Consider the following 144,179-nt stretch of genomic DNA (forward strand, 5'->3'; position numbering starts at 1 on the left):
TGTTGAAGTACAGATCCAACTGTGTCTGGCAGGTCAGGTTTTAAGTCACGCTATAAGCAACCTGTGATGTTGTCAGGGCCCATTGATTTTGTGTTATTAGCCATAGAGAGTGCACTGATGAGCTGCTCTCCTAAGAATAAAAACTGAGTAAGGTTTGGATATATACTTTGTCTGATGGCCAGTGGCAACAGGGGGCTGACTTTTGAGACAAACTGTCAGCTAATAGATTATTTATTACCTCCGGTTGGGTATGTCTGGTGACGTCCACACACAGATCTGTGCTTAGTGTATTCCACTTAACATTTCTTATGTAAAGGAATTAATGATTTGTGAAAAGACCTGCAAATACAACCATGGTCATTCATCACATTCCACACACTGTTGCTATGCACACAGTCATACAACTATACCAATGTCAAGTACTTACATCACTTGCACAACATTTGGCTATATGTATTTCATGGTTAAGCTGTGTTTGTGTGGCCTGATGTCATATCAGGACACATTGCAGATCAGTTGTTTGTGGCTCAGAACATTTCCTGACACAAATGCTAAAAGTCACACAATGGTACTGCTGACCACTTCAACAATCCTCGGGTATAGCAACACAACTGCACATACAATGAATTCCACAAGGTTGCAATTGCATCAAAACATGTGATACATTGGTTGTGTATATCACAGCATAACAACATGTGTATGAGACAAGACGTATGTGACCTTGTAATCAGTATGAAATAATACTGATATCTGTCACAGAATATTTAATGATGGTATGTAGACACAGGTACACCAGTGTCATACTGCAAGTGTCACTGTGATGGTGGAATGTGAAGTGTGCAGAAGATCGATCTGCTCCACTACAACAACAAATGTCCTGATACACCAACAATATACATACAAGTTTAATATTCCATGTTAACAGTTCTCAGGAGGCATTTTACTACAGCTGTTACAGAATAAGCATGTACGGCAATGGTATGAGTGGACATCAATACATTAGGTCACACCACAGATGGTAAGACCCTCTTGTAGCCATACTGTACATCCATACCATAATGTAGCACACATCAATGACAGCAACATTGACATGTCAACTGTTCATAGCATCATAGAACATTATTAGGCTAATGTCCAACATCACATGATATCCTAGCCAATATTATACCATGTGAAAAAAAATCCCTATATCTATATTAAAGAATATAGTAAGACTATTGTGCATATGAGTATATTTGTTGGATTGGATTACATCCTGCCACTGTCCATATGTCCATATGAGACATGTGCACCATACCATGACAGAATTAGCAATCAAATATGCAGTGGTCTAGAGATGTCTTGCAGATGCTCATGGAAGTACTCTGCTTCAAGATAAGTGTATGCATATTTGATATGGGGACATCCTCCACTCCTCTGTAGGAAGGATTTCATGTGGCCAGAGGAAAAAGGATGATGGCAGATGTAGGGGACTACATGAAAGGTTTCTCAAGTGGTAGTGAAATGAAGAATGATTCCATACATATATCATACACAAGGCATGGATGTTGAGTCACATCCCTGTGTAAAATTGTCTCACAAGTGATAGGTGTATGTATAAACATACAAGTTACCTGCTGTCAGATTAGATCCCCTCTATGTGTAGGTAAAGTAGCTTACAAACACAGTAGTTATTGTTACTGCCACAACAAAGCGTTGTCTTGAATACTGTCAGACTGCATGTAATACAGGATGACATCATCAATGTGTACTACAATGACACGTTTGGAGTAGGATTTGACATAGCTGTGGACTCACATATTGTTCTAAAACTGTCACCACAGTGATTGTTGACTGCACAGGGAATAGAATCATTACCTAAGCACTTCCCAAGCACAGTACTTAATGCAAGCACCACAGCACAAGTCTGATTTTACAGTATTGGACAACACTTTATAAGTGATGACATCCGCAGTGTCTGGAGAGAAGAGGATGGAAATAGCAGTGCCCCACTTTCAGGTGTAAAATGGTATCCTGAATGTCAACCAAGTGAATACATACCCAAGTGAACCACAGTGAGAACAGAACCACTACCTAATTAAATGCATCAACTAGAGAACTCAGCAGTTAATGCAAGTACCATGGTACAACTCAGACTTTTACAATGCTGCAGGACAATTTATAATGGATGACATGATCATTGGATATTTGAGAGAAGATGCTGTGACACCTGAATTAAATGGATGTATAGTCATGTACAACTGTCAAAATATTGGTACTCCATGGGATAGTACTGATACACAGTTATGCTGTTCTGACTAGACACATATACAAGTGGACTGCAGTGAGATTAGAATGCTTATCTAACTAGGTCCATCAACTATAGAAATCAGTACTTAACACAAGTGCCACAATACAAGTCTGCTGTTTATAGTGTTTTCAGACATTTTATAGTGGATGACATCATCACTGGATGTTTGAGAAAATATTTTGGAAAGCCTATATGAAATGGATAGGTAGCCATGTACAGCTGTCAAGATATTAAAGTTATGCATGTTACCAGATTGATGAGTCGACAAAGTGTAGTATTTGCTGTTGTGTTTCCAATGTGCAGGTATACTTTAAGCAACTGCTTCACAAACTATATGCAAACATCTGGCCACCTTTCTACAACTATTGGAAAATCTGAATGTGCATTGTCAGTATAAAGATGTGCATGTTATGTAAGAAAGCATTTCTTTATTTATTTCTGAAGTGTCATTTATATGTTTGGGAACAAGTACTGAGAGACCTAGTTTCAAGTGCATGGGTGCAGGTAACATATGACTACAGTATAAATATGAGTTTCCTTCCTTAAAAAGTGCCTTCCTTTTTGTTGTGTTTTTACATATATTTTCATGGGATGAAGATTAACTGGGCAGTAAACATAAGTAATGCATGCTGATCTGCACTTTCCATAGCTCACAGGCAGCTAGTTTGCATAATGGATGGCAAAATGTTTGTGCATGTGGGAAACACATATAAGGACTCCTATTTAGACTTGAGAAGTACTTATCCATACTAGCTATCGTAGACATATCTTACAGACACTTTGATGTTTATCAATAGTTCATATCAGAAATGTTGAGCTATAAATTGTCTAACCTTAAAAAAGTATTCCTACTGCTTTCCTTGTTTGTGCACAAAGCGAAAACCAAATGTGAGCTTCTGCTGCACTGATAAAATTATGAGATTACTATTGGTTTACTACCTTTGTGCAAATACACTAAGTAGAGAGGCATGGCAGTCATCACTTTGGATAGTACTGAGTGTAAGAAACACACCTGCTGCTTAACTGACTCTGTGGCAGCAGGTGTATGCATTAAGATATTTCTTTTGAGCCCAGATGATACAGTGTTTGAAGCCAGCTATATCTAATACTTTTAAATATGTATTCATAATGTAGTGAAATAATTCTTAACTATAACTGTGTCTTTCCTTAGTGTAGTGGGTATAAGCAGCATTGTGCGGAGTTAACTGCACCATGCCATAGGACGGGAAGAGTCATTCACCACCACTTGGCATTGGTGTGCAATGCAAAACTCCACATAAACACTGAAACAAAAAGTAAAGGGCTTCATTAGGGGGCATTTCTACCATGTGTGTGTTGTGTGATTCTATTTTTTGACTAAATTAAAGGTATTAAAATAGGGTAGATAAAAAGTAGTGAAATGGGGGGAAACCAGGGGGACAGACATAGGGAAAGCAACATAGGAATGTGTAGGAGGGAGGTATTAACGAACCATAGCTATCTACTTCTTCAACAATGTAAAACAAAAATATGCATAGAATATTTTCTGAATTTGGACTGTCACCTCAACAAAGAGGGGTGACAATAACACAATCATGTTGTATAGCCAACTGGACCGAATCAAGTATGTGGAGAAGTCACATACGTGAAGCAGCGAGCCATGTATGCAATGCTATTTTTGGGGGGAGTCAGGTGCTCATTTTTTTTAATTTTATTTCATTAAGAATAGAATGTTGAGTAAGGGACGTAGGTATGTCAGGTTCAGTTAAGTTGGTAGGAGAGGAAGCAGATACAGACAAACAGGAAAAACAAGACAAGACACTGGGATGATGAGGGACACAACAGGTTGCGGAGACAGTGAGAATCTTACCCTCACCTGCAGAACTGAAATCACTGTCCCCTTACTCAGTTGGCTGTTGGAGTGTTTGATGTCTTTGTTTATGCAGCATAATAGAGAGCATCCTCTCCATCTGGTGGAGGCATGTACCAATGGTGCATTTCATGACCTCTTGCACCAAGCCTGGCATTTCATAGTAGGTGACATAATCCTCACCTCTGCCAGTGCTCCATAATGGTACCACTGCACCAACTGCCAGGGTAGTGCTACCTGATGTGGAGGGGGGCCAGGTAGTGCAGGGGCAGCAGAGGATGTACTGCCAGGTTGTGCCTCAGGTGGGCAAGGCATCAGTGCAGGCACCGGTGGTGCGGAGACAGACTGAGCCACAGTGGTTGGCCTACCTCCCTGTGCTATAAAACATTTTGTGAGTTGTCAGAAATTAATGACATCAAAACGTGACCACACATATAAAAATAAAAAAGAGAGCTAAGGGTTGAGGTGAGAGAAAAAAAGGGATAATTAGTACCATTTTACATCACATACAATTATTACAACATAAAAAAATTATTTCTACTTTTACCTTTAAGTATACTTTTTTAACAACTACAAACTATAACTGATGATTGCTCCAAGTAATCCTTACAATATGCATATATTACACATATGCTTAGTCAAATAATACAGACTAAGTTAACAGCAGGGTGTTTATGCCATTTCTGGTGAAATTATTATATAATATTTTTAAATGATTTTACTATATATTTGTTACTTGTGGTTTTTAAACCCATAATGTCTGACTACAGTATTAGAATTGACTCCTACAGTTGGCTTGTGGTACAGATTGAAGCATGCATGCGTGATTTTTACAGCTAAGATTTGCATATTTAATTTGCTACTACCGTACAGAATAGCAATACTTTACATAAAATAATAGTTACAGTATGTTGTGCTGCATACATACTCCTTGCTTTCCTCTGCCTTTCTAAAAGCAAAACATGGGCTTCCCTGTTCACTGTTATCTCCTGGTTTGCTGCAGAATGAAAAGGAGAGAACAAAAGAAGAGCATTATGCATACCAGTCTTGCCAACATACAGCTTTCTAGCTAATTTAAATTATGTTTATCTGTACACTTACACAACTACAGGATGTCAGCAGTCCTAAACTCAGCCGGCCACCGGCTGAGTGCATATTGCTTGTGCCTTTTGAGGTCATTAAAATGGTGCTTGCACTGCTCACCAGTGCATGGAATGCCAGTTGCACTGGAAACAGCCTTGGTGAGATTATTCCAAGCCTGGGAGATGTACTGATACCTGGTAGAATCATCCTGTAGCAGCTTTCAGCGGTGGCGCTTTACAAGGAGTCCAATAAAAATCCTGGACTCTTCAACACCCCAACTTTGAGCCCTAAATTGGGCACCTTCCCTTCTACCTCCAGACATGTCCACTCAGGGCAAACAGCAACAGCTAAGAGCATTTTCCCACCAATTTGTGATATCATGTTTAATGCAAGTGCACAAACCCAAGTAACCATGCCAATTGAGTTTAACAATGTTAAGCAGAGAGCAAAAGTGCCAAACAGAGAGGAAAGCAGTTTTTGAAACAGGAAGGTTAATCTGACAGTTGGCCTTACTTTATGGGTTGGTTACTGCTGCACCTGTTAGTTGACTCAACTTGCACACATGTATTGGGGGTTAAAATTATATGACCTCACACATTTTTAGGTAGCTTTATACCCTGATAAGATTAATTTTACAATGTGAGAGTCAAATCTTTGGAACACAGGTAAAATATATTCTTCCACATAAGTGATTTTTCATCCTTGCCACAGAAGAAGTGCTTGCCAGACATGCTTATTAATTATATGTAAATACATATGACAGAGTGAGGGGTTAACCATATATGCATGTATGTGACCTGACAAGGACCTGGTTTATACAGCCATGTGTGTATGCATATCATTGCAGTCTAAATTCCATCCAAGGCCAGAAAAGATGCTTATAATTACAGAAACATAACTGACAGTATACCCACAGTCACACATATAAGTCATATGAGCTCCAGTGCTATGCATACTTATTGTTATTTGTAATAATGTTTACATTATTTTATTTTTTATGAAAGTGAGTGGACAAGCATTACTCTGTCTTTATAACTGTGTAATTGAACAACCATAATTGTACTGATACCCACAGTTACATATGTAATATATCTCTGGCATGGAATCAGGAATACCCAACAGGACTAAACATCCTCCGCAAGGAAGAGTAAACCTGCCTGTTGGACATCTGCAATAAATAAACTCTATAACAAAAGGAAAAAAATTGCTGTCCAAGACCAAGAAGGAGCAGGTGCTCAATTGGAAACAATGTCTCCTTAGTCTGAACAAGCAAATAAGAGCACTAGTGAAATCCTCTAAAGCAAACTTCGAGTCCAAATTGGCCACATCTACTAGAGACAATCATAAAAACTTCTTCACATATGTCCGCAACCTTAAAGGAATCACCCAGGTCTGTTCAGAACTGGTGGTCAAGGACACCACATATACAAATGCTGTAGGTATAGCAAACTTGCTGGCTGACAGATTCAGTGAAATATTTACCCCTCTGTCCCTCTCATCAGTAAATCAGGACATCCCCAGTTCCTGCTCCCTTCCCCTTATATCTAGGGAACAGGTCATTACTGCTCTCTCAAAAGCAAATAAACACAGCCTCCATGGGACCCAATAACATCCCAGGCTGCATCCTACAGAAACTCAGGCAGGAACATGCAGCACCATTAGGTACCCTATTCAACCAAAGCCTGAGTACTGGCTTCATCTCAGCTGAGTGGAGGACAGCCACTGTCATCCCTTTACACAAAGGTGGAGCATCCACCAATATGGAAAATTATAGACCCTTCAGCCTAACTAGCCTGATCTGGAAGGCCTTGGAACAGATTATCATGGACCTCATTAACAAGGGCATTAGCAATCTCTGAACACTTGATCCCACACAGATTGGCTTCATCAAGGGAAGGTCATGTCTGCTAAATTTGGTCGACTTTGTTAAGACAGTCACCAAAGCCATAGACAAGAGGAAGATGGTGCACACCACCTACCTTGACTTGGCCAAAGCCTTTGACACTATTCCCCACTCAGGCATAACAGACAAACTCTCTCAATTAGGCATTAATCCATATGTTAACAGATGGGTAGCAAACTAGCTCATTGTTAGAACCCACCTAGTCAAAATAGAGGAAGCCACTTCAAGCAGTAGACCCGTAACAAGCGGAGTTCCCCATAGTTTGGTCTTTGGTCCTCTGTTATTTGGGATATACTTTTCTGAGGTACAGGCCAAAACCAGTGGGCTATGGCTGACCAAGTATGCAGCTGGGTGCTGTCATCAGGTCCCCTAGTGACGTGGACATCCTCCAAGAGGGTCTCACTCAGCCAACTGACTGGTGCCAGAAACATGGCCTAAAGCTGAATACCAAAAATGCATCATCATCCCCTTTGGAGAGAGTGATGTCCCCACAAATTATCACATTAATAACACTGTCCTAAGCAGACAATCAGTTGTGAGGGATTTGGGCACCCAGGTTAATAACAACCAGACTTTTGACCACCATGTTGCTTCCATTGTACAGAAAGCCTTCTACATGGCCCACCTCATAAGTAAGGGTATCTCATCCAGGGACAGGGAAGCAATAACATCCCTGTATTATTTCCTTATAAGGCCCATTATTGAGTATAATGCCCCTTTCAGCATGTACCTTGCAAAGCACATGCAGCAGCTAGTGAGACCACACAGGTTTCTCACCAGGAGAATCCAGGGCCTCAAAAATCTACCACACACAGATAGGCTAAAAACTTATCCCTCTACTCAGTTTCATACAGACTCCTCAGAGATGACCTCTGTCTGGCATACAAGGTGATCACAGACCCCACCTTGATGGGACTGCTGCATATCCACAACTCAAGCTCCACTCAAGTAACTCGCACGTGTGACCTCAATCTCATATGTGACATCAACAAGATTTGCTTGTGGGACAGATTTGTATCCCAGAGACTCCCTCATCTATTGAATAGACTTCCTCTCCACATCAAGCAGAGTACCTGTTTACCCCTTTTTAAGCGCACACTGGATAACTGGATGGGAAAAAGAAAATATAACCTGGGATTCCACCTGTGTCCCTGCTGGAGAGGGGGATCAGGTGCTGATTTGTCTAAACATGGGCTAAACTCTTGTCTAGGCTTATAAGGGCCTCAAGGCCAATAGCCTAGTAACCTCCTATGATATCCTGTATATGCTCAATGCACACGCTATAGATATTTATTCTTTTGTCTAAGTATTTTATACTGATAATTTTTATGTAAAGTAAAGTGGAACATCAGTAAAAAAAGTTTGGGCTTAACCAGATTAGAACCCAGGTTCACCTATACTATAACCTTTAAATTACAACTGCTGCCAGAGAAACAACTAGGCAGCAGTTGTATATTTTCACATTCATTACTCTGTAGGCGTGCTGACAACCACAAAACTCTGCTTAGCATGTTTGCTTATTGGTAAACCATACAGGATATGATGTATCCATTTTGAAATTATCTACTGTCTACATCCTGTCTGCAGGTGCTCTGGACTTGCAAGTGTTGAGAAAGGTTGCTGACCATACAATGCTGCTTAGTGGGTTTGTGCAATGGTGAGAAAAAAATGCAACAATGTATCCATTTTGAAATTGACTACTGTCTGCTTCCTGTCTGCAGGTGTTCAGTCTCCTTCATGTGTGGTCCATTAGACCAGGTTTGCAAGAAGGTAAGTGACACACAAACATGACAAGCAAAGCTCACCTTGTTTTATCCTTGTAAACTGTGTTTATTATGTTTTATCCTTAAAAGACAAATGTGGAACTTGAACCATAATCTACAGATAGTATAAATTGTGTGGTTCATCATGTTTACCAGGTGTGTTGTACACACACTTGATTCATATTTGTAATTTTTGCAGTCTTTATCATAGAAGTACATTACATGACATTTATTTGATTTAACCATTTCACCCCGCACTGTGCAAATATTAATATTAAAAAATAAATACATTTTAGCACACATTAAAGATGTTTACACAAGTGTGGATTTGAACTGTCACACCAATGGACTTATAAAACACAATAAGGGTACCTTATCTTTCTTTGCCACAGAAACAGTTTTGCAGCAATAATGCAAATCATCCTGCATACAAGCAAGTCCCATGTCATCCACACTATTAAAAAGACATACAACACTTGTACACTCTCAGTTGTTTGTACGTGTGTTAATTACAGATTTATTGCAATGACTGATCATACAACCATTTATGAGTATTGTTTGCAGCAATGTAGCTCTGTCTTCTCTTTCAATGTTGTTCATGCTTCTCTTATCTGAGCAGTAATCACAGACATGCAGTCTGTAAGGCATTCTGTATTACTGCCCTTAAAATCAATGAGAATATTAAATGGCAATAATATACAGTTTTCAACAAAGGCAAGGGAGTTTGGATATTAGTGAAGAGAAACTGAGAAATTTGTGCTGCTCACTTACACTTAAAACCTTGATACAATTACTTCTCCACTTTGTAAGTGTATCATGGGTGACACACCCATGGCAGATAAGGGAGTCTGAACCACTGTTGTGTTTTCCTTCTCCCTCCCACTAACCATTCACATTTGCAATCCATTAGCAACAAAGACTGAGACAGTGCCTACACTATGTTTACATCTGTTACATGAATTCAAAAGTTTGGGATTCAGCAATTCTGAGTTCACACCTTATTTGCATCGTCACTGTGCTCAGAGGCATGAGTCTACACCAAAATACGGCAACCTTGTAGCAAGGGAACTTGAAGGTGATAGGACTTTTATATTTGTAGAACACAGAAGACTGACATTCCTTTAGATTTATCTGCACAGAAGGTTTCTGATGTTGAAGTTATGAAGAGAACTGTTTATATATATATATATATATATATATATATATATATATATATATATATGTATATATATATAGGTTTACTATGAAATTTACGAATACAGGTTCAACGAAAATGGGAATGTCGAAACAAAGTTGGTTGATTCCTGTTTTTGCTGATGTGCACTATTGTGAGTGTGCAGTTAGGTGAATGTCACTGTGCATTCACAGATATGCCAACAGAATTATGACTACAGATCACGATACAGTGAGGATTGGGAAATTACTATTTTCCCCACTGTACTACGATCTCGGAGGTGGAATATATTATTTGCAAGGAGTGTGGGGGGTCATAGCCCTCCTGCAAAAACATGACATTACAGCAGTAGGGATTTGTTTCACAGGGAGGTTGGCATAGTGGTTAAGGTGCTTACATTAGAAACACAAGGCGCAGGGTTTGATTCTGACATGGGGTAATTGGCTAGGCTTAAAATGGCCCATAAGGGCAGTTAGCCTAGTACTAACATAAGAACCTATGAACCTATAAAGAATATTGAAAGTGCGAATTCAAATGTCTTGGTATGTGCACATTCTGTCCTAATTGATATGCTGAACTTCACACATCTAATTCACAGATGTGAATGGATACTTTTGTGCATTTCATCATTTTTATAGTAAACCTATATATACACACATGTATGTATACATATATATTTATATATATATATATATATATATATATATATATATATATATATATATATATATATATATATATATATATATATACACATACATATATATATATATATATATATATATATATATACATACATATATATATATATATATATATATACACATATATATGGGTCTACTGCTTTACTTCAAAAATACAGTTCTTCGAAATAGAGCAGTAGACCCTACACTTCAGCGAAAGTCCACTTAAACAAAAGTGCACTTTCGCTGAAGTCTAGTTCCCTGGGCTACCCCAAAAAAACCCCCATTAAAACATGTTTTTGCAGTTGGGCACTCCCCCATGTGGGGGGCTGTGCCCCCCACCCCCTACTTAACTATACCAACTCCAAGATTGCACTACAGCAGGGAAAAGGGAAATATTCCCATTATAGTGTGACTGCCGAAGTCAATGTTCAAAGTTTCACTACTTCGAACAAGTGGACTCGGTGAAGTGGGGTTTGAAGTAGTGAAACTTTGAACATATTGACGGATCCCATATATATATATATATATATATATATATATATATATATATATATATATTCATATATAGATAGATAGATAAATAGATACACACACAAATAGATAGATAGATAGATAGATAGATGGATAGATAGATAGATAGATAGATATAGATATGCATTATGGGGATTAAACTATCTGTATGGCTTGTCTTATACTTCACTGTTAGCACAGGAATTTTTGCCATTCATTGTCTTTCACAGATACACAACCTTGTTAACTGACATTAAAAGTGTTATTGTTAAAACTGGTTACCTTACAGTCATTTCTATGTTATTACATGGCAATGTAAAGTACTATATTGTCAATGATACAGGGGTGTAATGTTTCTAAAATGGCACATGGACACCACCAGGGGGATGCTGGATACAGTGAGAGGTACCTAGCAATCATATATAATTTACTTTTGAGTTGTACATTTGTACACATTTTGTGAAAGTTTTGTGGAAGCATTCATTACAGGTGAATTGTGTCATGACTTGGATTCTACAAACTATCATTTTCTTATATTTTGGTGAGTGGGGTTGCCAAGTACTATTTGTGTGTTTCCATATCACAAGTAGGGTTTCAAAATTTTTCCTCTTGCAGTTGTGTAGTCATCTTGGTATTTCCATGTGCATACAGGAAAATTGTATGTAATCAGTGGCGTGTTGTAGCATAGCATTCAGGAATTGATGTAGGATCTTGGATGCTGATGCATGTGATATCCCTAGAGTATGCCTCATTGACCTGTGAAAGGTTCTTGTAGCTAGAACACAGGTATTGGTTCCCCTTGATCTGCCCTTTCTCTCAGTTGTGGACAACAAAGGTTGCAGAGTTCCTGTCATGTGTCTCTATCCACCCTATAGCACTCTACAATTTTCATATCATGCACACTATGGAAAGTTGACATGGGTCTAAATACTCTTTTCCTTCTTTGCCAGGGTCTACTTGCAACAGCAGCAGCATAGACTTCTGCCTGTTGCACATACATACGAATAACAGCAACTGCAGCCCCTAACAGTGTTTCCATGTAGAGTACCTTCTGTGGCTGTATTACAATAGGTTTTGGAATTTGCAGGGGAAAACCTACACTGAGTCTACACAATTGCTTTATAGCTTGTTGAATAGCTGCTCCATCTTAAATCGGCTAATCAGCATACAGTTCAGCTGCTTATGCTGTAATTAGCATGACGCAATGTTTACCATGTTTGCACTGCACACTGTAAAGCTGTTTACTGAATACAAACTGGTGCGCTATTGTATGTGCATTGTACCGTGATATGAATGCAGTCTTAGCAGACCATGTGAACTTCATTGAATTTGCACCACTATTTACTATGGACTGTATGTCTAGCATTCTGCTGCAGACTTTATGCACAGCCTATATACAAATGTTTACAATGATAAAATGTAAACTGATGTTTTTCCGCCTTAGTTATCAGGTTTTTGACTAAGTACTCAGACAGTTCAGGAGGTAGACCTTGTGGAAAAATGGGCAATGGCATTATCTGAAGGATGGGGTAGCTTTCTTTCTAACCCTGCTGTTTCATGTTTTCTGAGGGGCTTTTGCAGCCCTCTATTTAAGAGTGACAAAATACTCACTCTCTTGATTTTTTATAGTCATTGATAACAAGAACATTGAACAAAACATTTTTATTTATTTTTTATTTATTTTACATTTGTTGACCGGGCTAGTCTAACTGGATATATGTCCATTTTCAGTAGAGGCCCGGGGAGAAAAGCTCCAAGACAAATACAGAGAAATATTGTTTAAGATTACAATAAAGTTAACATTGAAGAATTTTAAATACATTTTACAACACAATGGTTAAAACTATTTACAAAATATAGAACACAATATTCACATAAAGTCTGTCATAACAGTTTCCGGTTAACAGTTCTGCTTACATATGCAATAAAGAACATAAACTCAATTAGGGAGAGTAGAGGGAATAGCAGAGGTGATAGGTTAGTCAGTGTTGCTGCAAGCACATAACCAGTTTGTTCTGAGGAGTATTTTCAGTTTTTGTTTGAAGAGGGGTAGGGAAGGAAGAGAAGTCAGTTCAGTAGGTAGAAGGTTCCAGTTTTTCCCAGTAGTGTTTGAGAACAGAGAATCACCTGCCATGTTGTTCGACTTACTTATGCTAACAGTTTATTTGATGATCATAAGTTAATAAGATTTTTATAGGGGGTTATGAGGTTTGAGAGTATTGGAGTATTGTTAGGGTGGTTGAGGATCTTATGTGCAATGGTAAGTTGGCTAAATTGAAGCTGATTTTGTAGTTCAAGCCATCCTAGTTGTTTTAGATTCTCACAGTGATGGGTTTTGAAGGGATTACCAGTGGCAAATCTGGCAATGTTGTTATAGGAGGTAGCTAGTTTGAGAAGATTATTTTTTGACAGATTAGTATAGATTGGTGAGGAATGTTGAGATTAGATGTGAGTGGGCAATAGTAGATTTGCCATAGAAGTGAGGAAGGATTTGACTCTATATAGGGAGCCCATTTTTCTGTTAACTGTTTTTATAGTGTTATTAATATGGGAGTCGAAGTTAAGGTTGTTGTCTATAGTAATTGCAAGGAGCTCAGCGGTAGCATCAGGGATATATGGGTACCATTATTATAAGTAACAAAGAAATCTATAGGTGTAGACTTACGGGTACGAGTAAAGAGCAGGAGCTTATTATTTTCAGGATTCAGAAGGAGGCAGCGTTTTAAGAACCATGACTCCACTATGTTAAACATTTTCTGAGTTAGGGATTGTAGTTCAGATGAAGATTTAGCTGTGCAGATTATTGTTGAATCATCTGCGTATTGTATACAGGTTGCATGAGGTGTAGCTTTGCAGAGATCATTAATAAAAATAGAGAATAATAGAGGACCTAGAATGGAGCCCTGGGGGACACCTAGTGCAACTGGCAGGTGGGATGATAGATTATTTTCCCACATAACAGCTTGCTGCCTGTCACTCAGGTGAGAGCTGAACCACTGTACAGCTAAAGTTTCAAGAGAAAGTGATTTGAGAATATTTATAAGCAATGTGTAGTTTACCATATCAAATGCTTTTGAAAGATCAATAAATAGAGCTGAAAAGAGAGCATTGTTATTGCAATTTCTGTTAATGGTGTCAGTGAAGGATAAGAGGGCTGTAGTGGTACTATGGTATGGTCTAAAGCCATGTTGGCTTTGTGCTAGTAAGTTGTGTTGAAGTAAGTGGTCTAGAAGCTGATGATGCATGCATTTTTCCATTATTTTTGCTAAGTGGGATAGTAGGGTTATAGGTCGATAGAATATTCATTGGAGTTGCCTCCTTTATGTAGCGGGATAATGTGTGAGATTTTCCAGATGATTGGGATGGTTCCCTCATTAATGGTTCTGTTTATTAGGATGGATATAGGATAAGCTACTGCTTTAGCTGCTTTTTGCAGATATTGAGCTGGAATCTGGTCAGCAGAAGGAGTACAAGGCTCACGTTTTAGAATGAGTTTGTAGATGAAATTAGTAGAGATGGGTTGTAATAGGAAAGTAGGAAGAGGGCTGGTAATGGGGTTAGGAAGGCTGGAGCTGTCAGGGGTTAGCTGGCTGGCTAGAGACTGGATGGCTTCATTAAATAAGGTATTAAAGGCATTAGCAGTTTGGTTGGGAGTCTCATGATTAGCACCAGTTGGGGTTGGTGTACTGCAGTGACCTGGGTGGAACAGTCTATTGATACTTGCCCAGAATCTTTGGGGATTGTTTAGGTGTGTTTGCTGCATTTTACAGAAAAAGTTTTTTTTTTTTGTCTGTAAGTATTGTTTCTTTGTCACATTTCTCATTTGTCTAAATGTTTGTTAATATGATATGTTTTTGTAGTTCTCCACCTAGTTCAGGCTTTATTTCTGAGTAGTATTTTTTGCCTGGTGTCTTTAGAGAGCCATGGGGCTGGTCTTGACCTACTTCCGATAGTGTGCTTTGGTGCATGTTGGTCAAGAATATTTAAGAATTTAGAGTTAAAGTGTTTGACAGCCTCTTCAAGTGGGAGGGTTTTTTGGGGAGACCAATCACAAGAGCTAAGTTCAGTCTGGGATAGCCCTTGGTTAAAATGTTTGTTTGACCATATAGTCCTATATGAAGCTTGGTGAGAGATATCAATCTTTTACCTGATTATGTAGGTCAAAGAGTGGTCACTGACATCATCAGAGAAGATACCTACTTTATAAGGTTGGTAGTAGTTATTAATAAGGATCCAATCCAATGTGCTCTCTTTTTTGGTTGGTTTGTTAATTCTAGTCAGGGAGGTGATGGTCTGAGAGAAGCCATGAAGGTTAATATGAGAAGTAGGATGGTCAGTATTAATGCACTTCCAGTCAATATTGAAGTCACCTAGGATTATAGTTTCTTGTGGGAAGGTTAACGATACCCAGCTAAGAATATATTCTAGTGTACATATATTTTTTTCAAGGAGGTAGGTAGATGCAAAAGATGTATATAGATTTACTAGAATTCAGCTGTACTTTGGAAATAAGAACTTCTGCATTACTGTCTTTAGGTGGGTTATAAGGTAAAGAGGTGACTTGTAATCCATCCTTGAAAAAAATTGCTACTCCCCCTCCCTTTCTCTTTTTACGGTCTAGTCACAAATATATGGTAGCCTAGTGAGAGGATTTCATTATCGTGGGTTCCTGGTTTTAGCCAAGTTTCTGTCAAACATAGAATGTCAAAAGAGTGAACATCCAAGAGAGCATGGAGATGGGGAACTTTGTTATTAACACTTTGAATACTGAGGTGTGCTATCAGGAGTGAGTTGGGGTGTTTGTTTGGGGTGTGTAGGATAGAGGGTTTAGTGGTAAGAGATTCAGTAGATAGGATATTGGCTGAGCCAGGTTTAGGATGGATGTCTCCATCTTGTAAGGAATGCTTTTTTAGTATAAGCAAAGAATAATGTATGTTATTAATTAGATATTGAACTTTCTTAGATGTTAGGCTATTGTATTTAATGTGGACCAGTCTGTGGTACTTTGCTAGTAAGTATGTAGGTGTGGATAATATATTTATATTATTATGGGTGATAGTGTGAATATATATGGCTGTTTGTTTGGTGGGATAGTGAAATTGAGAATAAGTTAGGTGTTCAAAGGAGGTTAAGAGATAGGCTGAGGTTAGAACAGATAAAAGTATGGTGTTGTTGAATAGCAGTTTAGTTAGTGCAGAGCTAGTAGTGGTAGGCATGAGTACTACAATTAAGAGAAATATAAGCAAGGTAAGAAAGGCTTAAGGAAGTATAATGAGGTATAATTTGATGTTAAAAACACTACGTGGAGGGGGCTTGTGATATGGTGAGTGCAGAAAGGGTGTGGTGCAACTATCTAGGGTGGAGGGAGTATCTTATTTGTTGAATGGGGAGGAGGGTGTGGTTTAGAAGTATAAGTCTAGGACCACTGGGGGGTGGGTGGGAATTGGGGGTGGGTATAGGGAGCAGAATGAGTGCGCAGGGCGAACGGAGTGGGAAGACACAAGAGAAGGAGGAAGAAGCTCAAATAGAAACAATCAGCAAAGCACTGGCTATTGAAGGTAAGTATAGTTAAGGGTAAGTGTAGAGATAAAAAATAGAGGAAGAGAAATACTAGGGACAAAGGGGTGCAACTAGGAGGAGAAATTTAAAGTGGGCAAGATTATTAGCAAGATTTGAACATCAGCAGTATAACTAATTACACTGTGAGCCAGAGGGATAGACCTATGGAAGGTAGGATTGGGTAGGGGTGCCACCTGGTGGGCAGATACGTTATTGCAACAGATGTTTAATAAGGGTAATGTCTGGTCTAAGATACGGTAGGAGAAAGACTGTTAGGGAGCATATACTAGTGATATGAGTGGTATACTGGTTATGGAGTAGAGAGGGGGTATGGCTGCTGGCTATCCTGGCTTGGAAGCATACTTTAAACCACCTGAAAAAATAGTTACAGACTTAATTGCCAGGTGTAAGATAGCACATACTTTCTTGCTTCCTCTCTTGAAAAGGTACAGGGTTAGGAGGGCAGTGAGATGATGCAGTTGGAAACTTGGAAGGGGTCCTTAGTCTTCAGGCAGGAAGTTCCTATATTTTACTGCAGCATAAGCAAGTTGGATAGCTAGGTACTATTAGGAAAGAAAGAAAAAAGATGTAAAGAAGTAAAAAAAAGTAGTACAGGCAAAGCACTTTGAGCAATAAATTCCACATAAAAACAATCCTTCGATAATAAGGTACTCAAATAAAAGCTACAGACTAGTCAGTTCTTATCTTAAATCAGGTAGGAGCATTTAGTTAAAGAGGTCATAGCTTAACCACTCTAGATAAAGCAGAACTATATTCATAGTGTAACAGTCAGGCATGTACATTAATAAGTTGGTTTCATTGCACATATAGAATTATGACATTAAGTAAATATCTCAAGGCAGGTAATCTTGAGGAAGGACATACCTAACTGGTAGGCACACTTATACTACACACGTGGTATCTGAATCCAGGTTTATATGATGTTAGGTAATAACATCGACATGAATATCGTTGGTCAAATAGGGCACCTTAATTCAGTGAAAACTACATCAGTAAGTTTGATCTCATTCAAAAAACACTCACAACTTGCACAATTGCATAATTAGCTAGTGAGGAAGGCTATGTGACAATGTTGCCCATGCACAGCAAGAAGAAAGAGAACAATATACTTATTCTATAATTGCCTAACTGTTATATCTGAACAGTATGAGCGATGCTGTAATTTACAGAATAGTCCCCTGTTATCAATGAATCATATGGAATGCTTAATTCCACAAGATCATCAAAGAAATATCCTTCAAGCTTTAACCAAGTGGCAAAGCCTTCTCAATTGCAAGCTTTATTTCTGATAGGGATGGCTCTGCTAAATTATTGCATTTGTAATGCTGCAGGCTGTGAGCTTAAAACTAAAAGTGGTGCTTGTTAAATTTGACGCATGTAAGTTAATAGGTTACAGGCACATGTTGAGAGTAATGTTATACTAATTAAAGCTTTAGTATAATCGAATGCTACAGGCTATTTCCGAGAGTGATACAATGAAGCAAAGTGTTCCCAGTCAGTTCAACAGTGGCTAGAAGAGTTTATAAAATGTGCTAGGAACTGTTCAAATAAGTGCTCCCAGATATTGGGAGCAAAGGCAGAAGCTAGCGTTTGTGAGGAGGGAAGGGGTTGTTAGCGCTAAAATACCTTCTAGGTACAATTAACTCAAGCTAGGCGATAATTCCACAATTATAGTAGCTAGATATATTTAAAGTAGAGAGGCTTTTGTCACTTATGTTTATGCTCAGAGCACTCTGTAGTGAAAATAGAGGAGGACTATAACCTCTCCACGTGGACAATGCAGTTAGAATTCATACGGAGTACAGCTAACACTGGCTAAACATTAGGTTTCACATTATCCGTAGGATTGAAGCTAACAGCTCAAACTCTTAACTGTTAAACATACACCAGATAAAACGGAAGGCTATAGCCTCTCAAGTGGGAAACGCTGCTATAGTGCAACTTCTAGGTACAAAAAATCATACGCAAAAGTCATTCTCTTATTCCTAATAAGTATACATTCAATCTATACTGCTAAACTCATGCAAGATAAAAAGGAAGACTGTAGCTTATAAGGTGGGAAACACTGTTATGGTACAACTTCTTGGTACAATGTGTCCAACACAAAAGTAAGTCCCTTATTCCTGATAAGTATACATTCAGATTAAGCTCAAAAGTTATCAACTTTCCTGAGGAGTATACATTAAAAACCACACTTCTGTGTCACAAATGCTAACATACAGTTTTAAAGTAGACAATATTCAGCAAGTCATTACTTAACTGCAGCCAACGACGCTAGGGCTAGGATCACACAGCAGCTAGGAAGAAGTCCATATGAATAAAGATGGCGCCACGAGGATCTACCAATACGTATGGATTTAGACAGGATGATGGGTGGAGGGGAGGAAGATAGTAGGTATAAGAGCAGGTCAAACTGGGAGGGGCTAGAGCTATGGCAGTGGGACAAGTTGAAGGACAGTTTCTAAGGCCAGTCAAACTGGGAAGAGATATACAGAAACAGAAGAAAAGTACATAGACACTATGTTACAGGGACAGGAACAATGATGTTAGTGGATGGGGAGGGGGAGAAGCAGTACAAGATAAGAATGAAGAGACAGAGACAAGAGAAGGAGGAAGAAGCTCAAATAGAAACAATCAAAGCAAAGTGCTGACTATTGAAGGTAAGTATAGTTAAGGGTAAATATAGAGCTAAAAAAAATAGAGGAAGAGAAATACTAGGGACAAAGGGGTGCAACTAGGAGGAGAAATATAAAGTGGGCAAGATTATTAGCAAGATTTGAACATCAGCAGTATAAGTAATTACATTGTGAGCCAGAGGGATAGACCTATGGAAGGTAGGATTGGGTAGGGGTGCCACCTGGTGGGCAGATACATTATTACAACAGACGTTCAATAAGGGTAATGTCTGGTTTAAGATACGGTAGGAGATACACAGTTAGGGAGCATATACTAGTCATAAGAGTGGTATACTGGTTATGGGTTAGAGAGGGGGTATGGCTGCTGGCTATCCTGGCTTGGAAGCATACTTTAAACCACCTGAAAAAAACAGTTACAAACAGACTTAATTGGCAGGTGTAAGATAGCACATACTTTCTTGCTTCCTCTTTTGAAAAGGTACAGGGTTAGGAGGCAGTGAGATGATGCAGTTGGAAACTTGGAAGGGGTCCTTAGTCTTCAGGCAGGAAGTTTCTATATTTTACTGCAGCATAAGCAAGTTGGATAGTTAGGTATGAAGCCAAAGATGCTAGGGCCAGGATCGCACAGCAGCTAGGAACAAGTCCATATGAATAAAAATTCAATAAAACATGATGGCTTCTATGGGGCTAACAGCTGCAGGAGATACATAGGAAGCATGTAGTGTTGTAAGAACACACTTTGACTGAAGGTGTGCAAAGTAGACCGACTAATTTTACATTCACTGCCCATGAAATGTTATTTTTTGCATCAATAATAGTGTGATGCTTTGATATCTTTGTATTCATGCCTTTACTGACATCCACACTTTCTTCATTGGTTATCTCTTGCATTTTTTATGTGAAGGCAATAAACCTGCTTAGATAACTGCCACAGGATAGGTAATAGCACCCTGTAAACGATAATATTTGCTAGCTTACATATATTCATCCTCAGATGGGTAGAGAAACAGAACTCTTAGCTTAATAGTGACACATTAGTTATCCCATATCAGTGTTCTGCAGCATCAGCTTACCTAAAAATGCATATTTTTCATACCTGAAGTACATACTTAAATGAATTTTAAGCATATTGCTTGCACTGCATTTGTATAGTTTAATTGCTGTTTTGCATTGGAACTTCTCATGATGTGGTATGCATGAGACAGTTTATATATATATATATATATATATATATATATATATATATATGTGTGTGTGTGTGTGTGTACACACACACACACACACACATATTTATATATATATATATATATACACACACACACACACACACACACACACACATATATATATATATATATATATATATATATATATATATATCTTTCTGCATGGTAATGTTTTAATGTTTTATGATATGCTGTGACACTTCTATGAAGCAGGGATTATGCTGAATTACAAATTAAACATGTCCATTGCTGAAGTAGTGTGCAAAAAGTTTGTAACTAACTCTGGAAAGGAACATGAGATATACAGTAGATTTTGAAAATGTGTCTCTTTATCCTGTAAGACTTTTTTCAGAAAGGACATGCAGGGTAAAAAGCCAGAGCATATCTAGCTATAGAAAGCAACGCATGACCCAATCACCACCAATCAAAACTTTAAAACATTTGTCTAGTCACAACTTAGAGCTTTCCACTTCTATAATAGATTTAATATTTACTGACTCATTAAGTCCCATAGCAGCAGTGCATACAACCAGTGTAGTTCTTTACTCTCTAACTCTGTCTCCAAATCATCCCCATGCATTGTCCAACACAAAAATGTGAAATATGCAAAACTGAGAACTCTTGATAAAATGTCTGGAGAGAACATTTGTTGCTTTGATGATATTGTGCACAAATGTTTGTAAATCCTCTAAGATAGCGTCTGAGCTGTCTTACTTATGCAAAATGCCTCTCTGCAGGAGAGCGAACAGGTAATGTTTTCAATTTTTCCTTTGTAGTTTGTAGATCTTGTGATGCTTAATATATGTTTATATGTTTTTGGCTTTCTACTGTGTTTTTGACTTCTGAAGAAATGTCAAGAAAGTAAAGGAACAAATTGCTCAAATTTTGCTACTTGTCCTGGGTTCCCTTCCATGGTATGTTGGTTCCTTAGAGCTGTGAAGTTTCTAAACACTTCTTCAGCAATTGCACAAGAATTAGGCTGAGAACTGTGTGTTCCCCATTCAGTGTTAATGTGCAAGTGTTGAGAGATGTTCTATATGCTGATAATTACCCCTGCAGCCATTGCAGTAATTCTGTGGTGCCCTGTATGGGATGGTTACCTCTATTACGTGTAGTATACTGTGTGATCCTATAAGTATTACGTCAGGAGTACCAGTCCAATAGGTGTGTGTGTGTGTGTGTGTGTGTGTGTGTGTGTGTGTGTGTGTGTGTGCATGTGTGCATGTGTGCGTGTGTGTGTGTGTGTGTGTTGGGAGTTTGGGTGGTGTTTGTTGGGGAAGGGACAGTCAACAAAAGCTACAGTCATGTATGGAGTGGACTTGTTTTCAGCATTCTTCAATGGCATTACTGCTTGACTGGTGTCTCCATATACTGGTTACAATTACCCCTCCTATGGACTGCAGATGTGGGGAAGCTATCTGCAGTACTAGTAGAAAGGTGGAGGAGGGGCCCTATATTAACATCGAGTCATTTTGCTTGTAAACTATGGATCCAATAGGTTCTGCAACAAACGCGCCTGTCTTCCTGTATCAAGGATCTTTGCAATATTTTGGGTTATGCTCTTCTTGTATCTGTATCAAGGTGTTTCATGCTTGGATTCTGCTACTTCTTTTGTGCATGTGACATTTTGAAGAGACAGTGCCCCCATGGATATGCACAATCAGGGCATTCATCTTCTGTGATTGCCCTAGTCCTGTCCATTAGACCCCAGCAGACTACTGTATCAACTGCCAGACCTGAGTTCATACACACATGTGCACACACACACACACACACACACACACACACACACACACACACACACACACACACACAAACACAGAACCCTCACCCCCCCCACACACACACATACTACCTACCACTGCCTGCTCAGACGGCAGTGGTGATACCACCCCCTCTCGGGCCTGTATTCCTAGCTCTCTATAATCACATGACCATGCCTGTCACACACACGCATATGCGTTTAATCCCCCCCACACACAGGCACACACTCACACGCACACACTACCTATTGCCTTCACTTGTCATGGTGGCCCTCCTCACATGTGCATATGATAACTACAGTGCCCTACCCTCAGTACTCTTATTACGTGGCTAACCTGTATTTGATGCACTGTGTGGCCATTCTATGCATAGCATAGAACAGACTGAAAGTAGAATTATATGCATAATTGATGCTGTTCTATGCTATGCTTAATATGACCTATAGTTATGAACCAGATGGTACTAATTTGTCACTATCAAGGTGAACTGTTCCCGTCTTTGTCTTGCACAGTCCTTCCCTTCAGCTGGCTCCTCCACAGGCTTCTCATCAGGCACCTCCTTCACAGGCTCCTCCCTTGTTGCTAATTCCTTCACAGACTCCTTTTCAGGCATCTCTTCCTTCACAGGCTCCTCCTCTGCAGCTGAATCCTACACAGGCTCCTCATCAGGCACTTTCTCTGCTGCTTACTTGGGGCTTCCTCCTCCAGAATGTCTCTAGCTGCAACTACTTTAGTATATGCAATATTGTAAATTGTAAATTATGTAAAATTGCACACACTTCAAAGATTTTACTGCATGATCAATGGTCATATTATACAGCACCACCAGAAACATCTAGCTGGAAATCTGTCTTTAGCAGTCTAAACAAATGCTTAACAATAATTAGAGTCAGTGACAGGGTAGTACTATACACATTCTCTGCCATGATCTATTGATTTCTAATTGATGTCATTAGCCAGGGCTTCAGGGCATATCTGGCATTGCCAGTAAGATGTCTCTGAGTGTGACTACTCCCACAAAAAACAGTATAAGTCACATGTGTGGGAATATTGGGCACTGCCTGGGTGGCTTGCTGACATACAGTATGTTGTACCTTGTGCATTGTAGACCACCTGGGAATTGTTGGAGTAGGACCCCTTATGGCTGAAATATCATTTCCCTTGCTCCCCAGGTAGGGCCTTTATTACAATATAGATGCAGTAAATGTTTCCTAGTACATTAGGAAAATGTACAAAGTCATAAAATGCCTTATCTACATGTATGGTGCATGTGATCCATATATATTCCTACACATGCTGTAGCATGACACCAAGGAACTGGTAGATTATCCCTGAAGCAGATGCTTGAGATAAACCCATTGTGTCCCTTGTTGGTTACTGAAGGGTTCCTGTAGCTAATATTCTCAAAGTCACATAAGTTTTGGTGCCCACATGGATGAGCATTCCATGCATACCACAAGCCCATCTACCACAAACCTGCAGTACTGTGGTATGCAGGCCTGTGGTACTCCATGCATACCACAAGCCTGCCTATGATGGCAACATGGTCCCTCTATCTGCATGATACAGTCCACTATATTTATGTCATGGAGGACATGGCATGTTAGACATGAATGAATGACTCAGCAGTGCAGAGTGTGATAATGTGTGACTTCCAGCAGTGACAACAGCCTGCTATATATACATATTTACCAATATTATGGCTACTCAATGCTTGTTTTTGTGTACTCTTTTTTGTAACTGCATAATTCTACTGTGGTCAATAGCTCTAGTGGTAGTGTTTCCATGTGAAAAATAAATGTTTTTGAATCACTTGACATATTTAACTTCATTTGCATTCCCTGTTTCCCTCAATGTAATAATGTTGCTCTTTTCGTGTCATTATACTGATATTTGCATATTATGCAAGGCAGTGTTTCTCATCCTTCTATGGTCAGTATACCTCTGAATCATCCCCCACTGAGTGCTGGTGTCACTGCTTCTGGAACAACAAAAGCTTCTGTTAAGATAGTCGGTGAGTTTTCCCCTAAGATCCTTAACCTTATAGTTAAGAATCCCCCCAGCATAGTAACGAAGGTTATACTGTAAGCAACCACACACAAATACAGAGTTAGCCATCTGCTGAGGGACTGTTAGAATCATTAAAGTGAAAGGACAGTATTGGCTTTCATTTGGGATTTAGACGCAAGATGTCCAGCATACCACACTGGTATCACTGCTGCTGCTGTTTGTAATCTTTCACTTGTATGACTCTAACCAACACAAGGGAATAATGGGTCTAGGACTATTCACTGAAAGCACATTTCACTGAAAGTCAAATGACTGTGCACAAATCACTGAAAGCTCAATTCACTGAAAACACAATTCACTGAAACACATTTCAGTGAAAGCTATATATGGCCTTTTCCCTACTTTAGTGCGACCTTGGAGTTAGAATATATAGTAAGGGGTTAGCCACCGCCTCATTAGTGGGTGCATAGCCCCCCACATAATTTGGATATATATTAAGTTCAGAAAAGAGTAATTTATTGAAATTGCAAGTATCCATGTGTATAGTTCAAAATATTTAAAACAGGTGGACGGCTATGCCCCCACACCCCCCAATGTGGGGGGCAGTGCCCCCCCCACGCCCCCCTTACTATATATTCTAACTCCAAGGTTGCACTACAGTGAATTGAGCTTTCAGTGAATTGTGCACAGTCAAATGTGTTTCAGTGAAATGTGCTTTCAGTGAATAGTCCTAGACCCAAAATAATATGTCTAGTCTGCCATAGTGTTATAGCTAGTCTAAGGCACTCACCCCATCACTTCCACTGGGTTTCATTTCTTCAGCAGACTCAGTGACTGCTAATTTGTTGAGAATCACTCCAACTGTCCACCAACCTCATCACTTTTACTAAAATGCTCCCTATACACTGCATACAGGAGACCAACTCCTCAATCGAATGCACTCACCAACACACTAGGAAACATTTTATAGGTTCACAATTCCATTCTTCAGGACATAAGGCATTCTTGAAACAATAACAATAATATATTGTGACAGACTGTTTTATCACTGACCCAAAGATCTAATCTCAATTTGCCTCTCCTCTATCAGCTATAATTCGTAAGTCCAAAGGACGTTTATTCCAAAGCCCTGGTATAAAGACTGTTTCTTCATGCAATATTCAGTAACACTAGACTTAATATGTGCAAGCTTATATACTTTCTTTCAATGGTTTGGAAATATAAATATCCAATATATGTCTAAAAGGGTCATTTCAGTAAATTTGAATTCACCTTGACCAAATCTCTGAAAGCCCAAATTACTAAAAAGTCATTTTACCGAATCTCATTTCACTGAAGTGAAGTACTGGCACTGTGTAGAGTACTGTAAGGCAAGTAAAAGGCATATTCCCTTTTCCCCACTGTAGTGCAATCCTGCAGTTAGTATATATAGTTGGGGGGGGGCACACAGACGGTAGTGTGACAAGTGTCCGACTGTATCCCTTTTCTTCCTGTATAGTACTGATGGAGAATAACAGATCCAAACATAGACATAATAAATTCAGGCATAAGAAAATTTGTGTACTCATAGCAGTACTCAGGACATATGGCAAACTTCTTTTTGGTAATGTTTGGCCCAGGCAAGCTGAGAGATGCAAAGCATGGAGCCAAGTAGTTGTTGAAATCAATGCAGTTGGAGCGGAGACAGATGTCTGGCACAGTGGAAGTAAAAGGCAAATGATATGGTAGGACATGCTTGAAGCAAGGCCAGGCACTATGGGGAGTGGCCACCAAATCTTATTAAGTTAACACCAGGTGATGAATACCTTCTGTCCATCCATGTGGATGGCTATGATACATAAGATGCTATAACTGGAATAATTAGAGGTGGCATGGACACTGTTCCACCAAACCAACGTCTGCAGCAGCATTTGCATTGATCGGCTCCTGAAGATGGTTTAAAATGTACACCTATTAGTCTCAACTTAATGTTGACAAACACTTCATTATTATTAGGTCAGCCTTGTACATCAGCAGTTAATGAAAATGAAGGCAGAGTGCATGGTAAGTGTCCCACTCACCTCCTTGCAAGCATACTATACCATATACTGTTGCATTGTTTCTAATGTTTTGTAATGCTTTGTTTTACAGAGTCAGCATCTTAAACAGTCAGTTCAACTGTGCCAATAAATATGGATGACGTCAGCAGAAGAACAGGTGCTGTTGCTGCTGCTGCTGATAATGTAGTTGTATTCATGAGGCACCCTGAGGGAAGTGGCAGGCAGTCTCCCAGTGTAATGGCAGGCTCTCCCACCTCACAGTGTTAGTAACTCTACAGACAGTGACACTGCAACACAATGTCAAACAAAGGCTGACATTCCATTCACACTTGTACACCAGGAGCAAACATACACTTCTATACCAGTGTCTTCACAGGCAGAAAAGCAGTTTGAGGATGAAGGTAGGCAGTCTGTGGCCACATTGCCCACAGTAGCAACATTACAAACAGGTGCCAGATGCCAGACACAGAAATTGTTTTGAACTACCTCAGGAGACATGTAAAGCATTGGCTGCATGACAGGAAATGTACCATGACATAGCTAGGGCTCTAACCAGTGCAACAGAGTCAGCTATAAATAGTGAAACTTCTACAGGGTATGAGTGCAAGGACAGGGTATGAGTGAAGATTTCCAACACTACTTTGAATTGTCAGACAGCAGGAATAATGCTATGGTATCACTGATATGTAGTATGGTGGCATATCAAGCATCACCTGGAGTGTCCATTCATACACTGGTTAGGACATAACAGAGTAAAGCTGGACTCAATCTTATGAGGGGCAGGGGACAAGGTACTGTCCAGATACGTAGGGGGGAATCAAATGATACTAACACAGGCTCTCAGGACAGTAATGTCAGTACTCATAGTGAATAATCTCAACACATTTCTCACAGGCCATGTCAATGGTTATCTATACCTACGAGAACCTCACGTTCCAGGTCAAGCTCACAGTCATACAGCAGTGTCAGATTACTGACAGGAGAATCACCTTCCTCCTATAGATCACACCATTGCACTAACTGAGCATGTAGCCCAGGCCGGTATGACCCTGACCTTGAGTAGCATCTTACCCTCACCAAGAATGATTCCACAATATGAAGACAAGATGATCAATTTCAACAATTGGCTTAGGTATTGGTGTCATTCAAAGGGGATCCAATGCCTGTCAGCCTGGGATGATATGCTCGACAAGCCACGATGCTTCGCTAAGGATGGCTTGCACCTGTCACCCCTGGGCTTTCAGATATTGGCAAAAGCTCTTGCTACCCCCATAGTGCCTTTTTTAGGCAAGGCTCAAAAGACAAACCCACCTCCATAGGTATCACAAGGAATAAGAAACTAAGAGTAATGCTACTCAATGCCAGAAGTATAAACCTCAAGATGCACGCATTCAAAACTCTCCTTAGCATGGAGAACATCGATATCTGTGCAGTAACAGAAACCTGGTTCAAGGCTCCTGAGAGCACTCCAGCACTATCAGGTTATACCTCATACCATGCTTTTCGGCCCCAAAACTTGGACCGAACCACAAAAGGAGGGGGAGTATCAATATTCGTCAAAGATACCCACACCTCCAGGTTGGTGGCACATCACAAAGCATCAGAGACTATCCATGTGCAACTAACAGTGGGTAAAACTGCCTTCCAGTTTATAGCCTGCTACAGACCACCCTCCCAAACCCAGGAACCCCACTTGGCCTTCCTGAGAACACTGGAAAATATGAAGGTCTCCCCAAACACCATTATATTGGGTGACTTCAACTACCCAAACATAGACTGGGAGCATTACTCTAGCTCCAACACCCTAGCCCAAAGGTTCCTAGAATTTATAAAATCAAATGCTATGGAACAACTTGTTACCACTTCCACAAGAGGGGAAAACATACTGGACCTGATCATCACCAACATGGGGACTCTATGCTCCAGACCAGAAGTGTATCTCTCACTGGTAAGATCAGACCATAAACTAATCTCACTGGATATTCACATCCCGACCCCACCCCCTGCCCAGAAAACCACAGTGAAAAACTTCTACAAAGCAAATTTCACACCCCTCAAAACCGAGTTGTAATCCTTCAAAGCCCCGGCCTCATGGAAAATACGCCCAGACCTCAGAATCCTTTATAAACGCATTCTATGAACACCTTCAGGAATGCATGGATCATGCAATCCCAAATAAAACCAAGACCCAATCCTGCAAAGGCAGACGTCCTGTCTGGTGGACCCTAGCCATAAACAAACTATACAATAGAAGGAGGAAGCTACTACATGATAGAGCAAAATCCCAAAAAGGGAAGGCATCTCTGATCAGTATTAGCAAAAACTACGGGCACTCATAAAATCGTCTAAGGCCAGCTTAGAGAGAAAAATTGCACAGGACACTAAGGATAATCACAAGGCTTTCTTTAGTTATGTTAGGAACCTGGGTGGGAATTCCCAGATATGCTCAGAATTAGTCCAAAATGACAAAAAATACACCAAACCCACAGACATTGCCAACATCCTAGCTGACAGGTTCAGTGCAAACTCCCCCCCTCCCCACCAAAAGGGCAAATATTTATCCCAGCAGAGTGCTGCCCCCCTGACATCTCAGATGCTCAGGTAAGAACCGCCCTCTCCACAGCAAAAAACACAGCATCAATGGGACCAGACAGTGTCCCGGGCTGCATCCTACATGAACTCCAAGAAGGGCTAAACCCAAACATAAAACTACTGTTCAATCTCAGCCTTACTACAGGATATGTACCCAAAGAGTGGCATACAGCAACAGTGGTCCCTCTCCACAAAGGTGGTGCCTCAACGGATCCTGGAAACTATCGCCCCATAAGCCTGACTAGCTTGGTCTGCAAAGATATGGAAAGGATCATCATGGACCTCATAAATAAAGATATTGGGGACCTACAGACACTGGATCCTACCCAGTTCGGCTTTGTTAAGGGCAGATCCTGCCTCTTAAACCTGGTTGATTTCTTTGAAACAGTCACCAAGGCCATTGACGAGGGAAGGTGGTCCACACAGCCTACCTGGACCTCGCAAAAGCCTTCGATACAATACCCCACTCAGGCATTATAGATAAGCTCACCAGCTTAAATATAAACCCCTATGTCACTAGATGGGTTGCAAACTGGCTCAAGGACAGAACCCACATGGTTAGAATTGCTGAAGCCATGTCAGACTCCAAACCAGTTACAAGTGGCATCCCACAAGGCTCAGTCCTGGGACCTCTCTTGTTTGGTATATATTTCTCGGCGGTACAGGCCAACACGGAAGGACTGTGGCTGACCAAGTTCCCAGATGACTGCAAACTGGGTGCCATAATCGACTCTCTGGCTGACACAAGCATCCTCCAAAAGGGCCTCATAGAAACAGACAACTGGTGCCAGAGCCATGGCCTCAAGCTAAATGCCAAAAAGTGTATAGTCATCCCCTTTGGCAAAAACAAAGTGCCCAGAAATTACCACATAGGTGGTAATCCATTAAGTATGGAAGAAGTAATTAGGGACCTGGGCACCCAAGTTGATAGCAATCTCTCATTTGACAACCACGTGGCCAAAGTGGTTAGAAAAACATTTTATATAGCCCACCTAATCATGAAGGGATTCACATCTAGATCAGGGGAGGTCATCGTGCCTCTTTACTCATCCCTCATCAGGCCCATAATTGAGTACAATGTACCTTACCAGACACCTGCAGAAACTGGGAAGACCCCAAAAGTACCTCACCAAGAGGATCAAAGGGCTCAAACAGATGCCATATGCTGCTCGGTTAAAGAAACTCCAGCTCTACTCAGTGGCATACCACCTGCACAGAGGCGATCTGTTCCTGACGTATAAAACCATGTCCAACGCGGAGTTAATGGACATGCTGCACCTCAGAAAATCCAAATCCCATCGAGCTACATGCTCGAGAGACTTGAACCTCAGCACTGAAATAAATAGGACATGCTGGAGGGACAGATTCATAACCCAGAGGCTCCCTTCACTCTGGAATAAAATCCCAGTCCAGGTTAGGCAGAGTCCCTCATTGACTCTCTTCAAGAGGAATCTTGATGAGTGGATGGGAGATCGTAGGTTTACCCCGGGTATCACTTCTGTGTCACTGTTAGACAGAGGCACAGTATACTAGCCTCGAAAAAGGGCATAGCAAAATTAATTTAAAATGGGTGGCGAAAGCCAAACACACTCTGGCTAGGCTTATAAATGCCCTAGGGCAGATAGCCTAGTATGAACCTATGAACCTATGTGCAGTGTGTCCCTACCTACAGGCTTTTAACTTGCTAACATGGCTAGAAGTTAACGGAGTAGCAAAAACCTATTTTGGTGAAAATTGCATGACTCAGTCATTATTTGCTGTATTCACGAACCCAGGACCCTGGATGGCAAAATGTACAGTATGCAAGGCATTTAATAGACTGAGCTACTGAGTCAGTGCTGCAGCAGGTGTATTTGCAAGATATATGGGCATGCATACAGTCCGTGACACCAGATTTGCATTAGCATGTTTTTTCTGATGGGTATGAGGTGTGACACTGAAATGCCTGTCATGATCTTCTAACCTCAATCTTTAATGACTTGCCAGTACTTTAGCAGACATGTATGTTTTTGTGAAAACTGTGACAAACCTGGGGGCACAACTGTGGACATTTTGCAACAGTCTGTACAGCTGACAGCTATACCTGCAATCCCAGGCCTCACATACATCCATTATTATGAATGTGGCTGTGTACTGGTGCAGTGTCTGTATCACAGTCCCAAGTATACTGCCAGTTTCCTCATTATATGTACTTGCAGTGTGTCAGTAGCAATCATGATATATTGGTGAAAACACCTGCTTTACTTCAAAGCTGAGTGGCCTAGTGGGCTAATGCACTGTGCTGTAAATGACAGGAGCCTGGGTTTGAGACGTGAAAAGGGTGGTTATTTTGCAGATGTACCTAACACTGTCAGAAACACACAAGATAATTAAGGCACTTTTAAACAGTTTTAAGTGGGTTTGCGTGGCATGCCGAACCACTTAGCTCTGCTTAAACCCATGCTAATTATAAAAAAAGGAAAAAAGGGGGTTATAGGAAAGTGGTGAAATGGGGGCAAGCAAGGAGTAAACATATTGATGGACAGGTAGGGATATGCGGGATCGGTGTAGGAAAGGACTAGCTCTCCATTTCTTCTACAGCAACAGCTGCTCAGGTTGTACAGAATTTGGATCCTCACACCCCAGAGAGAGGGGTGAGGGAAACATAACTGTGTTGATCAATTCATGTAATAATTAATTGTGTCCACTGGTCACAGGTGCGAAATGGAGAGCTTATGTATGGGGCGATATTTTCCTTGTGGTACAGGTAACCATTTTTTTAAGGGAGAGTGGAATGTTGGGGAAGGGATATAGGTATATGTGGCAAGGTACATTGGGTAGAAGAGGTTGCATCTGCAGACTGACAAGACGGACAAGAAAGCATTCAGGGGTGGTGTGTGACACATGAGGGGTATAAACACCTTGGACGGGGAGGGTGTTGTGGAATCAGAGATCCATGTGCTCCCAGATGGCAGCAGTGTGACTGAGCTCCCCACCCATTGGCAATCAACACTGCTCCTTCACTGTCCTGAAGGTGGCTGTGCTGGAGGCTGGGTGCTAGGGCCACCTTGCCTCTGCAGGTTGGCCAGTCTGCCCTCAATCCGGCACAGGTGGTTCTCATAACCATGATGCACTATCCTGTGCACCATCACCAATAGCTGATCCTGGGTGACAAGCCCCCTTCTGTCCCTACACCCAGGGGGGAATAGGCCCCGTGTCCTGAGGCAGTCCCACCCATAGGTGATGCAGGACCAGCAGAGGCCACACCAATGGCTTGGGTCCCAGATGTGCTGGGACCTGGTGCCACAGCCAACTGAGTTACGGTAGGTGGATCACCAGGTACCAGCCTACCCAGTCGAGCTGTGGTGTTGAGCTATTTCAATGTGTATAGATTAGTAATGAGCATAACATTTAGTTTGTTATAACAGCATGCCAGAACATTGCAAATAACCCAGTAACATAACATTGCATAGTATATGGATCACAACAGTGAGATAACAGTCAGTAAAGTAGCAGCGTGCCAGTAATAGTTACAGCATAAGGCCAACAACATAGGTAATTCAACATGTTATACTAGTATGCAACCATTGTATTACATAACATTAATAAAATACAAGGCCCAACATAATGTTTAGAAAACAACATATGTTAATAGTAAACCATAACCAATGTATAGCAATAATAAATTATGATGAAGATAAGGGGTGGAGGGAGAGAGAAATACAATCCATTAATACCAGTGTAAGCTATATAGTTTGCAACAGTACTGTTATATACTCTACAGGTCTGCCATTCCTTTATGTATAACATAATATATACCTCTCAAGCTATCCACATGGAACAGTATGGGCCAAGCTGTAACACCTACAGGTGCACAGCTACAGAGGACTATTATATTTCAAGGGGATATATATGACTACCAAGGTGTACTGTAGACTGATGTAGTGTGACTGTGCTACTGACATAATCATGTCAATGATAGATTTGTGACAGAGGGATTAGGCAACAGTTATCACATTCCATGACAGTATGACACTTGAGAGACATGTATCATGCACAGTACAGAGAGTTTATGACTATCATGCCATCCTTGGCAGGCATGGGGTTAGACCATCAGCAGACATTCACATACACACCAGGCATACAGCCATACCAAGACTGCACATTTTATTTATTGCATTAACTTTTTATTAGTATTGTAATTGTTGCCTTTATTTTCTGAAGTTGTATCACATTCCTGAGCAATGCTAACACTCTGTTACATATGAACACAATCAGTAAAAACAAAATGAAAACTCCAGCAAAGCTAGAACTTCCACTGAGTGACCTCCCAAACCTCTTGTATCAGAGACACATGGGATATATGCAAATGATCCTTATGAACATCAGCTGTTTCAGCTAATTGGTGATTCTGAATGCCTAATGAATTAGCAGAAACACCTGATGTTCATAAGGATCATTTGCATATATCCCATGTGCTTCTGATACAAGAGGTTTAGGAGGTCACTCAGTGGAAGTTCTAGCTTTACTGGAGTTTTCATTTTGTTTTTACTGATTGGTATTTCAGTGACCTTCTCACTCATTGTTTTACATATGAACACACAAATTATTAACCCATAATAAGGGCTACTGCACCCATTTACCTGTAATTCTTGTGGGAAGAACACTTAACAATACATAACTGATTCAACAATATTTAGTAGTACTTGTCACTGGATTCAAAGCCTGGTCTGTGTCTGACAAAATGTACATCAGGCAGCATTTACAGAACTGAGCTACTGAGCCACTGCTGCATATTGATTGACTGATATTTGTCTAGAGCTCACCTGGTAACAAAATATGACTTGGTAATAGAAGTAGAGTGTTATACAAGACTGCAGTGACACTTGCATGAGATTCATGCATGACAGTAATACTAGGTGAAATGTACATTAATACATAGAATGCAGGTGTAGACAATACCCTAGTGGGTGGAAATATCTCTAATATGTGCAAACCATATTGGAGTGCTGGGTTGGCTACCTGACCCATATACAATTGCAGATGGTGTATTTGCAGTCTACAGCTATTACAGTTTCATACTTGCCTGCAGCACCGTACCTCAGAGCATTAATGCATATAGCTAAAATGCAATGGTTAATACAAGACAATCCTGATATACACAATCTACCCTGATTGTTTCTGATATTGCTTCAGATCTTAGTGCAGAACAAATATCATAATACATATATTTTGTAGTACAGCTCTAAATCTACAGTTTAGCAGAACACTCTTTATTAGCTAACCTTGAGTCACTTAGTGGTATTCTTTCTGTTTTTAGTTCGGAGTAGATGTAATACTAAGTTTCATGAACAGTCCATAATACACACATATTGCACAACACAGCTTTATTAGGGGTGACTTCATGCAGTTATTGTTATATTTTCAAGTCTTTATTGCAGAACAGTTCCTATAATGCAGGTGTTGCAATACAGCTGTAATTCCACAATTAATACAGTAGAACCTCTATTTACTTAACATTATCAAGTTTCATGCTTTTATCTTTATTGAACTATACTTGGCATTACTCACTTATTTCAGTACAGGTCTATGACCACATTCATTGCAGTACAATCAACACTGTATATACCTAATGACAGTTAATATTTACTCTTTCTTGCTTATATGACTACAGATTGCAAGATACATTTGTACTCACCATACTCACAGTGCAAACTGTCCAGGTGCCCTGTATGGACCTCTAGGTTGCAAGCTCTCTCCTCCACAGCTGTAGGAAGAGAAACACACCATTATGCACACCTGTCTATCACACAGTCAGATTATGTTTTGGTAAAACAATGCTAACAGTACTTACAAACTTGTGGGGCATTACCATCCTGAGCATCCTGGACCCAGGTGTCCAGAAGTCCCCTCTTCCATTGCTTCAGATCATCATAATGATGATGGACCTGCTCATCTGTGCAGGGGATACCTGTTGCACTGGTGAGATTGCATGCCAGTCCATCCCAGGCTTCTCACTTGTTCTCTGATCCCTGGTACTGGCCCTGCAGCAGCTGGACATCATGGATGGATATCATGATATTTCACAAGGTGTCCAACCATGACCCTGGACTCCAGAATGCCTCACCGCTGTTCCCAGAAGCATGCACCCTCTCCAACACATGCCATAGTTCCTGCCAAGTTTAAACTCCAACTGGTTCTGCTGTATTCCTGTCTGTTGCACTTAAATAAGACTGTTTCCTGTCCTTTACCACCATTGGACAACTTTTAAATATGTGACACGTCACTTAGCACTGCACAAACCTACTGAGCTCAGCTAAGCAGTGCTTAAACTGGCAAATGCTTAGCAATGCTTAGCAGTGTGCAAACCCACTCAGCTGAGCTCAGTGGTGCTTAAACTGGCACTGCTTAGCAGTCCGCCAACCAGCTAAACAGAGCTGTGCGGTGCCAAGTACTGCTAAAACATCTCTTGTTGAGAGTGGCTTGGTACTGCTTAGTAGAGCTTAGCTGAGCACAGCAAAGTAGCATTTAAAAATAATTAGCATAATTTTTAGTTGCAACATAAAAGCTTAATAACCCTTCCCTGTATTCAAACACTATACTTACTACACATATGGCTGTCACTCTAATTATTTGGCTAGGTGGATGTGCAGAATGTTGTTATACTTTCAGATATACCTCTCGACTATGTTTAAGCACTGCTGAGCACTGCGCCACACTGCGCAAACCCACTGAGCTATGCTTAAATGTGACCTTTGCATTCATAATTAAATGTATCTGGTTTCTATTTTTATATGTCTGGCATGTGTCCATTGCTGTGCACAGTGCCCTGGAAACATAAAAAAGAAAATTTAAAACTTTATTACATATGCATAAATTGATATCTGGCACTTTGATAGTGCAGGGGGTGTGTTACTCATCTCCGGACACAGTAACACACTCTGTACACTGATTTAATAACTGTGTTACATGGCTCTCCCTCAATAATGTGCCTTTATTAATATGCATAGCGGGCTACCAAGGGGGAAAACCACATACACAGACATGGTACCTTCTGTGTATGCTTTACACTATGCCTGCATGGATTTTATTAAATCCCCAAGATAATTATTTTGAATGACAGTAAAAAAAAGAAATCTGATGTGCAGTACAGCACAGTGCATTATACAGAACTGGCATATGTAACTGAAACTGAATTTGTCATTGTTGCCAGTACGGCTTTCTATTGCATAGTGAATAAATAAATGAAAAGGTATTAAATACAGCAGGTACAACTGTTGGTTTATTTATTAATTTGATTCCTTTCAGTATCATTGAACAGTTATCACTGAACACTCAGGCAAACAGCTAGTAATACAAAACTATTTTATGATGACAGAGAATGTCAGATGAACAGTAACAGTAGACAATGCACTACACAGCATAGCCAACAGGTATTGGTGCATGCATCAGTTATACTCTATGTGTTTTCACCAGAAAAGGAAACACTAAGCTGAATGTTCTGGTCCATAGCTCTGGATGAGATGCCATCTCTTAACCTGTGCAGCCATGTGCTATGCATGAGCCTGCTGCATGAGACCCCTTACTAGACCTGCCAACTGGACATTATTAGTCAAAGTGGGACTAGAACTGGGAGCTTCAGTGACAGCATGGGTCTCTTCATCATCTGACCAATGCATGATCATATTATGCAGAATGCAACAGACAGTGAACTTCCTACATGCAGTTGGGGTCATAGTGAAGGGCACCTCAGGACTCATCCAGACACCTGAAACTGCTCTTCAAGAGGTCAAAGACCCTCTCAAAGACAATACAGGTCTATGACAGAGATGTGTTCTTCTGCAGCTCCAGAAGGTTTTCTCACTGGATTCATGAGCCATAGCTCCAGTGGATATCCAACATCCCCTTTTGAAATAGAGAAAGAGAATGGAGGGGAGACAACACAGGAAAATAAACATTAATAAACAGCAGTTATGTTTAACAGGAATAACTATTTAGCAAAAAAAAACAGTTTACCAACAAAATGACCACTGTACATCCTACTGTGTAAGGCTGTAAAGTGAGCTAGTGTGCCAGATATGGGAATTGGGTGCACTGCTAGGATGCTGGGGAGAGACGTTGGTGATGCATCCTCATGCATCACAAACTACCTGGCAATTGATGGAATGGTAGCCCTTCTTATTATCCTGTGGACCAGGAGAGGTCCTAATTGCAACATGGGTGCAATTTATCCCACTGAGAACATCAGGGAAATGTGCCATCCCATAAATGACATGCTTAGTCCTGATTTAGTCCCAGGTGATGCCAGGAAATAGACATGCTGATCGGCAGGTGCCAAGAATGCATCTGGGAATTGCTTTAACATCCGCAGAAGCCTATGAGATCCCGAGTGTGGCCCCAGTCTGTCCCTGTAGCAAGTATAGTGAAGGCGATATATATATATATATATATATATATATATATATATATATATATATATATATATATATATATACTTTGGTGTCCACAGGAATAGGAAGTCCATGCATTCCTACACTGCCACTATGGGGGGGGGGGTCAAACAAGCCCACTAAGGCGATTATAATGACCCTGTCCGCTCTAAATTTATCAAGGATTTCTTGATTGTCAAAGTTATAATGAGCTTTGCTTATATTTTTGCCTTCTTTGCTGGTGAGCGCCACTGGGTGCAAGCAGTTTTGGTTTGGCCAAAGCAAGCAACTCTGACTTTGAAATAGCAAAGCTCATGCAAGAGATAGCATTTTCACCAATTGCAACTCTGACAGATTTAATGCTTCCCAGCATTTGCAGTGTTAAAATATTCAGCACATTTTTTACAATGTTTAGGGAAGGTCTTACAATCATTGCACTCTGAATATCTATTTGTAACTTCAGATGTTAACAATCTGTTCACAGTTATACTGAATAATTGTGGTCTGACTGTTTTAAAGTATTATCTGAGTAAGTATAGTAGTTATGAGCTGAATATTATTGACTTGATTTGCTCTCTTATGCTATTAGTTCTGGAAAATATGTTTATGTTCAGGGATTATTTTTATCTTCAGCACAAAGGTGTAGCAATGGATACCCCCTGCACAAACAAGTCTGCGAATTTAACTTTAGCCTATTGGGAAAAAAATACTATTTATGATAAAGTTAACAAATGGAAGAATTCCATTCTTTTTTATGCTAGATTTGTTGATGATTTATTTTTATTATGGAATAACACCAAGGAAGAGCTCTATTTATTTGTACAGTATTTGGAAAATACAATGAGTTTTTATGATTTACGGTTCATAACTCTTCAAGTGTGATTGATTTTTTAGATATTAGATTAACCAAGAGGGCGGATGGTGGTATTGAAACATCTGTTTACAGAAAATCCTGTTGGAAGAATCATTATTTGTCTCGTAATAGTTTGCACCCCAAACAAGTTTTTAATAATATTTTTAAAGTTACTAGGCTAGTGCATTAGTCCACTAGGCCACTCAGCTCTAAAGTAATTGCTTAACTTCACTTCCCTGTATTCAATCCCTCACACCTACTGCACAGAAGGCTATGACTATAACCACTGGGCTACATGAATAAGGGCAGGCTGTTAGAGCATCTAGGTTATATACGAGTGATGATGATTTTTTTAATGAGTTAAACCTGCTACAAACATGACTGAGGTCTCTGGGTTATAAAAAGGAAGAACTCAAATATATGATTAATGAAGTGAGTGGCATGAGAAGCCTTGGTTGCATAGGGAGCTTGATTATGCATCCACTTCATATAAAACTATGTCTTGTTGCCCTACAGTTAGTCTGAAACATAGTGGTGATGTAAAAACCATATGTCATATTATTACTGACAACTGGAAAAATCTTTTAACTGATGATAATTTATGAAAATTTATTAGTGATCGGCCCTCTTTAATTTTTAAGAACAATTCAAATTTGAAGAGAAAGCTTTGTAAAGGTCCCCATAAATGAAGGAGTAATAAACCTCTTAGGATTGGGAGCTTTTTGTGTCAGCATTGCAAGGCCTGTCTTCAAATCAGTATAGAGAGAGAATAGATTTGTTTATCCAATCACAAAGAGACTTCGTAGTCCTCATTTGTATGCTGACTGTCATCCAAATAATTTGTTTACTTGGCTAATTGTAAACAATGTCCTTCATTTTATATGGGCAAAACCAATAGGTGTTTAAAGGATCGTATCTTGCAGCACATGAGGGGCATAAGATCTAAGTCTAAATACAATATAGACTCTTAATTAATGGTACATAATGAAAAGACTTGTCTTTGATGAATAAGTCTCCATATTTCTTCTTGAATATTGTTCAAGTAATTGGAATTTCCTCTGCATCCAAATAGCTAAACTGCTTCTTAATAACACTGTCCTGTCGAAATGTTGCTGCAATTCCAGCAAACTTCTCAATAAAATTCCCAAAAATATCCATTACATCTTTTTATAGTTGACCTGTTGTGTTTGCTGCATGCTTCTTTAGCACTCTCTCCACCTGCGTCCTTAGGTTGTCCAATTGTGATGACTGGTACTGTTGGACCCAAGCAACAATATCATTCATTCCTTTCTGAAAATGAGAGAGAAAGGTGGATGATGTAATTGATCATGTAGACCATCAGATGGGCCAATCTGGATGTATGGCAATTACAGAACCTATTGTTTCTTATTTCAGCATGCATGTTCAAGCAGGTTGGAGCAACCACTGCCCACAGCAAAAACACTGCAGCAACATTCCTCTGTACAACAGAAACCTAAACTATTTGAAAATTATCTCTTTAATGTTGAATTAAAATACCATCAACACCTTTTGTGTACATCACAGACAGATGAGGAAATACATATTTTTTCAGCATCCTATCTGTTTCAGAATAAGAGCCCTAGGGTTTCAAGGGACAAAATAGCTATGTTTGCAAAAGCTTATATACTACTGCATCTCAAAGGGAAACTGCAACACAGGACTGGAAACAGCAGTGTCAAAGCAGCCAACCACGGCAGCCACTGCTGCTAGTAAGAGAGCTGAAAAGCTGTCATAACAGATTTGACATATTCACTACATGAGGGACCAAACAGTAAGACGCACAAAAAACTATAACTATAACCATCAACAAGTATGCAAAATTCTCTGTATAATGTAACTGACCAAATGCTGTTCTCTTGTCTACAACTGCATCTTACCTGTGAGAGATGATGCTTGGCTCTGGCATTTATCACTAAAGCAGTGGCATGTGGCATCAGATCCTAAAGAAAGTGGAGATTTTAATGTAATGTATATATAGGGAGGACATAGTTCATGACAAGTTCAATGTTTGTGACATAAGAAGTTGTATGAAGATTGAGGATCTATTTTTAAAGATTTAATCTTTAACAACAGCACCAGAAATTGAATACAGTATTATTAATATAGCCAATTACTTAAAAGTATGGTCCATTTTAGTCAAATGCCACAAGGTAAGGAACTTACTCATACTGTAACAAGTCTGTGTTGGTCAATGTCCCTTTGTCCTTCACCTGAGACATATGTATGGAGTTGCTGATCACTGATGCAGGGGTAAGATAAAAGCTGATCCCATTCAATGTCCTGTATACCCCACATAAAAAAGTATTATTCTTTGACATTGAGCACTAATCATGTTTTCTTCTTATTTTGATTATTCTAATATTAATGCAGCTAGTCAGGAGAGTCATTATAATTCAAATTACTGAGTTATTGAATAGTACAGACAGACTCCCCTTTGCACAACCAGTTTGTACATCTTCCATTTCCTGACTTCACACCTACTCCCTCCCACCTGAGCTGAGGAGATGAGGAAAGTACACAAGATGGGATGAAGAGGTGTTTATCAAAATCTTTTTCTTTTAATATTGTCAATGTCGCCATGAAAGGTTTCATTTTATAGCCACAAAACAAAAGAAAACATGAAATTCTGACCCGCATTCAGTTGCTCAATTTAATGAAATAACTGAGTTTTTGAATGATGCATAAACTGTTTTATTCCCTATAGGTAATAAAATCTCTTAAAATTGTGATGAAACTGAGCTACTTACTTATTGCCGTAGTACTTGGCTTTCCTCTGATTGCTGTTCACTTCATCTGATGTCTTCAACTAGGTGTTCAGGGTGTCTTCTCTTTATGTGATAATAGAATGAATTGCATCCATCAATACCACATATCAACCAAATATGAGATGTGCACCTGTGCAATCTATTAATAGGGCTTAATAAAAGTTTCACTGAAGTACTCTTAAACACACAACAGATAATGCACTGCCAAAGTATCTTGTTGCTAAAAAGCAAAGACATGCTTCAAATTTTCCTATCTTTCTATGTAAAAATGTTCCATTATTTACTATGAGTTCATCACATCATCTGGCCACATATATATATGTCATATAGTGATGTTTATGTACATAACCTAATGATGTGAAGTGCACATCATAATTTATATATCAGTTTTAAAGAACACATCCATTGTAAGTTGAATTATTTCTTAATATTTATAATTATTTCTTAGTATTTATAATACTCAAATCACCAGTCTTTTTGAATGGTGTCTACCCATGAACAAAGCATTTGTCCCATGTGTAGTCACCATTCAGTTGCAGTCAACCATTGTCACTCCTCTAAGATAGAGAGCAACACAATTAATGAGAATGGAATGGATACAACTGCAGTATTAGAAGGTAATGATGCATGTTCTATTAAATGTTTACTCAACATTAAAGCTTTGGAGAGATAGTGAAAAACATACATAAATTCCTTTTTGGAATATTTTTTTTTTAAATTAATTACATTCCATAATAATATAGGAAATTAGTTTTGAAACTGAAGAAGTGTGGGCAGTGTCCTATATGAAAAGTAACCAAGTAAAAAGTTTTTTTTGGATTTACCGACTTTTTTTTTTTTTTTTTTTTTATTTCTTTTTCAGTATTAGAAGGTAATGCCAACATTTCTTTGTTTCATTTCAATTAGGATGATGGCACCACACTCGCAGTCTTCACCGCCAGTGGAGTGTGTGTGTTGATGGTAGCCCACCTGCCAATCAGGGATGTCTGGAGGCATACGCACTGTACTGATTTCAGTACAACTTTTTTAGAAGGGGGGTAGCTTTTTTGAAAAAAAAAACGTACATATTTAAAGGGTGTTGGCTCCTTTAAGGAGCATACCAGCCAGTCGGAAGTGAGCTCACATCATGTCCGGCTGGCTGTGAGCAGGAAACAAACTTGGAAGGCAAGCAATGGATTCGCGAGCGGGAAACAAAGGTAGGATTATCGGAAGGTGGCTGCGAGCAGGAAACAAACTTGGAAGGCAAGCAATGGATTGATTTAGAAGCGGGAAACAATCACAAATGGATTATCGAAAGGGAAACAAAGGTGTGTATGTGTGAGAAAATGCCCCCACATAATACACCTGCTGGCTATAGGTGTTCAGGCTCAAACCCTGTACCTTTGCTTCAGGGTAAGAACAGCCTAAAGTCCCTAACCACCACCATTTCTGAACTTTGTTCAGATTTTGATGTTTGTCCAGGTTTTTTGTGCTAAGGTGTGAATGGTTGTAAGCTATGGTGAGAACTGAAGTATTTCACCCATTATTGATGTTGATGTTTGTCCAGGTTTTTTGTGCTAGGGTGTGAAGTGAGAAGTTCTAGGTTCAAGACATGCATGGTGATAACACAGCATTTTATTCTAGCAACTTTTCAAAATTATACAAGCAATGTTTAAAATGTGTCCCTGGTTTTTGGGCTTTTGTCTCCCCGCCCCCGAATAAATGTTGGCTTTTTCCAGATTTCTTGTGCTGCAAAGATCAGAGATACAGCTGAGTGTCGACATTTTACAAGGAGCTGAGAGCTGCAGGGGAACTTAAGTTTAGTGCTGCTTATGCAGAGTCTGCTTCAACTGTTAATAGCACAACAGGTAGTGTACTTGCTTTTGATGCAGAAGGCTGTGGGTTCTTCTCCCACAGCAGGTAGATGCAGTGCCAATACTGTACTGTGGTGTAAAGGGGGGTGGATGCTGTAGTCTGTTTTGGCGAAGATATCTAGTAGTAACTATGAACCTGTTATCAGTTTGCCATCCATTCCCTATTGCAATATTACTAGCGTATCATTGTTTTTAATGCAACATAGGCAATTTATTCCTCAAGGGCAACAGGCACATTATTTGTAGATGAAACCATAAAATATAAAGTTGTTTGCTAGCAGCAGCCTCTTCATTAGTTACAGATTTCTCTAATGTGGAATTATGTAGATGGCTTTTACAAGTTCAGAGATCGTGCATATTTACTGATACCGGTGGACTGTAGAAGTTTGAGTAGACTTTTATGATGGAAGGTGTATCAAAGAGCATGTGTATGTTTCATGTGCAAGGGGCCTATGATTTGAAAACAGCCCAAAGTTAATCTTTATCTGCCACTGGCAAAATGTATTTTCTTTGAATGTGGGTTTTAATGCTGTTTCAATGAATGTGAGTTTATAGGGCAGAGAAGTTTTAATGCTAACCGTGAATAACGAGAATGGCCGTAGCTTGGCTGGGGAAGGGGTAGCAGTTTGAGAGCTGTGAGTACAAATTTGAAAATCCTAGCTACACCCCTGCTGCCAATGGAGTTTGTGTGTGTGTGTGTGGGGGGGGGGTAGGGATAACAGGTGGTTAGTATTGCTCAAGCTCAAACCCTGTACCTTAGGCCAAGAAGCAAGAGCCTGATTCTCTACCCCTCCCATCACTTGAGTTTCAAGGATATGAGTGCATAGCTCTCAACTGCTCAGATCTTTGGGGTGCTCCTCCTGAACCTTCTGGTTTTCTGGCAAATCAGTGATGACTAAATTCAGTAAATAATGACAGCCATTTAATATTCAGTCTTCTTAACTCTCAGGAAATGCATGGTAACAAAAACCTTTCATTCTAGCAACTTTATAAGATTATACAAGTAATACTGCAAACGTGTTCTTGATTTTGGACCTTTGTTCCCCCATATTTTTATTTATTTTTATTTATTTAACATTTAACTGGGAAATTTTGGCTTTTTCCAGATGTTTTGTGCTACAAAGTTGAGAGATATGGCTGAGTGTCAAGTGCATTTTACAAGAAAGTGAGTGCTGAGTGCATTTTACAAGGAGCTGAGAGCTTAAACGGAAGAGAAGTTTAGTGCTGCTTATTTGCCAAGTCGGTTTATAATGTGCAGCTGTTGTTTAGCAAATGATGTAACTACTACTGTGCTAAAGAAGTCAAAACCATTAATAGCACAGCAGGGAGTATACTTGCCTTTTAATGCAGAAGGCTGTGAGTCCTATGTGAATTTCAAGTAACACCTATGCCAAGTCCAGTGCTTTAAATCTCTGGTCTGCAGCACACCGGAAAAAAATGTTGAAATTAATTTTATCATTCTCCTATGATCTATATGTTCTTTTTAAGGTTCTCTGTATACCACTGGGCACCACATTTACCATCACCCTTCTTGTTTATCTCTATTTCTCTGCAAATACTTGTCTCCCCCTTAAAGTTCCTTCCTTCCTTTTTACCCCCTCTCACTGCTTTGTGTTAACTCTGTGATATCTAGTAAACCCTACCTTATACTACAGCTTAGTATATTGCATTTATCTTCCTTTTACCCTTTCCTTTGCATTCCTGTCATTAAATATTCTATAATAGTCTAAATACTAATTAGCGTACTCTACTTGCATTTCCAGTGAAAGGATTCTTCTGATAGATGCAGTCTGGTTTCACTTTCTGTATGTATTCCTGTATCTAGCCTTTTTGGACACATTTCTGTCCTGTACTTTCTTTACTCCCGTACTGCCTTGCTACTTTCAAACAGTCTCAGCCAGTGTTTAGGTCCATCTTTTTTCAGTTTTAACTGCTCTACTGTCTCCTGCAAGCCTTAGTGGTGTGTATGAGCCATTATTTCAGAGGCTAGGTACAGGAATACATACAGAAATTGAAACCAGACTGCATCTATCAGCAGAATCCTATCACTGGAATATTTAGCAGATTAAGGTAATTTTTTATCTTTATTTAATGTGAAATATTGTATTTTTCCTTTTTGTAATCTGCTTTACTAACAATACTCTATTCCAGGTATTTGTATTTGTATTCAGCAGTACTGTAGTGATTTCTAGCTCTACATTTAATGTTTATTTTTGATTGCATCTATCTAGGATTATATCTAGGATATGTCTGAGTTTGCTAACTGTTTCTGGTGTCTGTACGGCAGGGGTGTCCAACCTTTTGGCTTGCTGGGGCCGCATTGAGTGAACAGAAATTGTCTTGGGGCCGCACAAAAAATATATCATAGTTACTCTTTTTAGTGGGCGGCGACCAAACAAAACCAACTGGCTGGCTGTGCATTGCACATTCAAATAAAAAATGAATATAATAAATAATGCTTAATATGCCTTAAAAAATAATTCTTCTCTATCTCTAATCTAACAGTTAACTCTAACATCTTAGTTTATATATATATATATATATATATATATATATATATATATATATATATATATTTTTTTTTTTTTTTTTTTTTTTTAACATCCACAAAACTAAGCCAGCAAATTTGCAGTAAGTAAAAAATTAAAATGCATCATCATCCCTTTTGGGAGAGAATGTTGTAAGCACGCAAATCGGTTGTTGGGTGCTTGGGGCACCATAATTAAACCTGACCTTTTGACCACATGTTTTCTTTCTTGTTAAAAAAGCTTTTTTTTTTTACACATTAGTAAGGGTATTAAAGGGGGGAGGAAAAGGAGGTCATAACATCCCTGAATTCTCCTTTATAAAGAGCATTTACTGGTGCAAAGCCCTTTTTGGCATGTGCCTCAGCAAAACGTATAAAGCTTCTTGCTTTCCGGGTCTCTCACTATCCTGCCTTAAGAGACTTCCTCTCTCCACCTTAGAATACTGGTTATACTTAAAACGCCACACTAAAGACAACAGCCTTCACTGCAACATAAACAAGCCACTCTGTATGGACAGGTTCTTATTAAAAACGATAGCCATAAATGTACTCCTTGAGTAAGTAGCATAGCCTCATCAAACTAATGTCTCTCTTCACACACACACACACACACACACACACACACACACACACACACACACACACACACACACACACACACACACAAGGAGTAGGAAAAAAGCAACCTCATCAATCACATGACACCACACACATTAATTAAATTGTAAAGAAAAAAATCTGAAAAAAAATAAAAAAAAAAAAAAATCCACATCCACACCACACCATCCACCAACCAAACCCAAAAAAAAAACAACTGCTCAGCAAAAAAACAACTAAATCAAAAAAGCAAAAAAGAAAATCAATAACACTATATACTAATAGATCATAAACTATACTGATCAAAAAAAAGCCATTTGACATTCAGATAGCCATTTTTAATTTGACATTATTGAATTTTAAGAGTTTGAGTACAGTCACAGTTTCTTACTGAGCTACTAGTTAAGCAATGTCCAATGAAGTGAAATCAAAAGAGAAAAGAAGTAAGAATTAAAGATAATTAATAAGAGTGCAAGGTTACATGGAAGTAAATGTAGCTGCAAACATTATACATCACTTATAATCTTTCTATCCCATCATTGTCAGTTAAGCATTATATGGCTCATCCAATCTTGCCTTCTTTTGCAACAAGAAAAACCATGTTTGAAATGTCATAATGCAAAAAAAATAAAAAATACATTGCATCATCCCTCCTGCAACCTCCTACCTGCTAGAAACTAAGAGCTTTCACTGAAGAGGTTTATCTCAAACCGGAATTCCCAATTTGGTATAATGATCATAAGGATTAAATACAATCTACATCTACAAAGAAAATTATAAAATTAATAAAATAAAAATTTGCATAATTATTGCACTGCTGCAAATTACTTTGTTTTATTTTTTTCAACTAATTTTCCAACCCCACATTTCAATATTTATTAGTATCCATTTCCAAGTCACTTTTAGTAGACTTAGCAGTGGTAGACTTGGCATACTGCTACCACCTCATACTGCCAGCATCATCCATTCATGCAAAATGGCATCATCCATCCAAAATAAATATCTATGTGGCTATAAATATGTCTTATAATGCCTACTACCCAAGTATAAAGGTTTTAAAAGTAAACATTCTCCTATAAGGTCCCATCTTTAAAACATTCTCCACTTATACACATACACACTAAAACCCACACATATTTACAATGACACACACACACAACAAAAAACACACACTAAAAAAAAAACCTGCTTGTATTGAATGATCACCAAATCTGATTTGCTTTGACACCCACCAGTGACAAAACAGTAATGGGTGCTTTTTAGTTTGCAGAAAAAAAGCATAACTTTTTATATTGCTTTTACATAATACATATAACTACTGACCATCACAAAGTGGCTGCTGTCATTACCCAATACCTGAACCCCATTTTGGACCCCTTGACTACCTTATTTCTTAAGCAAAAGACACAATTTGGAAGATGAATTTACCTTGGATGTGAAAATCCATACAGTTGGAAAAATGCATGAGAATGGAAGATACTTCAATTATCCATTTCTTTATTAGGTACACATTCAATTTCATTACACTATTTGTGTTCAGTAGGCATATTTGTGTTCAATAGATTTATTGATTGTCATATTTGTGTTTGTCATATTATTCTCTGTCTCTTGTCACTACACATCACACACACACACACACACACACACACACACACACACACAACACACACACACACACACACACAACACACAACACACACACACACACACAACACACACACAACCTCTTCTCTCTTCACACTCACAACATTCACTGTAATTCTGCAGTAATTCATGTCTCTTTCGTTACTGTAATACACACAATACCACAAGTCCCTCTAAAGAGAACACACACACACACACAATAGCACATACACAAGCCAGACACAATCCTTCTTTGGTGCAAAAAAAAAAAAAACACAAGGAAAACACATGCACAACAATCGATGCATTATATAATCATGGCGGAAAAAAATAAAAAAAAAAAAGTTTTACACACACATGCATATATTTATATTGCATCGGGGCCACATAAGACAAAAAAGGTGTTTGGGGGCATTGATATATCGCATGTGCAGGACAGAGGGGTTTGCTGTACGGTAACCTGCCTAGCAGATAAACCTCAGACAGTATAAACTGTTATCAATTTGCAGGTTTGTCTTATTAATTGTTTAATAACCTAGATTTAGCTACACGAATATCTATAGTATGGTGTGATTACTGGTCTAGTCTAGTTGTCTGTATTGATTGTAAAGACATTCCCTGGGATTCATGAAGCTTGTGCCAGGCGCAGGCGTAGTGTAGGCGGAATAATGCCAAATATGGCCGTCGAGCAATTCAGGTACGATCCAATTCCACGTGCACTACCGGCATATGCCAGAACTGTGCGGCCCTCGGCATAGGTATGCTAATCACCCCATGTGCAGTGTCGCACCATGCAAATGAAGGCATATAGGATTCATGAAGTGGTGCAGGCGTAGCGTAAGCCCACGGAAATGTAAACCAAAAAACACAGTTTACATTTTCCCAAACAGAACATCGGAGCTATGGAAGGGGACCAGACTCATGTATTACAAAGTTAACATATACCAATGGCTAAATACACAGCCAATGGCATAAGAAAAGATGCACAACACCTAAAAAACATTTAATGTCATGTCCACAGTAATGCACAGTACATCCGCAGGGCATGTGTGCGCAAACAGGAACACAAAGAAAATATACACAAATGTCATAAAATCGCAATGTAATACAAATCAGGTTTTCACCATAATATGCAATGGTAGGCATGGTACACCACAACCAAGGTGCAAGGGTTGCTAAGGGCCTGCGACAGTGTTCGGCATGGTAACTATGAATTAGTAGTCAATGCCATGCAAATGAGGCAGGTAATACTGAATCGCAAATGTCCCGCTGGATGAAGGATGTACCATACGGTGCAGCATTATAACACCGAGGAGTGGCTCAGAGGAGATACATGACATCAGCAGAGGGGTGTGCCACCGTAGCAGTAAGCACATTGGAGCAATGCAAATCTGGCCTGGCCATTGCTAGGCAAAGCTGCAGGACAGGGGTGGGGAGGAAGGTATAGAATTGTTTAGCTAAGAGCACATATGGTGCCCGAAAGTGCATGTGTACAGGGATGAAAACATGCTCGAAACCCGGTAGGAGGATGCACGTGCCGCAAACAATAGCACAAACAGGAAGGTCAGGGGAAGAAAGAAGGAAATGTCGAAGTAGGGTAATTGGAGTACTACTGAGCAATTAACACCAATCAACTCACGGTGGCCAATCGACAGCAGCTGACAAGTCTGCTCGCAGAAACCTGCAAAACAGGATAGGGGAGGCATTGGATTGCAAAGAAAGGAGATCTGTCATAGCAGAGCAAAGCAAACCAACAGTAGACCGGCAATAGAACATTACGCAAGATAAGCCAGGTCTAGGAAAGTACAAATGAAAGCAGGCTGCTGGATGCATGCCAGAAAATGGTAGGTGGAACATGCAGAAATGTAAAGGGAAGGTCAAGAAGTAATCCACGGCAGCCAAATGTAATTCAACACCAAAGGCACCACAATAGTAGTTCCAGTAGTAAAACACATAAGGTACCCTGTAGCTATGATCGTACATACACACCCTATGACATCATCGGTGTTCACAGCACAATAGTATAAAGCGTGAAAGCACCCTACACACACCTGTGTATTCCCAAACACTGCACCATAGGTGTAAACACACGGGGAACTTTTAAAATGTACATGTTGGGAGCTGCCATAGCTGTGATTCATCAGCATGTGTTAGAGACTGATGGTGTTGTGGAGGATGATGCCGACAACCACCGCAGGCCCCAGAGGAGGAGAAGAGTGTTCATACCAAGGGTCACCTACCAGGGGCTACATGATCTGGAGATAGTAGAGCATTACAGGGTGGACAGGGATATCTTACAGCAAATAGTGGAGCTGTGCCGGCCACGCCTGAGAACCAGAAACAGAGGGGAACCCATCCTAGTGGACACAAAGGTATGTGTAAGCTTGCAAATACTAGCCACAGGTACCTTTCAAAGGCCAACTGGAGATATAATGGGGATCTCACAGGCATCAGCATCCAGGCTACTACACCAGTTCCTGGATGCCATGTTACCACATGCCAATGAGCATATATACTTCCCCCAAACTCAAGAGGAGCTGGCCAACAATATGCGTCACTTCCACCGTGTGGCACACTATCCGGAGGTACTGGGTGCGATAGACTGCACCCACATACATATCAAGTCACCACCCAGTGAGCATGGTAGGCGCTACATAAACCGCAAGAGATTCCACTCCATCAACTGCCAGGTCATGTGCAATGCCCAGGGCATTATCATGGATGTGTGTGCTGGCAGCCCTGGAAGCTACCATGACTCCCATATCTGGCATGCCTCACAGCTGTATCAGGTATTTGTCAGGGGGGACATCCCACATGGCCACCTTGTGGGGGATGCTGGCTATGCACTGGAGCCATGGATGATGACTCCCATCAGAAATACACACACACCCATGCAAGAACGCCATAATGAGGCACACGCACAAACCAGAATCATCACAGACCATGTGTTTGGGATGCTGAAATCACGGTGCTTGGACACATCTGGTGGAGCCTTGCAGTACTCTCCAGGCACGTGTGCCCACATCTTCATAGTATGTGCCATGCTACATAATATGATCCTGCGGAAACAGCTGCAGCAGGGATAAAATGGTGAAGGCTCTCATAGCCCACCGCAATTGCCAAGGCCATCACAGGCACAGAGGGATTCAGACCACAAACACACTGTGCCAGCCCCAATAGGCAGACGGAGGCATGCCCAATATGCCTATGCATTGGCAAAGAGGGAACGTATAGCACATACTCTGACAGTGTAGGCCCCTATGGACTGACACACCTCTCCACCTGCACAGACAGTAAAATGGATGGCACACAAACACGACCACCTGTAAATTGCAATGTATAGGTGGCGCACTGAGTGAATCCTACATAGGCAGCCCTCAAACATTGTACACACAACAGCTATTGGAACACGGAATGTCAACACCTGAACAGTACATGCGCCTATCAGCATATGTTGGTGCTGTGTGTATAGGTTCCCAGGTACATCGGTAGGTACACGCCCGATTGTCAGAGGCCATACACCAAATGGGGCAAACAGTGTCCGCTGTCACCACAACATCGAGTAACCAACTGTCACTTAGTGGAGCAGAGGCAATCACGGGAGCACATTTGTGTAAGCACTGTTCTGCACACACTCAGCACGGATTCCCTGCTGCGTTAATGAGGGGCTCCACATAATGTAATCATGGATGTTGTGTCAAGGCATGGGGTGTACCCATGACAGGTATTCGTCACCCCAGCATGCTCCACCTACGGTCGTTTGAAGGTGTAGCACAGTATCGTGTGTGGCTGACTGTGATATACATACCCAATGCCGGAGCACATCCAGTAAACATCACATGGACATACCATTAACTGGACTCATCAATACGTAAACTAACTGAGTTACCCATCTGAGTGCAGTATGGATTAACAGCCATAGTATACTCCACATACAAAACGACATAACATGTGTACAAATCCCAGATGTCCAAGTGTTAAATGCAGCGACTGTCATGCATGTTCCCAGTCCCACATCCTGCAAGGGATGTAACGTAATCCCGAAGGCACGAGTAATGCATGTCAGATGCAGGTCATCAGATCATGTTTAGCACACGTTAGCAGGAATCTGCATTGCCCACTGCTGGTAAGCGACGTTTAAATATGACTATACGGATATGCGTGAAACAGGGCTAAGCTTCTCCGAATATCGCGCAGATCATGGTCAATGATGTCCAGAACAGGTGAAACCAGCATTATTCACCCCTGTACTAATAGCGCCTGCTCTGAAGGGTAAAACGACCACTGCCAGGAGTAGAACATGCAATCTTGTATACAATCACCTAACACTATTGCTAGCCAAGATGTACCTATGGTAGGGTTGCCACCTCTTCAAATGACCAATGTGGGACATACATCAGATGTCTGCAGGCCAACACATACACACAGACAGTACGAAAATCAGAACTTCACTGTTTTGCCTAGATAAAAGCTTATTCTTGTAATGTTTACTTACTTATTCTGTTTCTATAACATATAGGTAGTTCAGATACCGAATAACTGTTTTATGCAACTATTACATAAACTATAGGAAATAAGTATATCCTAAAATCTCAGGACATTTGCCATGTTTACAAATATTTTGCAGGACACAACTGCCCAAAGAGGGACTGTCCCTCGCAAAGTGGGACAGCTGGTAACCCTAACCTATGGCAGATGTGTAATATGACAGGTACAGACACAAACGTGCGGAGTCCAGGAAACAGTATACAATGACAAGTACACAATGAAAGGTGTAGCTTGCCTGTCACTTTCCCTGACAGATATATATATATATATATATATATATATATATATATATATATATATATATATATACACATATATACATATATATAATACAGATAGAAAGGACGATAGAGTGATATATGTTGATATATACGGATTCACCGATATCTGCAAATATATAGATAGGTCAACGACATTCATAACACCTTGGAGGTACAAATAAATAGGATACCGCCAACTATGGAATGTGTAACATACCGACACGCGTAACCACGAGGCTGAAAGACCAAAAGAACACAGTACCAGAACAGTAGAACCGCGAGTGCTACTATGACGATATGAAGGGACATTTAGTTACCGCTGCTGGTGTGCGGTCAACGTAGGTACTATGTTCAACTGTGTTTGTGAGTGCCATAGTCTGTGTATGTGTGTGTTGAGGGTGCCGTGTGCATTTCCATGTGACTGTAATGTGTGTGTGTGTGTGTCCGCATCGTGTGTCTGTTAGTGCCAACTCGGAGGTAGATAATTATGGTAGGTGTGGGTATAGCTAGCCGTAGGCATACGGTTACCACCTGTCCCACATTAGGAGGGATAGCCCCTCCCTAGGCAGGTGTATCCTGACATAAAACATTGCAAAGGGCAAATGTCTGAGATTGTAGGACATTATTATGTCCCATATATTATGTAATAGTTGCATGAAATAGTTATGCCTGTATGTAAGAAACGTAAATGTTACATGCAATATGATAAGTAGCCAAAGTCCCACAACAATAGGTATGTATTGAGGATAAAAGTATGTGCTATCCTGTGTACTGACCGTGGCTATGTGTCGGCCTGTAAACACCACTGTGTGTCCCGCAAGTGTCCAACAATGGCCATATGAAAAGGTGGCAACCCATGGCAAAGAGGTTCTGTCACCGACACAACTGCAATGACTGCAAATATCTGGGACAGAAATACACTGGATAGCTGTGATTTAGAAATATCCCTTTACATATCACTGCAATTCCGGAGGTATGGAAGTATCAACCTCACCTACATACTATATAGAAACCAATTAACAATGGCCCAATGTAAAATCCTGTAACATAAGTCTATTAACTGATTACTCTTTAATTAGGGAAGGGGCCCACACACATATATATATCTGTAATATGTAGAAATGCAAGCCCCACAAACCTGCATATGCTACGTACACCCACCGGCATCCCCCACACTAGAAACTATATCAATACACACTGTAATTACAGCACAAACATCCAGTCAGTCAATTACATCTGCAGAACCGTCAACATACCTTGTGAGAGACACAATTAAAGGTGCCATGCAAAATTGTAGCCGTTGTATAATGGAACAAACGGCGATGTTACAGGTTTTGTTTGCAATAGTCTGTTATCAGATGGTTGGGATGACAGGTACACCCACATGTTGAACCACATACTCTAGCCATCACACACAATCCACGGGGGACATGAATCCAAAGTATACTTGTCTCTACACATACAGTTGCAATTACACACAACAAAACACAATACAGGTCGTCTCCCCGAAGGTAGGGCAAATGGGCAATGCCCAAGTGGAGAATTCAATTATACCCCACTGTTGCCACGTAATTGGTGAATGGAGTAGCTGCACAGCTGATGTGCAAGTAATTAGTCACTCAGGAACACCAATTGGCGGCAGGAAACCACATGTTACAGGTATCGACGTATATAAGGATGACTTGCCAGACATTCAAACTGTATGCTCATACCATATAACTGTTTAAACAGTGTAAGAGAGATAGAGACAAAAGTCTGGAACGATAACAAGGTATGTAGAACACTCGGTATGTAAGTAAAGCATGTTTTGTATTAATTATTTAGTGTATGTATAGCCTGGTTTGCATTAATTAAAAGTGTCCGCAGTGCATAAAGTGGGAAAAGGTATTTATGTAGTGATGTCTTGCTGAGCATACTAACGCTTGTAGAAACTGTGCTTCCAGCAGTGGGCCACAAGGTAAACATCACAGACCCCACAAGGGATGCTACATGAGGGCTTTAAACAGAACAAATCCATACAACCCGCCGTCAGTGGTAGGGTATGTCCAACAAGTATGTGCCATAGCAGGGGATAGTATATGTTGATATACTGTCACAGTAGGCATGTGTATAGGTATATAACGACAATGACATGTCTAAGGTGGTCCCGCTGTGCAAGTATATTTTGCATTATGGGATACTATGTAAAATATGTGTAATGTATAGTATTGTAGGTAGATATGTCAGATATTCTACACAGCATAACAGGCATATCATGCATACCAAAAGTATCGTCTATTGGCATATACAATAACAGGATACATATGGCTTGTAGTCATGGGACATTGTAATAGCATGATAGCTAATCTAAATGGAAGGGCTACCAAGTAACCATGCACAAAGGACATGTAATAGCTTCACAGGTTCATAGTGGGGTAGTATGCAGTCTGGTAAGTTTATGTGTAAGCGCAACTACAGTGTTCACACCAGTGGCACCTCTCTAGGGTAGTGTCCTGTGAACAGTAGAGCCATGTGTTACCTGCACCTCTGCACAGTACAGCCACTGCAGTGTTCCCTGGTGTACATGTGTCTCCCATCCACCAAGTGAAGTATCACATGAACAGTGCTACTGAGTGTCCCTGCGTGATGTACATAGGAATCATGTTCCAAAGCATGGTGAGTGTCCGGTTTGGGAATGTAACCCTCAAGCACATCCCACTCATCGTTACATGTGTGCACATATCCATGAGCATGTTGCTCACAGTGGCTTTTGCTTATGTCGCATATGTGGAGTATATCCATTAATATTGTTGTGGACATGGGCCCTGTCTGTTCAGCAGAGGTCACCCCTGAGTATGTAGTATGCAAAAGTGTACAGACATGGTGTCCATAGTTCAGCTGCATACTTTAACTGTCGGAGCTCAATAAACATCATGGCATGTTAATGTTGTGGTATGTAAAGCCGTAGCTGTTGTGTAAGGTATACCCTAAATGGGGTGTTGTACCCTGAATGTGTGTATATGTCTAGAGTTCAGAGGTACAATGGGTGCCTATGTACCAGCTACACACCCAGTACAGATAAGTGTGGCCACATAGAAGGATATCCACACCACAGTGGCAATATGGTAATCACAGGAGTGGGTGCGACATACGTGTGTACTACGAACACGTACAATGTGACATGTATGTAAGGGACTACCACCTATGTGATAGTCAGTGGGTGAATGGTGTAATGCAAAGGTGATGTTCATGCACCTTGTGTCATGCAGCTTGAGGCCATGATATTCATATCAGGTATCCATCACAGTGACACCCATATGGATGGAGTAAGTAACAGCTGGTGAATCAATCTTGGTGCTTTGTATGCAGGGGTTTATAAAGCTAGGCAGGGAATGTCCCTCTGTGCTAGCCTGTACCTCAGGGAAGCATATACTGAACATGAGGGGCCCTATGACTGAGGACTGTGGTATGCCAAGTGTAACTGAAATGCAGTAGGTACTATGGTATGCTACCCACATTGTGTGTGTCCTGTCCATGAGCCACGTTGCATAACATCCTGAGACATAGGGTATGATGTGCAGGTGGATGTGTATGTTGTCAATACCAGAATGGAGAACAGTGCTGAAAGGCAGTGAGAGGACAATGTAGGCTGTGTGCACCCCCGTACCATCATCAACTACCCTGGTAACTGTATGAAAGGAGTCCACCAGGTGTAGAAGCCATGCTCTGGCCCTAACAAGTCCAACCCAGGTGGCATCAAAGGACCGGAGCCCAACAATGTCTCTGTGAATGACGTCCATGATGATGTGCCCCATAGCTGTGCAGAACAGTCCAGTCAGGTGTGTAGGACAATAGTCCCACTCGTGCATTGTGGAGCCACCTGTGTGGAGTGTGATAACTGTTGTTGTGTGCCATTCAGGAGCCACAATGTCTGATACAAGGCTATTACTGAATATGGTGGCCTAGTTGGGAGACATGTCGTTCAGAGGTTTGTGGACATCACAGCCTGGTATTTGGGAAGGTGACATGGGGCCAGTGTCCTAGGACATATAGAGTGCAGGTGAGTACTGTGTAGGTGTGACCACAGGGACACTGCAATGTTCCTGCATGGATTGCGGCCCTGTAGTGAGTGAGAGGGTGTAATGTTACCATTGAATCCATCCGCCAGCATGTTGCCAACATCACCTGGTTCTGTAATGTTCCTGGGTGACTGTTGTATGTGAGAGCAGATGTGGGTATTGCCATTGACTACTGACATTTCACCATAATACCTTGTGGTACACCCCGGAATGTGCCACAGTAATGTTTACATAGCTAGTCTTGGAGTATGTGATTAGGGATCCCATGGCCCTACCGAGGCTGACCAGTGAGCTACCCCACCCATGGCATTGTACACCACTGTGCAACAGCCTCCACCCGTTGTTGTAAATTATGTCCATGGAACTTGACCACCAGAGTGGCGTCTGTTATCTGGTGGATACCATCATGGCTCTGTGTGGAATAGCATGATCCATGCAGTTGTGTATGTGCTAATGAAGTGCACTGAAGTATGTTTCAGTGTTTGTATGTGCATTGTCCATCTGCACAGGTGTCATGACATTAACTACCGCTGTCATAAGACGTCTGTAGTAGGTGTTGTAGTACTCATGTACTGTGTATGCCGTGAAGGGTGTGGTGCCGGGATGTGGCTAGCAAGGGTGATTAGCATATGTTCGGAATCCACCAATGAGGGGATAACCCCAGGTGTGGAACACCAGTCACATGTTAGTAGTGTTCATGTCAAGGATAATGTTGGTCTTGGAGGTGGTGTGTATGGGTTGATCCAGCCGAGTGGAGGTTATGACTCACGGATGTGTCGGTACATGAGTGGCTATCCCAGTTAAGTGTGGGGTAGTGTCAGTCTCACATCAGTAGTAGCTGTCTGAGCCCTTCTGTCCAGTACACCAACAAATGAGGTCTGGTAACCGTGGGGTATGTTGTTGAATCCGTAGCTTGTTACAATGTGTATAGCAGTTCCAGACACAGTTAGTTGCATGTGGAGCACCTCTGATGCATTGTGCTAAGTAACTAGCCAGGATGTGTGTACAACATAGTGGAATATGAGAACACCTCAGCCATGGGTGTGCCTGTCCGGGTACGTGCCTGAAAGGTATGGTCTGTCTATAACCCGTCATTGCAGGTGTGCTCTGCAGAGCCTAGAGGCAGGTCTCAGTTACTGCAGAGATATTGAAGTGGTGCATTATAAGGTGTGCCTTGCTTGCGTGCATCACAGAGGAAGATGTCAAGCATTGTGTCACATGACCCCATGTTTTGCATGCCAGTTTCCATTCTGCCGGTGACTGTTATTGGAAACTGTGCAAGACAGGCAGTATAGAAGCAACAAGAGCCTTACATGTGATCTGTACTCTCAGGGCTCACAGGTGCAGGTCATCTGTGCCAAAGCATTGTGTTGTTTGACCAGGTCAGTCAAAGCGGACAGATACCAGATGCCTGTGGAATGACAGCAGAAGCACAGGCAACTGTTGAAGTGACACAGTCAGTCGTCGTACAGTGGTATCAGGTCTGGATGAATGCATAATGCTCCCCAAGGTTTGGCCCACACCTTCAGGGCTACAAGACTTGTGAGCTATTGCATGTCCCTGCACACATAGTCTGTGAAGTGGCATCTCAGGGCAGTCACACTAACATGGAGAATGACAGTCACATCATACCTGGTGAGGTGTGGCATGGGTGCATAGATTATGTTGCAGAACCAGTTACCCGACAGCAAGATGTAAGCGACTATTGCCTTGTGTAGCCTGCTGAGTGGAACAGCAGTGTGACCGCCTACAGAGTCACCTATGACTGGTGTGTTTTGTATGTTATAACACCCTATTGGCTGTATGTGATGGGCACACATGAGTCTGTGGGCTATAAGTTGGTGATGTTTTGTTCGGTGATGGGGGCTGCCTTTGGTGCCTACACAGAGTATGGAGAGGTACTGCACAAGTTGTCCTCATATGTGTGGCCTGTGGTGGAGATCATGTGAGACTATGTGATGAGTGGGGTGTGTTGCGAATGTTACACATCCCCACATGACTGTCAGGTGCAGTCAGGGTTGGTGACAGCATTACCCCCAGCAGGGCTGCATATGTGCATCCCCCACAGGCTGTAGTGTCGTATGTTGGGAGGTGAGCATTGAATGTGCACGAGACAATTGCTCTATTGCCACATGTACAACATATCCATCATATAGACAGGCAATAGCACTGGTACGTGACAGTTGTACATGCCTGCATATACAACCATGTCTCACAGGATATGTGAGTTATGTGTGTACAACAGCTGTTGTACTGTAAGCAAGCTGGAAATGTGAGGACAGACAGTGTACCTGTGGGAAATGGTGTGGAATGGGTGCTATATTAATCAGCAGCTCATGACATGCTCACAAGTTCTGAACAAGTGCTGAGCATGAACATACAATACAGATAGGGTGTTGGATAATATCAACCCACAAATGGTGACGACAGTCATAATGGGTGGCACCGCACTATAACCCTGCTGAGTATGGTCTGCATGTTCATGAACCATTATCAATGTAAATGTTAGCAGTGCAGATGTACAAGACAGTATGGATGTTTGATTACAAATACCTTTGTATGTCACAGGAGTGTTCTACCAGTGGCCTGTTGACAGACTCACAACTACAAAAGGTGCCAGAGTGACATGTGCATATCACGCCAGTGCCAGCTACAGTAAAACAGGGTTAATGTGTTGTACTCCACCCTCATTGTATTCCATACCACACAGACATATGTCAGACATCTGTGTATGTAAGGATGTGAATGGCCATGACCTATGAGCAATAGCTGTGTCAGTGTTGTGAACAACATACAGAATGGGCTGTGTGGGTGAGGTGTGTGACATATGTGCACATTCTGATGGATGACATCAGCATTGTCACCGCTAGCTGAACATCCCTTTACCCATTAACTACCACCTAGGCTGTGGTCAACATTATGGACACCATGTAAGGGATGGTGCTGTGCAGTACACCTCCCTGACTTGGTGATGTCTCCAGGCCCCTTAAGTAGTCATACGAGGTACCCATGTCATAACAGGGTGCCATCCATGAGCACGGTGATCATTGGACAGGCATACACACCACTTGGGTGACCAATATTGGATCACATATCACCTTTAAGGGGTAATGGCCATGTGTGGATGGGCGATACCAGCCTTCACAATTCTCACCTCCACTATGCAGCATGTTGTCTACCTTGCATAAAGACATGTGCTACACTATGATGATGGACATGCTACATGTCCATATGCTGATCTGAAAGACATACGTCATGGACAGCCACTGTCCTAATACTAGGATCGCCACATGCTGGACAGATCCCTGTGCCATACATGTGACATACTCCCGCCATACCAAGCAACCCTGTCCATCAAAGCTGCACATGTCATCCCTGTCATACATGGTGTGATGGCTGCATGGTAGATGTAGTATCAACTGTCTGGATCAGCAATGTGGCACTGATGCACTCCGCGGTGGCATAATGGCTGTCGGATACAGCTAGGAAACCTTGCCCGTACATGCTATAGTTGATAACGATCCCTGTGAATGATGTCTGACTAGCTATTGTCCCATGTCTATCACATGTGCAACACAGGCAATCCGTGGCAGGATGTTGAACAGCTGTACAGTGCTGTGTAGATGTATATGGCAAAACACATGCATGTACAGGTTTCCATGCGTATGTGTGCATTGTCACTGCTCAAGTCCATTAAGGCTGTGTCTGTGTTGATATGTGACATACACAGCATCAAGGTCAACAGCGTTACCGTGGACACATCCAGGCATGTGCAGATAGGTAAGAACACCAGTGCAGGCAAACAGACATGCCCACATCAAGACAGCATTCACATGGAGTATGAACATTGTAATGAGGTGACACACATATATGGTGATGATATCCAATGCATAATGGGTGTTACATGTGTGTGACACAAACATGTCAGTCATGTCAGTGTCATGATGATTTGCAAAGATAACTGTGCAGATGTACTAGATGTCATAGAAATGTATGTGCAGCAGTATCTCTGTACATCTCTGAAACTGACCTGTCACCATCATTATGTCTTACAGATAATGCCTCGTACATGCCTTCCAGCATACAGCCGCCATGAGGATGATGTCCTCATCCCATACCTCCATGAGAACTATGAGGTGTTGTTCAGCCATGTGCCACAGCATGCCCAGCAGCGGGACGACCTGTGGCAGGATTTTCACAGGAGAGTGAATGATGTGGGTGGCCATAACCGCACCTACCAGCAGGTGCGCAGACACTGCATGGACTTGATATGACATGCAAAACAGCATGCCACTGCAATCGCCAGGGAACAAGGTGGAACAGGTGGTGGGCCACCAACCCAGCCCCCACTCACACACACACTGAGGAGCTACTGGCCAGTCTGGGGACACCCTCAGAACAGCATCCACAAACTCTAGCTGCCATCGTGGAGGTGGGTGTCTCCCAACCAATGAGCCTGGAGTTTCCTGGTAAGTCAGTACTGCACATATGGCTACTATATCCCATTTATGTGCATGTGTCACTGTACATTATGTAATGTAACAACATATGCATGGTATGTGGACACACATGCTGCATACTACAGTATGCTACCCTGTGTATGCACAAATGTGCATACTATATGCTATTGTACAGGCGAATGTGTTAACATGCACAGTGCACCCTGTGGCTGTCATACAGTCATGGATAATGTTCATACTGCTGTGTCACCCCTATACAGGTACCTCTGGCGTGCCACACAGACATGAGTCCATTGCAGGTGAGACTGTCATCAGTATCAGGCATGTTAAAGCATAGATCTATTCGCCATGTCACCAGTTAACACTTGTACACTTGATGTTCGTTCCATTCACAATATACAGGTCACGTCACCCATCAGTCACGTGCAATATATACAAACGAAATGATACACCGACATTAAACCAGAGTATTTGTCATTGCTACATGTGTGGTCAGCTGTGCATACAATGGTGGAGGTGTTTTACAATGGAGGCATATGTACTATACATTGGAACAACACGTGTGGTATGCAAACAGTACCACACAGTGAGTTGTGATATGGGCAGCCCACAGGAGTCACCATTGTGTTATATGCCCCTGCAATGGGTGCACACATTGTGATGTGCCAGCTGACATGTCCCAGACACGTAGTGTATTGGCTGCAATAATGTCACAGTATCCTATAACCCATACCCCACATACAACCTATTGTCTGCATAGCCCTGTGGATGGTGACATATCTGACATCTATGGGTGTATGTCATATGGGACAACACAGACATGTGTGATAGACTGCCATCACACACATTTGTCCAACACATGTGCAAACATGGCCATGGGGGATGGCCAGAGATACGTAGCCACACAGTAGATGTGATGTGTATACACCCTGTTTCACATTGTCCACACATGGTCCAATTATAACCTTAGTTGACTGATTATACAGTTGTTGTGGTACACTGGACATCCTAAAAGCCTGTGCACAGCCAGTGGAGATGTCACTGACGTCTACCATATAAGATGTGTTGAACATCACGCCTGTGTCATAGCATGACAGTAATCACCTCTACAGCTTCCACAGACATTGACACCACATCAGGCCACAGATACTGTACATTTCCCTTGCTGCTGTAGGACATCACCGTTAGCTGTGCACCTCGTGTGTGTGGTACATCAATGTCATGTGGGACATGGTGAATTGACAAGTCCGCTATGTGTGGACATGGTTGCCAGGCAGCTAAGACTCTATAGTTGTTATGCAGGGGTGTCATCTGTAGGTCCTCCAGTGACCTGTCACATGACACAGCATGGTTTGGTGTGTATACACCTCAGCATCATGGGTCACAATCCACAGTTAAGTCATGGGTATGCGTGCGGTTATGGCTATGCAATGTGTATATATTATGCACTGTATAGCAATATAGACGCCTCATGATGCCATGCAATGGCACAGTGTCTGTACTTCACACTGTAGAGCAATGTAGACGGCTCACACCACCCTTCCATGCACATGCACATTTGCTAAACATGCATTCTATCTCTAGGGCATACAGACAACACCGCAATGTGATGCCCATTACGGCGCTGTACATGTGTCAGGACACCATTGTGTCAGACATGTGTGCATGTTAATGCACACATCAGCAGATTACATATCAAGGTCACGTCAGCCATGTGTACTGTTATCCTGTTCTGGTCCACATGGTGTATCACAGGGATGCATGCATACTACCATGATTGTGTGAATGGCATGGCTACTGATATGACACCTGCTTGCTGTAGTGTGCACCCCAGGGTGTATACTTACTAACACTATTAATGTCTGTGCTGCATGACGTCTGCTGTATCACAGGCATGCTGCATGCCATCTGTCAAATCACATGCATGGTGTCTGTTTGTGTCTGTGTGTGTCTGTGTGTGTCTGTGTGTGTGTCTATTGTAATTTAGAGTCTTTCTTTGCATTTACAGGTGATGTAGGTGCTTTACCCTCCTGCAGTCCATCTGATGTTAGTGTCCCCACAGATACTAGCAGTGATGAACATATGCATGAGGTACAGGCAGGGTTGTCAGGGGCTGAATCTGTGCCAATGGTTGCCATCCCAGCTATGTCCCCCTCTTCCCCGCACACAGTTCTGCTGCCAACACATACTGCATCACCAGTGGCCATAGAGGAAGGACAGTCAGCATCTGTTAGCGTGGAACAGGAACGTGTGGTGGCTACAGAAGGTGTGTCTCCACACCATGGTGTCAGTGTAATGTCTGCATATGTGCCAGACAGGCATGTGGCCAGTGCTGCTCATAGGAGGATCTCTGGCAGACATGCACCTGCAGGACAGAGCACAGCAGCTGGTATCACCAGACGCATGTTCCAGACTGTAATGGAGGCACAGGCACATGCTGAATGGCAGAACAGAGAAGAGCAGAGACTGCAGAGGGCTGCTATCTGTACCCTAAATGACAACATCCAGGCACTGGCAAATGCTCAACAGCAGATTGCTGATGTTCTGGACAGGTGATTGGGTGACATGATCGGAATCCTTGACCATGGCATGGCAATCCGCAAGCATGAGCTGTCTGTGCTGGAACATCTGGTAGGAGTGAGGCATAGGCCACGTGGACGTAGGCCGGCTACACCACCTAGTGCAGGTCGACGTGAGCATGCCACCTCACATGCCCACTCCCATAGTGCTGGTAGCAGTAGCAGTGCAGCTGCTGCTGCGCTGTCCACACCAGGACACAGCAGGCCACGTGGACGTAGCCTTGGACATTCCCAGCGGGGACACTGTTCCAGTGGACATGTGTCGTTGGATAGTAGCTATTCTGTACCTCTGCCTGGTAGTCCCCGTGCAACCCCTGGCAGGCACAGGTCACATGGCTGTGGCCGGACACAGTGAGCTATACAACCTGGTCTGTACAATCTGGAGCTGTCAATAATACCCCTGTGTAGGCCTCACAAAAGGCAGAACTGTGTGCACACATACACGCACACAGCAAACACATCTGTAGTGCACCACAACACCCACATGCATACTGAACAGACATGTCCAATCATATCACCGGCCCTTACCCACACACATGATGTCACCCATTGGTGCAGCCTATGACCCTGGCAAACAGTTTCACCCTGTGCATATGATGAAGCCTGTGCCGCATCCCTGTCATCCACACCATCAGTGCAGGGACATGCTCAAATGGTCTGATGCACAGGGTGAACAGAATAGTGAGAAGTGTATATTACATTAGTTGTGTAAGACTAGTGAGGGAAGTGTATATTACATTAGTTGTGTAATAATAGTGAGAGACGTGTATATTACATTAGTTGTGTACTGTTGACACGCACCAGACATACCATGTAGTACAGGTGTAGCATGCATTGTTATATGTTCACAGTATGTGTCTCGGTAGCAACAGTAACAGCATGTTGGTAATGATGCCCTGGTTCCCTACTTATGGTCTACTTGCATGTGCCTACAGGTAGCAGTGTTTGCAGCCTCCCATGTGTAACTGTGGAGTACTCACAGACATGTATGGCAATCTCAACATGCTATACATAGCCTCAACCGGACAGCTGGAAAGTCTATCATACCACAGATGTCCACACATATACTGATCCAGCAGCATGTGTTCAGTTTAATAGGCTACAGTGGCTATAGACGTGACATCCATACGAGGTCACATCACAGGTATGTTGACATGTTGCAGGGGTTGTACACAGCGGTCTGGCCAATGATAACGTTAGAGGCCACTTGATAGCATGAGGCCTCACTGTGTAGCAGTAATACCCTGTCACATTACAGGAACATGCCCACACTCACGAAGTCAACAACACTATAATGCACACCCCATAGTGTTAAGGTGAGGTCACTTGCCTATGTGGTCATCACCCTCACAGTACTGTGCACCCACACGACGCGACACAGAGAAAGGACATGTACAGGTAGCTAGTACGGCTGAGACCGATGGCATCAACAGGGTAGTAGACTGCATCACCATGAGGGGTTAGGGATCCTGTGTGTTCTGTATGGTAGCATACACCCTCACTCCATGCACCAGACAGCCATACATACATACACACACACACACACACACACACACACACACACACACACACACACACACACACACACACACACTGTGGAGACCACAACTGTCATACACATACAGATAGCTGATGTGTGTGATACACACACCACACCTGCCTACATCATGCTTTCCACACTGCAGTATGTACAGATGTCTACAAGAGTGTACAGGGGTGTGTAACAATTGGGATGTATTCCCCACCATATGTGGCATATATGGTCACACATGCAAACACACATGGCAGTACTGTGAATGATACACCTGCTATATGATGATACGTCTGACAGACATGCAGCAGTATTGGCCGCATTATGTGTACCAACGCTATGTCCCTCAATTGTGCTGCTATATGCACATGGGAGGATGCAAGTGTTACAGTTGTCAAGTGACGTACAGTCGGTAACACCCGACCGCTGTGTTGGTTTTATGTCTTCACTGTTAAGTAACAGTAGCATAGCGTACTGTTTGCACATGTAATGGTAGGATGGCATGTGACACACCTGTGAGCCGTCCCCGGTGAACATCCATCTACACTGGTGGATCACCACTTTATGTACACACATCCATCCATACCTGATGTACATCCTACCGTACTGTCAGTATGTCACCATATACAGGTGTCAATGATGGGGCTGCATTGCAACTGCATGTTGTAGTTAGGCACAGATGAGTTACTTACATCAGCTACTGCACATGCATGGTAGCTGCATGCACACTACAGTTTGTACATGTGTGCTGGTCCTACATGCCTGTCATGTAGCCATGATTGTATGCATTGCAATTGGTGGACATGTGTGTTGACATACATAACACATGGACTGCTGTATGATAGGATGGGTGTCATGGGTAACTAGTACAGAGGGAATGTGTCCTCGGTCAACATTGCTACCTCATGTACTGTTGGCATTCAACAGCCATGGACCCACCTTCCATTTGCATGCATATGATTGCTATAGCTACTTGTCTGCACGGAGGACAGCAAAAGCTATGCTATGTACATATGTGTTGTGTGTGTGGTCCATGCACATATCCACTGCAATTACATGTATGACATATCCAAACATGTGTGTTCATTGGTGTACAGCGACAGTCATCTGTCACAGCTATGTAAGACCCAGGGCCCCTGGTATGTGTAGAGCCGACCTGGTTATGTACAGTGGTATCATTGCAATCCATAACATATGATGGAACCCTGTCAGTACATGTGTAGTCTGCACAGTTGCTGTATACCTATGTACAGTCCACTGGTCATGAGTCACACTGTGTTGTGTTGATGTATGGCTGTGTATTGCTGGTCCAATGACATGGTGATGTCTGAGGGCTACATTGTAGACTGCGGTATGTACCTCTGTGATCTGCACCTGAGACATCTGTGATGGCTCCTGAGTGTGTACTGGTCAATACATGTGAGTGGCCTTCATGTATGTGGGGACAGTAATACCATACTGTGCCCTTCCATGTTTAGTATCCGTGTGCATGCAAGACGGCCCTTTGCAACTGCTAAGTGTGTGAGCATGCCCAGTATGCCGTTGTGTAGTTGGACACACAGTACATTCCAAACTGTGCCCTTACGTGTTTAGAATCCGTGTGCATGCAAGATGGCCCTTTGCAACTGCTAAGTGTGTGAGCATGCCCAGTATGCCATTGTGTAGATGGACACACAGTACATTCCAAACGGACATGTGATACTAAGTGTGTGGGCATGGCCAGTAACACCTTGTGTTGGTGATGCGCCTCTGTGTATGGGCATGGCCATTGACATCCTGTATAGCGATGGTGGACATCCTGGCAACAGATGTCCATTTTCAACGTCATGATGGATGCCTACATTGAACACACTGGTTGACTGTCTTGCAGGGTGTACTGTCTGTGGTGTGTCCCGTATCTATGTAGTGGTGTTGTAGTGCTCCGTAGATATTTAGTTGCCCCAATCACACCACTGCCGTGTGTTTGTCTACGTCTGCCTTGGGACAGTAATATTCTTTCAGACTGCTCACTCTCTATACATTCCCTATCGGCGTCCTTGCCTTTGCGGATGATGTCACCCACCTAAAAGTATGCCTCTGGGAGTGCTCTGTTCAGTAATCTTGGTAGTGTGTTTTGTAAATGCGTAATGCTGTAGTGTGATAAGGTAGTTAGGTGTATGTTCGACTCCCAGTCCTGCCAAGTGTGTGTGTGTGTGTGTGTGTGTGTGTGTGTGTGTGTGTGTGTGTGTTTCCAGCTGCCTGGGGACACGGTAATGCTTTTAGATGCCTCACACCACATACATTCCCTACCGGCATCTTTGCCTTTGTGGATGATGTTACCCACCTAGAAATATGCCTCTGGGAGTGCTGTGTTCAGTAATCTCGGTAGCGCATTCTGTAAATGCATATTGATGTAGTGTGATAAGGTAGTTAAGTGTATGTTCAACTCCCAGCCCTGCCAAGTGTGTGTCTCTGTGTGCGTGTTTGTGTGTTTCCACCTGCCTGGGGACACAGTAATACTTTTAGATGCCTCACACCACATAAATTCCCTACCGGCATCTTTGCCTTTGCGGATGATGTCACCCACCTAGAAGTATGCCTCTGGGATTGCTGCGCTGAGTAATCTCAGTAGCGCATTCTGTAAATGCATATTGCTGTAGTATGATAAGGTAATCAGGTGTATGTTTGATTCCCAGCCCTGCCACGTGTGTGCCTCTGTGTGTGTGTGTGTTTCCAGCTGCCTGAGGACATGGTAATGCTTTTAGACACCTCACACCACATACATTCCCTATCTGCATCTTTGCCTTTGTGGATGATGTCACCCACCTAGAAGTATGCCTCTGGGAGTGCTGTTCCCAGCCCTGCCAAGTGTGTGTCTCTGTGTGTGTGTATGTTTCCAGCTGCCTGGGGACACGGTAATGCTTTTAGACGCCTCACACCACATACATTCTCTATTGGCGTCTTTGCCTTCGTGGATGATGTCACCCACCTAGAAGTATGCCTCTGGGAGCACTGTGTTCAGTAATCTCGGTAGCGCGTTCTGTAAATGTGTAATGCTGTAGTGTGATAAGGTAGTTAGGTCTGTGTTCTAATCCCAATCCTGCTGTGTGTGTGTGTGTGTGTGTGTGTGTGTGTGTGTGTGTGTGTGTGTGTGTGTGTGAGATTCCCGCTGCATGACAACAGTGCATTGCTTTTACACTATTCACTCTCCATACAATCCATACGGCGTCTTTGCCTTTGATGCTGATGCCAGCATGCTAGACATATGCCTGTGTGAATGCTGTGATCTAGTAATCAGGGTAGTGCATTCTGTACATGCGTAATGCTGTAGTGTGATAAGGTAGTTAGGTCTGTGCTCTGATCCCAACCCTGCCAAGTGTGTGTCTGTGTATATCTATATATAATGTAGATAGATATAGATAAGTATGTGGATATTAGCACTATTGAATGTGCTGCATTATCTGTACATGATCACCTTTGATGTATGTAAATCTGCTATGGCTCTGTGATAGTGCACATACTGTGTGCTGTAGTGATCCTGGGTTATAGTTGTGTAGTGACTAGTTATTTTGTTGCTGGGTATTACAAGGGACATTGAAATCAATGATAGTACAGCACCTTTAAATGGTCGTGTGCACATCTCAGCAACAGTCAGCAGTGGTTATTACTTTGGAGGATGAGTATGGCTCATATAACTATGTATTACCTGACACTACTATGCAAATCAGGTTAACATTACTGACTCCTGTTTATCCACAGGTTGTGATACAGATCCCAAGAATGTATGTGTATACATTGACAGGTGCAGGACTGGAATATTGTTGAATACACGGAGGGTTGTCCATGGCCAATAATGGCGATCTGTACAGCCTGGCAGGTACAGTCTGTGACTGCTCCATAACCTCCTGTATATGGCTGACACATGCTGAAACTGTGTACATGCAGACACACACATGAAACAAACAGCTAGGGCTAACACATACACACACACACACATTGCATCAACATTGGGCCATGCAAACACTGTTATCCCTCACACACACACACATGAATACTTACATGTTGATTGGATGGCTCAATGACAGGCTCTGGAAAAGAAACACCATTCCCTGTGCATTTGATGACACCTGTGCCACCACCTGTAATGTATAACAGTAATGCAGGAACAGACTAACATGGTGCTGATGCACAGGGTGGTTTTATAGCACTGTATTAATGTTAAAATGTTGTTAACACAAAGTGTGATATCCTTCTAGGTGTATATAAGCAGACATGATGCAGTGCAGCTATGACCATCAATGTAGTATAGTTTACAGCACTGTTAATTCTGAAGATTTATTATCCATCCATGTGCCATTTGACTGACGTGTGTAGTATTGGCAGCATGTGTTTCAGTGTGTGCAGTACGTGAGTGATGTGTGTAGTACAGATTTATACATGCTTACAAACCAGTACACTGGCTTACATGACATTACACGGGCTTCAACATTCTTACACTAGCTTACTCATTCTTCAACGCGCGCACACGGGCTGACAAGCACACACATGCTTACTCGGGCTTAAAGGCGTGCACAGGTGTGAACACATTGTAAGCAGGTTTGCAAGAAACATCAGTGATATCCATGGCATACACCATCAGTTTCCTGACTTTACCTAGGATAAATCATAACACGCCTCTTCCGCTGATGAGTAACTGACATGAAACATGTGACACACTGCTCCGATAGGATTACAGTGTTTCATACATGCACACTCATGATGTCACCTATCTTCTACTCTGATAGTCCCCTTAACCTACTCTTACACTGTAGTGGCTTGGCCCATATGGCATGACAAATTGTGATTCACTATCCTCAGCCTCAATTGCATCGAATTGCCTACTAATGCTTGGTTACATCTCTGACAGAGCGCTTCCACACATAACAACCAGTGCTCAGTAGCCATGTTGTCTTCAGCTTGCCATTCACCTGCATAGCGAACTAACTTTTAACTAAAATTAAAATTTCTATGTATATTTTAAATATTTGTCTTGTTTTAAAAGCGCAGCGCGTTTTCGCGCCACTGAGCTACGCTTACACACTGGAGATCGGGGGAGGACAAATAGAGTTTTATTAATTTCCAATGAAAAATATGCCACTAGCCTTATATTTGGCCATTGGCATGCTTCTTCGACTAAATTTATCCTTTATTTGCAGCTGACATTGCTCCATTTAGCTACTTGCAGAACGTAACTCGGTTAACATCCGAGTACATTTCTGTACATAACTCTACTCTTGCACGGACAGCTTACTGTTTCATGTATCGCAGATTTACATCATTTGCATAGCTTTCACCTACAAATGGGGTAATTTGCATATCCTAACATTGTCCGTGCAACGTTCGTTTTAGGGGCTGTCTTACACGCCCCTACAGGATATTGCTGAATAGCTCGACAGACATCTTGCCTTGCTCTACTCTTACTCTACTCATACACGCCGGCCAAGGCTCCATGACTCCTGGCCTAAGCTTTGCTGTTTGCTAATATGTCTATTTCTGGAGTATGCATGGCTGTAGGTATGTTTTGACCTGCTACATCTGACATTTCTACAGAGCAGCTCCCACTTTCATCATTTGTAAAGGTGACAGCCCTATAGGTACCTTATATACAGCTGTGACATCTGACAAGTCAACACATACCTGCGGTCAATACTAAACTGACTACTTCAGAGCTTTTCATACCTTCAGATCTTTCTTGTAGTAGTATAGTCGATAATACTGTTTCCTATAACATGTATCTGTTTCTGATACAATATATATCATTTTATTACACCACTACACACAAGAAGAAATCACAGGCCAGATGCCATTACATTTCTTTTGCAGGACACACCCGCCCAGAGTGTTGTGTTTCTCACAAAAGCCAACAGGTGCTAATCAAAACATATTATGCTATCATCTACCTTATGTGTTTGCCGGTATTTGCGCTTTCCATTAGTGGCAGAACTCACATGCAAGTGTGGGAGACTGAACACTGTATCGGGGACACTGTATAACACCCTGAGGGACACATTTATTTTGTTTCTATTAACCTTCCACATTGACTATCAAAGGGCATAAGTATTCATTCACATTTACCGAGGTACATGCTTTTGACTTATACATGTTTTGTCATTTGTCATCACGTCTTTCTTCACACCTGTCCACCTGATATCACTAGTTCTGTGCATTTATTTAGGACAGGGTTACCTTCATGCCTCTCAACTGTACACATTTTGGGTAAATGTCCCGAACTTAGACTTATAATGTTGTTCCTTTTTTCATAATACTGTGCCTTTCTGGCAAGTCATTAAGGACTGTGAGGTTAGATAATAATGACAGACATTAGTATTTTATAATTAATAACCCTCAAAACATTCATACTAATGAATTATCCATTATTCTATCAACATTCTAACTTTGTCAGAGGAATATTTAAAATAGTCCCTATTTGTACTTATTTTAATATGCCTTTTTCCAGATGTCTTATTCTGAAAGGTTGAGAGGTATGGTTACCATCTTATTCGTACGCATGTACGTCCATGATAATCACTTACATGACACTGATATAAGTCCCTACGTCTTCCCCCAATGGTTTACACAATATCCAGTAGATGGGTTCTTCATTTTTGGAAGATATAGGCGTGTGCTATACCCACATAGGAATATTAATCACTCCCATGGGGCGGACCTACTAAATCTGTGTCAACCAATACCTGGGAACCTAGGCCCATTATTGCATACCCATGATTCCCATACCTGACACCCCTCCACAGTAGTCATAAGACATATTTAATGTGAGCGATAATAAAGTATGAAGACACTTCTAAGCACTATCCTCTCTCCGCGTATCGGGACATATGTCATACATTCTGTCAACCCATGTGTTATTACCCTTGCACAAGCTACTGTTGCATGTACAGCTATATTGTAGCTGCGGATGTGACTTTCTTTGCTTCGATTATTACAGGATGGTGCCTGTAGTGGACCAATTTTTGGGATCCTGCAAAAGACACCTATATCCATGTTTAAAGAGTAGAACTTGCAGATTTGGCAGACTGGTACTTTCCGGGCAATGGTTTGGAAACCTTTTGTGCATGTCGGTATGTCTATCCGTAATAGCTATGACGTAACCTATTTATGTACATGTGTTATATCTACAAAGACATATGTTTATATGTTTGTTATGTATATATCAATTAATGTATTGTGTGTATATATATATATATATATATATATATATATATATATATATATATGTATATGTCTGTACATTCTTTATTTCATATATTTATTTAGTTTAAGTCTGTGTATATATATCTATACACAAATATATATATCCATATATAGATATATAAATAAATGTGTAGAAAACAGCATTCATTTGCTATGCTGTGAGCAGATTACACATGTGCAGGCGCACTTCCATATCCTTATTGTGGGTTACATATGTTTACTAAGACTTTGTGCTTACGTGGGCTTTATTAATTGTGACGGTACGAGTAAAATATCTGTAATCTGGTTAATGGACATATGCGAAACACACGTTCACCTTTACATATTTAAATGTCTTTACAGCACAGACGCATTCATTACACTTTAAACTTATATGTGCTGTAGTCGTAGTTGACCTGGGACTGCATTCACGTTGGCCGGATGCTGTAACCACTATACTATTGGTGTTCTGACTCATTTGTATGCATACCCACAGTACATAGCTACATTAACATACACCTCACCACTTCACTTACAACACAGGCATCCATTCTCCTGCTGGGAAAAACACGGTACTACATATTACACATTCCCTATTCCATACTGCTCTGGACCCAAGCTTCATATTTAATCACTCCAAGGATATGCAGAACTCCAAGGCTTATAGTCCTGGTGCATACAAGTCTTTGATTGTCAGGGTGTTCATGTGGTGATCTGGGTTTAGGCTTGTCTGCCTGGTGAACGGAACTGCCCTGACTGAGTTCAAATGTCAGACAAAGCACATGGACAGAATTTGTCCATTTTATAAATTTTTACCTGTGTTTACAGACACAGGTGTTTCGGCACCTGTCAGCAACTTTTTATGTTGGCAATACATAATATGGGTTGGTTACAATACATAATCCACGGTGAGGGGTGTTCCTATTCACATTTGACTATTTCCTGTATGCATTCATACGAGGATTATTATTTTGGACATAAATTAACTACAGGTATGCAGTAGTACAGTAAACAAATGTGAAGGTCTGTTACTGTAAATATGTACGGACCTCTGTAATACACTGTTGTTTTCTGGCAAATCAGTAGCTAATCATTAAAGACCATAATGACAGACAGTTGAGTTTTAGACTTCATAATCTTCAGGTAATTAATGCCAATGTACAAACTGTTATTCTATCAACTTTCTAAGTTTGAGCAATCTTTACAAATTGTCCCTACTTTTGGGCCTTTATCCCACTTTTATTCACGGCTTTGTCCAGATATCTTGCTCTCAGAGGTTGACAGGTATGGTCTGTCACACCTACACACACATTGTGTCCCTCACACAGTAGATCAGGGTTATCCTGTTTACATCAGTGCCTTCATCACCCTTATACCATTTGTCACTATGCGAATGTGTGTAATATATTCTCCCACTTATTCATGTCGGGACGCTTGCGTCACGGACAAGTGTTTGATCCTGGGTAATAGGTTATGCATGACCACTTAGGGCTGGACAGTGTCATCTACCACTAATGCACATTCCAACTTTTGTCCAGATATCTGCAGGACTGGACTCCGTGTCTTCCGTTCTAATGTTTACACAGGTTATGTATCCCATGAGGGATATCCAAAAATTGGACCGATCCACAACAAGAGGAATACCGAACATCTTTTTGGAGTTACGAAAATGTGATAAGGTCGTGTACAATCCTGCAACCGCCTAGGGTGACACTACCTACTACATATGCATAGTGGTCACTATGTGTAGCTGTGGCTGCACCAAACCAGTAGGCCAAGTACGGCTGGATTTGGTGGACATTCAGGTATGGGAGTGGGTTGTGTGATGTGGAGGGGATGCTGGGTAGTCCATTATGCATCCAGGTGTGTTGCATTTGTTATGGCCAGTTCCATCCAGGTGTGTTGCATTTGTCATGGCCAGTTCCATCAGAACCAATCTGTGGGTATGTGCCGGTGACATATCTATACATTTATATCGCACATTTCAATATTCATCTGTTTGTGGGATTGTGTTCTACAGTATGGCCTGTCTGCTTGTATTGCAGCTGTTTATACATGTGTTTGTGCTTCTTTCGGCTTCACTCGCTGCTCCCTCATACACCTCCGGTTCACCTATTCTGCATACGACACAGTATCGCCTTGGAGGATTGTACCATTACCCATCCAACCCACACACACAGATTCCTCACACCCCATACATCACTGCTTTGGTTGTTGGCCCATGACACGGCCAAAGTAACACATGGAATACCCTACGTGTCTGGTGCCTGTATGGTTGTGTGGACTACCCTGCTATGTTTGCTTTCCACATGCTATACCTCACGCACATAGCTACATGCCCATACTTAACTTTCATTACATGGTTGGTATACCCGGGTACTACCCATTCGACTGTGACACATCCTGACAAGTTCGGCTTGTACCGCTGACTTCCGGATTTTGGCAGCCTGTTGTACTCATTGGTAGGATGCCACCTTTTCCTATGTCCAGGATGGGATATATTCCATACACATATCTGACTGTAGTGGACAACACCTCCCCACAGTCGACGGTAGGGTTGCCACCTTTTCAATTGGTCAAAGTGGGACATTTTTGGTACAAACATCACATTTTACAGGCCGACACATACCCATGGTCAGTACACAGGATAGAACTTAGAATTCTTGCCTATATAAAAGCTTATTCCTGTAGCAGTTTAGTTGCTTATTCTGTTTCTTATAACATTTATGTAATTTAGATACAGAAAAACTGTTTAATGCAACTATTACATAACATATAGGGAATAATTTTGTCCTATAATCTCAGGACATTTGCCATTTTTACAGGTTTTTGTCAGGACACAACTGCCCAAAGAGGGACTGTCACTCGCAAAGTGGGACAGGTGGTAATCCTAGTCGACAGTACGGATAATACTGTTCCTTTCAGCCTACATGTGTCTTTATTGTTGTAGTTGTTTATATGCTCCTTCTGTTTCGTTTACATGCTTATTCTATTTCCTATCACATTTGGTATGTGAAATACGGACATACCTTTTGTATGTGACTGTTACATGCCTTGTAGGATATGATTCGGACATATGGTCGCTAGATATCTACATTTCTCGTGTATTTTGTTATGGACACATCTGCCCAGCTGTGTACCCTCCCTCACATTATGGGTCAGCTGGTGACCCTCACCATTGGGCTGAACGTACCTACTGGCAGCTCGCTAACATATGATGCATTTCACTTCCACTTGGTATGGCTATCTACACTGCATTGGACTATGGCCACATGGTCTTCCATGTTATTTGTTCATTGGATAGGGACCCATTATTCCCTACAGTGCACTTGTGTTTGCTTCTTCACTTTGTTTTCGCAGGTACTTTCTTGCATGCTTTGCATACGTTTCAGTATCCACGGACACTGACGTGATTACTATCTTGCAACTTGTTATATGCAAGCATTTTAGGTTGCACATCGACAGCTGCCATTTCCACGCCTCTGTGCGGCACTTCGACACGCCCTATGCACTCACGCTCCTTTCCTGTGCACATGGCTGTGTCGGCAGCACGCCTTCATTAATATGCAGTTGGCGCTACTGCGCCCTCTTCATGCTGCACGGTAGGCGCAAGCCCAATGCCGGCCTTGCGCCGAGCTTCATGAATCCCGGGGATTGTAAATTTAACTGCTAATAGTTGAATTTTGTTCCATTTCTCTGCCTAAAGATTGTGTCTAGTCAAAACTTTGTTAGCTTATACAGTATTAGCACTGCTGCTTGGTTGAATTCTACTGTATTTCCCCACCTATAGATAGAGCTATGTTATGCCTACACAGTATGTGATCAATCGTGCTATAATATTATCTGTACTACTTAGGTGAAGGTCATATTGTTTGATATCTCTTAATAGTAATACTGAAACTGCTTCTATAATTGTACAGTTTCTAATGTCTGCTATGTGTTTTAAAAGTAGGCTGCTGTATATGTACATACTTTTAGTCTACCTGCACCTGTAATATATGCTTAACAGTCTCACTATATTCATCCACATTTCTAACTATTCTGTCTCTGAACTACCCTTAACCAGCAGCTAGACCTGGTTTAATACTGATCTATATTAACAGCAAGCATTCTCCCATACTCTGAATGTTGCAGCTTGTCTCCCTTTCTGTTTTCTTTATATTGTTCAGTTGGTTTCTTGTCTCATTCACCTGTTTCACCTCTCCTTTTCCCCCTCTTCTCATAGGTTATACAAGTCTGCAAAGCACACAGAGTGAATTTTAAGTAAAACCTGCACCAAGCTCAGTGCTTTAAATCCCTGGTCTGCAGTACACTAAAATAAAGTAAATGTTTGAAATAATTTTATCATTCTCCTGTAACCTATACATTCTTTGTAAGCCTCTCTGCACACCATTGGGCACTACCTTTACTATTGCCCTTCTTGTTCATCTTTATTTCTCTACAAATACTTGCCCCCCTTAAATTTCCTTCCTTCCTTCCTTTTTACCCCCTCTCACTGCTTTGTGTTAACTCTGTGATATCTAGTAAACCCTACCTTATACTGCAGCTCAATACCTTGCATTTCTCTTCCTTTTACCCTTTCCTTTGCATTCCTTAATATTCTATAATAGTCTAAATACTGATTATTGTACTCTACTTACATTTCCAGTGATAGGATTCTGCTGATAGATGCAGTCTGGTTCTGTTATTCAGGGCCTCTACTCATATCCCTGGCAAACCACTCCCTTTAATTTCCTTATCCAGTTATATAGTCCTCTACCCTGTCCACCCTCACATCACATTCATAGCTTACATACTTTTATTTAATCCAAATTGATTTGCTTTCCCCTTTCTCCATCATTTTGAATCTCATTTCCCTCTACTACAATTCTTTGCTCATTACTATACTTTAGTCCTCCCTTTATAAACACTACTTCAAACTATCCCATAGTAACTCCAGGCTTACCACCTTCTCTCCTTCTACTCCTATTGTTTCCATTCCACCTATTAATACACACATCAACTAACATTGCACTATAAATTTACTATTGACCAATCATGTCTCCCCCATGTATCACAAATTTTAAGACAAAACACCTATCTGAACTGTCAAAGCCCACTCTCAAGACAACACGTTTCCAACCTTACCTTAAGCTGCTCACATATCACTAGTTAACATACAACTCTACATACACCTGATATTTTATTTTAACATATAAATACCACTTCTACTGTTTGTATAACCACCCTCACACTAGACATGCATACCTTAACCTCCCTAACATCTTTACTCTTAATTCTCAACCTTGTCTTGTTACAACTATATCATCACATACCCCCATTCACCAATACATATCAGTAACCACCTCTAACCTTCTCCACAATAAACAACACTTCTCACATATCTCTGCCTAGCTTTTTCCCTATACTCTCCCATATCAGTCAATCCACAAACTGACCTCCTCACCGCCTATAAAACTACACTTGACACCAGTACCATTACCTATGTATAAAAAATATATTCCATGTTACTCCTTCCTCATCACTTGTCTACTCAAAAGTAGAGACATGCATTCTAACCCATGCCCACCCTTTAATCTGAACCCCATAATTAACCCCAAAGATTTAAACATACTACAATTGAACCTTAGAAGTATATGTAATAAGGTAGCCCCACTGCATTCCGGGATTGATCAAAATAAACCTGACATATTAGCACTTCCCAAAACATGACTATACCCCAATGTAAAAGACTCAGAAATAATACCTCCAAACTTTGCAATAACCAGATGAGATAGATCTAAAAAGAAAGGAAGAGGGATAGCCCTTCTCTATCTGTCTGCACTCAATATCACAAACTATACCAGTAATATAACCATCTTTTTTAATGCTGAGTTACTAATCTTTTTTTTGAATCTCAACACAACAAAAAGAATTTGTATAATAGTAATATATATCCCACTGGCTCACAATATACCAGTGGTGGGAGATATATTATCCTGGACATCCGATACAATATATCAATAAACAATAATCTTAGGAGACTTTAATATAGACTGGCAGACCATTGCTTCTAGCTCCCCCATAAGTAGTATCAATCTGTTTGTTTTTCACAGCTTATCAATAGTCCAACATGATACATCAAAGTTCTTACCTGCCAATCCACCCTAGACTGCACCCTAATATCCCACCCCACCAATTATCCCTCTTCAGGTACACTGTCTATTTCCCTGAGTGATCATCTGTCAGCTTATGTTATCCTTTGCAGACACTGTGAACAAGGCCAGAGATGCAGGATACTATACAGCCTAAGTATGCCTTGACCTCTCTAAGGCCTTTAACATAGTCTCTCAGCCCTACTACTAAACACACTGTCTAACTCAGGCTTCTCACATAACACAGTAAAATGGTTTCAGAGCTGCCTAAAAGATTGTAAAAAAGCAGTGAAATAGTCTAATGAAGTCTCATCCTTTCTCTACAACCCTACTGGAGTTCCTCAAGACTCCATCCTCGGACCCCTACTCTTCATCATTTTCACTAATAGCCTTCACATTTCCTCTCACCCTGGAAAACTAATTCAATATGCTGATGATTCCATCTTAATTTGTACTGCTCAATCACTATCAGAACTGCTTTCAAACACTCAGCAGTCCTTTACTGCAGTCAAATCCTGGCTAAAAATGCCCAACTCTTTCTTAACCAAAAGAAGACTAAATCAGTACTCTTCCACCCCAAAAACACATCCCCTGTCATTGATCATTTCAACATCTGACAACATTGTTATAGAAATAGTGCAGGAAAACAGAATTCTAGGAGTAATTACTGACAATTAACTTTTCTTCAACCACCATGCACAGAAAAATATAAAGAAAACTCATCAAAAAATGGGATTCGTATGTAGAAACAAACATTTCTTAACTACAGCAACCAAAGTTTCCCACATGAAAACCTTTCTACTTTCATCCCTTCTTTACAGTGCACCTATTCTAACTAATTTACAAACTTCTACCCTAAACAAGATGGAACAATGCTACAACAAAGTTGCAAAGCTTGTCACAAACTCTAAATATTGCACACACCACTGTAAACCACTACTTGAATTAAACTGGCTTGAACTTCCCAACCAACTTGCTTTTTTTCAGCTATCCACTTTGCACAACCTTATTTTCAAGCTTACTGCCTGCCCTGCCCTACCAGCTTAGTTACACCTTATACACCAAATAGATCCCTATGATCAGAAGATAAAAATCTCTTAGCTATCTCAAAACCCACAAAAAAGGGCCATGCTCTGTATTCATATTCTATCTCTAAACTATGGAATTCACTACCTCTTGCTACAAGGTCTATGCCTGCCCTAACACTCTCTAAAGCCTCTTTAAAAATCATCTCAAAAATACATGGCTCTTCTCCTGTATAAATCCAGCCTAATGCTCAGCTCTTCCTCTTCCACACTACCTTCATTTGCTTATTCTTCTGTTGCATCTGCCTCCTTCACAGTCTACAAGATCCTAATGTCTTTTGTAACTCCTCCTCTGTTTCTATGCCATATCCTTACGCTACTGCTCAGTCTGTAATGCCTCGATTCTTCTTAACCTTCTCACTATCTTTCTGCATCAGTAACTCTTCTGCTATTATTTTCCTAACTGAAACCATCATTTTATTTTTCATGTTCTATAACAGTCATACAGTACCGCCTACATACTACTTTTGTACACTTTTTCTTATAGACTATATACATATATATATATATATATAGAGAGAGAGAGAGAGAGATAGTTAGAATGACTAAAATTGTCTATAATGATATAACTCTATAGAATTAGCCAGTTGTGTAGTGCATCTTGTAACCTAGTTTACATTCTGTCAACTTATTTTTGTATAGTATTCCTCATGTCACTTGTATTGTTTTTGGACTATAATGTATTTGCATTGCGCTGTATGTGCAGCTTTTCTCCCCGGGCCTCTGCTGAAAATGGGTTCTATAGACCTAGTCAGACCACCCTAGTAAATAAATGTCAAATAAATAAATAAATGTTCCCACACCATGCAGATTGTTTGCTGGTATTGCAATGCCCTTTTGATTGCTGATTATTTGGTAAATTTTAAGGGGGGGTATGTTTCTGCACTCCTGAGTGTGCCCTCCTTTGTATGAGATGCCTATTAACAATGAACATGTCAGTTTGTCACTCATTTCATATTGCAATATTACCAGCTTACCATTTTTTTAATGTAACATCGGCAGTTTAATTCTTCAAGGGTAGCAGGCACTGAATTTGTAGATGAAACACTGAAATGTAAAGTTCTTTGCCAGTAGGAACCTCTTACAGTTCTTTTGAATGTGGAATTATTCAGATGAATTTACTTCTGCAGAGATTGTGCTTATTGACTGATATTGGTGGATTGTAATGACAGATGTCTGAGTGTCCTTTTATGTTTGAAATTTTCTGAAATGAGTAGTTTTATCATTATTGGTTCATTCATTTTGTTTCATTGTTACTGAAAGAAAGTTCAAAACTACAAATTTAAAACACATTCTAACAAGCAGTGCTGTATTATACAAGGAATATAATTTAATACAATCAGGAACGTGAATCAAAGAACACATACATGTATGCATGGCCCTAAAAATGTGTGCAAGGAGCCTATGGTTTGAAAACAGCCCAAAGGTAAATGTAATCCCCCACTGACCAGATGCATTTTCTTTGAATGTAAGTTTTAATACTGTTTCAATTTACTTTACTGGTCATGCTAAGTCTATTGTCATTGTGAGACTGTATTGTTTGTTTAGCAAATGTCTGTCAGTGTTTGTGCTATTTTATTTCAATATCTGTAATCATTGTAGAAGTAAATAAGAAAGCAGTATGCAACAGTTTTGAACAGTGTTTATGGTAACTGGGGAGAAATAGCCAAGTTATGAATACTTTAATGGCTAGGTAGGGGGGGGCTTGCCACAAGAGGGGCTACTCTGGGGGGCCTGATGCTGATTGGCAGTAATTGCAGTATACAAACCAATCAAAAGCTGTGTAGTGGAGCCAAAGCTGCTCAAGGCTGAACAGTGGGTTCATTTATAGTCGATTGTGGAGCATTCCGCATAATCCGGACCACTTGGCTTCTCTTTTATGTTTTAAATGTTTGTGGTCTTGCAGAAATGATTAGAAAAATCCCAACAAAAAGTATATTTTATTTTGTGAGGAGGATGGGCGAGGAGTAGCAAACTCAAAGACCACACCGGGTGACACAAACTCTAGCTAAGCCACTTGGCACACCTAGGTGCTAATTGGTAAAGTTGACTGTTAGCAATAAATAACTGCAATAACTTGAGAAATCCAGCTCAACTTTTGAGCTGACAGTGCATGTTTTCTACATTTGAAAAGCAAGTACAGAGTTGTTTACTGGGCTGTTCCCATGCAGCAAATGAGTGGCATGTTTTTCTTTTTCAGATGACAAAGTTGTAAGACATAGTATCTTTCCTTGTATTTTGTGGTATGCATTTGTGAAATAGTGTTTGTGCATATCTGGAGACAGTGCTTTTGCATTTTACGACACATTATACTTCTTGTATTCATTGATGTAAAACTCACCTTAAGAGAAGTTGGATAAAGTGTATTAGAATGTTGGATACTATAATGATGTGCATTACTATAAAACTTCACTTTTCAATGAATTGAAGATTGAAGTTGTTGAAAATAATTAGTTTCTTAATCATTTGCAGTGTGAGTAAATGTGTTTTCAGCTGCTAATATAACCACAGACATGCTGTCCAGCCTCTCTAAGGTTGATTTATGCGATCTCTTTCCTAGGCCAGAGCAGTTTTTCAGAAGGAGAACAATTTGGAGATTTACTCACGGTGACAGTGAGGTAATCACATTTTTGACAAATTTTCACATGGGACAACTTTTAATATAATCCTGCAGTATGTTCTGTTATCAAATAATCATTTCATGACCATTATACATTTAAATACTGTATTTTTTTACAGTCAGTGTTCTTTGCCTTATAATTACCATTAAATATATGTTTCTCATATACAGGGCAAAGAGTCAGACCTGTGTAGACCAGGCACCTCCTCTGGGACCTATGATTTCAGTCCCTCTCTTGGCCGTCATCTCTCTCCATCCACATACCATTCTCCAAAGCCAGGAGACCAGCATGGTATCAAGAAAATTGTACAGCTTCTAAGCCCACACTATGTCTTATACACAGACCCAGAGATGGAGCAGTCAAGAAACATCTGTTTTGAAAAGCAGTGTGCTGGACAAGAAGAGTGCACCCTTTCCAAAGACCTTTGCTGTTGATTAAAAAGAAATACAGTGACAAGCATGATTTCCATTAAGAGAGCATCAGGGGATGACTTCCAGTACCCATGCAGATGTGAACTCACTGTAATGGCAAAGTGTCTCATAGAGTACTACCCAATGCTGTGGGACAAATCTGCACCCAGTGGAGCTCAGTGGGTATGTCAATAGTCTGCTATTCATGTTTCCAAATACAGCACTGTATACTTGCCCACCAAAGTGTAAACATCTGACACAGGTGTTAGGAGGTGTTTTTATATGTAAATCAGGCTAATGTGTCTGTATCAATTTTTGGAATCAATTTTATTAAATGAGATTCATAACACTAATAATTTTGTTTGTTTGTTTCTTGTTAGGAATCATGGAAAAGCAGCTGTTGAAAAGGGTTCAGAATATGATGACCCCAAAAAGAAGCAGGAAGTGACGCCCTCAAGAAAGAGACCACGACACCTTAGCTTTCAAAACAGCCAGGAGATGTCCACTGTTGAGACTGATGACTCTATCACATCTGTGATAGAGAGATCACCACGATGTAGCACCCCAGAGCTTGACCAGTTGGATGGTAAGAACACAAACTGAAATATAGTGTTTTTGTATAAATGCAACTTCTACAAAGAAAACATTGCATTTCACACTATGCGTTAGTTGCAATTACACATAGTCTAAAGAAACAGGCAAGACATTATAAAACTTTATGTGAGATGTGCAAAGGCAAGGTCAGACCCAACAAGAAGGTTGTTTCACAGCACCTGGACCTTGAATTCCAAGCAAGACGTGCCATCGTTGACTCTGATGTTACTAAGGAGCAGGACAAGCCTGCCAGGATTCTTCAAGCATATCCATGCTTCAGCGAACTGGATCATGTGAGCAAATGTGTTCATTTTAAGTAGCTATATACGTAAATGAGATATGGTGTAGCAATATCAGCTGAGTCACAATAATGAATGCAGAATGAAAGATGTAAAATGTATTATTTTTGAATACCCACAAAAATATTAAAACATTTAATCTGTTCTGGCTAATCCTTACTTACCCAGCTATAACTTTTATATATGTTTGACATTGTGATCTATCTCTTTGGCTGTGTATGTATGCCAGCTTATGGATGAGCTCCGACACATCCTTGATCGAGGGAACTCCTGTTTAACTGATCTGCAGACCTGCTGGGGGGCCTTTTATGAGAAGGCACAGTTGTATGCAGTATTCAGAAAGCTCATGAAGCCTTCATTGCTGGACAAAGGTAATTATTAGCTATTACTTGCTTCCAGGTTCTTGTTCGCTTCTGCAAACTTGGGCTTATACCGTCATACTGTAGGTACCATTCTGAGTATGGATAATAAGTACCTCCTATAGGGTTGTCAAACGTATGGAAAGTATCGATTTAACTATGTATTTCAATTCATTTTTTCATGGTAACTACTCTACAACATGCACTTCCAGTTCAGTCATGACTATTGAGACTGGGCTACCACCACACAATAATTACCTGAAACTTATCAAAAACTTAACTCTGCACAGGTCTGAAAGTGTTTCTTTATCACTAAAAAGACGTTACTGCATGTAAACAAAACTCCAATGTAAAATACACTTTGGTTTAGATATACTGTGTTAAGTATAGAAAATGGGATTGGCACCGTATCAAAATTTAAAATTCTCTGTAGCATGACATCACAACCTCCTATGTGTATACAAAAAATCTGAACTACCCTATGGTTATGAAAACAACTAGCCACAGTAAATCAGATATCTGTCTGCTTTTAACAGTGAAACACTTGATTGCCTTGATGAAGGCTTTACCAGAATGTTCCCATCACCTGTGGCTCCACCCAAGAAGGTATATGCAAGTGAGGCTGTGCTTCACATCCTTGAGGTGAGAAATTTGTGATTTTTTTATAATTTATATATTACTGCAGCATAAATTACTATAAATAATTTTTGTGGTCATAATCTTTTTTTTTTCTTGTTTTGGTCAGTGTAAACAAGAGCCCAACACTTTTCTTCAGACAAGGCCATTCTTCAGCCCTGTCATGATTGTCGGCAAAACCAACTGCTTATTGGCCATTGGAACCATGCCTTTGATGACCTTCCTAAAAGAGGATATTTATGAAAGTGTGATGTTCCTCATGGTATGTTATTACACCTATCACCTTAAATGCATTGCGACACTTCTCTCTGTGCTGCAGACTGAAGTACTGTCAGATGCCATCCATGACCATGACATGGCCTCTTCATATAGAAAAGCTATGGCTAAGTGGGAAAAAGATTTTTGCTGAGTAGAAATGCATAGAACCTTTTTTTCATTCCCAGTCCTGATTGTGTCCCTTCTAGTGCAAGACATAACAAACTTCAAATCTGATTTTGTCTTTAATTGTTTGGCATGGTGCTGGTTTAGTTTGCTGCTTGTCTATTCATAAGGTCACTGTATATAATACATTGCATATGCTGGCATTCTCATTTTCACAGTGAGCAATGGCCTTCTTTCTGCATGTTGTTTTGCTATACATGCCTCTGTATAAAGAATTATTTCCAGAGCTTCCTGGAAGGACCACGTCTTTTGCTGAGCAGCAAACAAGAGTTAAGGGTTTAGGGAACTGCATCATGGGTAAAGGAGAATCCCCATGAGCTTTGCTGAAGGCCTCGAGCTTTTGAAAAAGGCTGAGATGGATCTGATGTATTGGATCCAACCCCACAAATGAGAAAAAAGGCGAAATTGACAACATCACATCATCAGTTTTAACATAAACCATTGGAACATATTCAAAGAGTTAAGGAGTTTCATGGCAGATGAGATGAGTACATATTACCAGAGAATACAGTTGAAAATCACAGTCAGAAGAGTATATTACTTACAGCATTAGGACAGCATTGAAACATATTTAAGGAGATAAAACATAGACCCACACATTACCTAAATAATGCAAGTGGCTGAGGGTGGACAGTTGTTGGAGGATAACTCTCCAAATAAGTTAAAGTGAGATTTGCTGAGCCATTGAAATGTACAAGTAGCTTAGAAGGAAGGTGTTGCAACAAAGTAAAATGATGGGGAAAGGGGTCCATAGTGGTTGCTACTGTCACTATTTAGAAAAAGACATACAAGCTATGAAATAAATGTACCAACTTGGGCCTTAAATGTGAGCTTCTATTAGCTCCATATAGAAGTTGTTTGTTCATTAGTTAATGAAAACTTCAGGGCACAGAAAAAGGAAGAAGGAAACCAAGATAGAAAACTAAGTACTGGCCAATAAGTAAGTGTTTTTATTCATATAGAACTTCTTCAGACCTGGATGCACCACATACAAACCTCACATTTATATGCTAATTAAATCACATGATTAAAACATTAACAATGTTTTAACCCTTTCTTACATAAAACTACTTTAAAATTTTCTTTCTCATTCATACCTGGGTCTGCATCTGTGTTTAACCTCACTTACCACGTATAAAAGCTAGATTTGACTAATGCCTTAGCAAGACATGTTGTAAATGTTTACAATAATGTCAAAGTGGGATTTAGTTTTATTATTATTGACCAAGTACCAAATGCAGATAAAAGATGGGATGCAGAAGAGGATTTGAATCGGAAAGAATATGCCTGGCAAGTGAGGTTAAACACATATATATATATATATATATTTATACACACACACACACACACACACACACACACACACACACACACACACACACACACACACACATATATCTCTGTGTATGTGTCTATACACAAACAGAGATATACCCAGACTCACAGTCATGCAGAGAGAGAAGAGAAAGAATCAGACAGACAGGCATATACATTCACTCATGCATCACTGAGTTCTATTCAGTCGATTCTCAAACTGCAGTATATGATATATTCTGCTATAAATAAGAAAGGGATTACCTTATGTAAAAAAACCCTCAAATTAACAAAGAAAAACATCTTTTAAAATTAGATAACTGTACAATAAAAAGCAAAGAAACAAATACAGACACCATTTGCAAAGTGCAGTATTGCCTTCAAGTGGTATTTGTAGGGAAATTATAGATCACCCATGGGAAAGGAAGCCCTTGGCCTCTGGATTCTGTCCTCACAATATCCCCTGGGTAGTCTGTTATCCCTTATACTGTCCACCCTATCAGACCTTACTTCTTACATATCAGTCATGCTAGAATGAGACTTTTTCTTATCCCACTTTTAGTACTGTTAACATTAAAAGTAAACAAATTATGTCATGAACTACTTATGATATTTGCTTTTTCTTTTTTCTTACTTTTATTTTTCTCTTTACTTTCAATAACTGTTTGTCCCAGGGGCTCAATTGCATCTTTGTCAGCACTAGTTTCACTTGCAGCATCTTTCTTCAGATAATAAATCAAATATATTCCTAACAGTTCCATTTTAATTAGTCACAGCTCTTGGTTTTTAACAAATTTTTTGAAAATGTTCTGATTCCATCTCACTACTAACATCATTCTGTTCATCTTGGTATTGCTTATGTATTATCTCAACTAAAATGTCTTCATTCACATCTGTTTTTTTAATCACTTATCTGAAATAACCTTATTTTTTACATGTTTAATGAGTTTGCACTTGTTAAAGTTTTGTGTGCTCCACATCTCCATAGCAATCACACCTCTTCTTTAGACATTTAATTAAATATTACCTTTATCCATTGAAGTAGAATCTTTTTCATAGCCTGGTGCAATGTAGAGTACATCTAAAACTTATTACAGAAATGTTTTATGATAATGAAATTAAGTAAATGTTAATTTTGCTTCTTTAACTTTAAATTCAACAACAGTTCCATCTCCAAGCTGATACCTCTAAAGGATTGATTCAATTTTTTTAGAAAAGCAGAAAAATCTGTACAGTACTTTTATGCCTTACTTCTTCATTAGCCAAAAATTATCAGGTTTACATTTCAAGAAGCCTTTTTCACCTTTTAACCAGTACAAAGTTCTATATTACATAATCAGTGCAAGGCAAACATGCCTGTATTTCCTGACACAGGTTTAAACATCATTCAGCATCTTGCAATATTTCAAAACTTACATTATAAAACTCCTCAGCTCTGGAGTGAATATCTCTTCAAGTTCTTCCACTTTCATATTAAGTGGCATCACGTATGTATTAAAGAATGTGCCTGCCTGGTGGATTTCTGTTCTGAAACAGAAATATAAAAGATTTTGGAGTGTTTAAAGGAATTGTAGGCACAGCTGTATTGTTGAGGTGAAAGTAGCATATGGAGGGTGGCAAGGAGGCAGGAAGTTAGTTAGGATTAGGAAGGGGAGGGTGGTTGTGTAAAGATAGATGGGTAGGTAGAGGAAGGGCTTTAAAAAGCCACAAGTAGCCAGGCAAGATCTCTTTTCAGTAGCAGAGCAGAACAAGGACAGAGGATATAGTAGCACATAGGAATGAACACGAGAAGCAATGGGCAAGTAAGCAACAATAACAAAAAAAAAACAATGATGAACAAGAATCAATGAATTCCTGAAAAGAGTTCAGCAGCATCCAGAAATAATGGGAATTACTAAGACTTCAAACTTGAGTGCTTACTACAAGGTAAATAAAATCTGGTTAATTTCTTACACACACACACACACACACACACACACACACACACACACACACACACACACACACACACACATACACACACACACACACACACACACACACACACTTTTGTAAGATAAATCATGTTTTCTGAATTAGCTGCGTATATAAAAAATAATAAAGTATTTGGTTATTATTAGAGTGTGTATGTGTGTGTGCGTGTGTGTTTATATAAGTATAGATTCTACTCAGCTAGTGCTTAGTGCAGGATAAATCAGGCTTGGTTCACTAACTGGTTGGTGCTTAGTATAAGGTAAAATATGTTTAGTTAATTTTATTTAATTGTTGTGTCTTTCAGCTTTTCCCGGTTAGGGGTCACCACAGCAGAACTCCAGTCCGCTAATGATTGGCAGTAGATTTTTACATGCCGAATTGCCAGCCCTGATGCACAACCTTCAATGAAGGTACGCCCATTCACGCATGTCTCCACACAGAAGACGCTCTAGCTGAGAATCGAACAGGACAATGTCTTACTGTGAGGCGACAACGCTACCACAGCACCACCACCGCAGTCCAGTTAATTTTATTTAATAATCAGAAAGAAAGAAAAAAGCTGGTTGCTACAATAAACCTAACATAAGTATTATGTGATTTACCAACCAGTTGAAAGTAGTTAATGAATAAATGTGTACTATCGGATAGAAATGTTTAACTAAATATTGGGTGGATACAGCAAGATTTAGATAACCTTGCTAAACAAAACCAAACTGACATGCCTTGCAGTTGATGACCCTTTGACTTTTTGTGGTTTATTTATTTACTTACATGCTAACAAATTTTTAAAACTTAAAAAAAGTAGCAGGATGCTGTCAACCCTATGGCTAGGTAGTAAAATATTTGGCTGTTATAATAGTTAAGGGGCCGGATTCACAAAGGCTTGCACGGAGTCTAAGAGTAGAGTAAGACTCCATGCAGCCAACATGTCCGCCGAGTGATCCAGGAACAGCCAGTAGGGGCGTGCAAGAGAGCTCCTAAAACGACTCTTACACGGACAGGGCTAGGATATGCAAATTACCTCAATTGCAGGTGAAAGCTATGCAAATGAGGTAAATTTGCGATCCAGGAAACCCGAACCTGTCCGAGTAAGAGTAGTGTTATTTGTAGAAATGTACTCCGTTGACAACTGAGTACCGTTCTGCAAATAGCAAAACGGAGCCATGACAGCTCCAAAAAAAGGCTGCATCCAGTTAAGGAAGCATGCCAATGGCCAAAAATATGGCCATTGGCAATGTTCACCGATGCAAAATAAAAATAAAATAAATTTTTTTTATCCCGATTTCCAAAGTTTAAGCATAGTGCAGCTCTGCGCAAACGCGCTGCGCTCTAAAAAACAGAAAACCAATAATTAAAGTCCACAAATGTGGATTTTATTGTAATTCTTAATTTACAATGCAAGGGAATGGCAGGCCGAAGACAACATGGCTACCGAGTAGAGGTTGCTAAGGGGGGAAGCTCAGTCTAAGAGATGTAACCAAGCATTAGTAAGCAATCCTATGCAAATGAGGGAAAGGATAGTGAATCCCAAGTTTACATAGCAAATGAGCACAGTCAGTGGAGTGTAGGAGTAGGATAAGGGGAGTATCAGAGTAGAAGATAGGTGACATCACAAGGGGGTATGTATGAAAGAAGTGAAGCACATTGGAGCAGAGTGGCATGTGTTTCCTGTCAGTTACTCATCGCTGGAAGAGGTGTGTCAAATGGTACCCTAGCTAAAGGCAAGAAATTGAAGGTGTATGCCATGGATAACACTAAAGTTTCTTGTAGAAGTGCTTGCAACATGTTTGCGCATGGGTGCGTGCCCATACATCCGAGTAAGACTGTGTGTGTTTGTGTGTGTGTGTGTGTGTGCACCTGTGTGTGCACATTTAAGCTGGAGTAAGCATGTCTAAGGTTGTTTAAAGTTGTGTAAGCACGTTTGCACCAGTGTGTGTGTGTTTTAGCAAGAATAAGCAAGTTTTAGTCCGTGTAAGCATGTGTGCGCACATGTGAGCTGGTGTGAGCGTGTTTGCGCTTGTGCGTGCGGCGCTGCCCCCCTGAGGAAACAGAAAGGGAAAAGGAAGCACAACAAATAGTAGGAAGTTAACCAGGGAGTACTAGCAGAGCTAGCAGGTGAAAACAATCAGAATCAGGCAATTACACAGGCAGTACACTAGCCCAGCCCAGCACTTAAAACTCTGCAAACAAAATTCCACTATGTTTCTCTCAGAGACACTGCAACACTGCAGTAAGCTAATAGAAGTGAAAACTGAAAAAGCTTTACTGAGACAAAGAAATGTTATTGGCTGCCATTGCTGTTATAAGGCGACATATGCAACATGCTGACGGTGGTGACAATGCAAATGCTGCTGGACAACCCACAGTGAGGAGACGGAGAAGAGTGTACAGGCCCAGGGTAACCTATCAGGAGCTACATGAGATGGAGATAGTGGAGCGCTATAGAGTGGACAGAGATCTCATGCAGCAAATTGTTGAGCTGTGCAGGCCACGCCTCACACAGAGAACCAACAGAGGGGAACCCATCCCAGTGGAAACCAAGGTATGTGTTGGCCTAAGAATATTAGCAACAGGTACCTTCCAGAGACCAACTGGTGATATGATGGGGATATCACAGGCATCAGCATCCAGGGTACTGCACCAGTTCCTGGATGCCATGTCAGCACATGTCGGTGATCATGTATATTTCCCCAATTCCCGTGAGGTATTGGCCAGCAATATGCATCTCTTCCAGCAAATAGCAGAATACCCTGAGGTAGTGGGTGCAATAGACTGCACGCACATATGCATCAAAGCACCAGCCGGTGAGCGGGGTAGGGTCTACTTTAACTGCAAGGGCTTCCCCTCCATCAACTGCCAGGTTGTGTGTGATGCCCAGGGCATAATACGGAATGTGTGTGCTGGCTGCCCTGGAAGCTACCATGATTCCCACATCTGGCATCTGACACAGCTGTACCAGACATTTGCCATTGGGGACATCCCTCATGGTCACCTAGTGGGGGATGCTGGCTATGCACTGGAGCCATGGCTGATGACACCCATCAGAAATGCACACACACCTGAACAGAAACACCATAATGAGGCACACACACAAACACAAAATGTAATCGAGCGTGTGTTTGGGCTGCTCAAGTCACGGTTCCGGTGCCTGCACACATCTGGTGGAGCCTTGCAGTACTCACCAACTAGATGTACCCAAATTGTCATGGTATGTGCTATGCTACATAATATGATCCTGTGAAAACAGCTGCAGCAGGAGCAGCATAGGCCCAGGCCAAACAGCCCTCCACCATTGCCAAGGCCATCACAGGCAGAGCGTGACTCAGAGGAGGAATAACCTGAGCCTGCCCCAGTAGGCAGAAGGAGGCGTGCCCAGTATGCTTTGGCCTTGGCAAAGAGGCAACGCATAGCACATACACTGGCTCAGTAGGAACCCTGGAAATGATACCTCTCTCTGACATGCACATATAGTAAAAGGGATGCCTAACTTGACACTACCTGTTTTCAAACATATATAGGGAGTGTAGTATGTGCATCCGACATAGGCAGCCCTGCAGCACCAGCTGAGGCATGATTGCCATGTGTTAAGCAATATAAAGCAGTGCTAAACAGCTTTTACCACCATTTAGTATATGTAAACAAAATTGCACACACTAACTAGCACAACTGTGGTCAATGTTGAACAATACTGGGCAACGTTCAGCAATGTTGGTTAACGCTGAGCAATGTTGGATAAGCTTGGTCTAAGTTGGGCATAGCTGAACAAAAGCCAACATGCTCATATTTGCTCTACTGGCCCTTAAGCAGTCTGGTCTGCTCAGTATGAAAATATAAAGCAGTGACAGACCTCGAGCCCAGGATACTGTGCACTATAGTCATAATACTGAACCACTAAACCATAACAGTATTTCAGTGGTCCACCTGTATGAAGAAATGTTGATAAGTCTATGCAAAGTATCTCATGGAAACCCTGCAGGCACAGCATAATCCCTGTCAAGTTATGACACAAAGGTGAGCCCTGCAGTAAGAATAGAACCTGATTTTCAACACACATATAGTAAAAATGTTAATATTGGTCATGTTCACACACATCAACAAATGTAGTGGACCTCAGACAGCAACATACTAAAAGGTCACACTGGGCATGCTCACACACTTGAATAAATGAGACAAATGTCAGGCAACAAAACACTGAAAGGCCAAACTGGGCATGCTCACACACTTAGGCTATGTCTGAGTACAGCAGTGGGCCACACATATCCGGCAGTTGCATGTGTTAACCCAGGAACCTGTCACTATTCACCAATCCACCTTGTGCACACAGTCATATGACAACAGACACATATATAATATAGTGGAACCCTGTCATAATCAAATATGTTCTGCAAATACTTAAGTTGTTCATAGAAAGTGGGAAAGCAAAGAAGATAAAAAACCTGCAATCAGTATCATCAATAAACAATGTGCATCCCGAACATTATCATAGGTTCATAGGTTGATACTAGGCTATCTGCCCTAGGGCATTTATAAGCTTAGCCAGAGTGTATTTGGCTTTTGCAACCCTGTTAGATTAGAAGACTGTGCCTGTGAATAGTAGGTTACACAAGATAGCCCTTTTACGTTTAGTTTATTGTGCCTCTGTCTAGCTGGGACCCAGAAGAGATCCCAGGGGTAAACATACGATCACCCATCCACTTGTCAAGATGTCTCCTGTAGGTGGTCAGTGGGGGGCTCTGCCTATGTGGGACTGGGATCTCATTCCAGAGTTAGGGGAGCCTCTGGGATAAGAAGCTGTCCCTCCAGCATGTCCTATTAATATCTGTGCTGAGATTTATGTCCCTGGAGCATGTAGCTCTAAGGGATTCGGATATCCTGAGGTGGAGCATGTCCATTAATTCTGTGTTGGACATGGCTTTAAACAACAGGCACAGATCGCATCCGAGTAGGCGGTAAGCGACTGATTAGAGCTGGCGTTACTTTAGCCAAACTGTGCAGGGCAACTGTGTGAGTCCCTAGATCTACGTGGTGAGGTACATTTGTGGCCATTACAGTTGCTGCAGGTGTCAGGTAAGGTACATCCCAAATGGGGCATTGTATCCATCATGGGCCTGATGAGTATAGGGGCACAATGACCTCACTTGATCTAGATGTGAAACTTTTGGGAATAAGGTGGGCTAAATAGAAGGTCTGTCTAACAAGTTTGGCAATGTGATTGTCAAAGGCGAGATTACTAACTACTTGTGTCCCCAAATCCCCAATAACTCCTACCATACTTAATGGATTACCACCTATGTGGTAATGTGTGGGCACGTTGTTATTCCCAAAGGGGATGACTATGCATATAATGGCATTTAGCTGTAGGCCATGGCTCTGGCACCAGTTATCCATCTCTGTGAGACCCTTTTGGAGGATGCATGTGCCAGCTGGAGAGTCAATTTGGCACCCAGTTTGCAGTCATCTGCGAACATGGTCAGCCATATTCCTCCTGTGTTAGCCTGTACGTCAGAGAAATATATACTGAAAAAGAGAGATCCCAGGACTGAGCCTTGTGGGACGTCATGTGTAACTGGTGTAGAGTCAGACATGACACCTGCAATACTGACCATGTGGATGCTATCCCTGATCCAGTTAGCAATCCATCTTGTGACATATGTGTCGATATCGAAGCTGGTGAGCTTATGTATAATGCCCAAGTGGGGTATTGTGTTGAAGGGTTTTGCGAGGTCCAGGTAGGCTGTGTGGACTACCTTCCCTACGTCTATGGACCTGGTAACTGTTTAAAGAAGTTGACCAGGTTTAAGAGGCATGATCTGCCCACAACAAAGCTGAATTGGGTAGAATCCAGTGTCTGTAGGTTTCCGATGTCTTTGTGTATGAGTTCCATGACAATACGCTCCATAGCTTTGCAGACCAGGCTAGTTAGGCTTATAGGGCGATAGTGTCCAGGGTCCGTTGTGACACCATCATTGTGGAGTGGGACCACTGTTGCTGTACGCCATTCCTTGGGTACATATCGTGTAGTAAGTCTGATATTGAACAGTGACTTAATGTGAGGGTTACATTCATCATGAAGCTCGTGTAAGACACAGGCCGGGACACCGTCCAGTCCCATTGATGCTGTGTTGTCTGCTTTGGAGAGGGCAGCTCTCACCTGTTCATCTGTGATGTCAAGGAGGCTACACTCTGTTGGGATGGACATTTGCTCTTTAGGGGGGATGTGGGGGAGACATTTGCACTGAACCTGTTTGCCAGGATGTTGGCAATGTATGTGGGTTCAGTGTATGTTTTGTCATTTTGCAGTAACTCACATCATATCTGGGAGTTGCCACCCAGGTTGCTGACATAACTAAAGAAGGCCATGTGATTGTCCTTAGTGTCTGGTGCAATTTTCCTTTCGAAGCGGGCCTTAGATGAATTCATGAGTGATTGTAGCTTCTTGCTAGTACCGATCAGAGATGCCTTCCCTTTTTGGGATTGTGCTCTATCATGTAGTAGCCTCCTCCTTTCATTGTATAGCTTATTTATGGCCGGGATCCACCAGACAGGTCCCCTGCCTTTGGAGGAGTGAATCTTGTTGTTATTTGGGATAGCACGATCCATGCATTCCAGTAGGTGTCTATAGAATGTGTTTGTAAAGGATTCAGTGGTCTGAGCCGTATTTACCACTGTCCCAGGGTCTTTGAAGGATACCACCTTGGTTTGGAGAAGTGTGACATTTGCTTTTGAGAAGTTCTTCACCAAGATTACTTAGGATGGGGGTGGGGAAGGGATATGGATGTCCAGTGAGATAAATGTATGGTCTGACCTTACCAATGAGGGGTATACCTCTGGTGTGGAACATAGAGGACCCCATGTTGGTGATGATCAGGTCCAATATGTTTTCCCCTCTTGTGGGTGTGGTGACCAGTTGTGCCATAGCATTTGAGTTTATAAATTCTAGCAACCATTGGACGAGGGTGTTGGGGCTTGAGTAGTATTCCCAGTCAATGTTTGGGTAGTTGAAGTCACCCAATATAATGGTGTTTGGAGAGACCTTCATATTCTCCAGTGTTCCCAGGAAATCTGAGTGGGGTTCCTGTGTTTGGGAGGGTGGTCTGTAGCAGGCTACAAACTGAAAGGCAGTTTTGCCCACTGTTAGTTGCACATGGATGGTCTCTGATGCTTCGTGCAGTGCTACAAACCTGGAGGTGTGTGTATCTGTGATGTGCATGGCTACCCCCCCTATTTTAGTTGGCCGGTCCGAGTCTTGTGGCCAAAAAGCATGGTATGAAGTATAACCTGGTAGTGCTGGGGTGCTTTCAGGAGCCTGAACCAGGTGTCTGTTACTGCACAGATATCGACATTCTCCATACTGAGGAGAGTCTTGAGTGCGTGCATTTTGAGGTTTAGACATCTGGTGTTGAGCAGCATTACCCTTAGTTTCTTTTACCTTGTATTATCTATGGAGGTGGGTTTGTCTTTTGAGCCTTGCCTAAAAAAGGCACTATGGGGGAGGCAAGAGCCTTAGCCAGTATTCGAAAGTCCAGGAGTGACAGGCGCAAGCCATCCATCCCAGGCTGACAGACACTGGATCCCCTTTGAATGACACCAATATGTTAGCCAATTGTTAAAATTGATCAGTTTGTCTGTATACTGTGCCATCATTCTTGGTGAGGGTAAGATGCTACACAAGGTCAGGGTCATACTGGCCTGGGCTACATGATCAGAGAGCTCCTCTATGTCTCTTGTCATGTAGTCCAGGGAGGAACGTCTGAGGACATTCACACCAGCAAGGACAATGATGGAGCCATATTTGTACTTGCTTTGGAGTGACCTGAGTGCATGTGTTATGTGGCTGATCCTGGCACCTGACAGACAGCTCAAAGTGACCTTCTCCTTGTTCAGCCTGGTGAGTGGGACGTCAATGTGTCTGACAACAGAGTCACCTATTACAAGTGTATTAGGTGTGTTGTTTAGCCCTAAGGGCAGTGACTCTGTCGCACACTGACTTTGTGAAGTATGTGATATGTGGGTATTGTTGTGGGGTAGCAGTTGTTTGGGTGTCTGCTTTGGAGGTCTCTGCTGCTTATGCAGATTTTATGTAGAGACTCCAAGTATGTTTTTATGTGGTAATGTATTCTGTTTGCTGTCACTATAGGTCTATGTGAGACAGGATTTGTGGTGTGTGTGTGGTTACCTTCACCACCTGATAGACTGTGCCAGTCATGGGTCGAGAGAGCTCAGCCTCCTGTTTGTCTATCTAGTTGCATCTCTCACATATATCTGAGTTTGTTGGGAGGAGGAGAGGGTTGTCTGTGTACATAAGGCAGTTGTAACATTGCCTCAAAATCCCCATATTCACCAGCTGGACTGGAGAGTACACACAAAACTGACCTTTGGACATGCCAGGATATTATGATGAAATACTCTGTTGACTGATCAAAAAGGATCAGTAGGGTGTTAAGTGTGTAAAAGAGTATAACAGGGGTTAGTGCTCAGGTTTGTCTGTGTTTTGGAATGATTATCTGCAAAGGATTCCAGACAGAACCATGACACTTCCTTCAGCTATGTCATAAATAGCAATGTACACTCATATATGTCCTGAGTCAGGGCCAACTGTACCTGACTGACAATGCCGACATCCGGTCAGACAGACCCATACATACATACCCACCTTCCACTGACAAAAGGCCCTATCATCATACCAGGAGATATCATGTGTAGAATGGGTAAACAGCTTCTCCCAAATCCTAAAACATGGCATCAGTTGGATTACATTGTTTCCCTATATGTGTCATAAGTGAACTACAGAACAAACAGACCCTGCACCTGAACAGTCTGTTGAGCCTCACCCTGTCTACAGGATCTGAAACTGTTGAATGTGTTACAGCAACATATAGCACACCCCACAAGTGTTGGCGCACAACAGACCATGAGAACTATAGTCCTATAAGCCTATGAAGTCTGATCTGCAAGGCCATGGAGTCCATCATGATTGAAGTCATAAACAGAGCTATTGGAAGCCGACAAACACACAACCCTACCAACTTTTGTATATGCATGGGCAGATCATGGTTCCCAAACCTGCTAGACTGTTTGCAAGGCAGCCACCCAGGACATACATCACTGAAAGGAGCTACACCCATTCCACATAGACTTTGAATAGCTCTTTATCAACATCCCAGACACATGTCGTATCCACAGAATCAACAATCTATGCATAAATATGTATTGTCATATGAAGGAATAGCAATTTGCCCACAGATAGATCACACAAGCTAAGAATTGTGGAGTCCTGTTCAAGCTGTTAACACCTGCTGACCCACATGGTTCATTCCTGGGACTGCATAAAACAAAGTGCACACACATTACCATGTCCAGTCTGATGATGTCAGCATCCTACAAATATAGCAGGAGAAAAAAAACACCCAATAAAGCATATAGCACATTGTGTTAATGTGTATCACTCTAGTATCATGATGTAGTTAGGTAGGGGCTTGAATCCTGCAATTGTTGAGTGCGTGTGTGTGTGGGGGTGTGTGATTTCCTCTGAGAGAAGTGCCCTTCCACGACACTAGAAACACATTAAAAAAAGTAGATTCCACTTTGGCAGGTCTGATGATGTCAGTATCTCACAAATACAGCATTGGAAACAAAATTCCCCAATAAAGTATATAGTGCTTTGTGTTAATGCGTATCTCTCTAGTATCATAATATAGTTAGGTAGGGGTTTGAATCCAGCAATTGCTGAGTGTGTGTGACTTCCTTTGAGAAGAGAGCCCTTTTTGGAGACCTCTCTAGTATCCTAACCATAGTTAAGTAGGGGTTTGAATCCTGCAATTGCTGAGTGTGTGTGATTTCTTTTGAGAGGAGTGCCCTTTTTGGAGACTGGGAAAACACATTAAAAGAGGTAAATTCCTCTTTGGCAAGTCTGATGATGTCAGTATCCCACAAGTACAGCAGTGAAAACAACAACTCCCAGTAAAGCATATAACACATCATGTTAATGTGTATCTCTTTAGTATCATAGTATAATTAGGTAGGGGTTTGAATCCTGCAATTGCTGAGTGTGTGTGACTTCCTTTGAGAGGAATGCCCTTTTTAGAATCTGGGAAAACACATTAAAAGAGGTAAATTCCTCTTTGTCAAGTCTGATGATGTCAGTATCCCACAAATACAGCAGTGGAAATAAAAACTCCCAATAAAGCATATAGCGTGTCGTGTTAATGTGTATCTCTTTAGTATCATAATACAGTTAGGTAGGGGTTTGAATCCTGCAATTGTTGAGTGTGTGTGACTTCCTTTGAGAGGAGAGCCCTTTTTGGAGACCTCTCTAGTATCCTAACCATAGTTAAGTAGGGGTTTTAATCCTGCAATTGCTGAGTGTGTGTGACTTCCTTTGAGAGGAACACCCTTTTTAGAGACTGGGAAAACACATTAAAAGAGGTAAATTCCTCTTTGGCAAGTCTGACGATGTCAGTATCCCACAAATACAGCAGTGGAAATAAAAACTCCCAATAAAGCATGTAGCGTGTCGTGTTAATGCATATCTTTCTAGTATCATAATACAGTTAGGTAGGGGTTTGAATCCTGCAATTGCTGAAGGTGTGTGATTTCCTTTACGAGGAGAGACCTCTCTAGTATCCTAACCATAGTTAAGTAGGGGTTTGAATCCTGCAATTGCTGAGTGTGTGTGACTTCCTTTGAGAGGAATGCCCTTTTTAGAGACTGGGAAAACACATTAAAAGAGGTAAATTCCTCTTTGGCAAGTCTGACGATGTTAGTATCCCACAAATACAGCAGTGGAAATGAAAACTCCCAGTAAAGCATATAGCGTGTCGTGTTAATGCGTATCTCTCTAGTATCATAACATAGTTAAGTAGGGGTTTGAATCCTGTAATTGATGACTGTGTATGGGGGTGTGTGTGTGATTTCTTTTGAGAGGAGTGCCCTTTTTGGAGACTGGGAAAACACATTAAAAGAGGTAAATTCCTCTTTGGCAAGTCTGACGATGTTAGTATCCCACAAATACAGCAGTGGAAATGAAAGCTCCCAGTAAAGCATATAGCGTGTCGTGTTAATGCGTATCTCTCTAGTATCATAACATAGTTAGGTAGGGGTTTGAATCCTGTAATTGATGACTGTGTATGGGGGGGGGTGTGATTTCTTTTGAGAAGAGTGCCCTTTTTGGAGACTGGGAAAACACATTAAAAGAGGTAAATTCCTCTTTGGCAAGTCTGATGATGTCAGTATCCCACAAATACAGCAGTGAAAACAACAACTCCCAGTAAAGCATATAGCACATCATGTTAATGCGTATCTCTCTAGTATCATAACATAATTAGGTAGGGGTTTGAATCCTGCAATTGCTGAGTGTGTGTGCGTGATACTGTTGATCAATGTGTTGTGGGTTTTGCTTTTACTACTGTATGACATATCAGTAAAACAACAGTATGTGTATTGCACACTTCAGGTATCTGTGTGGCAAATACATATATGTACATGTGACCTCAATTGGTAACTGTGTGGCAAAGACATATATGTACATGTGACCACAATTAGTTCATAGGTGTGAAGCCTGCTTTCTACATGAATACATCTGTTACCATTAACAGTTTGTGCTGCTGCTTCTCAGACCTTAGGTCACATATGTATGTATGTGACAAGGCCAGCCACTGTAGTGATTTGTGCCCTAGGTCATCTGTGTCACACACACACATGACAGTTTCTATAGAATAGTGTGAGTGAGGGTTCATGCCTGGGGTACATTTTAGACATGTTCAAACACAACACAGTCTGTCAATAATGGGCATTCATTATAGGTGTACAACAACTCTGTGGATATGCATACAGACCCCTTATTGCTTATGTGATACACTGAGGGACATCAGCATACCTTTGGAAATGTGAATACCAAAGGACAGATAACATCACATGGGGCTGTATGCACACATCGGTACCCCTGCTACATGTTGTGGGCTACTACCAATGTGGTACTGTCAGGATACTATGTATAGTAAATGTGGATGACTATGCTATAGTTGGCTTATAGCTTCACAGCATGGGTTGGTCAACAGGTATCTGTCTGTATGGTAACCTTGTGGAGGATAAGTGTCTCATCCGGAGAATGCATTGTAGGCCACTTTATGCATTACCAGATGTGGACAGACATATCCCTAGTGTGTTTGTTTGTACCTAGGATGGCCACAAGCCAAACAGGAGTGGTCACAGGAATGTGTTGTGGTCAATACCACTGGTTACTGGTATACTATAGTACCGGAAGGATTCAAATGTACTGTGTATCCTACATCTGTGTGTCATTTGTCAAGACATCATCTATCGATTGGTTAAAATCAGGCTGTTGAGGTTATGTATACTACCAGAATGCAAACCAATGACTGATATTAACAGTATCAACCACAGCATAGTGTCAAACCATGTCATACACACATGTGTACCCAAGTTGTAACATGTGTGTAGTAAAATGCATACTGGCCACCAATAGGAAATATGAAGTGTTAACACTGTGTAATACAGGGCATGTCACCCTTCCCATGTGTCCACCATGCATGTACATGCAGACAGTGCACCTCCACCATGTTCACAAATGTACACCTGCAAATTTGTACTGCACACATCACACACGTACCGTTCACTCACCAACACATGTTGCCAGTACCACACACATCAGCCAAGTGGCACATGGGTGGACAATCCATTTTTGGAATTAACACTGGTGTAAACAATACTACATTGATAATCATAGCTTTAATGCATCATGCCTGCTCAGATATACCTACAAGGATATCATTACACTTTACTTTTGACAACATGCTAACATTGCTACACTGCTATTTGTTTGCCAGAGCCCGACAATGACCCATCCAATCGACGTGTGTGTGTGTGTGTGTGTGTGTGTGTGTGTGTGTGTGTGTGTGTGTGTGTGTGTGTGTGTGTGTGTGTGTGAGGGACAACAGTACAGTATGGGTCAGTGTTGATGTAATGTGTGTGTGTATGTGTTAGCCCTAGGTGTTTGGTTTATGTGTGTGTGTCTGCATGCATACAGTTCCACCTTGTGGCTGCCAAATATGGGAGGTTGTGGGACAGCCACAGACAGTACCTGCCAGGCTGTACAGATCACTGTCTCCGGCCATGGACACAGTACCTTTGCCTGGCAGGGGTGCCACGGACAGTATCGGGTACTAAGCCAGACTGGGTACTATCATCAGAGGCAGAGGGATGTTCACTGGACCCATGTCCCTGCTGGGACTAGCCAGAGCCACGTGCATGTGGTCATCTAGGATGGTCTATTGACAGCCCAGCCCCAACATTGCTGGGGCTGGTACTGCCACTACGGGAGCGGCTGGGACTTGTATGTCATCCGTGATGACTGCCAGCTGATGATGTTGCTGGCATACATCCACGTTGACTTCTCAGCTGTCCTGTACTGTCCTGGCACATGGACATTACATTGTGGAGGACATCTAGTGTCTCCCCCCAACGTCTATCAATGACCTTGGTGTAATTACGGATGGCACCAGCAAGGTCACGGATACTGTCATTGATAGCGGTGTTATGAGCCCTCTGCGCCCTTAGTCCCTGCCTGGTGTACCGTTCCATATGTGCCTGTGCCTACATTACAGCCCGGAACATACCTGAGGTTGTGAGACCTGTGGGGGCACATCTGCCAGGGGCATTACAACCAGCAGTGCTCCCACGAGAACCCCTGGACATATACCTATGTGGTACCATTCCAGGTGTCTGGGTATGGCTGCTGTGGGGGGGTTGCATGTGCCATAGATACCACACTATCTTGGTCAATGCCTACTGTATGCTGTTCCTCATCTAAGGCCATTGGTGTTGAGGGATGTATTGGCAGTATGTATGTGCGCATAGATGGGGTGGAAAGCTGTGTACTGTCGATTGGCGGACCAACGACACACCCTGTCAAACCTGCCTGTGCTACAACACATGTATCATCATGTCCACTATTTGTGGCAGTGACTTCAGGTTCCCTGCTGCACTCATCCAACAATACCTTAGCACCTGTGAGAGGGAGACAGGAAACACACTTTACCATCTGTACAGGATGTTAGCACACATGCACACATGAACAAAAGAACACACATGCACACATGCACACATGAACACATGCACACGTACACATGCACACATGAACACATGAACACATGAAGACATGCACAGATGCACACATGCACACATGCACACAAATACACTACTCAGTCAAGTTGACACACACACACACACACACACACACACACACACACACACACACACACACACACCAACAGCAATACGGAACATATTCATTAGTGGTTGATGGTGGAGTACAGTATCACAAACCAAAGAGTCCTATCACATGTGTCAGCATGTAGGATGTGTGTTGCTCAACAGCATGCAGTGCGAGTGTAGACAGTCCTTGTTGATAACAGTATACATGTCTTTGATGCATGTGTGTTGTTCAATGAGTGGCCTCACCCTGGAACACAATGTGTACATGGACACAACATTGCTGTGCAAGTCTGAAACACTTTCCAATGTCCTGTGCACCATCACTCATAGGTATACATACCATGGCCAGATGCACACAACTGTCAGGTGTATAGCAATGAATGCTATGTGTAGTACTGTAGTTAGTGTAACTGGATGTAGTGTAGTACCATGAGCCATCATCAGGCAGCATCATGTGGTCACTCAAGGCCACTATGTATGTCACACTGGCAACTATCTTGCTGTACCTGACCTGCACCACTTTGGCTACATTAACCATTTCACAGCCAGTTGTTACATGGGTATGTAAGGTGTTCAATAGGGAGCATTGCCTAACATGAATGTGTTGTGTGTTGAAGCGTGTCACACCGCCCCATGATAGGCCTCTACCCCTCAGGTATAGTATGTGTGCTGTGTTGATGACATTTGGGATACTGGAGTATGACCTTACAGCAGGTGTCTATATATGCCATGTGTATCATATTAACACTTACTGCATATAACAAAGTGGTGTATGTTGTGTGCATGTGTATTGACTCTGCCTATACAATGTCCACTACAGTGTACCACAATTGGTTGGGATGCTCTGTGTACTGCATGTGTTTGAGGCAGCTACTCATGTTACTGGGATGTGCATAGTCCCACAGAGAACATGCAAAGCATGCATTATGTGCAGGTGTTTTACATGTGTATATGGCCTACAACTCTCCTATAACATGCACATGTTATATGCTATATTAAATGTAGAACACTCACCAGCATGGGTGTGCTGTCTTGCTATCCCACCAGAGGGGCCTACAAGGATATGAGACAGTTTGTCAGTGTCAAAAACTATGGCATTGCTGTTGTGTGTTTGCAATTTTACAGTAGTACAAGAGGTGACAGTCACAGGCATACAGATTATGTTCCAAATTATCAGTATTGCATGACACCAGGCTCCACCTCTTCTGAATACACAGTACACATCTGATAAATGCATGTTCTAACAATTGAGCTAACAGTAGTCTACAGATATGCCATGTTACCTGCATGCTCTGAGTCGACGTGTTGGGTGACTCCGGCCTCCATGATGACACATGTTTGTTGTACTGGTTGGCCAGGAGCCACCACGCTGAGGAGCAGCTCTTCCACTCTGGTGAGGGGTGGAAGTGTTGCTGCACCACCACCTGTGGCAAGCTGTTGTCTGTGGACATCGGAGGCATGCTGCCGGACATGTCTGATTAAATCACTGCAGTGATGGCGTACCTGCTCATAAGTCTGGTTATGCATGCCTACATCATTCACCCGATGGACAACATCCTGCCACAGTGCAGTGCACCCATGCTGGTCCTGGCTGGTTCTGGAGAACAGCAGGTTGTGATGTTGTATCAGGGCATCTAGGATGACTTCCTCCTCCTCAGGGGAATACGCAGGTTTTCTGTTGTGAGACATGTCCCTGGAAGACAATAAAACAGTAATTGTGAGCAAGTCATGTGGCACACTTAACATTCTTAAATACAGACATCAATGAAATGCCATATATAGCAACCTATTGGCTGTCAGTAGATACACACTTTTAATACCACATATCACTGCTCAGCCCACAACTGCCTGACAATGCCTGGCACACACTATATACTAAACCATGTTCTGCACAGCAACAAAGTGAAACCAGTATGTAAGACTATACAACAGTACATGGCACACTGTATGTGACACAATGCACCACCTAGCCACAGGAGGTGTATATGAAGCTAATGCATACAGACATTTGTCATCCATTGAAATTAATGTAAAGTACAGTTACAGTACTACCAGTACACCACGCTACCTGTTGATAGCAAACCCCTCAGTAACATATGTGCACATTCATCACTGTAGGTAGCATACTGCTGTACTACACTATACATGTTGTTAGATATGCACTTTTATCCTGTGACACACATACCACCAAGGCCATGTTACAGGCATACCCACACACACATCAGACATACCTACAAGACACAAAGGTATGGCAACCCAGATGAGTTTTACCTGTGTACCATACAGTACTGTGTGTCAGCACCTACAAAACCTCATGCCTGAGGTATGTAATGTGTGAGGACTACAGGTAACAAACAAAACAGTGTTTCCAAGCAATGTGGATATACACCATACTGTGCTGTTTAGGCCTAACAGCTTCTGGTAGTACTACAGTTCATATGGGATTTGTATTCACTAGTGTTAACAATCAATAAGCATACATGTACTGCTTTAGCCTACAATGGCACACTACAGTCAACACCATGGGACTACACCACACCTTATGCCATACTGCTTTTCCCGCCTAGCAATAGCATATGTATCTTTTGCTGGAATCAGAGCTACAACACTACATGCCATGATATACGCAGTTTCCCACTAGGCTATCACACATATACACAACTTTGACACATTCACCTACACATTCACCATCACACCCAGTCAACCTCACATAGCAAGTAATGCAACAAGTACGTGCGTGTGTGTATCGGGTCCTAGGTAGCTAATAGGCTATTATCCGTAGGGCCTATGGAAGCCTAGCCCTATGGTACCCTGCCCTTCAACACCCATGTAATTTAGGTTCATGTGCCCCTGTCATGCAGAGCCACCAAGGTGATTCCCGGGTTGTGTGTCCTATCTCACATCCAATCATCATGATTATTCATGACAACTGCTAATGAGGACCTTCATTTGCTATTGATAGGCAGTTAGTTCCAGAGTATGGTATGTGTCTGAGATGATAATGTACCACTCCAGCATGTTCTGCTTTTTGATGTTACAAGGTTTAGATCAGTACAGTGTGCAGCTTGTATGGAGTTTAATCTGTTTATATGGAGCATGTCCAACACCTGTGGGTTTGGCATAGCTTTGTATATTAGGCAGAGGTTGCCTCTGGGTAGGCGGTATGTGACACAGTGTAGCTGTGGTTTTGTAAGACAGCCTGCATAGGGCATCTGTTTGAGTCTGGTAATACTCTTTGTGAGGTATGTGTCTGGCGTCTACAGTTGCTGTGGATGTCTTCTGAGGTACATACCAACAGGGCCATTGTACTCTATGATGGGTGTTATGACTGATGAGTAGAGTTGAACACTGACCACTTTTTCCATGGATGACGCACCTTTTCTGATGACATGTGGACCTTACACAGTTTACATGACTAGTGTGGCACTGTGATTATCAAAAGGGACACTACTGTCCACCTGTGTCCCGTAGTTTCTTATCACACTTTTGGTGTTGAGTAGACTACCACCTATGTGGTAGTTCATGGGTACAGGGATTTTAACAAAGGGGATGGCAATACGTTTACAACATTGAGCTTGAGCGTACATATGAACATCCATTGGTGTACATATAGATATACATATAGGCACATATACAGTCCACCTTTCATGGTGGGAATATACATTATGCAAAGGTTGAGAGGGATACAGTTATGTAATGATATTGCACAGTCTTGTGCAGAATGCATGGAAGGTATTCTCAGCCCATGTATCTTTAGCAGGACCCACTGTCTGGAAGACTAAAAACCTAACAAATCATACCCACAACGTTTAAACACCACATGTCATATGCCAGCACTGTATGCTGTCTTGTTTGCCACACACTACAACCTACATAAAAATATGCACATAACAACCTGCACCAACATATAAATGTCCAGCCTTCACAAACAGTTGCAGTATGTCCCTTGCTCTATGCACATGTTCAGATGCTAATATATCGGACACATAAATATCTCTCCATATGTGTGTGCCATACACACACAAGGTCCACACTGTTGTAAGTCTTTACACCTCACAAATGACCTGTTGGGCCTTGCTACAACATGGAAAGTTGTCACATGTGTGCATACAGTAATAGTACAGGGAGTATATATAGCTGCAAATGCTACATTACTATACTAGCCTGGTACAGCAGTTGCCAATGCTAAGCTACATATTATGTGACTATCATGCATGTCTTACTCTGCCACATCCAAGTTTATATAGGTGTTTGCACTACTCCCCCAAACTGCCATTATACGCAGTACTGTACAGACCATAGATAACATGTTCAGATGTTTGACATATAATGCTGAGCAACATATGTCACAGTTATGTCCCACTGCACACAGCTACACACTAATTTGTCCATGGCAGTAGTTATGCATGGCATCAGTGCATACATACATACTGCTGCCACATATGCATGTTTCAGAGTATGTACAGTACTATTCATAAACATCTACTACTTGCCGGTAACTACATATCTGTTACATACCTGTTTGTCACTTTCAGGCCCGTCTGTGTATGCTTTGACAAGTTTTTTTTTTTTTTATTTATTAAGTAAAGTTTTTTACTTAAGTTTTATTTTTGGTTATTAATTAAGTTTTTTTTCTTAATTAATATATTTAGTTAGTAATTAAGTATATATATTTTTTACTTAATTAAATATTTCTTTATTAAGTAATATATTTTGTAACTACTCTCCAGGAGTTCTCTTGTCTCTGACATGTGCAATGTAATGATTGCATGTGGGGATAGCAAGTACAGTCTGCTTTTATAGGTATCTGCGCATGTGCATGTGATGCCCTCTGCACCAATTGGTGCCCAGCATTTGGTAAATGCATACAGCCTGCTGTGTGGTAATTGCAGAACTCACTGTCATAACAACCCAATGCTACAAATTGCTAAGGTATGTAGGCGTAGCCCTTTCAGATTTCCAGAGTGGGGCCCATGCTTGTTTGCTGTGGACACTGTTGTGTAAGTCAGAAGGTTGGTATACTTCTTATATATGAATCTAGAGGTGTAGACAGTGATGTACATGTTGTACTCAGACCTGACTGTTGTCACTTCCAGTACAGAGCTATCAGTGTAGAGTTTAACTCACCCCTACAAATGCTTACACAACATTTATGTGACTATGTAGTTTCTTTTCTACTCATATAATTAACTGCCATACAAATGTAGTTACTGAGAAGTATTCTTTTGGCACATGAACTGTTTGTGAACTGTTATATTGTGAATATTAATGTACTCACTTCTGCAGGGTTTGTGTTATTTATTGTTGACATTAGCACAGGGTTCTCAGGACAACTGGACAATTCTACTACTGAGTATGCCTACCTACATCCTTGGTAGACCCTAAACACACAAGTATATTTTAATTGTGGGGGGGATGCTTACATACAGAGAGAATTATGTATTATTGTATGAATATTATCTTACTGGACTTAAAGGATTGGTGTGTACCTGTTAGTTTATCAAGGCAGGTGGTCTGCCTGCATAGTTCCCAACTGTGAACCTATCCAGATGGTAGCCAGAAGTTACACTGTTATTCTTTGTCTGTGCAACTCACATGTGTTTTCAGGACTGATACAATGGCATTGTTACAGTCAGTTGCTACCAGTACATGGCTACATCATTTGGTATTTCTGTGTTGTACTCTTACATAAGGGTATGCTTGTGGAAGTCCTACCAAAGCTATTTGCAGAGTGTGTAACAGCAGAATAGCTGATATGCCTGTGTGTTTGTGCCTCTGCCAGGCCTATGAAACACTCAGATACATCTTTGCATGGAGTCAGGGATAGGTAGTTAAAAGTGAGGTACACCTTACACATAATAGAGACAGTAAGTGTAGACTTGAGTGAAGCAGTGCATATGGATTAGTACTCCTTTTATGAAGTACAAGCGGTGTCTACTGTTATTATTGTCAGTATTCATTGTGTGATACCCCACCTTTCTGACTGACATCAGTACTTTTCAGAGGGATTCAGAGGGACACAGCTAAAATATGTTTCACAATCAGGGACATCCCTGAAAAGTAGTCACAGTTAGGAAGTATGGCCTCTGCCCTAATCAGATATGCCACTGTTTGTCCTGCTATGATACTGTGTGGGGGTTGTAAAGTGCCTCTGTAACATTATTTGCTGCTTGAATGGCTGCTTCTCATATCACACTCATGTAATGCAATTCCACAACAATTGCTGGTAAAGATCCACAGAACAAGCTTTGTGTTATGGCCTTCCTATTTTTCCTTTACATTCACTCATTGTAATGCATGAAATATTTATTTCAGCACCAAGTTGTGGTATATCTGCTGTGGCTTAGTGGTACTTCATGCAGTCTAGTGTGTCCAAGGTCTGAGGTTCGAGACTGACAGGGGTGTTTTATTTTGCTGCTGAGCAGAACAAGGGCCCTGACATAGAGTGACTAAGGCACTTTTATGTAGCTGTAAGTGGGTTTGCGCGATGCTTAGCAATGCTTAGCTAAGCGCACACATGCGCACACTCACTTAAACCCACTGACTACTGCTTAAAAGTGCTTACTCCCGCTAACTCCCACACTAATTTCTTTGAAAGAAAAGAAAATGGGGCAATAGGAAAGTGGTGAAAAAGGGGGGCACAAAGAGGGAAAGACAGTAGGAAAACAAACTCGGGATGTGCAGGATGGATGTAGGGAAGGTCCATAGCTGCCCATTTCTTTACCAGCAACAGCTGTGCATATGCAATATATTTGGAGTGAAATTTGAAACCTTCCACCCCTGGGAGAAGGGTGAGGACAACAAAGTATGTTGTACTACCAATTATAATTATCAGTTTACATGTCCAGCGGACATGTGTGCGAAATGGGCAGCTATATATGGGGCGTAATCTTTTTGTGGGTACAGATTGCCCTTTTTTTTTTTCAGGTGAGAGTGGAAAGTGAGGTAGAGGAAGTAGGTATATTTGGGGAGGTAAACAGACAAGACAAGATGCATACAGGGGCGGTGTATGACACATGGGGTGGGTGAACACAATTGAAGGGGATGAATGTTTGGAAATCACAAGCCAATGAGCCCACAGATGGTAACAGTGGAACTGAGATCCCCACCCATGGGCAGTCACCATTGCACCTTCACAGCCCCGAGGGTGCTCCGTAGGATGGGCAGGCTCACCCTTGAGACACGCCACTCTCACCTCGAGCTGGCGTAGGGGATCAGCGACTGAATGCTGGATCTCCCCACGCACCACAACCCGGACCCTTCGAAGGGTGACAGGTGGCCCTTCTCTGCCCACGCTTGCACGGGGGGAATGAGCCCCATCCCCTGCAGTGCTTCCACCCAAAGGTGGCATAGGACCAACGGAGGAAGGGAGCCTGGGCTGGGCACCGGACCTGCTGGTGCCAGGTGCACTCGCCAGCTGAGGAGGGACAGGTGGGTCCGCTGGGACCGGCCTTCCCATACGTTCTGTGATTAGGTGTGTTTAATTACAAGATAAACAACAGCATTCCAAATTAGTTGTAACAGCATGCAGTAATATTCCCATTAACCCAACACACCAAGGTTCCAACAGTTGAACAGCAAGCATAACACATGCATATATTGAACGACAGTGGACATTCCAACAGCATGCAGGGATGATTGGTGGCAACAGGCCACCATGATTGTGGTGTTTGAACAGGGCACATGCATCAAAGTGAATGCATATATTTATAGAACAATAAGACATATGTCCCAACAAATGTTTTGAGATTACACATACCCATTGAGGTGTGGAATTGCATTATTTATGCACATACAGTAGGGTGTAGAAAGAAACCTCAAGTAACATATTATAAGTACTTTTAGTCTACACTACATTCCTATTGACTGCAGGTGTATATCCCCTACATGTATTATTACACTTGCCAACATGCATTAGGTTGTGTAATGGGTTTGGCTAGTTCATTATATACCTGACCTATGTCTGACATACTAACTGTCCAAGATGCAGATGTTACTGCTACATATTTATTGATTTTATTTATATTTCTTTATCCACATATCTGGATGTGTTCACATGACATTTTCAATTAAATTTGTACAGAACTCTGCATTTCGTGTAGCACACTTACATTTCTGGGGAACAAATTAATGAGCTAATCATGTGCCAGATTTACTTATGCATGCCAGCCAGTAACTGACTGTTGAGGTCTGTATATATGCTTCACAGCTACTGGCACTTCCATCAACCTCTTTAGATGGGACTGCCCAGCTGTGGGTTGCCAGCACTTATTAAAACAGTACTATTTGTATAATGCAAGGGTACAACAACATTTCAAAGTAAGTGACACAGACACACTCCAAGTTTTATACCTTTATTAATTACATTACACACTTTTCCACAGGCTCTCTCCTTTATTTGATATTACAGTGCATATGGCAGACATATTCAAGACATATTATACCTTTATTAATAAGTTAGAACACTCTTTTTCAGGCTCGCTCACATATTTTATATGACAGTACATGCAGAGATATTATTCCGGACATATTTTACATATTTTACCTTTCTTAATGGGTTACTACACTCTTTTTCTGGCACTCTGACTTATTTTATATAACAGTACATGCAGAGGAATTATTCAGGGCATTTTATGACTGTATTACTGGGCTACAACACTTTCTTTCAGGCTCTCTCACCTATTTTATATAATAATACATGCCTTAGCAGCCTATCTGCATAGGCTTACTGATTCGCAGCATGGACACCTGCTGCTGTGAAGTAAATGAAGGGATATTGAGACATACTTATCCATTATATAGAATAAATTAGCATGTCGTACATACTGCATTCCATGGTTACCTACTCAGTTGTGGGGCATCTTGCATCCCACAGGCCTCCTGTATCCATTGGTTCAGTAGGTCCTGCTTCCATCTCTTCAGGTCTGCATGGTGGTGATGAACCTGCTCACCAGTCCGATGAACGCCTGTGACACTGGTGAGGTCATGAGCTAACTAGTTCCAAGCCTCTGCTTTGTACTCCGTCCCTTGGAACTGGCCCTGCAGGAGTCTTGACTCATGACGGTGGACAAGGAGCCAAACCATGTATTTCGACTCCTCGATGCCCCAGTGTTGCTCTTTAAAGCATGTACCCTCTCCAGCACCAGCCACTCTAACTGCAGATGGGAGCTACAATCAGTTATGGTGAGTATTCCCACCTATGGGGCTTAAATATGCTGCATTTCCCGCACTTTTTTGTGATTGGCCGTTTTTGAAAATTCTCGGCTGACTGCAGATCTGCTTAGCAATGGTTAATCTACCATTTATAAGTATATGTATGTTAACAGTGGCTGTGTATCCTAAGCTGTCGTGGCTTAGTGGTCCAGTACTTTGATTATGGTGCACAGTGTCCTGGGTTCGAACCTTGTCATTGCTTTTTATATTACTACTGTCCAGACAGGCTAGGGGGTGTGGCTGTGTTTAGACAACTTTGCTCTACATTGCTCCATGTTGCCCGACGGTGCACTGGTTGGTGCGGCTCGCACCCCCGTGCAAACCGATTGTGCTGGGTAAAGCGCTATTTAGCTATGGGCAACAACATTGTGCTGGGTAAAGTGCTGCTTGACTACGGGCAACTATATTGCGCTGGGTAAAGCGTTGCTTAACTGCGGGCAATTATATGTCAGGTTCCTTTATAAATATACATTTTGTTCACTGATACATAGGCCATTTCAATGCTTTTTAGTAAATTTTAATCATATGTGTCAGGAATTATTTCATATACTAATTTTGAATATAAAATAGGAAGGGGAGTAGTGGGACTCGAACCGTGAATGCCTCTTCTTTGTGCGAATGTTCTACCACTATGCTATTGGGCGTAATTTGCATAAACGTTCCTTATTATGCTCTTCCATGTTGAGATTGCTAACTGCAGCTAAGCAATGGGCACACCCGCGCACACATGCGTAAATACGGGCAGCTATATTGGGAATTAGAAAAAAAAAATTAATGTTTTACTTTTTATAACTGTGCTGGGGGTTTACAATGTCAGGGAGTGTGGTGTTGGGTACATGGACATTTGAGCGGACTCGCTCTTGTGTGTTGACATTTTACATTTCAGACACTTGCAGGGGCGTGGGCCTTTAGACTGCTCGGCAGTCGGACACGCCCCCTGCTTTCCTGCACTGTCCATCTTAGACTTGGAGTAGAGTCAGCGTGCCCTCATGAATATTCATTGCACACTGACATCATACCATTCAACTGCAGTCTCCGAGTAAGACTTATTTAGTCTTACACAGAGGATTCGTGAATCCAGGGGAAGGTGTTTACCTTACAGCCACTAAGTGCAAGGTTTGATACTCCCTTGGGGTAATTTAATTTTATTGGTGTTAACTCTAGAAAAAAAAAGAGGGAAGGTAATAGGGCAGTGCACAGAACTTGTCAGAGAAGGATAGAATATTTTAGACAAGGGCAAAGTTTTTAAATTAACAGTTAGATTATTTTGATTTATTGTTTGTTTATGCAAAGCTTCTTTGAGGAATAGGGAACAGATTTAAGGCATAATCCTGTGAAGAAAGGTGGGAGTATCCCCCCCACCCAAAAGAAGCAAAAGATTTCATTTTAACTGCTAAATTCAAGCTATGACCTTGGCTCATTTTAGCTTCTAAATTATAGCTGTGTTCTTGGTTCATGACTGTAAATGTTTTTGTTAAGAGCAGTAAAACTTGTTTGTTAGCTTCTGTTTTTCATCCCTTCCCCTCCCAGAGTTGTTAGGTTTTATGGCGGGTGGGGGGTTGAGTGGAGAGAAACCAGCATTAGGCAAGTTATAAAAAAACAATTATGACTTTCTACATACAGTTCCTGAAGGGAATGTTTTAGAGCTTTATCTTGGTAATTTTTAGGAATTGGTTGAAGCCAAACTTAACCATGAAGAGATAAAAGCCAAAATCAGAACTTAGAAGTATTAAAAATCTCCAATCTGGTAGAATGAAGGTCCTCAGTGTCTTGAGGTAGAAAGTTGTAGCATATTTCTCATCTTCTTGGTTCAATAATACTGGACAAAGTCAACCTTAAGGGAAAGACAAAAGCCAGAATCAGGAGAATTTAGAAGTATTAAGGTAATGTACTTCATGGTTAATAGGACCACAGATACTGCACCAGTATGCATTGTCTGAGCAATATGAAGTAAGAAACTTTAATATCTGGCATTACTGACTGTGATAATCAGTAAAATATGAGAAAGTCAAACTTCTAGGTGGGACAAAAAAGAGTGGGATCAATCTAACATCCACTTAGGAGATCTAGTTTGCCATGTAACTCGGTGTTGTCATGAAGTTGAGACATACTGGGTATACTGTTTAGCTTATTGCATGTAAATGCTACTCCATAAGTGTGTTAAGATAAATTGGCAACTTCTTTAAATCACTTGTCTGTTTTTCTTCACATATTTATTTGGCTCTTTTTATGGACCATGGTCAAGTCTATAAACATTCTGGTGACCTGCCCACCTTTTGTTAGCAACTGGGTGAATAACTAAAGCTGACACTATATAACAGTAGTTTAAGCAAATAAATGACATTTCAGATCAGCAGGCAAGGGTAGTTGTACTTCAAAGTGGTCAGATTTTGCAAATCAGTAAAAGAAGACCAAGCTCTCATTGGAATGGTATCTGAATTAGTAGTAGTAGTAATAATAATAATAATAATAATAATAATAATAATAATAATAATAATTTTTGTTTTTAGCAATTTGAAGCAAAACAAGGATGCATTTTACACTTCAGAAGGTAGAAGTTTACAGTAGTGCAATACACCATAGACACTTAAAAAAGGCAGTGCCCTGTGTTTCTGAGATGGCTTATTGTAGACATGCCAATTTTGTTTTCTTTTGCACAGAAAATCTCAAACAAATTAGTTTCCGCACTTCCATTTGAAGGTACATTAACTTACAGTAGAGTGAAGTTACTAGAAATTAAACAGATGACATCTACAGTACATGTTGCTGGTAGGATGCTTTGAAGTCTGCGGAGTATCTGGGGCCTACTACTTGCACAGAGCTACAACAGTGTATTTTAACCGTTCATACTCTAAATTGCCTGAAACTGGTAGAACAAGTTTCTGGAATATGCTGGACAAGGAGAAAGAGGAGAAGATGTCAGAGAACAAGGAAAAGAGGATGAAGAGCAGGTATTGATGTAAAGTTAAAAGCAAATTCCTACAGGCCTGTCCTACCAACTATACTGCTAGTAAATGTGAGATCACTGGATAGTAAGATGGAGTACTTCAGACTGGAACTCTCCAGCAAGAACAAGGTGAGAAATACTTGTTTATTTTTGATTACTGAGAAGTGGCTGCATGACAAGTTAAACAATAGTGCCATTAACTTATGGAAATTTATGATGTTTCATGCAGACAGAAAGCATACACTGTGTGGGAAGGCCAGATGAGGTGAAGTGGGCATCTGTGTTAACAAAAGATGATGCAGCATCACTGCTGTGAAAACTTAGAATTCCTGTTCTTTAAATGTAGACCATTTTACTTGCACAGGGAGCTAAATTAAGTCATTGTAACAGTAGTGTATATCCCACCTAGTGCTAATACCACTGAGTCTCTAAATAAACTATGCAATCACATAGGTGAGCTGCAGAGCAAATATCCTGACTTTAAACATGTGGCAGCTGGTGACTTTAATAAAGCATACCTGAAAGAAGTACTCCCACATTACCATCAGTATGTGGATGTTCCTCCAAGGGGGTGATAATATCCTGGACAAGGTGTGCATAATCTTAAAGAAAGCTTATAAGACATTGCAACTTCCACAAATGGCAAATTCTGACATTTATACCATCTTGCTATCACCACCCTACAAACCTGTACTGGTTAGAGAGAAACTCATGAAAAAACAAATCAGGGCATGGCTTGAGTGGGCTATGGAAGCCCTCCAAGACTGCTTTGAAAAAAAACAACTGGGACATGTTCAAGGAGGCAGCCATGGTGGATCAAGATCTGAACATTAATGAATACACTGAGGTAGTGATGGCATACATTTCAAACTACATTGATGGGGTAACAATTACCAAGAGTATCACTATCAGAGCTAACCAGAAGCCATGACTCACTGCTAAGGTGTATGAGCTTCTGAAGGAGAGAAACGCAGCTTACAGGGCTAAGGAAAAAGCAGCCCTAATTATAGCAAGAGGTAATCTGAGGATGGGTATAAAGGAGGCTAAGAGGGAGTATGGCAGAAAGGTACAGAGACACTTTGAAGCCATGAAGGATACAAGGAGACTATGGTAAGGCATACAAGAGATCACTGACTACAAAATCATACAATGAGTTCCTGGACAGTTTGAACATTTTCTTTGTCAGATTTGAGAAAAGGAAAAGCAGGTTGGCACTAAAGCTACCCTTTGCTGAGAATGATGCACTACTCAGCTTCAGCACAGAGGAAGGAAAATGAGAGCTAAGAAGAGTGACCCCCAGGAAGACTGCTAGCCCAGACAAAATACTGGGCAAGGTGTTAAAAGTCTGTGCTGATCAAGTTTGCACAATGCTCAAGGAAGGATTTAACACTGCTACAAGGAAACTAATGTCATCCATCCCACTACCTAAGAAAACCACTCCCTCCATCCCTAATGACTACAGGCCAGTCACTCTGACATCCACTGTTACGAAATGTTTTAAACGGCTGAACAAAAAGCATCTTTCATCATGTCTACTGCAGATCAATATGTGTGTGTATAACTTTAGGAATATAGCCAAGGGCTTGCACAAGTGTATAAATACTGAGCACATGTGAGCCTGACTGCCATTTTGTAGTAGTTTTGTTGAGATGTAAGCATGTATGCATGTAAGCTCTGTTTGTTAACTAGTTCATTTGTATTTAATGATGCTGCTATCCATCTTGATGTGTTTCTATGTATTAAAGCATCTGAACAAAACCCCAAGCCTTTTAGTTATATGTATTAGAGACAAACGTGTGACATGGTGTCAGAAGTGGCATGTCTAAAGGACATGGTGCCGGATGTGGCATATATAAAAGGACACAGAGTTAGAACTGGCATACCAAAGAGGCATGGAGTCAGAAATGGCTTGTCTAAAATGATTTAAGGCACTTGTTTAGATGCTGGTGGAATATACAGGAGTGGATAATTCTTAAATCTGCAAACTTTGCAAAACAGGACATAAATCAATTTCAGGTATTAGAAACTTGCTCAGCACTATTTTTTTGCATAATATGAAACCAGGCATACAGAACACTCTTAAAGATATTGATAAAAATATTTGAATTACTACACAAAATGTTTGAAATAAAGTCCAAATTGCATAAAACAAATTAAATAAGTGTAAACAACCACATTTTTGTAAAGCATGTGTATTCTTCATTTTAAGCAAAGATATTCGAGTTATGAGAAGTGTGTAAAAGTGTTCACATGTTTGTGCAGTGTTTCAGTAAAGCTATTTCACAAAGTATAGCCATTACAAGGCATATTTCACAAAGTACAGCTATTACAGAGCATATTTCACAAAGAAAAGTATTTTGAAGAGTTTATTGTGCATTTGAATGCTGTTACAAGCTCACAGCACTGTTTGTTCGTACATAATTACAAGGGCCATATTTTCAGTATGTTTGTGTATACTTTGTGGGCATGGCAGACAGACTTGGAAAACCCAGTGCACTTGTGTTTGACAGTAATATTGTAGAGAAATGGAGAGTGTCTGAGCAAGAGTATGACATTTTCATACAGGCTGCATTTTCTGATAAAGATGACCATACAGAGGCATTTATTCTGCTTAAATTTAGCTGGGTCAGTAGCCACTGAAAGGGAGTGCTCATTTGTGCATGCACCTACTATCTATACAGAAGAGGGAGAAAACCATTATATTGTTGTACAGGCTAAGTCAAGGGAGAACCCAGAGTGCTTAAAATGTAAATTTAGCGAAATGTGTAACCTCCAGACAAATGTTACAATGGAAAGGCACTTATTTTACACAAAGGATCAAAAGCCTGGTGAAACTTTTACAGCATATATAACTAACCACCAAGAGGAGAAAATGCTAAGAGAAGAAAGGAGCCACTTTTGAGATTTTAAGTATTTTTCCTCTGTTTAGTTGCTAAGTTTTTCTGCATAGCCACCTATTTTGATCATTTTCTGGCTTGTTAAACTTGATTTCTGCATTAGTAACTGTATTTAGAGCACAACCTAGAGCTGTTTACTGAATTTCCTGTTTGCACTTATTTTTAAAATCGTTTTTTTCTCAAAACTTGCATTTTATCTGTCTTTGGCCTAGCACTCTTGTGTGGGATCATTTACTGCACTGTTATAACTTGTTGATACTTGTGAACCTCTGCTATCTCTGAAAAAAACAAAAAAACAAAACAAATCTTGCTTTTTTCCCACTTTTCTGAGATTTAAAAAAGTTCAGTTACAGGCTTGCTGTTCTTGAACTGTTTGTAAGTTGCCTGGAGGCCATTTTTTGCTTGGGCTAAAGGGAAGTCTCTCTGTTGATCAGTGGCAGTGAAAAACATTGAGCAGCCTGCCTGACCCTGTGGGAGTGGTTACTGACTTGAAACTGTAGTTTTATTGGCCATTTTGGGTCAATTCCAAACTCCTTCATCTTCCTCTCTTAAAACCTGGTTGCCTCATGGTTTTGGTGTCTTTTCAGGCTTGTTGGCTGTTGGTGAAGCACCCACCAAGAGGAGAAAATGCTGAGAGAAGAAAGGAGCCACTTTTGAGATTTTAAGTATTTTTCCTCTGTTTATTTGCTAAGTTTTTCTGCATAGCCGATTTTGAGCATTTTCTGGCTTGTTAAACTTGATTTCTCCATTAGTAGCTGTATTTAGAGCACAACCTAGAGCTGTTTACTGAATTTCCTGTTTGCACTTATTTTTAAAATTGTTTTTTTCTCAAAACTTGCATTTTATCTGTCTTTGGCCTAGCACTCTTGTGTGGGGTCATTTACTGCACTGTTATAACTTATTGATACTTGTGAACCTCTGCTATCTCTGTAAAAAACAAAAAAACAAAAAAACTTGCTTTTTTCCCACTTTTCTGAGATTTAAAAAAGTTCAGTTACAGGCTTGCTGTTCTTGAACTGTTTGTAAGTTTCTTGGAGGCCATTTTTGCTTGGGCTAAAGGGAAGTCTCTCTGTTGATCAGTGGCAGTGAAAAACATTGAGCAGCCTGCCTGCCCTTGTGGGAGTTGTTACTGACTTGAAACTGTAGTTTCATTGGCCATTTTGGGTCAATTCCAAACTCCTTCATCTTCATCTTTTAAAACCTGGTTGCCTCATGGTTTTGGCATCTTTTCAGGCTTGTTGGCTGTTGGTGAAGCACCCGCCAAGAGGAGAAAATGCTGAGAGAAGAAAGGAGCCACTTTTGAGATTTTAAGTATGTTTCCTCTGTTTATTTGCTAAGTTTTTCTGCATAGCTGCCTGTTTTGAGCATTTTCTGGCTTGTTAAACTTGATTTCTGCATTAGTAACTGTATTTAGAGCACAACCTAGAGCTGTTTACTGAATTTCCAGTTTGCACTTATTTTTAAAATCGTTTTTTTCTCAAAACTTGCATTTTATCTGTCTTTGGCATAGCACTCTTGTGTGGGGTCATTTACTGCACTGTTATAACTTGTTGATACTTGTGAACCTCTGCTATCTCTGAAAACAAAAACAAAAAAATCTTGCTTTTTTTCCCACTTTTCTGAGATTTAAAAAAGTTCAGTTACAGGCTTGCTGTTCTTGAACTGTTTGTAAGTTTCTTGGAGGCCATTTTTTGCTTGGGCTAAAGGGAAGTCTCTCTGTTGATTAGTGGCAGTGAAAAACATTGAGCAGCCTGCCTGCCCCTGTAGGAGTGGTTACTGACTTGAAACTGTAGTTTTCTTGGCCATTTTGGGTCAATTCCAAACTCCTTCATCTTCCTCTCTTAAAACCCTCTTTTGCACGGTTTTGCGCGGTTTTGTGCATAGCTCAACAGCGGGCAGCGCTGCCTAATTGGGTTTAAACTATTCCTGGCTCCACAAAGTCTGCTCTTCACTTTTTCCCTTAGAACTGCTCTATCTCTCAATTTAAACACCATATTCTCATTCTAAGGCCCTTCACTGGTCCAATTAAGTAATCCTACAAGTTAGCACTATTAAACCATAAGCACTACTTACTCTTATACTCTCTACGATTACCCTGTCCTCTATTGGTCCGTCTTAAATTCAGTTTCCCTATATTACTCTAGCATGTCCAAAGGTCAGTCAATGGTTTCCTCTCCAGTCCAGCTGGTGAATCTGGGAATTTTGAGGCAATGTTATAACTGTGTCATGTACACGGACAACCCTCTCCTCCTCCAAACAGGTTCAAATATATGTGAGAGATGCAACTATTTAGCCAAACTGGAGGCTGAGCTCTCTCATCTCAAAACTGGTGTAACCAGTCAGGAGGAGAAGGTAACCTCACACAACACAATTCCAGTATCACATAATCCCACCACATCAGCGAATCAAACACATAAATACACAAAAACATACTCAGAGGCTCTAAATAAAAATCTACCTAAGCAACAGAGACCTCCAAATCAGACATCCAAGCAAACGCTACCTCAAAACAAAACACGCACAACACATAGCCCACAAAGTCAGTGTGCCAAGCAGCCACAGCCCTTAAGGCTGAATAACACACCTGATACTCTTGTAATAGGTGACTCTATTGTCAGACACACTGACGTCCCGCTCACCAGGCTGAATAAAGAGAAGTTCACGGTGAGCTGCCTGTCAGGTGCTAGGATCCACCACATAACACAAGTACTCAGGTCACTCCAAAGCAAATACAAATATGACTCAGTCATTGTACATGCTGGTGTGAATGACCTGAGATGTACCTCCCTGGACTACATGAAAAGAGACATAGAGGAGCTCTCTGATCATGTAGCCCAGACTGGTATGACCCTGACCTTGAGCAGCATCTTACCCTCACCTAGAATGATGCCACAGTACAAAGACAAAATGATCGATTTTAACAATTGGCTAAAATTTTGGTGTCATTCAAAGGGGATCCAGTGTCTGTCAGCCTGGGATGACATGCTCGACAAGTCACGTTGCTTCGCTAGGGATGGCTTGCACCTGTCACCACTGGGCTTTCGGATATTGGCAAAGGCTCTTGCCACCCCCATAGTGCCTTTTTTAGGCAAGGCTCAAAAGTCAAACCCACCCCCATAGACAGCACAAGGAACAAGAAACTAAGGGTAATGCTGCTTAATGCCAGAAGTCTTAACCTCAAGATGCATGCACTCGAAGCTCTCCTCAGTATGGAGAACATTGATATCTGTGCAGTGACAGAAACCTGGTTCAAGGCTCCAGAGAGCACCCCAGCACTACCAGGCTATACCTCATATCATGCTTTTTGGCCCCAAAACCCAGACCGAACCACAAAAGGAGGGGAAGTTTCCATATTTATCAAGGATATCCACACCTCCAGGTTAGTGGCATTGCACGAAGTATCGGAGACCATCCATGTGCAACTAACAGTGGGCAAGACTGCTTTTCAGTTTATAGCATCCTACAGACCACCCTCTCAAAGTCAGGAATCCCACTCGGCTTTCCTGAAAACATTGAAGAACATGAAGATCTCTCCGAACACCATTATATTGAGCAACTTCAACTACCCAAACATTGACTGGGAGCACTACTCAAGCCCCAGCACCTTAGCCCAAAGGTTCCTGGAAATTATAAACTCAAATGCTATGGAACAACTAGTCACCACTCCCACAAGAGGGGACAACATACTAGACCTGATCATTACCAACATGGGGACTCTATGCTCCACACCAGAAGTATATCCCTCATTGGTAAGATCAAACCATAAATTAATTTCACTGGATGTCCACATCCCGACCCCACCCCAGCCCAGAAAAACCACAGTGAAAAACTTCTCAAAAGCGAACTTCTCACTTCTCAAAACCGAAGTGGAATCCTTCAAGGCCCCAGGGCCCATGGAAATTATGGCCCAAACTGCAGAATCCTATATAAACGCATTCTACGGACATCTCCAGGAATGCATGGATCATGCTATCCCACACAAAACCAAGACCCAATCATCCAAAGGCAGGCATCCAGTCTGGTGGACCCCTGCCATAAATAAACTGTACAACAGAAGGAGGAAGCTACTACATGATAGAGCAAAATCCCTAGTAGGGAAGGCATCCCTGATCAGTACTAGCAAAAAATTACGATCCCTCATAAAATCCTCCAAGGCCAGCTTCGAGAGAAAAATTGCACAGGACACCAAAGACAATCATAAGGCTTTTTTCAGTTATGTTAGGAACCTGAGATGCAACTCCCAGACTTGTTCTGAGTTGATTCTAAATGACAGAAAATACACTGAACCCACAGACATCGCCAATATCCTGGCAGACAGGTTCAGTGCAAACTTCTCCACCCCTCCCCCCCAAAAGAGCAAGTATCTATCCCGGCAGAGGGCTGCCTCCCAAACATCTCTGATGCTCAGGTGAAGACTGCCCTCTCCAAAGCAAAAACCACTGCTTCCATGGAACCAGATGGCATCCCAGGTTGCGTCCTACATGAACTCCAAGAGGAACTAATCCCTCAAATAAAACAGCTATACAATCTCAGCCTCACTACAGGATATGTGCCCACAGAATGGCGTGCAGCAACAGTGGTTCCACTCCACAAAGGTGGAGCCTCTATGGACCCTGGAAACTATTGCCCCATAAGCCTGACTAGCTTAGTCTGCAAGGCTATGGAGAGGATCATCTTGGAGCTCATAAACAAAGACATTGGGGACCTACAGACACTAGATCCTACCCAGTTCAGCTTTGTCAAGGGCAGATCCTGCCTTTTGAACCTGGTTGACTTCTTCGAAACAGTCACCAAAGCCATAGATGAAGGGAAGGTAGTCCACACAGCCTATCTGGACCTTGCAAAGGCATTTGACACAATACCCCACTTGGGCATCATAGATAAGCTATCCAGCTTAAATATAAACCCCTATGTCACAAGATGGGTCACAAACTGGCTCAAAGACAGAACCCACAGAGTGAGAGTTGCTGGAGCCATGTCAGACTCAAAACCGGTCACAAGTGGCATCCCACAGGGTTCTGTCCTGGGACCACTCTTGTTCGGTATATACTTTTCCGAGGTACAGGCAAACGTGGGAGGACTATGGCTCACCAAGTTCGCAGATGACTGCAAACTGGGCGCCATAATTGACTCTCCAGCTGACACAAACATCCTTCAAAAAGGTCTCACAGAGACAGATAACTGGTGCCAGCACCATGGTTTAAAGCTAAATGCCAAAAAATGTATAGTCATACCCTTTGGCAAAAACAATGTGCCCACAAATTACCACATAGGCGAAACCCATTAAGTACAGAGAAAGTTATTAGGGACCTGGGGACCCAAGTTGATAGCAATCTCTCCTTTGAAAACCACATTGCCAAAGTGGTTAGAAAGACCTTCTACATAGCCCACCTCATCACGAAGGGTTTCACATCTAGATCAAGAGAGGTAATCATGCCTCTTTATTCATCCCTCATCAGGCCCATCATAGAATACAATGCCCCTTTTGGGATGTACCTTACCCGACACCTGCAGCAATTAGAAAGACTCCAAAAGTATCTCACCAAGAGGATCAAGGGTCTCAAACAGATGCCATATGCTGCTCGGTTAAAAAAACTCCAGCTCTACTCAGTTGCATACCGCCTACTTCGAGGCAATCTATACCTGACATACAAAGCTATGTCAAATCCAGAATTAATGGACATGCTCCACCTCAGTAAATCTAAATCCCTTAGAGCCACACACTCGAGGAACTTGAACCTCAGCACAGAAATAAATAGAACTTGCTGGAGGGACAGGTTCATAACCCAGAGGCTCCCTTCGCTCTGGAATAGAATTCCAGTTCATGTGAGGCAGAGCACCTCACTGAATCTCTTCAAGAAGAATCTCGATAGGTGGATGGGGGATCATAGGTTTGTCCCAGGGATTACCCCCGTGTCACTATTAGACAGAGGCACAGTAAACTAAACCTTAAAAAGGGCACAGCATACTCAAATCAAGGGGTGGCATAAGCCATACAGAATCGGGCTTGGCTTATAATTGCCCCAGGGCAGATAGCCTAGTATGAACCTATGAACCTATGAACCTATGACCTGAGAAATAAAGCTAAAATTTTCAGATTTAGTGGCTTAAGGGATGAGTTGGCAAAAGACAGACTTATGTGTGTGGTATAAAAGATGATGCTGTGAGAAAGGTTTTGTTTCATGACAGTGATTTAACTTTGAATAAGGCCATTGAGATTTGTCAGATATATGAGCTCACAGAAAACCACACAAATACGCTTAGGAATGAGAGCAGCGCTAGAAGGCACAGTGATGGAGCTCATGTTGATAGTATGCAGCACATTATTAAAAGAAACAGGCAGCTGTAACCCCTGCAGCACTCACTGGTAAATCTCAAAACTTTCCAGCAAATTCCAGACTTTGCACAGTCTCAGTGAAGCATAAGAGTGAGTCAGAAAACTCAAAGCATGGGCCTCAACCTAGTTTCATTGCCAGCTGTCGTAATTGGGTTGGACGCCATGAATCTAAAAGGAAGACATGTTTAGATTTTCATCAATAATCCCACAAATGCAACAAATGGAATTATTTCAGGAGATTTTGTAAATCAAAGGTCCACATTCTTTTGTTAAAAGGGAACATTTTAAGAAATGAGTTGATCAGTTAGATAGTGGCAATTCTACTCTTTATGTTGATGGTGTGTCCATTAGCCCATCCACTGATCCCGATGTGGGATGATATGTCTCAGTATGATAACATGACCCCTGACAAACAGGGCACAGATTTGGTGATACAGTCCAGCCCAAGGGCACATATTTGGTGATACAGTCCAGTCCAGATGGTGACAGTCATGTGAATGAGGCTGTAACCTCAGATGTGGAAGAAAACTTGTCCAGCCATTCTGACAATATGGGGATATTATATACAATATGGGGATACAGATGGAGGATAAGATGAGGCCTTTGGACCACAGCCCCATGTTGGGTCTGCTGGTGATGCTGATACTTCCCCACAGCCCAATGATTCTATCCAGTGCAATAGATGTAAGTGTGCAGCTGGTGTGCATGGGCACATGTCAGAAGGTGTGCACCTATTCCTACAGACAAATGAACATTCCTCGCCATGTCATGGTTCTGACATTCTTGTACTTGCCTGTGCCACACATCATGTTGCACTCCAGCTCGGGTGAGCAGGATGAAGGACAGGAGCACAGACATAATGAGGTCATGGTGGCATTGATTGCACAGAATGAATCTGTTGAATCCCTGGTTACGGCAGTATTACAGCACTACCATAGTATAAGTTGGGTTTTGGGTGCCCTGCCTGTGCTTAACTGAGTGCCACATGGGAGAGACAGGCCCCTTCTCAGCAGACCAACCCTTGCTCATTTGGAATAAATGTCTATGCTGTAATGTGCACACACATATGCTGCTGGACAATCTGGTGTGGGCCCAGCAGTCATGACCAAATAGTCAACTTGTACCCTTGCTCCTTCCCACTGTGTGTTTCCACATGCTAGCATCACCACATCAGCCTCCTTTGTGGTGTAACTTGAGCTGAGTGTTTCCATACATGATAGGGATAGCCAAGACTATTGTTATTGTTTGTGAAACATGGTTAAAGAAAAATGACTGGAAACCAATTCTGACAGGTATAAATGTTTTTCCTGTAACAGACATTCTAACAAAAAATCAGGTGGAGGTGTTATGATAGGGATTAAAGATACCTATGAGACCTGTGATTATTACATGTTCAATGAAACACCAATACTATAGACTATGGTGTCTGACTGTGACAATAAAGGCAACCCTGGAACATATAACAATTGCTGGAGTGTATAGACCACCAAAGTCAAGTGCAGATGACCTAGAGGAATTCATACATTTCTTACATGAAACACAGGAGGGAAGAATAATATTAGCTGGGGACTTAAATTTACCAGAAACAGACTGTAATCATATTTATTCAACAATGTTAGCAAAGAAATTATTCACAGAGTATATTCGGGAACAACAAATGCTTCAGATTGTAAAAAAAACTACCAGGGGACATAATATACTAGATATTGTTTGTGTTCCCAAAGAAATTACTGTAACTTCAAGTCAAGTTTTACCACCACTGATGTGCAGTGATCATGGGGTTCTTCTTCTTCTTCTTCTTCTTTCGGCTTTTCTTAGGGAATTATACACAATGCATCATCTTATCCATACATTGAATGATGTGGGTTTTTGATTGTCCCGTTGAGTTGCCGGCCCAAGTGCAGTGATCATGGGGTTATTAAGGTTAATTTGTTGCTAGATAATTCTGCCAAACTGAAATCTAAGCCAATGCAAAGAAGGTTAATTACAGATTATAGGGAAGCAAAAAAGTTACTATATAAAACTAACTGGAGTGAGGTGTTCAGTGAAAAAAACTGCAGATGGAATCTGGAAAGTTTTGAAAGAGAAATGGTGTGAGTGCAAAAAGTAAAAAAAAAATGTTTAACATCAGGATCTAGGCATACAACATTAGGGGGGGTATACATCCATAAGAACAAGATACCTGATTAAGGTGAGAGACAAAAATATAAGAAATGGTCTTGGCTGAGTGGGAATTTATAACAATCTTCAGTGATGGAAATATCTGGAAGAATGAACTTGGCTACTATGGGCAATTTGTGGATGATGTTTTTTGTTTTTTTGTTTATGGAAAGGAGGTATTGACCAATTGGATCTTTTTGTCAGGTTCATTAACAACAGCACCGACGTCCTTGAGTTCAAAATGAAACACTCATCCTCAGTCATAGATTTCTTGGATGTCAAGATACGTTTACATCCAACTCAAGGTCTCTCTACTGGGGTGCATAGGAAAGAGACCTGGCAAAATCATTTCTTACACAGGCAGAGCATGCATCCAAGACATATTTTTGATAACATCTTTGACAACCAAATCTTAAGAGTCTCAAGACTATGTACTGATGAGGAGGAATTCTTGGAAGAGCAATCCAATCTATGTAGATATTTGAAGGATAGGGCTTACCAGGAAAATAATTTTCCACCAGTTTCACAGGTGCAAACCTATAGAAAGCAAAGAAGTCAACCTTATTACTCAGAGAGGTCTGAACAATCTTCACGAAGACAGTCTAATGACACAACACCTCAAGCAACTTAGATGTATGCTCACTTACAGTTCAGACAATCGACAGGTCTATTAAGTGATCAGGAAATTTTGGCCGATTCTGACAGTGGATGATAAAATAAAGAACATCGTTGGAGAGAGACCCAGGTTTCTCTATAAGAATAAAAAGAATATCAAGAGATTATTATGCCATAAAGATGGCTTTAAATGTGGTGGTCCACTATCAGACCGCAAAGGTACTTTTAAATGCTGCAGATGCAAAACTTGTCCTTATTTAGATGCTAGTAATACTTTTTTCCACCCAGTATCTGGATGTAACTTTCATTTCGATGTTTATGCTGATTGTACTGCTAGCCATATTATCTATTTGGCTACCTGTTGCAAGTGCCAAGCTTTCTATCTTGGTAAAACTGACCAACGATTAAAGGATCGTATTCTACGACATGTCAGAGACATTGATCAGAAAGTTCCACATAATGCCTTAGCAGCACATGTATTGGTCCATCCTATGCATAATTTCTTGTTCAAAGCAGTGGAAGTGGTCACCCAAAACATCAGGGAAGGAGATGTCCATAACAGGACAGAATTGAGAGAGATCTTTTGGATCAACAATTTTAGAGCCAATCGATCCCCAGGTCTTAATACAATAGTACCTCTCAGACCTGTTCTAAAATCTAGAAGAAACCTACCAAACATTAATACATGATTCTAGCATTTTTAACATTGAACTACATTATAGGAGACAAATCTCCACTTTGAACATTTATTTTTGTCATGTGCCTTTAAGAACACCAAAGACAATTAGCTACCAGCTCTTGATTGTGTTTCCTTTATAAACAGGAAGAGCTAACCACACTTTTATATGATCTGAAGAAGGCATCTGCTGAAAGCGCTTATCGTTTGGACAATTTCATCAGCTTTTTACACTCCAGTGAAGTATATGTTTTTGTCAGCTTTGCTTACAAAGCATCTATTAACTGTGCTTTAACAACTTGAAGCCTGAAGTTGTGGATGTTAATTACTAGGCTAATTATTTCAGCATCTCAGTGAAGCTTGCATTTTGTCAGCTTCACTTTTTAAGTTTTCAATAAATTGAGTTTTAACAGCCTGAAGTTTGAAGCTGTGGATGACAACTGCTTGGATACTTAACTTTTTTCAGTTCACCATATTCTAGTGAAGTTTACATCCTGTCAGCTTCACTTTTTAAGCGATTAATAAATTGTGTTTTAACAGTCTGAAGCCTGAAGCTGTGGATGACACCCAAGGTCTTTTTTCTTTGTTCATTTGTCTACCCTCGGTGTCTTTAGTAGTGGTGAGGAGAATTTATTTCTTGTTTTGTTGTTTGTTTCTCCCACTCTACACATGGCAGAAGGGCAAACAGGAGCAGCAGTGAAAGCGAAATCATGCAATTTTCCTGGTTTTTCTAGAGACATTGCGAATCCACTTTTAACTATTAATTTTAGTAGTGACTGTTTAGCACCTAATACTACAAACCTTGCAGTAGGTGCTAGTTTTTCTGACACGCTTTGTGAAGTAGAAAATGCTGCTTATCACCTTAAAAGGCTTCAGTGGCAACGCTTCCATTTGGAAGCTTGCCTACTTCATCAGATAGTACCAAGAGGAATGAGAGTTAAATGCCTTCCCTCTTATGGAAACACCTATCCGGAGCTGTTAGCCCAATGGCAAAGGATTAATTTGGAAACTAGCCAAAAATACATGAGGCTGCTCATCGATTTTTTTAAACCTGAAGAAGAACAAATTTCCTCTTTAATTCTAAGAAACAAGAAGAACTGGAATGTTGTGATTTGCAGGACCAGCATTTATGCCAGATTGAGCAGTTACAAGTGAACTTAAACACTTATGACAATATGCTTAAACTACAAAAAATGGGTAAACTGAATCGAGATCATAGGGATTTCACTAATGGTCATATCTTTGAATGGCCTAGAGAGGATAACACCAATCGAGGACGTCCCCATTTTTCTACTACTAAACAAAAGAAAGCCATACAAGGTTTGGCTGTAAAAGAGACTGCTAACACTTTGCATCCTTCTCGAACAACTACTACCTCATCAACTTCTCTTCCCTCCTCAACTTCATCTACAGGAGAGGAGGTTCCTACAGTTAGCACTGATATTGTCACCGGGGATCTGGGAGGTACTGGTGCTAACGATACCAATGATGGTAGTAATTCCAACACCACCATTAATTGTGCTACTAGACCTAAAGAAGCGATGACGCACCTACCAGTAAACTGGCCATTGCCGGTTTTTGTGATGGAGAATTCGTACATGCCACAGAGGACGCAGAGTCAAGAACGCAAATGGAAGAAGTTTGTGGACTAAATATTGGGGGTAATGACTTAGTAGTTAACTTATCCAAGATCACACTGGATCCTGATGTTATCAGCCTGTTAAATAAGGGACTGAGTTTTATTCCAGCTGTTTCTTCTGATGTGAATGAATTCATGATGGATGTTAGGTTGTTCTGCAGGAACATGTCCATGAAATGTATTTTTGGAGAAGGTTCTACAAAAGAACAGCAGACCTATAAGAAATTGAGTTTATTTACTCCAGTTAATCCTCCTCAAGTAGAACTTTTTATGAAATTGTGTGAGGATGAGATAAACAAGGTGAGAGGTACAACAGATAAAGTTAAGAATTGTTTCTATAACTTGAACAGGAAAGAAAAAGAGGCTCTCCAACAGTTGAGAAGGACAGATAGCTTGGTGATCAAACCAGCAGATAAAGGTGGCTGCATAGTAGTGAAGGATGCAGACTGGTATCGTAATAAAGTTTTACTGATATTGGATGACAACATGACTTATCGCAAACTGAGTAAGAAAGAAGTAAATCAGAGAATTGAACGTATCAGAGGGAGCACCTATGATCTATTGATGGAAAGAAGGATCAGTCAAGATTTATATGAATTTTTTGAAACACCTCATCCTATGTTTCCCAGCATTGGTGGATTACCTAAGATACATAAAGATCTATTGTCTCTGGGAGAGGATGGATCACTGAATCCATATCCATGTATGTTGAAAATGAACTCAAGAAAGCTTTGCCTTATGCTACCACTGTCTTGAAGGATACAGGTAGATTCTTGAAAGACTTGTTCTCCACTGTTAAGTCTCTGGATGGTTTTGATAACCTTCTGCTTGTAACTATGGATATAACCAGTCTCTTTACTGTGATCCCCCATGAGTATGGCCTGAGGGCCTTGCATGATTTTCTGATTAGACATAATTTAACAACGGAACCTCTTTGTTCTCTGCTGGAATTAGTCCTTGAGAATAACATCTTTATGTATGGAGATACCTTTATTTGCAAACCTGGGGTGTGGCCATGGGAACTCCATGTGCCAACAGTTATTCAAACTTGGTCTTGGCTGAGTGGGAATTTAAAACAATCTTCAGTGATGAAAATATCTGGAAGAATGAACTTGTCTACTATGGGCGATTTGTGGATGATGTTTTTTGTTTATGGAAAGGAGGTATTGACCAATTGGATCTTTTTGTCAGCTTCATTAACAACAGCACTGACTTCCTTGAGTTCAAAATGAAACACTCATCCTCAGTCATAGATTTCTTGGATGTCAAGATATGTTTACATCCAACTCAAGGTCTCTATACTGGGGTGCATAGGAAAGAGACCTGGCAAAATCATTTCTTACACAGGCAGAGCATGCATCCAAGACATATTTTTGATAACATCTTTGACAACCAAATCTTAAGAGTCTCAAGACTATGTACTGATGAGGAGGAATTCTTGGAAGAGCAATCCAATCTACATAGATATTTGAAGTATAGGGCTTACCAGGAAAATAATTTTCCACCAGTTTCACAGGTGCAAACCTATAGAAAGCAAAGAGGTCAACCTTATTACTCAGAGAGGTCTGAACAATCTTCACGAAGACAGTCTAATGACACAACACCTCAACAACTTAGATGTATGCTCACTTACAGTTCAGACAATCGACAGGTCTGTGAAGTGATCAGGAAATTTTGGCTGATTCTGACAGCGGATGATAAAATAAAGAACGTCGTTGGAGAGAGACCCAGATTTCTCTATAAGAATAAAAAGAATATCAAGAGATTATTATGCCATAAAGATGGCTTTAAATGTGGTGGTCCACTATCAGACCGCAAAGGTACTTTTAAATGCAGCAGATGCAAAGCTTGTCCTTATTTAGATACTAGTAATACTTTTCTCCACCCAGTATCTGGACTTAACTTTCATTTCGATGTTTATGCTGATTGTACTACTAGCCATATTATCTATTTGGCTACCTGTCGCAAGTGCCAAGCTTTATATCTTGGTAAAACTGACCAACGATTAAAGGATCGTATTCTATGACATGTCAGAGACATTGATCAGAAAGTTCCACATAATGCCTTAGCAGCACATGTATTGGTCCATCCTATGCATAATTTCTTGTTCAAAGCAGTGGAAGTGGTCACCCAAAACATCAGGGAAGGAGATGTCCATAACAGGACAGAATTGAGAGAGATCTTTTGGATCAACAATTTTAGAGCCAATCGACCCCCAGGTCTTAATACAATAGTACCTCTCAGACCTGTTCTTAAATCTAGAAGAAACCTACCAAACATTAATACGTGATTCTAGCATTTTTAACATTGAACTACATTATAGGAGACAAATCTCCACTTTGAACATTTATTTTTGTCCTGTGCCTTTAAGAACACCAAAGACAATTAGCTACCAGCTCTTGATTTGCTTCCTTTATAAACAGGAAGAGCTAACCACACTTTTATACGATCTGAAGAAGGCATCTGCTGAAAGCGCTTATCGTTTGGACAATTTCATCAGCTTTTTACACTCCTGTGAGGTATATGTTTTGGTCAGCTTTGCTTACAAAGCATCTATTAACTGTGCTTTAACAACTTGAAACCTGAAGTTGTGGATGTTAATTACTAGGCTAATTATTTCAGCATCTCAGTGAAGCTTGCATTTTGTCAGCTTCACTTTTTAAGTTTTCAATAAATTGAGTTTTAACAGCCTGAAGTTTGAAGCTGTGGATGACAACTGCTTGGATACTTCACTTTTTTCAGTTCACCATATTCTAGTGAAGTTTACATCCTGTCAGCTTCACTTTTTAAGCGATTAATAAATTGTGTTTTAACAGGCTGAAGCCTGAAGCTGTGGATGACACCCAAGGTCTTTTTTCTAAGAAATGGAAGAGAGGTCAAACTAGAACTTTGAAAATTTAAATAAACAAGCTGGACAAACAATGTTAGACAAAATCAAGAAAATTTTGAAGAAAAAATATATAAAGATTTTGAGCATAATAGGAAACCTTTTTTTAGATACATAAGATGTGAAAGGAGTAGATACACAAACTGATAAACTGTGTGCAGATTCAAAAATTTATTCTCAGACACAACAGATTATAAATATATTTACAAAATCTTGTGCAAAACAGTTCGGCTCCATAAAAGGGGTGCTAAGTTGTCCTAGTGACATCCAGGTAACATCAGATACTAGAATCAAATTAGATTATATTGAAAAAAACTGTGCAAACTGGATCCAAACAAAGCACAGGGAGAAGACAGAACTAGTAACAATGACCTGAGAACACTTCAGCAAGAGCTTACACTACCATTATATCTATTATTCACTAGGTCATATAAATATGGGGAGATTCCTCAAGATTGGAGACATACACTTATTAAACCTGCCTTTAAGGGAAAGGGGAGTAGGACAAACCCAGAATCATTTAGACCCTTAAGTCTACTTTCATGTTGTGGAAAAATAATGGAGAAGGTAATACTAGATAAGGTATTGTCAGAACTGGATAGGTTGGGACTTGAAAACATATATCATCATGCATATGTTGCAAATAGATCTATTACCACTTGTAACATGATGTTCTATAACAACATAATAACAGCTATGAATGAAAAACTGTGCTGTGATGTGATTTATATAGATTTAACTTCAGCATTTGACAGGGTCATACACAAAACACTGATCAATAGATTAGTACAACTAGGTACTGATATACTCTTGATAAGATGGATAGCTGCATGGCTTTCAAATAGGACATGGCAAGTATCACACACCAACTGGACAGGTGAAATCCTTGGTTACAGTCAAGGTGGCCAGATAGGAATGGGTTTCTCAGAGATATGTTCATTGTTAACTGCCGTACACTCATACACCAGTCTGAATCTGTATATATACCTGTGTCACTTGTGGCCTAAGTTGATAGTCAGTGTTGTGATAGATTTGTATATGTTCATATTGTTACATGTTAAAATTATGTTGTTGTATCTGATGCTTAGTTTTTCATCTACTGGGTAATTGCTATTAGATGCAATCTGTGCTGCTCTGGTGGGCAACATCTGAATATCAGTGTTTAATGTGTGTTCTTCTGTAGATGTGACTTGTCATGACTCAAAGGTTTGTATCATATTCTGACATGTTGCATGGGCCTGGACTTGTGGTTGTATCCTATGTTACCCGTGCCTGTTTCTACTGCTCCCTGAGTTCTACTGTTCTTCTTCTGATAGCTGCAGAATGTCATCTTCAGACATCTGATGTTCTTGTGTAGTTCACCTACACCTGCAGCAGGAAGACTGCCATGTGTTGTTAACATACTGTGTACTATGGCCTACATGGTAATCATTTGTGCTGCCTTTTCAGGTGTATATTGCAGTGCAGCCTTGAATGTGTCCAGACATCTGAACCTGGGTTTTAATACACCAAAGACATGCTGTATAGTATACCATATTTTTGTGTGCACTTCACTGTAGGCCTCCTCTGCAGTGTTTGTAGGTTCTGTGTACAAGGTCATTAGCCACAGCTCGAGTTGACAACTACAGTCATCTGTTGTGATGAGAAGAAACACATATGTTGTCCTAATGAATAATGTTGCCAAGGATGTATTTAGTTTACATCCCAGCTGTGTCCCTATATTTACCGAGTGGTGGTCTCTCAGGTATTTCACCTTGCTGTAAGAAAGCTCTCAGACCACTTTCCCTCCATATGGCGACATCATGGGCACTACCGGTTTGTGTTGCCATGCTTGTTATGCTGCCATCTGCTATGTATACCACTTGGCAGTTCAGGCATGGCCACCCCTTTCTATTGATGTATCCTTTTTCTTCTGGGTTCACGGGGGTCTTAATAGGGCTGTGGCTGCAGTCTATTATACCAAGTATGTGGGGGATTTTTGTGATGTTATCAAAATGGTACATGACAGTTTGCCATTCAATGGGGGTAGATGAAAAGTGTATGTGTTCATCTACCTTGGTGCACACAGCTGCCAGGAATTGTGTCAGGATACAACTGGCCATTATTTTTGACACTCCTACAGCATCTCCCATTTGTTGTTGTAATGTCCCAGAAGCCACTACACCTAGGCTCAAACTCACTTTTGTTTCAAGAGGTATGGTGTTACCTAGCAATGTCCACACAGACATTTGTGGGGACAAAAATGTTGCACACAGCCTGCACCAGCTGGCTGTCTAGGGAGTACCTGTCAATGATTTCTTGATCTGAGAGTTGGCTTAGTTGTAGCCTGGCTGGCTGTCTTGCTGTCTGCCTTCTAGGATGCACAGCCAGATCCCCCTCCAATAGCTTGCAGGACTGCAGCTCATTGCAGTTCATTCTCTGCAGGTAGCATTTTTTTATATATTTTTTTGGTTGGTATTGTTATGGATTGTTATGGATTTCATAGGCTTCCATAGGAATAGTTTCCTTTTCTGGCATTGTGGTATGGCATTCACTGAGGATTTCAGAAACAGTGCTGGTGTTGCACTTTGCCAAATTTAAGTTGCGCTGGATGTGCAAGATGTGTTTTGGAATCCAGTGGGCATGTACAGAATCCATAATTATCCTACACTGAATAGCTAAGTACTTGGACTGCTTTCAGTGTATCTTCTGAAATCACGTTCACAGCTGGCACTTTGAAGTCTTCCTTTGGTGTGCTGCACTTTCCGCAACTAGATTTTGGAATCCTTCCCTAAGTGTAATGGTAGTGTTCAGCCTTTCAGATAATGTGCAAATGTATGGGAAGAAAGATGGATACTGATAATCACCCTTTTCTGAAAGATGAAAGTGTAAAAGTGCTTAAATTATGTTAATTGTGCTTTATGAATTGGGAAATGGTACTAAGTAGGTTAATAGAAAATGCTACACACAGATGACTATTTTATTTGGGATACTTATGAGAGATAGAGGAGATGAATTGGTCCAGCAGTGGCATGAAATTATATGAAATGTGATGTCAAGAAAATATGAGAAACAATGTGTGAGGGTGGATGTAAAATGATGGGAACTTAAAGTTTGGAATTTTAATGGATTTCATTTGACTGAGTTTGAAAATATCAGTAATGATGTAGGTAGAGGTGCATGACAAACCACGTAAGTACTAAAGTAGACATTTAAAGGGACGCCAGTGGATGAGACTGAAGTGAAAGTAGAATACAAGAGTGGTTACAAGTAGTGTCCTTGGTGCCAGTGAGGGGAATACAGCATATATTTTCTTAGGACAGTATAAAGTTTGTCTGTTTATCTGGTTAAATATGTAGAGTAAACTTGGCAAGAAACACCACAAATAACCAGATGATGGCTTATATACAGTTTATTAAAGACGATTGATATTTAAAATATTTTTTAATCGTTTAAATTTATTTTTTTATATTTTTTTGGTCACATGACATATTACAAGATATATATGGCTGCTTAAAGATTTGTATAGCACTGTGTGTTTGTAATAGTGAGATGAAAGCACACAATTTCACTGGAAGACATTTAGTCAGCATTCTTTTCTATTTATGGTTCTTGTTTTTTGATGGTTTTGCTATTTATCTGATCTTGGGTTTGTTTTTGATTTGTGTGCAATGGGACCAGCAATATGGGGTCTGACTTCCTCCTCTGGTAGCAGGTTAAATATTAAAAGGGCAATTAACCCTAAGAGTGAAGAGTAAATGTGGACTGCTGACTTGTATAATTGCCATCACCTACCATACTCACATAATTTTTAGACTGTACATCTATAAGTAAAAGCTATAATCACTGGCCCCTCAGGTTTATGTTACGCTGCTAACAGTTAGTCAAAGCTAATAATCAACAGCATGCCATATTATTTCATCTTAAAATAAGACAAAAATGGTGGTACAATGTTATTTAATTATTCATTATATTCTAGTATCATGTTAAGGTTGTTGCAAGATAGTGACACCTATACAAGTTCTTTTGAACCAAGTGAATATCACATATAGGGGATAGATATGTTTTTAGAGGATTACCTAATGCAAGACACAATTTCACCTGGTTTGTTCAATGTTTCAAATGTATCTAATTATTTATTTTATTTTACATTTGTTAACCAGGAAAATCCAGCTGGACTGGATCCATTTTCAGTGGAGGTCCAGGGAGAAAAGCTCTGAAAAATATAGGAACAGTAACAAATTATAGATAGTACATGAATAACAGTCACATTTTCAAAGTTAATACAACAGTAGAGATGACTAATAGTAATTTGCTTTGAGAGGACAATTTCCAAGAATTAACATAATAGGCTAGATCCTTGTTAGCACAAAATGGTTATGAGACTAAAATACTTGATGTAGTAGATAAGGTGTAAATAAATCAGGCATATATTGTGAGTTGGTTCAGTTGTGGTTAGAGAAGTCCAGTGACAGGAGAAAGTGAGTTAAGTTATACATGGGCAGATCCAAGTTTCCAGGAGATGTGATTTAAGTAGTTTTCGAATTGTATAATATTTGTGGTATAGGTAATGGGGGTGGGGCCGGGGTTTCCAGGCCTTATCTATGATATGAGACTAGAGAGATTTAACTGCAGTGTTGTTTGCCCTTGTGGTACAGAGAAGAGATTTACTGGTAGAACGGAGGGGGCGAGTGGTAGAGTAGTGGGTGAGCAGTTGTTGTAGGGCAGGTGTTTTCTCAGGGTTGGTCAGGATATTAAATGCAGTAGTTAGCTGTTGGAAGGTGAGTAATTGGGGTAATTCAAGCCATTTAAGGTGTCTTAGTACTTGGCAGTGGTGGGCTCTAAATGTAGAGTCATTGGCAATTTTTGCAATTTTGTTGTAGCATGATTCAATTTTATCAAGATCACTTTTTCTAATGTGGGTAAATATTGAGGCTGCATATGTAAGTGTAAACAGAAGGTGAGTTTGGGCTAAGGTGATTCTTGCTTTATCAGTGAGAAAGTTCTTGTGCCTATAAAGAGTACCCAATTTTTGTGAACCTTTTGGATAGTTTGGGCTTTGTGAACATCCAAGTAAAGATTTTTGTCTATTTCTACCCTGAGGAGTTTGGTGTGGTTAAAGGAGTGATTAGAGTGCCAGTTTTGGATGAGATAGAAAAGGTAAGGAGAGTGGATCTGGATTTATTTGGCATGAATAAAAGTAATTTAGTCTTGTTGGGGTTATGGATGAGCTGGATACAGTGATCCAATTTTCAACAGCCGAGAAGGATACTTGGGCCAGTTGCTGTAGGGTAGAGAGAGATGGGGCTGCGCAAATGAGTGTTGAGTCATCAGCGTACTGTACAAGAGTGGCTTGTTGTGTGACAGTGTGCAGGTTATTTGTGAAGATGGAGAAGAGAAGAGGGCACATTATTGAGCCTTGAGGTACGCCTATGGAATTGGGAAGTAGAGGAGATAGAACATCTTGCCATTGTACAGACTGCTGTCTATGACAGAGATAACTGTTAAACCAGGATATGGAACATCATGGCATTGTACAGACTGCTGTCTATGACAGGGATAACTGTTAAACCAGGGTATGGTAGGGGTAGTGAAGGATAAGGATGTGAGGGCATCTATTAGCTTTGCATGTGACACCATATTGAATGCCTTGGAGAGGTCCAGGAAGGTAGCAGATACAAAATCGTTATTGTTCCTATGGTGGTTAATTTGATTTGTGAAAGGGAGAAGTGCTGTAGTTGTACTATGATGTGGACAAAAGCCATGTTGGGTGGGGAAGGAAAATTATAAGTGTTCAGGTATTGCATGACTTGAAAATGAATACATGTTTCAAGGAGCGTAGATAATGGAGGAAGTATGGCTATTGGGCAGTAGTTTGAGAAGTCATAGGAGTGGCCACCTCTATGCAAAGGTATGATGTAGGATACTTTTCAAATTTGAGGGATACAGGCTTCCTGAATGGACCGGTTAATGAGGATAGAGACTGGATAACCCAGTGAGTCAGATGCCATTTTTAGAAAGGTACAGGTATACCATCTGCAGCTAAGGTGGTAGGTTTCAAGTTGAGGAGTTTTTTAATTGTGGTTGTTGGAACAGGTGAGAGGGTGAAGGGAGAATATTATAGCAATAACCCACGCCTGGGTGTGGGTAATGCTGGATTTACCCACGGTTGGCATGGTTTGGTCCCGAGGGCTTCACCCTCGGGACCAAACAAAGGCAACTGTGGGTAAATACAGCATTACCCACACCCAGAAGTGGGTTACTGCTATTATACTATGACATTATTTAAGAAAAGAAACTATTACTTTTCTTAAATAATGGCATAGTATAATGCCTGTTTACTGCCCTTCCACAGATGTCTGGCATCCACGGCAGTTCTGATGTACTGCACACCTGCGCAGTACATCAGAGCTGTGGGCAAAAGCAACGGAGAAAGCAAGATCTCCGTTGCTTTTTTTTACTGTTTTCTCTATGTTAAATGGGTTTAACATAGCAAGACAGTTTTAAAATAAGCAACGGAGATGTCTGTTGCTTATTTTAAAACTGTCTCGCTATGTTAAACCCATTTAACATAGTGAAACAGTAAAAAAAGCAACGGAGATCTTGCTTTCTCTGTTGCTTTTTTTTTAAAACCTGTCTCGCTATGTTAAATGGGTTTAGCATAGCGAGACAGTGTTTTAAAAGTAGAGTTATACTAATGGAAAAAAGTCTGGGCGACCGGACTTTTTTCCATTAGTATAACTCGATTTACAATGTGCACACTGGCCAATCAGCGTGCATGTTTTGGGGGGGGGTCATGGTATAATATTTGGTGTTGTGGTACTGTTAGTTGGAGAGTTCACATTTTTAGTTGTAGATGTGGAATTATTTTTGGATAATTCCATGGACAGAGTCTGGATTGAGTTAATAAAATGATGATTAAATTGGGAAGCGATGTCATACTTATCATTATTTGGTGAGGTGGGAGCAGAGGTTTGTTGTTTTACCAGGTTTTAAGAGGGAGTTGATAGAGTGCCAACATTTGTGGGCGGGTTGAGTATTTGTTTTGGAGATTTAAAAAGTAGTTTTGTTTATCTAGTTTGATCTGTTGTTTTGGCTAGATTCCTTAGTTGTTTATAGTTTTGCATGGTCTGGTTGGAATTATCATTTTTCCAGCCCTTGGATCTCAAGATTTAAGTAGGGCTCTGGGATTCCTGTGTAGCCATGGAGTGTAATTTACTTTGGATTTTATTTTCCTAATAGGAGTGACAGAATTGAGAACATTGATAAACATGTTATTGAAATAGTCAACTGCTTTGTCCAGACCTAGGGTTAGTAAAGGCTTCCACTTGCATTTTTTAAGATGTTGTTGAGGTCCTTTTGGTTTACCTTATGCTCATCCCTGATCTGTCTGTAAATGATGGGGTTTTGAGTTAATGGTTCATTTCCTTAGAAGGAAAGTGGGGTGATGGTCACTTAGACCATCTGGAAGGCATCCTGTCTGGTAGTTTTGTCTGGGGTTGTTCACTAGTGTCCAATCAATTATGGATTGTTTATGGTATTTGTTATCTATTCTGGTGGGTTCGTGAATAAGTTGGGTAAATCCATAGAGGTTGATATGGCTAGTGGGGTTCATGGAGCTACATGGTAACCAGTCTGTGTTTAGGTCCCCCAGAAGAATAGTTTCTTATGGTAGGTTATGGCTAAGCCATTCAAGCATTTCTTCTATAGTGGAGGTTATTACCTGGAGGGATGTAACTGCAAAGAATTTTGATGTTTTTTTCACTGTTTAGGGCCAGGACAGAACCTAAAGTTTCAGCATTTTGAAATTAGGGTATAGGGTTATGAAGGGGTTTGAGGTTAAGTGAGCTCTTAAAAAGAAATGGCAGAGCCATTGAAGAAGCTACAAAGTAGCCATGTAGAAATGGTGTAGCCCATTGCCATGAACTCCAAAACATAATGGAATACAGCTACCATCACACTTAGAAAATAAGCACTGCTAGAGGCTGCTGATGCTTTCTTGCATGTGTATGTGCAACAGGCTCAAACCTATGCTGCTGCTGCTGATAGACCTCATCTAAGGAGAAAAAGGGTGTTAAGACCCTGTGTAACATATCATGCACTGCATGATATTGAAATAGAGTGAAGCACTACAGGAACTCTGCAACCTCTTCTGCCCCTACCACAAACCCATGGGACATTGAAGAGAACCTATACCAGTGGAAAGTAAGGTATGTATAGTTTAAGAATATTAGTTACTGGCACATTCCAGAGACCCACAGTGGATATACTAGGGCTGTCACAGGTCTCAGCCTTCAGAATATTGCACCAATGTTTCAATGCTATGTTAGAACATGCAAAGGAGTACATCATAGATCTAATTCTCTCTCTCTCTCGTTTATCTTGCACCATCCCTTAAAATGTTCTGTTGTCAAGCATTCTACTTACAAAGCTGACCACTGCAGATCAGCCCTCCACAGGTTGCAGCACTGGCACCCAGCACTTCAGGATATCAATCTGACAGCACTGCCTCCACAGCCCCTGACCTACCTGCCCCATCCACATCAGGTAGCCTTGGTTTCACATAACCACACATATGACAATTGTTGATGCACTTATACCAGGGCACATTCATTGATCCCATTATGGTGTTGATTTTCCCAGTGCTTAAGCAAGTGTTCCAAACCAGTATTGAGTGACTGCAAACATTTGTGTCCTTAAACTATTCTGTGCATGTGTGTCCTTAACTGCTCTGAATGAAAGACATCCCCCCAATTATACTTTGCACATATAGAGTGGCGGAGTCCTCCCCCAACAATTTTAGACAATAAAAATTATGGGCAAATAAAGTACAGCTGGTTAAATGACTTCACGTATGTGGAGTTCAACAGCTGTGGCACATGTGATTCATAGCCATATTGTTATTTGGATGACTTGTACAGCTTGATGTTCAGTTCTAGCATAGAATTTCATTTTGTTGGAACATACTGAAGTCACACAGCCATTACATCATGTCTGTCTTATTCCTTCATAAGCTGCACAAACACATATGAATGTAGCTTTGGATTTCATGGCAGTAGACATTTGTTCTGCCAATGTCATGAACAGAATGCTACTGTGGCAAATGCATTGAGTACTGTGGTGTACACCAGTGTGCTCCAGTTCCTGGGTGGTATGTGTACAAACACAGACAGAAGCCTTCTTTGAGCATGAAACATTGATATACAACCGATCACAGTTTTGTGCACATGAGCATGCTCATTTAATTGCCATTACTCTGACATGCTGATATAACATTCATTATAAGGGATCCTTTCTAACTTCACACATTAATTTCATTTGTTTGTGACAATACCCACTGCTACAGCTCTGGGGAATGCATTGTATCATAGTGTGGTATTTGCATCTGTTCTTATCTGTCAACACAATAATTGTATCAGGCAGGAGTGCCTTACACAAAGGTATTACATATGTCACACTGTTTCTACATTTATAACACCACACACACCCCCATATGGGCTATCTAACCATTAGAATATTGAGGTGCATAATTCCCTTCAAGGGTGATCCTCCTCATTTATGTGGTAGTCCTATTTCTGTGACATGCAGAGTTAATATGCAGGTCAGTAGTAACATTGATGGGATAGGTTCAATTCTTGCAAAAGAAGACTGTGACTTCTGAGACATTCCTATTTTCCAACATGTTATATTGAAGATATATACATTGTGCAAATATCTCATAATGTATGTACTATGAGAGTCATCGCTTAGTGGTAGGTCATACAGACTAGGGTTACAGAGGTCCTGGGTTTGAGACTGACAGTGGGAATTTATTAGGGAGATCGTAGGTTTACCCCGGGAATCATCTCTGTGTCACTGCTGGACAGAGGCACAACAAACTAATGGGCACAGTATTTTTTCATATAAGGGGTGGCGTAAGCCACAAGAATTTGGGCTAGGCTTATAAATGCCTTAGGGCAGATAGCCTAGTATAAACCTATGAACCTATGAACCTATGAACCTATCCTTCCGAACTGTCATCCTAACTTAGCATACAGTTGCCAACCATCCAGAATTCTTCCAGACTGTCCAGAAATAAGGGACACTGACCTGAAAATGGAGACTGCCTTTTCCTGTCCAGAAAAAATAAAATCTTTTAGGGAGTTCTTCTTTAAGAATGCCCTTTGCGTCGGGTCACCGTTGCACAGTCACAGAAGCCGAGATTCTCATTCTTTATGTGATGTCTTCATCTCCTGTGCAGCATGTGGAATTTGAATTCCAGTCTCCACTCTCTACAAGTTGTTTGGACTGTAGCGGACCACCACCACAAACAGTCGGACAAAGGAGAGAGGTAGGTCTGTGTGTGTGTACAATGAAGCCTGAGAAAAGGGGACTGGCCCTATCCCTATATTCAGTAGAAAACAATATTGAATATTTTTGGCATTCCATGCGTTAACTTGTCAGTTGTCCATGTCTTGCAAGTTTTGAGCTTTGAGAAATTGTTCTGAAGTGAATCTTGGTCATCGTTTCTTTCAGAGCTAAAATGTGTCACTGCCAATATTTTTGCAACTTGGGAGGAAATATTTGTTTAGGGCACTTTGTGATAATACATGAAATTGCAGGTTAAAAGTATATTTGATTGGAATGTTTATTTCTTGTTGGGAAAACATTATCCTAGGAAATTATGTGTATGTTGACGTTTTTCCACTTTAGTTTTGGCTGGTCCAAGTAAATCCAATTTTCCACTTTATTTCTTCCTTCTGTTGAACTAGAAAAATGTAGTATTGTAGTCGTCTGTAAACTGTATTTATGTGCAAACCACCTAACCAGAAGAGCAAATTACAGAACATACCTCCCAACTGTTCAGATTTGTGAATCATTTTTGGTCTGTTCCTCGTAAAATTTGTGGTTTTCTGGATGTTTCTGGCAAATCAATGAAGACTGAATTCACTAAATAATGGCATGAATTTATGTTTCACACTTCATTTCCTTCAGAAAATGCATAGTAACACAAGACCTTTTATTCTAGCAACTTTCTAAGTTTATACGAGCACTATTTAAAATTTGTCCGTATCTTGGGGCTTTGTCCCCCCATTATTTCTGTAAAAAAAATAATATATAACATGTTTGAAATAATTTGTATTGCATAATTCCCTAGTGCTTCTTTTCTCCCTAAATGCTGAAACCTTGTAGTGAGGTAATGTTTTGGTCTTCTGCAGCACAGTATCCACTTTATTTTGGTTTTAGCATACCATCTATGTATTACTTTTTATTTTAGAGTGATATTTGAGTAAATGTGACGAATATGTTTGTGTCTCCAGATTGTTATAGTACCTCATGATTTATTTTCACAATATGGAAAGATGGTCTTTGTTAGCTATTTTGCAGCTTTGTTAAGTCATGTTCCACAATTCATTGTAAATGTAATCAAAATATTAAACAGTACTGAATATATAAAAGTGTGTAATGCAGTTATCTGGGTATTTTCCTTTTTTCTCAGCAAGCTTTAAGCACTATAACTGTTTGTCATTCAACATGCTAGAGAGAAAACAGTGTCAGCTAGTAATGAACAGCACTGGGTCACTGCACATTTGGGAATGGTATCTTCAATAGCGTCTTATGGTTAACACCAACGGAGGACCCCAAATGTTAAAGCAGGCCCTCTTCACTACCATGAAGCTGAAAGTTGATGGCAATCTGAAAATATATACTCGCCACTGTTATCATTGATCTCAGACCCAGAGATATTTATTTGATGAGTTTGGGATGTGTAAATGTATTTATATGCTTCGCATAAAGCCTGTATTGTACTTGTGTATCACCCTTGGAGAAACTCTTTGGCCATTTTAGCCTTCAAAAGCACTAACAGTTTGCAACCCAAATCTGTCAAGGATGTAGTGTGCTAATGCTCTGCACAGGTTGAAAAGTATTGAGACTGCAAATATTTTAAGTACACTTCCATGAAAATAACATTGTAGTACAAAATTCACTGTTACATATTAAAAACATTTTGTGCAGGAGGTGTACCCCCATACCTCTTTTACTTATATATACAAACTCTGAGGTAAAAATTCCTTCTGCTCACACTTACAGTTTCAGAATTTCAAGAAAAGCACTTATTTCCTCAGACTTGCAGTGCAAACCTGAAAAATTGTAGTTCCACACTATAAATTCATCTGTGATGCTCATGATTTGCATACTGCTGATGTGATGCAGAGATAATTGAATGGTATGTTCTTGCCTGTTATACACCATTGTCTTATGTCCTATTCCAACTACATTTCCAATATGTCAGAAAATCAGTGCTGTTGGGTTTAAGCTTATATTTATGTATACTTTATTTACTTTTGTTTTG

The sequence above is a fragment of the Protopterus annectens genome, chromosome 1.part0 (assembly GCF_019279795.1).
Source record: "Protopterus annectens isolate FY-2018-M chromosome 1.part0, PAN1.0, whole genome shotgun sequence".
Taxonomy (NCBI): Eukaryota; Metazoa; Chordata; order Ceratodontiformes; family Protopteridae; genus Protopterus; species Protopterus annectens.